The 110,490-nt window shown below is 50.9% G+C and overlaps 3 protein-coding genes across 44 annotated transcripts; 1 reads left to right on the forward strand and 2 right to left on the reverse strand.

The window, feature by feature from the left end:
* Positions 1-491: 491 nt before the first annotated feature.
* Positions 492-40,350, forward strand: TCOF1 (treacle ribosome biogenesis factor 1). 40 transcript variants are annotated; one of them, XM_005558252.5, is made up of 28 exons: positions 492-680; positions 4,088-4,143; positions 7,079-7,218; positions 9,133-9,206; positions 9,989-10,175; positions 10,790-10,863; positions 13,273-13,503; positions 14,468-14,680; positions 14,909-15,103; positions 15,244-15,453; positions 15,635-15,847; positions 15,996-16,184; positions 16,381-16,626; positions 16,719-16,916; positions 19,189-19,326; positions 19,513-19,692; positions 19,816-20,016; positions 23,336-23,461; positions 28,189-28,375; positions 30,467-30,603; positions 31,663-31,776; positions 32,075-32,294; positions 32,824-32,909; positions 33,488-33,668; positions 36,367-36,927; positions 38,405-38,499; positions 39,067-39,121; positions 39,863-40,350. In XM_005558252.5, exons 1-27 carry the CDS (start codon positions 573-575, stop codon positions 39,091-39,093), a joined length of 4,587 nt encoding a protein of 1,528 aa, XP_005558309.3. In that variant the 5' UTR covers positions 492-572; the 3' UTR covers positions 39,094-39,121; positions 39,863-40,350. The 40 variants fall into 40 exon arrangements, 16 of the variants coding, with proteins under 16 accessions (XP_005558309.3, XP_005558310.3, XP_005558311.3 ...); XM_005558253.5 differs by having other exon boundaries at positions 32,827-32,909; XM_005558254.5 differs by having other exon boundaries at positions 23,351-23,461.
* Positions 40,351-41,667: 1,317 nt separating this feature from the next.
* Positions 41,668-52,609, reverse strand: CD74 (CD74 molecule). Of its 2 annotated transcripts, XM_005558265.4 has the most exons (9): positions 52,477-52,609; positions 47,117-47,289; positions 46,852-46,925; positions 46,231-46,293; positions 45,061-45,156; positions 44,670-44,757; positions 43,133-43,324; positions 42,573-42,635; positions 41,668-42,259 (listed from the first exon to the last, which is right to left on the reverse strand). In XM_005558265.4, the coding sequence occupies exons 1-9, from the start codon at positions 52,599-52,601 to the stop codon at positions 42,249-42,251; spliced, it is 885 nt and encodes a 294-aa protein (XP_005558322.1). In that variant the 5' UTR covers positions 52,602-52,609; the 3' UTR covers positions 41,668-42,248. The 2 variants fall into 2 exon arrangements, with proteins under 2 accessions (XP_005558322.1, XP_005558324.1); XM_005558267.4 differs by lacking the exon at positions 43,133-43,324.
* A 29,010-nt stretch (positions 52,610-81,619) lies between these two features.
* Positions 81,620-87,117, reverse strand: RPS14 (ribosomal protein S14). 2 transcript variants are annotated; one of them, XM_005558271.3, is made up of 5 exons: positions 87,085-87,117; positions 84,986-85,136; positions 84,204-84,365; positions 83,008-83,084; positions 81,620-81,735 (listed from the first exon to the last, which is right to left on the reverse strand). In XM_005558271.3, the coding sequence occupies exons 2-5, from the start codon at positions 85,132-85,134 to the stop codon at positions 81,668-81,670; spliced, it is 456 nt and encodes a 151-aa protein (XP_005558328.1). In that variant the 5' UTR covers positions 85,135-85,136; positions 87,085-87,117; the 3' UTR covers positions 81,620-81,667. The 2 variants fall into 2 exon arrangements, with proteins under 2 accessions (XP_005558328.1, XP_005558329.1); XM_005558272.3 differs by having other exon boundaries at positions 86,869-87,117.
* Positions 87,118-110,490: the final 23,373 nt, after the last annotated feature.

Genomic DNA, 110,490 nt, shown 5'->3' on the forward strand with positions numbered 1-110,490 from the left:
CATCTTCTGAATCCCCCTAGCCTAGCCCGGTGCTAGCCCAAGTTACAGTGCTTACTACAGATTCGTTTAATTAGCGAATGAATGAATGAATAACCTGACAACTCGTGTCTGGTTCATGGGCACCAAAAACCGTGTGAAATGGATAAACGAGCAGATAATGGCAGTACGAAGTTCGGATCTAGAGAAAGATCCAGATTAGGGAGTTCAGAGACGAGTAAAACGCAGACCCAGCCATCAGAGAATTAACAAGGAAGACAAATCTCTTCAAGGAGCCAGCCGGAAAGATTAAAAGAGTCATCCATGTCACGGCCGGGCCCGGGGGTGGGTCCCTGTCTAGCCCCGCCTGCTCAGCGCCAATGGGCGGTCTTGTTGCCCACGAGTCTCCGCCCCTTTCGCTTTGAGGGGCGGGGCCGGCCACTCCTGGAGAGGAGACTACGTTTCCCGGCGCGCCGCGCGGCCGGAGCCAAAGAGGAGCCGGAAGTGGGGCGCGCGAGGTCTTAGGGCGCGAGGGAAGTGGCAGGCGGGGACTAAGGCGGGGCGTGCAGGTAGCCGGCCGTCCGGGGGTCGCGGGCATGGCCGAGGCCAGGAAGCGGCGGGAGCTACTTCCCCTGATCTACCACCATCTGCTGCGGGCTGGCTATGTGCGTGCGGCGCGGGAAGTGAAGGAGCAGAGCGGCCAGGTAAACGTTCGTGGGCCGTGTGCGAGGGCCGCGTGCAAGATGTGGAGATCAGAGGCCCGCGCCCCGTCCCCAGGCGACCCGGCGGGCGCCCGGAGCCGGGTCCCGCAGTGCTCGACTGCGCGGGCCAGGGGTTCCAGAGGAGCCGCAATCTCTGCCTCCCCACTGCGACTTCAGTTCCCCTGGGCCTCACTTTCCTCATCTGTGCAGTGGGTTGGGCCAGAAAGTGTGCTCGCAGGGGCCGAACTTTGTAATTCCCGCGTCCCTTACCTCCACCCCCTTCCTGGTAGCGGGTGTTTTAAGTTTCCTAAGTCTCTCGCCACGTGGCTAGGCGCAGCGCGGCCCCCCTGGGACGAGGAGGTTGCTGCGAGTCTCGGGAGTGGATTGCAACCAGCCCCTCGGGGGAGCGCCTGGAGAAGGGACCCCACAAGCCCCTTAGTTGAGCTGGAACTGAGGCCTTTAGCGATTGCCTGTACTGAGACGAACAGCTTTGGGAGTCGAACTCGTGGTACAGTCATTTCTTACTTGGTTGATTAATCCGGTACTCGGGGCGCTTCCTGGTGTTCGAATGGTGTCTGGTTCATGGGCACCAAAAACCGTGTGAAATGGATAAACGAGCAGTACGAAGTGATGGTGAGCACCGTCTCCCAGCTCTCCTGGAGCTTACACTCTAGTAAGGTAGACAAATCAAAGAATCACAAAAGCAACTATATACTTAGCACTACAATAAGTGTTAAGAATGAGAGGGATGGGCCGGGCACGGTAGCTCACGCCTGTAATCCCAGCACTTAGGGAGGCTGAGGTGGGTGGATCACTTGAGGTCAGGAGTTCGAGACCAGCCTGGCCAACATGGTGAAACCCCGTCTCTACTAAAAATACAAAAATTAGCCGAGCGTGGTGGTGCACGCCTGTAATCCTGGCTACTCATGTGACTGAGGCACTAGAATTGCTTGAACCCCGGAGGCAGAGGTTGCAATGAGCCAAGACTCTGCCACTGCACTCCCGCCTGGGTGATAAAGCCAGACTCCATCTCAAAAAAAAAAAAGAAGAGACGGATGGCAGATTGCCCTGGTCAGGAATAGCTGAGGTGTAAATTGTAAATGCCTTCTGGTGGGAGGGAACTTGTGTACACACTGGCCTCAAGAAAGTCCACTCTCTGGAGCCCAGGAGTTTGAGGATACAGTATGAGCCATGATCATGCCACCGTACTCCATCCTGGGCAACAGAGCAAGACACTGTCTCAAAAAAAAATTTTTTTAAGTCCATAGCAGGCCAGATGACATAGCTCACTCCTGTAATCTCAGCACTTTGGGAGGCCGAGGCAGGCGGATCACTTGAGGCCAGGAGTTCAAAACCAGCCTGACCAATGTGGTGAAACCCTGTCTCTACTAAAAATGCAAAAATTAGCCAGACATGGTGGCGTTCACCTGTAGTCCCAGTTACTCGGGAGGCTGAGGCAGGAGAATCACTTGAACCCAGGAGGCAGAGGTTGCAGTGAGCTGAGGTTGAGCCACTGCACTTCATCCTGGGCGACAAAGCGAGACTCCATCTGAAAAGAAAAAAAAAATGTGTCCATAGCAGCTGAAGTGTGGAGTACAACGGCCAGATGCCCCTGATGGAGGCAGGGGCTGACTGGAGTGGTCTGGTGGGCAGTTTGATCTTCCTTGGAAAAGCAGTGGTAAACCAATGGAGAGTTTTGAGCTGGTGAGAGGGTATCCTGAGTAGTCAGATCCCTTTGCCCTATGGTGTAGGCTCTGTTCCTAATGCTTACTCTCAGAACCTCCTGGAGGGACTAAAGGGTGATGGGCCCTAAGACGTTATCTATGCTTTTCCCACTCTCTCTGAACTTCACTTGCTCTTCCTACTGCAGTTATAGTACTTCACAGATAAGGGGAGCAAGAGCTAGTACCCATCTTCATTGGAGCAGAAATATCCTGCCCTTGTGGAGCACACATTCTAGTAGGAGCAGACAGGTAACAAATAGAAAAAGTTTAATAAGTTAGTGATATAGTGTATCCAGTGATGGTTGGTGCTTACTGTAAAATAAGGCAGGCAAGGGGGATAAGGGATGTCTGAATTCAGTTATAAGTAGGGCAGTCAGGGAAGTCTCATTGAGAAGGTGTCATTTGGGCAGAGACCTGAAGGAAATGAGGGAGTGAGCTATGTAGTTAACAGGAGAGAGAACATTCCAGACAACAAGAATAGCAAGGCCCTGTTAGAGGCAGGGTGGCCTGACACATTTGAGGACAGCAAGGAGGACACTTTGCCTGAGGTGGAGCAGAGGGAAACTGACTTTGAAGTCTTAGTGTTACCGGCTCACTGCTGGGCACTGACAGATGGTCTTGTTCAAACCAGATAGCAGCCTGCAAGGTGGGTATCGCTGTTGCCCCATGTTAAGAAGAAGAAACCTGAAGTTTGAAGAGGTGACGAGATTAGTTCAGTCCACCCATGCCCCACATTGCTTAGCCTCATTGGAGTACTTGATATCCTGGCTTCTTGACATTTACAGAGACAGTGGTGGGCCCTCTGGCCTCTGCTCCAAAGGCCTGGATTCCACCTGGTTCTGTCTGCTTCCACCAAGGTACCGGTACCATTTGGGCCCAGTCTTTTCCTTGCAGAGTAGTGGACTGTGGTCATGCCACCTGGATGCCTCAGGTGTCTGGGCTGTGGTTCGAGCTTTTGGAAGATTGGCTGGCCAGGTCTTTGAAAGCTTTTTTAAAAGTTAAAGTTGGGAAAAAACCTGTCTCATAGCCTCTAGGCATGGATAGTGCCAGAGAGACTGGGAGCTGGATAGATGCTAGCTTGGAACATTCCAACTCTGGCCTTTCAAAGGGGCCTCTCACCATGTTGTCTTAAAAGGTTTTAGCTGGGATTAGTTGTCCATCTTGTCTCTGGAAGGTTTTGGACAGAAATGGCAGGGCCAAACAGACATACTTTCCTGAGCATGTCAGGTTCAGAGAGAATGGGAAAAGCATAGATAACGTCTTAGGGCCCATCACCCTTTTTTTAAAGAAAGGGTCTTGCTCTGTTGCCCAGGCTGAAGTACAGTGGCGCGAGCATGGCTCACCACGGCCTCGATATCCTGGGCTCAAGTGATCCTCCCACCTCAGCCTTCTGAGTAGGTGGGACCACCAGTGCATGCCACCATTCTCAGCTAATTTTAAAATTTTTTTGTAGAGACAGTCTCACTATGTTGCCCAGACTGGTCTTGAATTCCTGGGCTCAAGTGATCTTCCTGCCTCAGCCTCCGAAAGTGCTGAGATTACAGGTATGAGCCACCGTGCCTAGCCAAAAAGACCCTCTTCTGAACCACCTGTCTGTGCAAGTCATGAGTTTGGGGAGAGTTGGGCCCAAGGAGGATCCTTACTATGCTGGGGGTTAATTGTGGCTTTCTCTTTACCTCTCTGCAGAAGTGTTTCCTGGCTCAACCCGTAACCCTTCTGGACATCTATACACACTGGCAACAGTAAGTGGTGGGGCCAACAGGGTGGAGTAGGGACACCCCAAGCAACTCAGCTTGGAATAAGCTGGGATACCTGTCTGGTCTGAGATCTGTCCCCGTAGCCCACTCTGGGCACCACTGTTGCCTCCAGAAAGCTAGCTCACATCACATGGATGGGTATTTCTGTGTGGATATCTGGTAGTGGGAGGGCACACTGAGAGCTGTGATCTCTTAAGAACAAGAGCTTCTCACTGGCTTGTTATTCAGTTGACCAACAAATGTTTATTGATCACCTCCTGAAAGCCAAGTCCTATTCTTAGTATGCAAATATTGTCACGAGTGAGACAGACATGGTTCCTTCTTTCCAGCAGCTGACATCATAGCCAAGGAGGTAGGCATGAGTCAAAGAATGAAGCAAATGAATGTTAAATTACAGTGGTAGTAAGGATTACAAAAGAGAGGAACCTGTTGTCACAGCCACATAAATGGGTAAGCCTGGCTTCATTTGGGGATCCAGGGGAAGCTTCCCTGAGGTGATCTTTGACTTGAGAGCTTCAGGAATTGGAGGAGTGAACTATGCAGTAGGTAGAGAGCGGCAGGTGGAACGTACCTGCCAGTGGAAATTGCTCATGCTAAGTCCTGTGGCTGGCGGACAGTACAGATGGGGCTAGGTTATCGCATGGATAGCCACACGTGGGCTGGTTATCCATGGTGAGGAATTTTGTCTTTATCCAAGAGCAGCGGGGCCATGGTAGGGTGAAAAAGTGAGGAGATCACTCTGCACCGTGGTGAGACTGGTCGGGCCATGGACACCATCATCCAGGCAAGAGCTGATGGGGCTTCACACAGGGAGAACGGGGTACACAGTGGATTCCCAAGAATCCTAGGGATGAAACCAGGGCCTGTGGATGGGTGGGAGAGGAAGTATCCGATTGACTCCACGTCTGGCTTGTGTACCCATGCATAGAGCTTGAAGGGAACCCAGTTTGGAGGGGAAAGACTTCAATGACATGTTGAGTGTGAGATGCCTTTTAAACATATAAAATTTAAGTACTCTTCAAGGAAGGGGGAATCATGCAAGGATGTATCAACAGAGGAATGGTTAGAAAATGGAGAGAGTAATTATGTCATCTTCATGCACTGGCCTGACCACAGCTGACTAAGGGAGTGAAGGATGTGCAGACACATCCCATGAGGCATGGTAGAGAGTATTGAATTGCCTTGGGTGGAAAGGAGGCAGGAGAGGGATGTGAGGGACCACTGCACATCTTTGAGGACCAAGAATAGTGCGTTCTCTGAGGCCCTGGAGACAGAAGTGGGCCCCAAATATACCTGCTTCAGGAAGACAGGTTTCAGCTTCTGAGTATAACGACATCAGAGCTATCTAAAAATGAGGTAGGCTACGGTGGAAGTGGTGAGCTCCCTGTCATTGGAGGTGTGTGAACAAAGGCAGAAATGGTGTGGAAGGGATTACAGCCTCTGGTGGAGAGCTAAGATCATTGAAAACCCTGCCAGACCTCAGTTCTTGGCTGTCCTCTGCTGCTAAGGAGAGCTTAGAGTACAGGTTATAGCCCACACTTCCTCACCCTGACTTGCCCAGATGTGTGGGTGTTATTCGTAGTACTCCCTTCCCCCAGAAAACTGCTTCAGTGAGCTGCTCTGCACACTTTTCCCTGCCACCGGCCCCTTCTATGGGTGAGGGGTGCTGAGTGTGGGACAAGGACCTCAAACCCACCGAAGGCAGCGTAGCCTAGCAATTCCCTGCAGAGTTCAAACCCAGCAACTAGCTGTATGTATGACCTTGAGTGGATTTCTTGGCCTCCCTGAGTCTGTGTCTTCACCTATAAAATGAAAATAATGATGGCAATTATCTCATTGCATTGTGAGGGTTAGACACAGTGGTCCATATAAAGTGCTAAAACTACTGGTTGGAGGCTCCCCACTTCCTACACCGCGGCCCCCACCCCCACCCCCGAGTATTTATTGAGCACCTACAACAACCCAGGCAATATTCTTGATATAACTGGGAACAAACCAGAGAAAAATCCCTGCTCAGCATTTTTGTTGGGGGAAAAGAGGCAGAATAAATTGGTACATGTAAAAACGAAACCTGTTTTTAAAGGAGAATCCTGACAAGTGGTTTTCGTGGGAACAAGAGACCCAAGTGTCACATCCCAAACCATAATAGAACAGAGTCCATCGCGGCTGGGAAACCTGGGGCCTGGACAGTGACTCCCTGGAATGGGGGTCAACGGGCGTGAGACTTGAAAGTCCAGGGGCCCAGCCACCTAGGTGCTTATCCTATCCATGCCCCAGACTCACTTTGCCATGAGCGAGTCACTTAGCTGTTCAGTTTTTGAGACATGTACGAGGCACTGAGGCTACTGTAGTGAGCTGCCAGCTGCCCCCCTCCCTGGGCCTTTCTGTGTAGGGGAGGAATCTAGGAAGTAAGTAAAATAACAGGAGATAGAGAAAAGCTCTAAAGAAAATGAAACAGGATCACAGGGCAGAGCATGGCTTGGGGGAGGGGCGCAATCATCGAGGGCCTCTCTGGGGAGGCAACATTAAAGTTGAGACATGAAGGACAAGGACCTGGGCAGAGTCTTCCAAGAAGGCACGGTCCACACAGCACGTTCTGCAGGAGGAAGAGCCTGGGCGGTTCTGTCAGGTGCCTGCGTGGGTCAGCCCCTATCACTTAAAGACTGGTAGCTGCTGCAGCTGTTATATAACATTATCCTGCATTCCTGATTATTTTAAAGACTAATCAAGAATTGTAAAAGCACTTTATGAAGTGAGTGAAAATGCAGAATACAAAATTGTATCTATACTGTGTTTTCACCACTGTTTAGATTCTATGCATATTGCCTTGAAGAGCTGGAAGGATGTGGGAAGGTCTAGTCAAATCTTGTGGAGTTGTTCTGTCACCCAGTTGGTATAGACCGTCACCCTTGTCCTGCAGAACCTCAGAGCTTGGTCGGAAGCGGAAGGCAGAGGAAGATGCGGCACTGCAAGCTAAGAAGACCCGTGTGTCAGACCCCATTAGCACCTCAGAGAGCTCGGAAGAGGAGGAGGAAGCAGAAGCTGAAACCGCCAAAGCCAGTAAGAGCCTTGCAGCTTTGGGAACAGGCTGTGGAATATTGATTGTTCTAGGGTAGAGTCTACCTCCAGCTTCTTCTCTTATCACTGGAAGACCTAAAAGACCCTAGGGAGAAAATTGGGAGGGCACCACCTATCTTTGGCGGTATTTGAGCCCTTCCTCTGTGCCAGACATTGTATCTCCAGGCTCTGGGGATGCAAGGCCAAACCAAAACAACCAGATGGATCCTTCCAGTCTCGTTTGGTGTACGGGGCCTGGGAGCTATCCAGCACTTTGGGAGGTCTAGGTAGAAGGATCACTTGAGCCCAGGGGTTGCAGACCAGCCTGGGCAACATGGCAAAACCCTGTCTCTACAAAAAATTTAAAATTTAGCCGGGCATGGTGGCATGTGCCTATAGTTTCAGCTGCCTGGGAGGCCTGAGGTGGGAGGATTACTTGAGCCCAGGAGGTCAAGGCTGCAGTGAGCCGTGACCGTGCCATTGCACTCCAGCCTGGGCAACAAAGCAAGACTGTTTCAAAAAAAAAAAAAAAAGGAAGGAGTCCTCTTTGGCATCCTGAGCAACATAGTGAGACCCCATCTCTGCGAAAAATAAGAAAATTAGCTGGGCATGCTGGCATGCACTGGTGGTCCCAGCTACTCGGGAGGCTGAGGTAGGAGGATCACGTGAGCCCAGGCATTGGAAGTTGCAGTGAGCTATGAATGTGCCACCGTACTCCAGCCTGGGCAGCAGAGCAAGACCCTGTCTCAAAAAAATTTTTAAAAGGGTCCTCATTGAGAGAGAATCATGCTGAAGTATTTGTGGGCAACATGATAGGATATCTGGTATTTTCTTCAAAGTAATGTTTGATGGGGAAGGGTGAGTGAGATATTAGGTGAGATGAGAAGATTGGTCACAAGTTGCTAATGGTTGGAGCTGCCTGGTTCTTCCTACTTACTACTTAAAATTTTCCATAATTATAGAAAGAGAGAGATGAAGTGCCAGGAAAAGAATTAGATCATGCCATTCATCTCAGCAACATTCTCCTTAACAATGGAAATCTAAGATTTAAGGAGACAATACCCTGGTATAAAAGCACTGAGAAGCCGGGCGCAGTGGCTCACACCTGTAATCCTAGCACTTTGGGAGGCCAAGGTGGGCAGATCACAAGGTCAGGAGATCGAGACCATCCTAGCTAACATGGTGAAACCCCGTCTCTCTAAAAATACAAAAAATTAGTCGGGCATGGTGGCGGGCGCCTGTAGTCCCAGCTACTCGGGAGGCTGAGGCAGGAGAATGGCGTGAACCCGGGAGGCGGAGCTTGCAGTGAGCCAAGATCATGCCACTGCTCTCTAGTCTGAACGACAGAGTGGTACTCTGTCTCAAAAAATTAATTAATTAAGTAATAAAAAAGCACTGAGAATCAGTGAATATCAATATCTAACAGGACTCAGGTGGCATGGTTCAGCTACCTGTCCACTAAGAAGCCATTTGAATTCCAGGCAACTTTCTGTATGGACCTGGGGCTGCCTGGCTGCCTGCCTGACCACTGCCGCTTTTTGCCAAGCAGCTTTCAGGGCTACAGTGTGGTGGTCTATGTGAATGGTGCCCATTGCCCATTGCAGTGTGAAGTGCCCAGTAGGCAGCGAGAACGTGGGCCAGTCCTTTTCCCTCCAAGGGCCTCAACGCCTCATGCTGCAGGGGAGTTGGGAATCCATCAGGGATGCAGACACGTACATCCTCTTCTCTCTTGCTCCTGGTGGACCTGGCTGATGTATCACAGAGCTCATTCCCGCAAGTCTGGGCTCAACCTCAGATCCTCATGCCAGCACCAGGCAGCCAATACCAATAGCAGTGTTAGGTGAGATGAAACCTGTTTGCCATTCACAGATGAGAAAAACTCATCTGGCTCCTTTAGCAGATGTTTGTTTCTTGCAGCCCCAAGACTAGCATCTACCAACTCCTCAGTCCTGGGGGCGGACTTGCCATCAAGTCTGAAAGAAAAAGCCAAGGTGAGTGGGACTGCTTTCCAAGCTGTTGCCTATGGGATTTACCTGGTAGGGGACAGTCTCCTGTCAGAGAAGGATAGGGTTGTAATTGCCCCACCTGGATTCAGAGCTGAACCTGTGTCACCAGTTGTGGGATCTTACTCCCTTCACCTCTCTGGGCCTCAGTTTACTTTTCTATAAGATGAGGATGATGCCTGCTGCAATGGGCCACTGGGCACATTCTACACCTGAGATAGGCGATTTCTTTCCTCTTTAATCCCTGCATTCACCTGTCACTCAACAGATCTTGATTAATACCTGTTATGTTCCAGGCACTGTGCTAGGTGTGGAGGCACCGTAGTGATCAAGACACCTGTGGTTCTGAAACTCTAAAAGCATTTTCCAAACTGGAAACTGCTCAGAAAACAGGGTGTCATTTTCTGATAATCCAGAAAGCAGAGTCAGATACATACATGTATAAAGAATTGTGCCTCTGCAATTGCCTGGAGCATTAGCAACAATGTCTCAAAGTAATCATGAAATAATGATAAGATCAACAAACTGCTACTTACCACTTAGTAAATAACTACCGTGTCCCAAGAACTGGGATTCTGTTCTCTCAACATGTCTGGTGAGAGGAGGTACTGTTTTTAACCTCACTTTAAAGATTAGGAAACCGATTGAAGGGGTAGTTTACCCAAACCCACACAGCTAGGAAGTGGTAAGATTGGGTTCAGATGCAAGTGGCCTGTGCTCTTACTTCACCATGCCATACCAGATGTGTCTGTCACTCTTGTTCTCTGTAGGCAGAGACAGAGAAAGCCGGCAAGACTGGGAACTCCATGCCACACCCTGCCACTGGGAAGACAGTGACCAACCTTCTTTCTGGGAAGTCTCCCAGGAAATCAGCAGAACCATCAGCAAATACTACGTTGGTCTCAGAAACTGAGGAGGAGGGGAGTGTCCCGGCCTTTGGAGCTGCTGCCAAGCCTGGTGAGAAGCCCCCACCTGTAGGAATCAAGTCCCCAGAACTTAGGCTGGTGAGGCAGCCTAGGCATTGCTTTGTTAAGTTCTGGGACATTTCTGGAACCAAAGTTTTGTCTCCATGACAGCCAGGTTCCTGCACCTTAGGCCATTTTCCCATCCCCTGGATGAGGGAGGGTCAGCTACAGGGACCTGGCCTCGGGCTGAACAGCCCATCTAGTGGTTGGAGCATTTTCTGCTTTATGACTCCCTGGTGAGTTACAGGGACCACTGGTAGCTCAGAGACTAAACTGAAAGGCCTGAGTTTGCCTGTTTCCTATGTAGAGTAGACATCTGTCCGGCCTGCATCAGTGGATATGATGGTGGATGGAGGTTCTGTAGACTGTTGCTGGTGCGTGCTTGTTGGGTCCCCTCACAGCCCTTCCCAGGGCCTCAGAGATGTGTGGGAGCATAGGGATGATGATGGTACTCACCTCAGAAGGGGGCTTCACAGCTCAGTGCATGTGAAGGGTGAGCGCTCAGCACCTGGCATTGATGAGCAGCTGGTTTGTTGGGAGGTGCTGGGAAGGGGCAGGTGAGGCTGGAAAGGAAGTCCCTCAGTCCCCTCTGTGTCCGACCCTCAGGGATGGTGTCAGCAGGCCAGGCCGACAGCTCCAGCGAGGACACCTCCAGCTCCAGCGATGAGACAGATGTGGAGGTAATTGCCACCCATCCCTAGGAGTTGCCCTCTCCCAGCCTCTAACCCTCCCAGGAGCCTGTCTGGGGCTTCAGACACCAGTGGGCCCAGATCAGTTCAGCCCCTGTGGCAGGGGGACCGGGAACTGGAAAGGCTGCAGCCGGGGAGGGGCAGGGAGAAAAGCCTGGTGCTGCTTGCTGCACTCTGAGTGTAAGATCAGCCCCGGGGGTGGGAGGGGGACCCCCTCCTGCCTGTGAGACTAGACAAGGCTTCCTGGGAGAGGTGGCCTGGAGCAAGGCCTCAAAGCACAGTGGGCTTCACTGGGAAGGGGTGTGGAGGAGTCAGGGCATTCCAGACAAGAAATGGGGCAAGAGCAGGGCCCCGGGGCAACAGTGTGGCTATCTTGTGGTGTGGCTAGGGCTGCGGCTGCTGAGAGGGTTCTGGGCCCAGTGGTGAATGCCAGACCTAGACACTTGGCTAGAGTTGGGCTGGACTCTTGGGTTTGTGAACTTTGACCTGGAAAAGGTCCTGACAGGTTACTTTTTATTGTGTACCTACTAAGTGGCAGGCCTGGGGAATATATAGTGATGAGCAGGACAGGCAGAGTTCCTGGTGCCATGGGGCAAGGGAGCGTCCCTCAAATATTTAACTGTGGTGATGGCTGCTATGAAGGGGAAATGTAGAGAACCATGTGGGGCAGGAACCTGGCATTGATGAGTAGGCGTAAGCAGAAGGAATGGCATGTGCAGAGAAGGAGGCAAAGAGAATTTGGTGCTTTTAAAGAACATTGATCTTTTTTTTTTTTTTTTTTTAAGACAGTTCTCACTCTGTCACCCAGGCTGGAGTACAGTGGCGTGATCTTGGCTAACTGCAACTTCCACCTCCTGGGTTCAAGCGATTCTCATGCCTCAGCCTCCCGAGTAGCTGGGATTACACGTGCATGCCACCACGCCTGGCTGATTTTTGTTTTTTTTTTGTAGAGACGGGGTTTCACCATGTTGGCCAGGCTGGTCTTGAACTCTTGACCTCAAGTGGTCCACTTGCCTTGGCCTCCCAAAGTGCTGGGATTACAGGCATGAGCCGCTGCACCTGGCCAAAACATTGATCTTTAAATGAAAGGGAGAAACCAGGCACGGTGGCTCACACCTGTAAGTGCAGCACTTTGGGAGGCCAAGGCAGGAGGATCATTTGAGTCCAGCAGTTTGAACCCAGCCTGAGCAACATAGTGAGACCCTGTCTCTACAAGATGTTATTTGTAAAAAAAACAAATAAATTGTGGGGAAAGTGACACAAGATGAAGTCCTAGGTAGACAGGGGCCAGATCTTCTGTCTGACCTTGAGGACCACCATAAGGAATTTGAGTTTTATTCTAGGGGCTGTGAGAAGCCATCCCAGCACAGCGAGATGGCCTGATTTGTGTTTCAAAAAGATTGCTGGCTGCAGCCTGGGTTGGAGGGCAGTGCAGAATAAAAGCAGTGAGGCCATGTAGGAGACTCTTGGAGTAATACTGGTATAAGAGGCTGGGGGCTAGAACAAGGTGTCCACAGTTGGAAAGATGTTTTCGATGGAAAACCAGCACAAATCAGGGATGAACTGATCTGGTGCCCAGGGAACTTCTGACTTTACTGTAGCGTGGTAACCCTGTGAAGGTTGAAAGCTCACCCATCTACCCCAGGCCTGACCAAGGGCTGCCCTCCACCTTCCATCCTCACCTTTGGGCCCTAGATACCACCAGCCATAAGGACACCCCTGGCTTCTATCACCCCAGGCCTTGCCAAAGGGAAGGGGACCGCTCCCAGCCCTCCATAAACACACAAACTCAATGGGCTGAGGCTGTGCAGAGCTCCAGTAGCAGACGCCCCAGAAACCCAGGGCTGCAAGGGGTGTGATGGATCTCAGAGGTGGAAGTAGGGCACTGACTGCCTGGGAAATGTCTGAATTGTAGAAGTGCAGGAAAGAGCTCACAAAAGGAAGGAATTTGCCCAAGGTGTCCAGCAAACCAGTGGCAGGGGTGGTGTTCACATCCTGAACTCCTGGCCCTCGTGATGGCTGCTGTGATCAGATACTTGAGTTTAAGGGGCAGACAGGATGAGCTCTCCTGATTGAGAGATGCGGCCCGTCTCTCAGGCCGAGCCCTGCGTGTGCCGGGTGGGAGATGAGCGTAATGGTTTTGAGATCTGTGCCAAAGTCAGACAGTCCAGGGTTCCAGTGGGGCTCTGCCCCTTCATATTGATCATGAGTAATTTTACCTCTTTAAGCCTCTTGTATTTTTCTGGAAAATGGGTCTAAAGCTACTAACTGTCTCAGGGAGTTGCTTAAAAATCCAATGGCATTAGGAAAGAGCTTTATCAACTGTTGAAGCACCTAATACAGAACCTTAGGGGAAACAGTAATTATTATTAATTTTCTAATTCCATCCTCTTGTTCCAGGGGAAACCCTCAGTAAAACCAGCCCAGGTCAAAGCCTCATCGGTTTCTACTAAGGAGTCTCCAGCAAGAAAGGCGGCCCCAGCCCCTGGGAAGGTGGGGGATGTGACACCCCAGGTCAGAGGAGGGGCCCTGCCCCCAGCCAAGAGGGCCAAGAAGCCAGAAGAGGAGTCAGAGAGTAGTGAGGAGGGGTCTGAAAGCGAGGAGGAGGCCCCTGCAGGGACACCAAGCCAGGTGAGGCCTGGAGGAGGGCTGCCCCTTGGAGGACCCTGCGGGTCCCCCAGCAGCCTGAGCACTATCCCATGAGCACCTCTGCCACTGGAGTTGGGGAGAGGGATGAGTACGGTGTGAAATTGAAGAGCAAGAACAGCCTGCTTCCCACAGGGGAGTCCTGCACTCTACTTTGTCTGTGACCAACTTTGCTTCAGTTTCTCTGCCTAGTAAATGGGCCGCTGTCCTTCCCAGCCAGTCATGCTGTGAGGTACTTGAGAAGTTTTGATTGCCTGGTCCTCTGACGTCTCAGGACAAACCAGACCCTGAGCAGGGAAACACCATGTTAGCTAAAGGGAATCCAGTTCCCTTCCCCATCTGCTGGGAGTGGGCAGGGCTGCAGCCCCAAGGCTCTGGGTGCATCCCAAGGGCAAGACGGGGGGCTGGAAAGCAATGGAAGTCAGAGCAGGAAGGAGGAAGAGTGAGGGTCACCCACCCAGCCCCAGGCCTAGGGAAGGACAAGGTGGAGGCATGCAGTAGGTAAGCAGATCCCCTGTGTTAGCTGCTGGTAAATGGTAAAGGGGAAAGTTGGGTGGGGGATGTAGGAATGGCAACTTGAAACGGAGTGATCTGGGCTGGCCTTGGGAGAAGGCGTCTCAGCAAAGACCAGAAGGAGGAAGCACTCTTAGGAAGGTCATTCCAGGCAGGGGCTCAGCAACTGTCAAGGCCTTGAGGTGGAAGTAGGACTCCCTCCCTGATCTTGCCCATTGTGTCTCCCAGGTGAAGCCCTTGGGGGAAAACCCCCAGGTGAAACCTGCCTCCACCATGGGCACGGGGCCCTTGGGGAAAGGCGCTGGCCCAGTGCTACCTAGGAAGGGAAGCAGAGGGGGTCTTAGGAGCCTCATTAAGGCCTCTGGACTTTATCTTAAAGGCATCATCAGAGAGTTCTCACAAGCAGGAGAGCAAACTGCCCTTTCTTTTTTACTAGGTAAAGACCTCTGAAAAAATCCTCCAGGTCAGAGCTGCCTCGACCGCTGCCAAGGGGACCCCTGGGAAAGGGGCTACCCCAGCACCCCCTGGGAAGGCAGGGGCTGTAGCCTTCCAGACCAAGGCAGGGAAGCCAGAGGAGGACTCGGAGAGCAGCAGCGAGGAATCGTCTGACAGTGAGGAAGAGACGCCAGCTGCCAAGGCCCTGCTTCAGGTGAAGCCTGAGGAGGGAGACCCCATGCAGTCAGGCCCTCCCCAGAAGGCTTCTCAGGACTTGTTCTCCCACTCTGTGTCAGAGCCCGGGGCGTGCCTCAGACCCCAGCCCCTTACTCCCCTCTCACTGTGTGGTGTCATTTGCCCTATCTGGTCTTCTTTACCTGGTGTCCTGTGTCTCCTCACACATCCATCCCCTGGGCTGTCTCCCCTTATCTTGTTTCTCCAGGCAAAGGCCTCAGGAAAAACCCCTCAGGTCGGAGCTGCCTCAGCCCCTGCCAAGGAGTCCCCCAGGAAAGGAGCTGCCCCAGCGCCCCCTGGGAAGACAGGGCCTGCAGTTGCCAAGGCCCAGACCGGGAAGCAGGAGGAGGACTCGCAGAGCAGCAGCGAGGAATCGGACAGTGAGGAGGAGGCACCTGATCAGGTGAGGCAGAGGGGAGGGGTGGAGAGTAGCCCCATGCCTAAACCCCAGCACCTGCATGGGTATGGCCACCTTTGCCGCCTCCAGCTCCTGTCTCCTCACACCTTCCGGGCTCTCCCCTCTCATCCTGTTTCTCACTCCAGACGAAGCCTTCAGGGAAGACCTCCCAGGTCAGAGCTGCCTCGGCCTCTGCCAAGGAGTCCCCCAGGAAAGGGGCTGCCCCAGCACCTCCTAGGAAAACAGGGCCTGCAGCCACCCAGGCCCAGGCAGGGAAGCAGGAGGAGGACTCGGGGAGCAGCAGTGAGGAGTCAGACAGTGACAGGGAGGCACCAGCAGCCATGAACGCAGCTCAGGTGAGGCTGGAAGCCGCCCTGCATGGCCTGTGCCTTGCCTCAGAAGACCTCCTGTGGGCTTGACTTTTCCTCTCTGAACCTAGAGCCCTGTGCGGCTGGCTTCGTTTGCTCTCCTCCCCACCTATGTCTTCACTCATATTCTCTTTCTGGACTCCCTGATCTTGTCCATTGTGTTTCCCAGGTGAAGCCCTTGGGGAAAAACCCCCAGGTGAAACCTGCCTCCACCATGGGCACGGGGCCCTTGGGGAAAGGCCCCGGCCCAGTGCTACCTGGGAAGGCGGGGCCTACAACACCCTCGGCCCAGGTGGGGAAGTGGGAGGACTCAGACAGCAGCAGTGAGGAGTCATCAGACAGCGATGATGGAGAGGTGCCCACAGCTGTGGCCCCGGCTCAGGTGAGGCCCCTTCCTGTAGGCTCTTTTCTTCCCCTCAGTGGAGCCACCCATGGCCTCCCACTGGGACTCTGTCTACCGTCTTGGTCTCTTAATGTCTGTACACACCTACTCTGGGCTCCCTCTCCTGATCCTGTGTATCTCACTCCAGGAAAAATCCTTGGGGAAAGTCCTCCAGGCCAAACCCGCCTCTGGTCCTGCCAAGGGACCGCCTCAGAAGGCAGGGCCTGTAGCCATCCAGGTCAAGGCTGAAAAGCCCATGGAAGACTCAGAGAGCAGCGAGGAGTCGTCGGACAGTGCGGACAGTGAGGAGACACCAGCAGCCATGACTGCAGCTCAGGTGAGGCCTGGGGAAGGAGGCTGCCACATGGCCTGATCTACCACACCACAGTCAGCCCCCCAGGGAGCTGTGCTTCCCTCAGGCAGATCATGGGTTCTGACTGGTGGGGCAGAACAGTAGTGGGGATCCACCTCAGAACAGATGGGGGACTCCGAGTTCAGGAATCTTCTCCAGCCTTTCTTTGGTGTCCCCTTAGGCAAAACCAGCTCTGAAAATTCCTCAGACCAAGGCCTGCCCAAAGAAAACCAATACTGCATCTGCCAAGGTCACCCCTGTGCGAGTGGGCACCCAAGCCCCCCGGAAAGCAGGAACTGTGACTTCTCCAGTAGGCTCATCCCCAGCTGTGGCTGGGGGCACCCAGAGACCAGCAGAGGATTCTTCAAGCAGTGAGGAATCAGACAGTGAGGAAGAGAAGACAGGTCCTGCAGTAACCATGGGACAGGTGAGGCCTGTGTTTAATGGGGGGACCTCAGGGCCGCCCCTACGTGGTCCTTTGGACTCCTAGAGACACCTCTCTTCCACTTGTCATCCCAGGCAAAGTCTGTGGGGAAAGGCCTCCAGGTGAAAGCGGCCTCAGTGCCTGTCAAGGGATCCCTGGGGCAAGGGACCGCTCCAGTACTTCCTGGGAAGACGGGGCCTACGGTCACCCAGGTGAAAGCTGAGATGCAGGAAGACTCTGAGAGCAGTGAGGAGGAATCAGACAGTGAAGAGGCAGCTGCACCTTCAGCACAGGTGAGGCCTAGAAGGAGCAGGCCCATCCCACCCACAGCTGTTCCTGAGCCAGGGCTGAGGATGGGCTTGATTGGGGGCTAGTCTTGCCTGCAGGTGTGCAGAAGCCTCAGCGGTAGCCTCAACACCGCGTCCTTCCCTGTCTTTCACTCCATGTCTCCTCTGCCCATCAGAGCTCCGGGGTCTCTTGTCTTGTTGGCCTTTTGAGCTCCCACTGATGTATTCCCTGTGGTTTCTACAAGCTCTGGAGTTCCCACCCTGCCAGGTGCTGCCCTTGTCTGGGGCTGCTGAGGCCCTGTTCCTCGGAGAAGTCCTGTCTCTGGAGCATGGACGTGCTCCTCCAGTGTGGAGTGATGGGGTTGAGTTAGAGGGTGTAAGCCTGGGCTGCACAGCATGACAGGTGAGAGTATCTAGGCCTTTTACAGGAGGTGGCGGCATCTGAACCATGGGCTGAAAGAGATGGGCAGGGAGAGTGTTCCAGCAGAGGAAGCAGTCTATGCGAGGCCAGGGAATGGGAGAGTGCCCGGCTTGGGTGCCTTGCCACAGGCGGCACATTGTGGTGGGATGGCTGGCAGGGGTTTAGAGTCAGACCGCCTGGGTTAAAGTTTCAGCCCCAGCCCCACATCCTGGCAAGTGCTGAAGTCCTCAGAGCCCTTACTCTTGTGTAAACACAAAATCAGCCCTCACAAGTTTGGGTAAGAATTGAGGTGAGATCTCACCTGCCACACCCAGCAAGGGACCTGCACACAGCAAGTTGTCTCGTGTCACCCTGACGATGGGCCAGGCTAATGTGGAACAGATCAAGAGTGAGGTCTCCCTGCCTGGAAGAGCTGAGAGAAGATGGCTCACTCCCTGCACTCACCCACCCACTGTTTATTATTTTTAATTGTCGCTCTATTTTTTTCTGTAACCACTCAGAAATTAGTCATTTCTTTTTTCTCTGTACCAGAGCACACATTTCTACTGATTTTTTTTTTTTGTCCCCCTCTCATTGTTGACTCGTGGGACCCGAGGGTCCTAGGATTCCTCCATTGAGGCTTTTAAGCTCTTCAGGGGCCCCTTCCAGAGCCTCCTCTCCTCTTTCTCAAGCTGCAGGCACATTCCAGACCCAGTGCCTTACAGAGTTTCCTTGTGCAGATCACTTAAATATTTGTCTTCCCTTCTGAGCCTCCCACCTGTACCATGAGGTGGGTGTTTTGCTTTTATTTTTTGAACCATGAGCTGTTTTGAAGTAAGCTGTTTAATTTCCAAATATCTGGGATTACCCAGGTTTCTTTTTGTTGCTGATTTCTAATTTAATCACATTGTGGTTGGAGAACATATTTGGTATGATTTCAATCCTTTTTTGTGTATTGAGACTTGTTAGGTCAAGTCAGTCTTGGTGTCTTACTTCTTGTGGAAAACATGGCTCCCCTTTGGAGGACTTACATGCTGTGCTGATGAGTACCTCGGCCTGAGTCATACTTGGTCCACACTGTAGGGAATCTTTCTTTTTGAAGTCCTGATTCTTCACCTCACTTGACCTCATGTGTTTGAGGAATACTGGGGGATGGGGATGTTTTCTGACACCAGATGCCCTCCCTGAGTGAGGCAGGGGTCTTGAGATGCTGCCAGATTCCTCGTTCTGTTTCACATCAGGCTTGCTGTCACTCCTGTCAAGGATCTCACTCTGGGAATTTCCCTCTTTCTTGCTGTCCTTCTATTTGTTGGAGTCCCTGAGAGGCCTTTTGGGGGTTCTCTGGATATCGGTTAAGACTAGATTAAGCTGAAGAAAACCTTGAACAACAAGTATCTTGTTCTGCCGTGGCTGCTTGAGCTCCAGCTCTTTCCTCAGCATTCCATCTAGCCTGGAGGAGGAAGGACATGTTTCTGACTTTTTATGGTACTCAACTTTCTACGAACCAGAATTTAATGACATGGCCACCTAGCTGAAATGGAGCCTGGAAAACATCTTTGTTTTAGGTAGTCTTATGCTTAGCTAATGCTAAGGAAGGCACGCACAGTGAGTTTGAGTGTTTATGTTCCAGACATGTTAAACTCTGAATCTCCTATTTAGTCTTCATTATAACCCATAGGTGGGCCTTATTATTATCTCCATTTGTTAGAAGACTGAACTGAGGCCCAGTGAGATCAAGTGATGTGCTCAGGTTCACACAGCTATTGCGTGGAGGAGCCAGAATCCAGACTCAGGCTCCGGCTCCAGAATCTGTATTCTTGGCTAGCTGCTTTACTCTCTCTCACTTTCTCCCTCCTTAATTTCCTTTTCTCCACTCAGGTGAAAACCTCAGTAAAAAAAACCCAGGCCAAAGCCAACCCAGCTGCCGTCAGAGCATCTCCAGCAAAAGGGACAATTTCAGCTCCTGGAAAAGTTGTCACTGCAGCTGCTCAAGCCAAACAGAGGTCTCCAGCCAAGGCAAGTGGAGCCAGAAGCCACAGGAGGTGTGGAGGGTTGGAGCAGAGAGGAGGACCACTCACTGAGCCCAGCCTGGAGAAGGCTCCTGCATGGGCAGGCCACCCACCCAGAGCTGTGCCATGGTGGAAAGTGGGACCTGAAAGGAATCACTTCCGCCTCCAATCCTGTTATCCCCCTGCAATTCAGGCGAAGCCACCGGTGAGAAACCTCCAGAACAGTACTGTCTTGGTGAGGGGCCCAGCATCTGTGCCACCTGTGGGGAAGGCCGTGGCTGCAGCAGATCAAGTCCAGACAGGGCCAGAGGAGGACTCGGGGAGCAGTGAGGAGGAGTCAGACAGTGAGGAGGAGACGGAGACGCCGGCTCAGGTGAGGGGGAGGGAATGGAGAACGTCTCCTACATGGGATGTAACACTTTTGCCGCATCCAGCTCTTGTCTCCTCACACGTCCACCCTCCAGGCTCTCTCCCCTCATCCTGTTTCTCACTCCAGGCGAAGCCTTCAGAGAAGACCCCCCAGGTCAGAGCTGCCTTGGCTCCTGCCAAGGAGTCCCCCAGGAAAGGGGCTGCCCCAGCACCTCCTGGGAAGACAAGGCCTTCAGCCACCCAGGCGGGGAAGCAGGATGGCTCAGGGAGCAGCAGCGAGGAGTCAAACAGTGATGAGGAGGCACCGGCAGCTGCAACCTCTGCCCAGGTGAGACTTGCCAGGCCTCTGAGCCACCAACACCCACTCCTCAGAACTGGGGTATAGGGCCGGGCACGGTGGCTCACACCTGTAATTCTAGCACTTTGGGAGGCCAAGGCGGACATATCACTTGAGGTCAGGGGTTCGAGACCAGCCTGGCCAACATGGTGAAACCCCATCTCTACTAAAAATATAAAAATTAGCTGGGCATGGTGGCAGGTGCCTGTAATCCCAGCCACTCGGGAGGCTGAGGCAGGAGAATCCCTAGAACCTGGGAGGCAGAGGTTGCAGTGAGCTGAGATCATGCCACTGTACTCCTGCCTGGGTGATGAGAGTGAGACTCTCTCAAAAAAAAAGAAAAATGAAAAACCAGGGTTTAGGGCCAGGTAAGGAAAAGGAAGGAAGGCCAGGTTAAGGCTTAAGGCTCTGGCTCCACCATGCCCTCTTCCCTCTGCTGTCATCCACATCTCCTTAGGTAAAACCTGCTACTAAAACTCTCCAAACCAAGACTTCCCTCGCTAAAAGGGTCCCGGGTCTATGTCTAGGTTGAGGTTTCCACCAGCCCTATAGGCTAGGCCAGTATCTCCCACCAAGTCATGTGAGACCAAGAGTCTTACATGTTGGTTATTGTGCATACGTTGACGTAATACAAAATGACTCTCCCTATCAGAGTCCCAAGGAAACTTGGAGTGTGGCACAGGTCCCCCGAGGCCCTGAAGAGATGGAGGAAGTCTCGTCCCTCACCTTGGCCTGGGGCCTCACATAGGCAGGTGCATCTTCTCAGGCAGGGCTTGTCTAGCTTAGTGCCAAGCCTGGGCCCTGAAGACTAGGGAGAAAGACAATCTGGACAATTCCCTCGGTCTGCTTGCAGGAGACAGCAGGGCTTGCTACATCCTACAGAAGTGTGGGATGACAGACTCCAGCACTGCCAGGGCACAGGTGTGTGATGGACGTGACTGATGCAGGCCTGGCAGAAATGATAGATGTCAGCCGGGCGCAGTGGCTCAAGCCTGTAATCCCAGTAGCTTGGGAGGCCAAGGCGGGCAGATCATGAGGTCAGGAGTCCAAGACCAGCCTGGCCAACATGGTGAAACCCTGTCTCTACTAAAAAAAAAAAAAAAAAAAAATACAAAAATTAGCCAGGCATGATGGCGGGTGCCTGTAGTTCCAGGTACTCGGGAGGCCGAGGCAGGAGAATTGCTTGAACCTGGAAAAGCGGAGGTTGCAGTGAGCCAAGATCGTGCCATTGCACTCCAGTCTGGGCAACAGAGTGAGACTCTGTCTCAAAAAAAAAAAAAAAAAAAAAAATGTCAGGAGAGATGGTAGATAATGGTAGCAAGTAGGACAGACCGGGGAGCCCTTGCCCCATCCATAAGGACAGTTCCTATCAGCTTCAGCCAGTCATGACTGTGGAAATGGACCTTCTTTGTGGCCAGATCTTCCATTTCTTAAGGGAAGCTGGAAGTCCCTGTGCCAGGCCAAGCTGCATAACCTCTCTTAGATTTGTTTTCGTCATGAGTAAAACAAGCACTGAGATGAATGCTCCCTATCCCTAACCTCTGCCTTTGATATAACAAACCATTACTGGGGGCGAAAGACATTTGGCCCTGCCCTCAAGGAGCTCACAGTCTGTGGGGCAAGACAGGTGGCCGGATTATCGCAGAGTATGCTGGTGGTGCTGACAGCTGAAAGAGCAGGTCTCTGAGAGGCCAGAAGAGGAGCGGGTGATGGAGCTGAAGGATGACCAGGCACAAAAGTGGACAGGGCCCCTCAGTGGGTGCAGACGGGCTGGGCATGAACGTGCATGGTCACTGAAGGCTGCTGTCCTACAAGCCGTAGGCCCTCCCAGGTGCTTGTTACTGGTAGATTTATGGAGGACCTAAATGACAGACTAAAGCATAGGCCTCAGCCATATTTTGGCCTGTGTAGTATTTTTGTTTTTAAGTTTTCAACGAGTTCCTCTCTCCATCAGAATGGCCTAAGTTGCAGGAGAAAGCCCCATTCAAAAGAGCTTCACTAAGGGGATTGACTCTTACAGTGCACAGAGTCCCAGGTTCCAGCTGCTGAAAAGCTGGTTCCTTCAGCTAAGCATCAGTGGTGACCAGATTTCCATCTCTGTGCTCCATCAGCTTTATGGTCATAGCAGGGCTGCAGCATCTCCTAAAGTGCTGGGGGCAGGCCAGGTGCAGTGGCTCACACCTGTAATCCCAGCACTTTGGGAGGCTGAGACAGGCGGATCACTGGAGGTCAGGAGTTCAAGACCAGCCTGGCCAACATGGCGAAACCTGTCTCTACTAAAAATACAAAAATTAGCTGGGCCTGGTGGCACTGGCCTGTAATCCCAGCTGAGGCAAGAGAATCACTTGAACCCGGGGAGGAGGAGGTGTTGCAGTGAGTAAGATTGTGCCACTGCACTCCAGCCTGGGCGACAGAGTGAGCAGAGCAAGAGTCCATCTCAAAAAAGACTGAGGAGTAGACTTAAGGCTACTCAGACCTCAGGCTGGATGTGCTAGCTACCCTCTTAGCCATAGACAAGAAGCCAGTAGTTCCCATGACTGGCTGGGAGGAGGGACCACCCTCCCTGAAGCATGTGGTAGGAGCCACTGAACAGTGAGGGTTCTGTTAGCAAGGAACAGATGGGGGCATGGCTGTTAGGAGGCAGCCAGCAGTGTGCATTGTAGTTGCCCCATTTAAAAATTGGAAATGACGTACAGATCTTCCAGCTTCTCTTGAGAAATTGGAAGCTCAGGCAGCCTGGGTCCTACTTTCTTGGCTAGGCTGAGTAGGGAAAAGGGGTCCCCCATTCCAGTAGGGACCACTGAGCTGCCATCACCACCAGCATTTCCACCCGGATCTCTGAGTCCTCCTCTGACTGCAGTGTTCACCAGTCCAGCCCCCATTATCATGCCTGCCCCAGCAGGAGGGTATGGTAGCCAGTGGAACACTTCTAGGCAGCTCCTGCTTTTGGCTGGGGATGTTACAACCAGAGGTGAACTGTGCTGGGACCACTGGCTTGTGCCTGCAACCTTGTCCCAGGCTGCTGTCACCTCTTGTCCAGACCCTGGGCCAACAGCCCTGCAGCCCTCAGGTTTTAGCTGTATCGGAGTCATAAATCCCTTTCACGTTCGAAGTTAGCTCTGGAAGGAGCTAGCAGGGTGGAAGCATGTTTCCGGTGGCTGTGGGGCAGGTCAGAGCAGCAGCTATTCCTGTGCATGTGCAGGAAGGGGCCACGGTGCCTCCCCTGGAAACCAGAGTGCCTGAGGATCATTGCCTGCTGGCTCTTTCCCCCTCAGCAAATGCCCCTCTCCCCGACCACGTGCTTATCCAGGTCTTGTCCCCTCAGAAGGACAGTAACTCCAAACCTGCCAGAAGCAAGACCCTGGCCCCAGCACCTCCAGAGGGGAACACGGAGGGGTCCTCGGAGAGCAGTGAGGAAGAGCTGCCACTGACCCAGGTACGCCATGCCTTCTCTTTGCAGTCGCTGCAGGGTCAGAGCTGGGCTGGCAGGCCTTGCGGGAGAGGGCAGGTCTTTCCCATAGGGAAAAATCTCATCATATTTAAACAGCATCTCACAGCTTCCAGAGCTCTTTCCTCTATTGTGACATTCATCTGAGCCCTGTGAGGCAGGCAGCAGTGCACAGTTAAACATACAGGCTTCAGAGTGTTGGGTCGAAGCCCGGCTCTACCACCTAACAGCTCCGTGGTCCTGGGCAGACGCCTTTCTCCTATGTGAGGCTCAATGTTTCAACCATAAAATGGGGTTAGTACTAGTGCCTCCCTCCTGCCTCTGCACTGGAGCCAGCACACGAAGTACTTGCCACAGTCCCCTGCCTAAGAAAGGGTGCCTGGTGACTGTGAGAAGGCCAGGGAGTGTTGCCCCGTTTGACAGATCGGGAATCAAGCCTTAGAGTTGAAGCAGTTTCCCGAAATTCTCATGATTCATAAGAGGCTGAGGAAAGGTGCAAGCACTGGTCCCCTGGCTCCCTATATCTCTGTTGCCTGTTTAGGACCGGGAGTCTTCTCAAATCCCATGAGCTTTGCCCAGGACTCTTTCTCAAGCGCCTGTGGCATACCTTCACATGCTCCACTGCACCCAGAGCTTAAGCCACAGTCCTGACCAGGCTACACCCCCAAGGATGAGACCAGGCCCACCTTATCTCCCTGTACTCCAGAGGCCTAAGTCAGCCATGCTGGTGTGGTTCAAGCTTCTGTGTGAACCCTGGCCCTTCCATCAGACAGCATTACCCTTTGTCCTCTAGCCCCAAGCTCACAGAAGCTTCTGCCAGGCACCTCAGAGCACCAGCTCCCCTCCCAGGGCCTAACGACAGATCCTGGAGTTCTGCAACCTCCAGACCAGAGTGGTCTCATGAACCACCTCCCCTTGAATATCACATACCACGTTCTTACCAATTCATCAGTAAGGTCAGATGCTGTTTGCACACTTCCAGCAATAGGGTGCTCACTGCCTCTCACTTTCCAATAGCACAGATTACAAAAGTAAAGAACAACCACCACCAACATCGGTAACTCCCTGTATTTGCATTTTTCTGTTTAATCCCCACAACAGCCCTATGAGGGTGGCTCCCTTTGTGGTTTGCATTTTAAGGAACTGGGAATGAGGCTCAGAGAAGTTGAGGGACCTGTCCCAGCATCACATGGCTGATGGCAAGTGGACAGACCTGGTGTTGGAGCCCAGGCCATTCACATTCTGACCCGTTGCCCGGGGCTGCCCCAACACTCCCCTCTCCCAGGCGTGGGCATTGCCCTCAGGCTCTGGGTGGAGCCTTTACGAGGCCACCTGCCTCTCTGAGGGATCTCAACAGCTGGGAGGGAGGGGACCGCTCCACCTTTCTCTGTGGGGGTGGACTAACACAATTAAAATGAACATCCTGCTTAAACTGAACCGTTTAATTGGTATGTTAGTCCTGAAGATTCTGGAGTCCCTATTTAAAAAGCAGAAAGAAAAGTCAGCAGTTTGTACCTTCCCCCAGGAGGCTTTGGGGAAGACAGGCATAGCCCCAGGAAGCTGCAGCCTCTTCCTGATTGAGAGATTTTTAGTTCCTAATCCCCAGCTCACTAATTAATTATGATTATTTTCATTATTGTACATTTATTGAGCACCTCTCTATTGACAAGTTTCAGTCTGATTTTATTAGCCCATCAGTGGGGAAAGGGATTGAGGCCGGGGTGGTGGGCAGAGCCCCAGGCTAGGAGGCAGGGATAGACACTTGGGCTCCATTCCTAGACCCTTCACTGTGCCTCCGCCCCGTTGTGCAGAGCAGACCTCAGGCCAGAGTCTGCTGGGGTCTGGGATAGCTTCCAGATTTGAAAACAAGTATGTGAGGTGATGCATATGTTAAATAACTTAATTGAGCTATTCCACAATGTATATGTGTATCAAAACATCATGTAATATACCACAAATATATGCAGTTTCACTTGTCAGTAATATAATTTTGTAAGGCCAACTTCTAGTTTGTCAAAGAGGTAGGCCCTGCTCTCGAAGTTTTAGGTTGAATCGAAGAAAAAGGAAACCTGTAAGAAATTAATTTGGGTATTAAATTGAGGCCTAGCGTAATTGGTTCTAGAAGGAGCTCCAGTCTGGTGCCTGGAGAACGAACTACTAATCCTGGCTCTGGCACCAGTTTGCTGGTCACCCTGGGTGATGCCACTTGCCTTCTCTGAGCCTCATTCATCTCAGTCTCTGAGATGAGACTTCCTGGGTGGGTGGGGTGGACCTTGAGGCTCCAGGCCACGTCCCCAGAGAGAATTTTTCAGTCTCCCGGAGTGGGGCTGGCCTAGATCTGTTAACCAGCCCCAGGCAGTTCTGAGAGAGCTTCTTAGAGGAGTGTTGCCTTTGTGGTTATGTGCCTTGCCAGGGTCCGCAGCCTAGGCCATCAGCCCCCTCTCCCCACTCTGTGCCGCAGACTTGTTGGAATGAAGGCACAGTTAGAATGAGCTCAGCTTTGACAGGAGGGAGTGAGCACTGTCCTGAAATCCCCTAGGTTTGGTTCTGCAGGCATCAGACCTGCAGGTAGGAGGGGTATCCCTGGGTTCCCTCTGGGTGCTTACTGCCCAGCACCTATAGGGAGGTACAACCACATGTTCAGACTGTGCTGGTTTGCTGCTTCACTCCCATCAGTTTTTTCCTAGCTGACCCCAGAACTACATTCCGGTGTGTACTGTGCTTTGCAGTTTCCACAGTGCATTAGAACCCTTGCAGTGAATGAGCCCAGGCTAGGATAACTACTAGCCCTTTCATTAAACAGGAAACTGAGGAGCAGAAAGTGGAAGGGCTTGACCACACAGTGAAGTCATGAGAGGTGGGATGAGAAGCAGGTCTCCCGCTACATCCTGGGCAAACTTCACTGCCCACCTTTGTGAACTCTACAGACTAATGCACTAATGCCCCGCCCCGACCCCCCACAGCCAAGCCCCTTGCACCACCTCCCTCCTACAGCCCAGAGGCCCAGTGGGGTGGCGTGGGCGGGTGGAACTAAGAGGAGGCTTTTGCTGCTGAGCTGCTTTTAACATCCCAAGACGCTATTGTTTGCCTCAGTGGGTTCGTTGCTTCTCTTCGTCCCCGACAATCTGTTCCTGTCTTCTCACATATATATAGATCCCCCCTCCCTCAACTGTAAGCTTTCTCCCACTTTCCATCCTTCTCTTTTTTATATCGTAGGAAGGAAGGCTCTGGAAGTGGCAGATCAGAGCAGCCGTGGGGGAGGCTATTTGGCAGGGGTAGGAAAGGCCTAAGCCCAGGGAAGCTTCCACCCTCAGGCAGGCACCTTTCTGTTTTACTTTTTACTTTATGCCTCTCTGCAGCACCTTAGCACCCTGAGGAGCCAGATGTGCTAAGTCGGGCTCAGAGGGTAGACAGGATGGTGCAGCAGAGACCAGTCTGGACCTGACTCCACTCCTCCCTTAGCTCAAGCAGCTCCCTCTTCCTGTCCTCCAGCCCTTTACTGGCCAGAGAGGGAGCAGAGCTCACACCAGGTCTGACATTTGGGGAATGGAAAGTAGACCTAAGCAGCTCCCTGGCTCACAGCCATGTGTGTTCTCATTAACTGGGGGTTTGGGAAGGAAATGGGCCTGGAGGTGCCCTTGCGTGCGGTGAACATGTTCAGGGATGGTGCAGTTCACAACCAGACTGGCCTGCAGAATACCAGGGAGCTGCTGTTGCTTGTTTGCTTTTTCTTTTACTGTTTTATTGGAAAATTTAAAGCATACCCAAAGATAGAGTGAGATAAAGAACCCCCAAGTACCATCCCCAGCCTCAACAGTTAGGAACTCCTGAGCAGGCTCGTTTCATGCAAACTCTCCACTCAGTTCCCCAACGCCCCTGGATTACTTTGCAGCCAGTCTCAGACGTGTCAGCTCATCCACCAGGATTTCAGTATGCAGCTCTCAGTTATAAGGACTTTTTTAAGCACAACTACAATACAATGTCACACCTAATAACTTGATCTATCCAGTCAGTGTCCCTGCTTCCCTGATTGTCTCGTGGAGTTCAGTTAAAGGCCACATACTGCATTGAGTTATTAATTCTCTAAGTCTTAATCTGTTGGTTCTCACCCACTCACCTAACCCTTGTTTCTCTTGTACGTTTTTTTGTTGAAGAAACTGAATCGGTGTATAGTTGGGGAGTTTCATCCTGGGCCACGTATCAGGAGGGCTGATTCAGAACCTCTGGGGTGGGGGCAACTAGACTAAATACCTCCCCAGGTGCATTGTATATTCCAACCAGGCAGCCTTGGAAAACTGCTCAGACCAGCCCCTGCATTCAGCAGGTAACTGTCTCTGAAGCCAGCCAGGGGAAAGAAGGCAGAATTGGACATTCTGGCCTTGGCTTTGCTTCCAGTAGGCACGGTGGCCTTGGGTCACTCCCTTCCCCTCTGGGCTTGCAGTTTTCCCACTTGTACAAGGGAGCTGATCCTGCTGAACGCAGGGCTTCACCCTGAGGGTCACGTGGGCTCCTGTGAGTTGTGAAGTGCTGCGCTGGGTCTTAGCAGATGTGTAGGGTGGGAGGGGGCACCCTGGGCAGCTGGAATGGCTTCTGTGCCCAGCTGCCCCTGAGCTCTGTGGACCCCTTGCCTTGTAAAACACTCCCTAACCCCATCACCTCCTTTCCCTGGCCAAGCCTTTAATCACTGGGGGGGTGTTTTGTTTTTGTTTTTCAAGGTGATTAAACCCCCTCTGATTTTTGTCGACCCTAATCGTAGTCCAGCTGGCCCAGCTGCTACCCCCGTACAAGCCCAGGCTGCGAGCACCCCGAGGAAGTCCCGAGCCTCGGAGAGCACAGCCAGGAGCTCCTCCTCCGAGAGCGAGGATGAGGACGTGATCCCCGCTACACAGTGCTTGACTCCTGGTGAGCGCAGTCCCTATGCAGTGGTGGGAGGGGCTGCCAGCACTGCCCACATTGAGGCCCAGAAGGGACAGGACACTGGCTGAGTCACATAGCAAGGTGTTGGTCAGGAAGGGCTTGGGACCAGGTCTCTGGGCCCTGCATTAGCCATTCTGATTATGGTCTGGCTAAGACCTGCAGTTCTGGGGGAATAGTTGCCACGGCTTTTTTGTGCCAGCCCCAGGCATGGAACCCAGAACAGTAGCTAGAAGCTTCAGGGACCAGGTTCCTCCATAGTCTAAGGAATAATTCTGTATCAGTTGACTGCCTGTGGAACGAGTGGTCAGGGTGGTAGTGAGTTTCCCATCCTTGGTGGCATGTAAAGTGGGTTAGGCAATCCATAAGCCAGAGACGTTACAGGGAGAGATTTCATCTATCAACGAGAGGCAGGACCAATCTGAGGTTTCTTTAACTTCTGAGAATCTGTGATTCTACCAATGACAACAGGAAACGGGCTAATGTTACTATTACAGTTATTATAACATTTTTACAAGGAAATAATGCCTGATCCTGATAGGATAATTTAAAAATACAGGCCGGGTGCAGTGGCTCATGCCTATAATCCTAGCACTGTGGGAGGCTGAGGCAGGCAGATCACCTGAGCTCAGGAGTTCAAGACCAGCCTGGGTCACATGGCGAAACCCCATCTCTACTAAAAATACAAAATAATTAGCCTGGCAGTCGCCTGTAATCCCAGCTACTTGAGAGGGTAAGCCATGAGAATTGCTTGAACCCAGGAGGCAGAAGTTACAGTGAACTGAGATGTGCCACTGCACTCCAGCCTGGGCAACAGCGAGACTGTCTCAAAAAAAAAGAAAGCAGACAAAATGCAGATTACTGCTGGACACGGTGGTTCACACCTGTAATCCCAGCACTTTGGAAGGCCATGGTAGGAAGATCACTTGAGGCCAGGAGTTCAAGACCAGCCTGGGCAACATAGAGTTCTATCCTACATATATACATTTATATGTGTGTGTGTATATATATATATATGTGTGTGTGTGTGAGTAGGTATATTTGTGTGTGTGTATATTTTTTTAATAAAAGTGCAGATTAGCACATAAGAAACTATATCACCTGTAATTCTGCCCCAAATACTGTTAACATTTGACAAATGCTAACTTTATAAAAACCTAAGATATACATGTGTTTTAAAGCAAGACCGTACTGTAGCTAACTCTCAGTAACCTTTACTGGATATTTTATGACATCAGGTTTTTTTCATCTTGACATATTTGCAGCACAATTCCTAATAACTACAAAGAAATCCCTTGGGTGGACATACTACAGTATGTGTAGCCAGCACCATGTTGGAGGAAGCAGAGGGTTTTGTTTCAGGGTGGAGGGGTGAGGAAGTTGGCTGTTATAAACGTTGCTTTAAAGAATATGCATGTAACCAGGCCTCTGCAGATAACCACGGGGACTCTTAGGAGAGACGGTACCTGTGCTCTGGCCCATTGCTCAGGAGTGGCAGCCCGAGCAGCTAGGAGGGGATGGGATGGGGTGAGGAAGCCTGGGGTCACCCCCAGAGCAGCCATTTGAGCTCCCTGAACCTTGTCAAATGACATAATGACATCTGCCTGGGAGGCTTGGAGAGGGAAGTAAACAATCTTATGGGCCGGGTGCGGTGGCTCAAGCCTGTAATCCCAGCACTTTGGGAGGCCGAGACGGGCGGATCACGAGGTCAGGAGATCAAGACCATCCTGGCTAACACAGTGAAACCCCATCTCTACTAAAAAATACAAAAAAAAAAAACTAGCCGGGCGAGGTGGCGGGCGCCTGTAGTCCCAGCTACTCGGGAGGCTGAGGCAGGAGAATGGCGTAAACCCGGGAGGCGGAGCTTGCAGTGAGCTGAGATCCGGCCACTGCACTCCAGCCTGGGCGACAGAGCCAGACTCCCTCTCAAAAAAAAAAAAAAAAACAATCTTATGCCTCTGTAAGCCCTGAGCACAGCTCTAGATCACCAGCTCAGGCCGGTAAACTGGGTTATTGTCACTGCTGAGGAGGCTATGGGGCTTGTATGCCCTGATGTGCCCCCGTCTCACTCCATTTCAGGCATCAGAACCAACGTGGTGACTGTGCCCACTGCCCACCCAAGAATAGCCCCCAAAGCCAGCATGACTGGGGCCAGCAGCAGCAAGGAGTCCAGTCGGATATCAGATGGCAAGAAACAGGAGGGACCAGCCACTCAGGTACCTAGTGGGCAAGGGAGGGCAGTGCAGGCCAGTGGGGTGGGGCCCTACTTCCACACTTACCACATGTGCTGATGGGATGGCCTGCAGTTGCTGTCACCCCCACACTCCAGAGGTGGTAGCCTCACAGCCAGAGGCTTTTTGGCCTCCTGGCTACAACCCCCGTGTTGGCTTCTCCTTTGAGTTATGAGGAAGAGTAATCTGGGGACACAGCCTCCCCGCCAAGCAAGCCCCTGCACCTCGAGTCCCTCATGAGACTTTCCAACGTGGTGGGGCTTTTGATTTTTTTTTTCTTCCAGTTTTGGAATGCCATGAACAAAAGTTGCCCTTTTTTGGTGTTTGTAATAGTGACGTCAGCATTCTTCCCAGCCTTCTCACCATCTTCGGTGCATTTTTATTTGATCCTTGCCTGAATCTAAAAGCTGGGCATTTTAGGGTTAATGGCTGGTGCATTGTTTAAATCATAAAACTTAGCACACATCCCCATCCCAAGGGCTGTGACGTGACCAGCATTCAGCAAGGCCAGAACCCGCTGGGCCACCCTCCAGGCAGGGAAACTGCAGGTACCAGGGCCTTCTGGGGAAGCGCTTGGGGATGAGGGAAACTGAGAGGTGCGGACAGCTAGATGAGGAGCTGGGGACAGCTGGATCAGGAGCTGGGGGAGAGGAGAGGAGCCAGGCCGTGGCAAGGGCCACGCCACATCTGAGGGCTCTCTGCAAGGGGTCATACCCAATTTCCTAAGTTCTCTCTCCCTGACTGCTGGTGGGTGTAAGAAGTAGAGATGGGGGACCACCAGGTTGGGGATTGTCCCCAGTGAAGGTGCTGATTGAGTGGTGGGGCCTAAGCTGCTTCCCTGCCCTGGGCTGGGAACTGTCCCTTGCTCCTTGAGGACAATGTGATTAGCTCATAACCTGAAGCCTGCCACCAATTTTGCCCCTGTGACTGCCCCTCAGTCCGCACTCCAGCCCTCAGCCCAGCTAGATGGCATCTGACCAGGGTGTGGCACAGCTGGCATCCCGAGGACTCGTGAGTCTCAGGGCTACCTCTTGCCACCCGCAGGTGTCAAAGAAGAACCCAGCTTCCCTCCCACTGACCCAGGCTGCCCTGAAGGTCCTCGCCCAGAAAGCCAGTGAGGCTCAGCCTCCTGTTGCCAGGACCCAGCGTTCACGTGGGGTGAGCCTGGGGAGCAGGGGAAGCAAGCCCGCGGAGCATAGAAGGTGCAGGTGTGGCCCTGCGTCCTGGCACCAGCACTTACCTGTTCTGTGACCTCTGCACTTGGTTTGCCTCCCTGGGCCTCAGTGGCCTAATCTGTAAGAAGGAATTACAGTACCTTTTGTAGTTGGGAGGATCAAAAGAGGCTGCATGTGTGCCCTGTCTAACACAGTGCCTGGTCCTATTGAAGTGTTCAGGAAGGACCAGGTCTTACTTGCCCTAATTTTTCCTTCCATTCCTTCTCCTTTCACCAAATTAGGCTGACAGTGCTGTGGGAACGCTCCCTGCAACGAGTCCCCAGAGCACCCCCATCCAGGCCAAAGGGACCAACAAGCTCAGAAAACCTAAGCTTCCTGAGGGCCAGCAGGCCACCAAAGCCCCTGGGAGCTCAGATGACAGTGAGGACAGCAGCAACAGCTCTTCAGGGAGCGAGGAAGATGCTGAAGGGCCCCAGGTGGCCAAGTCGGCCCACACGCTGGGTGAGGGTGCTGGGGAAAAGGAAGGGTGGGCCAGGAAGAGGGTGGAGTGTGGCCTGGTGGAGCCATAGCTCTGGCCTCAGCTCCATATCTCAGACTTGTTCTGTGCCTGTGGCTGAGCCTGGGCCTCAGTTTCCCCACCTGTACAACTTCATGAGAAAGTCAATCCAAATGATTTCAGAGACCTGACTTTGCTGTTTCACCACTCTCAGCATTTTGGTATCAGACTCCCTTCATTGGCTCCCCAAAACTCCAGGGCCATGTTTCCGGAACAGTGGAAAGCAGGGAACTAGAAATGGGGCCTCAGGAGTTAGAAATAAGGCTTTGGCATTCAGATGTCGTGCCTAGCATGCTGTGACTAGCGATGAGTGTGCAAGGAGTGTTGAAGCAGTAGGAAGATTTGGGGTGGGGCGGGGATTGGGGTAAGGGACCTGCAGAGAAACCAGGGCCTTCCTCAAGGGCTCTGCCCCTCCCGGCTGGAAGGGGCCACTTGGGGCTACCAACAGTAACTGGAGATACTGTGCTTCTCCAGTAGGTCCCACCCCCTCCAGGACGGAGACCCTGGTGGAGGAGACTGCAGCAGAGTCCAGCGAGGATGATGTGGTGGCGCCATCCCAGGTAACTGCAAGGGAGAGGGCTGGCAGCCCAGGGGCCTTAGGATGGAGCCCCAGGCCAGGCTCCTGTCTACTCCATCACTCAGGTCAGGAGTCTGGGTCCCCTCTCTTCAGAGGCCTTGGGCAAGGTCCTGTCTGCAAGGCACTGCATGTGGCCCAGCCAGCAGACCACGGCCAGGCTGCCTCCCTCCCCTCGTAGAGCCCTGAGTAGCTAACCCTTAGGGTCTGTAGAAGGGATTGACCTTGATTCTGGGTGATGTCCAGACAAAAACATTCTTTAGCCAATTTCTTTTAAGGTTACTTACTATCTGTATGTGGCAAAAACTAGTAATTTTCCATTCGCATTAATAAGAAATTTCCTTTTTAAATGTGCCTGTCTAGAAAGTGTATTAGGAGGGTTCAGGAGGCACACACCAAGGGCTGAAGTGCTGCTCTGTGCCTTGCTGTCCGCCCACTCTGCACCGTCAGGGCAGGGCGATCCTAGAGGCCGCAGGCTGCTTTCCTCGCAGCAGGCCGTCACTCGGGCTGGGTTATGGCGGGGGTCGGGGTGGTGGCAGCCTGTTTCACAATGGACTTCTTCAGTCTCTCCTCTCAGGTTATGTGACCCCTGGACTAACCCCAGCCAATTCCCAGGCCTCAAAAGCCACTCCCAAGCCATACTCCAGCCCCTCAGTTTCCTCTACTCTGGCAGCCAAAGATGACCCAGATGGCAAGCAGGAGGCAAAGCCCCAACAGGCAGCAGGCATGTTGTCCCCTAAAACAGGTAAGTTAAGGTCTGCAGGAGGAATTATAGCAGGACACAGAGGGACAGGGCAGTGGGCCCCTTCCTGCTCTCCTGCAGCAACAGTCCTCCCAATGTGGTCCTGTCTGCCCCCAGAGCCTTGCCAAGTGAGACCTTATGGCCCTGCACTGGATCTGGACATGCTCATCAAAGTGCAGGTGGGGCCGGGTGCAGTGGCTCACGTCTATAATCCCAGCACTTTGGGAGGCCGAGGTGGGCAGATTGCTCGAGCCCAGGAGTTCAAGGCCAGCCTGGGCAACAGAGGGAGATCTCATCTCTAAAATGTATTTGAATTAGCTGGTGTGATGGTGCACGCTTGTAGTCCCAACTACTTGAGAGGCCGAGGCAGGAGAATCACTTGAGGCCAGGAGGTTGAGCCTATAGTGAGCCATGATCATGCCACTACACTCCAGCCTGGGTGCTAGAGTGAGGCCCTATCTCAAAAAAAAAAAAAGTACAGGTGGGCCCCACGCCCAGGTGTCTGGCTGCCATGGCCCTGGACAGCCTGGAAGTAGGGGTGTATCCAGGCCCGGGTTGGTGCTGATGCACCTGGTAGGATAACCCCTGCCTCAGAGGAAGCCGCATCTTTTGGCTTGTGCAGCAAGCGTTGGCTCTCTCCAACCATCCCCATCAACTTTTCTTCTCCATAAATAGGCTCACTGTGTGGGTTGTGGGCCATGGGCCCCAGAGGATAGCTTAGACAGTAGGCTGACAGTCATGTCCGGAGGACACTCAGCACATGCAGGAGACCCCAGGCAATAGACTGGCCCCAGGCTGTTCCCACTCACTGTAAAGCCTTGGAAATCCCCTGGCCACTCTGAGCCTCTGTGTCTTAACCATACAAAGCAGGAGTTGATGTATCCCATCTGTGTCAAGGCATGGCACGTGTAGAAAATAGTCACATGGTGTTTGGAGGGCAGAATGGAGTATTCCAGTCACGCGACCTCTGGGGCATCCACTGTCCCTGACCCTACTGGAGCTGAGGTCAAATATGTACCAGCTGGGCACACCTGGGACAGCTCCAGGGCCTCCCCAGCCTTGCTGTTCTGCGTATTTGCAGATAAGCAGCAGAAAAGTGGGCTGGGTGCAGTGACTCGCGCCTGTAATCCCAGCACTTTGGGAGGCCAGAGCAGGCAGCTCACTTGACGTCAGGAGTTCAAGACCAGCCTGGCCAATGTGGTGAAACCTTGTCTCTACTAAAAATACAAAAAACTAACCAGCATGATGGCAGGTGCCTGTACTCCCAGCAACTCAGGCTAAGGCAGGAGAATTGCTTGAACCTGGGAGGTACAGGTTGCAGTGAGCCGAGATTGTACCACCATACTCCAGCCTGGGCAACAGAGCAAAACTCTGTCTCAAAAAAAGCAGCAGCAGAAAAGTGGGCTCTGGGGGGAGAGGTGGCCGGAGCTAACTGTGCCCTCCCCAGCTTCCCTCTCTATTGGCTCCTGCCATCTTGAAGAATCCCCAAAGGATGGAATTGGGCCTCTAGCCGTCCCGGGGCTCCCTCTGCTTAACCTGGCCTGCCCTTCCCAGCCCACTGCAGCTCTAGAGCCAAAAGTTGCCAGAGATCCCGGGTGGGGCTGAGGGGCCAGGTTCACTGCATGCTGCAGGGGGCAGCCCTAGCCTCAGTGTGACATGAGTGTCACATAGAGTGTGACATGGAGTATCCACCTGGGCCTTCCTCCAGGCAAACATCTCCAGGGCCAAACCACCAAGCCACCTTTCAGATCCCAGCGTGCAGGAGTGTTGTGCCCATGAGACCCAGAATGGGGCAGAGACCTCCAAGTCACCTGGAAAGTTAGAGATGGCGAGGGGACCCAGTCATGGGGCTTTCAGCTGCAGCTTGCCCCGGCTGCGTCGGAAGAGAATTGCTGCTCACTTTCTTCCCCAACATTCTTTGTGAGAGGCGGTGCAACAAGGAGACATTTTAGAGGGGGCTGTGGAAGGTTTTTTTTTTACACGTGTAGTCAGCACACAATTATCAAAGGCAAGCAGAGGCGTGGAAAATTCTAAACAAAGGCTGCACCAGAAGTCTCTCCGGCAGGCAGTAACCTGCTTAGTCAGCCACCACGTGTGTAGACACTGCACCCAGCACTCCCCACCTTGCCTGGACACCCTGACCAGGAGGGGCCGAGTGTGGGTAATCATCATTTGAATGTCTGCCTGGCCCCCACTTTTATTCTAAGTCTACAATGTATCATAGGTAGCCTTACTGTTCATCTACCCCTCAGGTTATAGACGGGAAACCAGGCCCTGGGAGGAGAGGGGTCCGGCCAGAATCACACTGAAAGTTGGTGGGAAAGTCAGACCTAGAACCCAGGTGTCCTTCCAGCTCCACACTCCATCTCCCTCCCGTCTGACTTTTCATTTCATTGATAGATTTCAGGCCCTTTCATTCACATTCTGGAATCATTTTCTGTCTCCTACCCTAACTGGAGTTTTTAGTGTAAAGAGACAGGGAAAAGCTGTAAGTTAGAAATGAAGTCAGAGTGTGAAATTGGTGGAAAGATGTGAGCTTAGGAGACCGGCTGGGGCAGAGTGACCGCCAAGCCTTGCTCTCCCCCTCTGTGCCATTGTAAGAAAAGATGGAGTCACTCTCTGTACCCTCTTCGCTCTTGGGTACCATTACGATCTGTCCCGAACTCTCCCAGATCTGAGACCCCACATTCTCTCTCCATAGGTGGAAAAGAGGCTGTTTCAGGCACCACACCTCAGAAGTCCCGGAAGCCCAAGAAAGGGGCTGGGAACCCCCAAGCCTCAACGCTGGCGCTGCAAAGCAACATCACCCAGTGCCTCCTGGGCCAACCCTGGCCCCTGAACGAGGCCCAGGTGCAGGCCTCAGTGGTGAAGGTCCTGACCGAGCTGCTGGAACAGGAAAGAAAGAAGGTGGTGGACGCCACCAAGGAGAGCAGCAGGAAGGGCTGGGAGAGCCGCAAGCGGAAGCTATCGGGAGACCAGCCGGCTTCCAGGACCCCCAGGAGCAAGAAGAAGAAGAAACTAGGGGCCGGGGAAGGTGGGGAGGCCTTTGTTTCCCCAGAAAAGACCTCCACGACTTCCAAGGGGAAAGCAAAGAGAGACAAAGCAAGTGATGATGTCAAGGAGAAAAAAGGGAAGGGGTCTCTTGGCTCCCAAGGGGCCAAGGACGAGCCAGAAAAGGAGCTTCAGAAGGGGATAGGGAAGGTTGAAGGTGGAGATCAAAGCAACCCAAAGAGCAAGAAGGAGAAGAAGAAATCCGACAAGAGTGAGTGACCTCTTCTCCCGGCCCACCCCGAGGGCTGCTGGGCACCCCACGGGGGCGGGAGGGACTCTCAGCCAGCACCTGGTCTAATTCCTCCCATGTAGAAAGGAGAGGCTGAGACCAGCCTGGCCAACATGGCGAAACCCTGTCTCTACTAAAAATACAAAAAATTAGCTGAACGTGGTGACAGGCACCTGTAATCTCAGCTACACGGGAGGCTGAGGTAGGAGAATTGCTTGAACCCGGGAGGCAGAGGTTGCAGTGAGCCAAGATCACGCATATGTACTCCAGCCTGAAAGACAGAGCGAGACTGTCAAAAAAAAAAAAAAAAAAAAAGGCTGAGAAGTGATTTGTCCAGAGTCATGGGGGCAGCTTGTGGCAAAGCCAGAACTCGATTCCAGAGCACTTGGGCCAGCACTGCCAGGAATGCTCCAGAAGGACGAGGAGTCATGTCCTCTTTCCCCAAGCCCAGTGCAGCAGATCTTGGAGGAACCTGCTGCTCCAGCCAGCTCCTGGGTGCAGAATGGACCAGGAACCAGACTGTCAAAATCCTCATCCCAAACCCCATCTTCTCTCTAGACCTCAGTTTCCCCTCCGTAGTAACACTGGCCCTTTACTGAGTGCTGCTCTAGAGACTCAGCTTACAGCAGGACCTCATTTAGGTAGAAATGAGGCTCAGCAGGTAGAAAACTGAGGCTCAGAAGTAGAGACCCTGTTCAGGGCCACAGAGTTTTACTAGGTGGAGCCAGAGTCAAACCTAGGCAGCACTCTTGAGCATCACCCTGGATGGTGGGATGCCAGTGATGCCCGAAGAGCCAGCTTGTTCTAGAACAAGAGTCAGGCACCCTCAGCAGGATATGCAGCTCCTTGGTGCTCAGAACTGTGCTAGATTTCCATTTACAGTACGGATAGATAGTGTCCATTTAAAATAAATTTGCGGGAGTTTTAAAAAGTGAGTTGACCTAAAGAAAAATGGTAGTCATCCAGGTGGTCCATGGATGGGACAGAAATCATGAGCTGGCCCCACTGGGTGGTCGTCACAGCTGCCAGCCCGTTTTATTTTTATTTTTGAGGCAGGGTCCTGTTCTGTCACCCAGGCTGGAATGCAGTGTCAGGAACGCAGCTCACTGCAGCCTCAGCCTCAGCCTCCCAAGCTCAAGCAATCCTCTTGCCTCAGCCCCCCAAATAGCTGGGACCACAGGCGTGCACCACCATGCCCAGCTAATTTTTTGTAGAGACAGGTCTCACTATGTTGCCCAAGCTGGTTTTGTACTCCTGGGCTTGAGCGATCCATCTGCCTCAGCCTCCCAAAGTGCTGGGATTGCAGGCATGAGCCACTGCGCCCAGCCCTGCCGGCCTGTTGTGATGGCTCCCGGTGGTGTGGGGAGAACTGGGAGCCCTGCCCTGTGCGCCTCCCAACATTGACCCCAGCACTTAGGATTACCATCTGTTGTTCAAGAACTTTAGTTTCTTCCCTTAGGAAAAAAAGACAAGGAAAAAAAAGAAAAGAAGAAAGCAAAAAAGTCCTCAACCAAAGATTCTGAGTCACCGTCCCAGAAGAAAAAGAAGAAAAAGGTAGAGAGTTCCTGAGGGGTCTCAGGCCAGAAAACGGACCCAAACCCAAGCCCCCTCCTACACACCCAGACCTGGTTCCTGCCCCCTTCCCATTTTCAGGGCCCAGTGGGGGCGTCATAAGTTGTGACACACCAGGGAAGAGGCTGGCAGCGCATGTTCCCTGAGCATGTGGAAGCTGCAGAAGTGGGCTGCCTGAGCTAGAAGGGTGTTGGGGAAGGAAGGAGAGACTCCCTGCGCCCAGCACAGGGAAACCAGGTAGACTGGCAGGTTTCCAGGTGAGAGGAAACGTTGCCTGGGCTGCGTGTGCCCCAGCTGGCAGGCTAGCCCTGAACAACAGCTGTCCTTACGGCCTGGGGCCTCAGCACCTCAGACACAGATGAAGTTCTCACCTTGGCCAGCAGGGCCTCAGCTGTATTTAGGAGAGCTGAATGTTTGCCTCTGCCCTTGGAGGTTCCTGCAGAGCCAGTATCTGTTCTAGAGGAATTCACTAGTCCTCAGGAGTTGGGGGCAGCAGTGGGTGGGGAAAAGCTGCAGGTCTGAGAGCCTCTCGTACTTCCCTCCTCACAGAAGAAGACAGCAGAGCAGACTGTGTGACGGGCACCAGCACCAGCACCAGGCACAGGTATGCTTCCCAATCATTCCTGAGCATTCAGGGCGGGAGGACAGCTCTGGCATCCACTGTTGTCCCAGAGAGCCAGGCAGACCTGATAGGTGGGCTCTAAGGGGAAGGAGGCTGGGGAAAGAGGTTCTATTGCCAAGGGTCCGTGGGGCCGGTGGGGTGACATCAGGAGCTGGCACTGCAGCATCAGAAGGATCCAGAACAGTAATGGCAGTGGCTGGCACTGAGTGCACCCTGGGTGCAGGCGTTGTGCATGCTTTAGGGAGTGCGCCCTGGGATGGAGCCTGGTTTCTCCTACACTTGGGTCCAGTTTGGTTTCTCCTTCACTTGGGTCCAGTTCCTTTTCCTCGTGATCCTGTAACTTGGGGGCATTTCCTTTTGGGAAGGAAGATGGTTTGCTCAAGATGAGCTATCACCACGGATCTATGCTTCCCTATGGAGGACAGGCCCTGCCAAGTGGTGGTGACAGTTAGCTGCTCCACCTGGCTGTGCTGGCCCTGAGGTCACCCAGCCTCCTGTAAAGGGGAGTGATGCAGAGCCCGCCTCCTGGGCCGATGGTGAGGCTTATGTGAAGCTCAGCTAAACACTAAAGGACTCAGTCCAGTTCCCAGAACATTCCAAGTGCTAAAAAAAAGTCCGCTGTGGTTAATGCCTCTCCCCTGCATTGGAGATGCCAGGTTTCATTTTCCTTGCCAGGGAAAAGGGTCAGGAAATTTGACGTCTGCGTGTGTTTCCTTCCCCCAGGGATTTCCTAGCCAAGCAGTGGCCATCCCCATGCCTCTGACCTCCGCTGACCTCTGCCCACCATGGGCTGGAACTAAACTGTTACCTTCCCTCGCTCCACAGAAGAAGACAGCCAGCTGCAGGGGTCCCTGTGTTGGCCAAGCCAGTGAGCCTGCAGGGAGGCTGGTCCGAGGAGAAAGTGGACCAGCTCCCATGACCTCACCCCACTCCCCCAATACAGGACGCTTCGTATAGATGTGTACAGTATATGTATTTTTGTAAGTGACCTCCTCTCCTTCCGCAGACCCCACAGGCCCAAAGGCTTCGGGACTTCCCACCACCTTGCTCCACAGATCCAGCTAGGCCTGACCTGTGCCTCATCCCATGCCACTCGGTCTCGGGCTGATCCCGAGGCTTTGTCTTCCTCTCATCAGTTCTTTTGGTTGTGTTTTCTGTTTTGTTTTGTTTTTTTAAATAACTCAAAAAAATAAAAGACTTGGAGGAAGGGTGCAAGCTCCCAGTGCATCTGGGGCACACATTTCTCGGGACTGTCTTGCCGACACTCGGGATTCCTTCTTGCCTGCGTGTTGAGGCTGTGGGTGACTGTGGTTAGTGGGTCAGGCGGTGAGCTTAAGAGACGCAGTGAAGTGCCTGGGTGCCGAATTGGTGGGGAAGGCTTCCTGGATGAGGTGGCATCTAAACTAAAGGATGGTCATGGTTGATTTCCTGTTGCCAGAGTAAGTCATGCAAATACCCAAAGACAAGAAATGGAAGGGGCTGAGAATCCTTGAGTTAGGCCTCAAGCTAGGGGCAGGCTCCCTGGAGGTGCATGGTGAACAGCTGTGGCAGGCACAGCAGGTCTAGGAAAGTCAGAAGTGAGTTGCCCCTCACATCGAGCTCACCATGATTCTGTGGTGGTGAGGGCAAGAAGTGGATGAACATGAAAGACAGGATGATGTCTTGGGTGTGGACTGAGGGAGGGGAGGGGTAGCAAGGGAGGTGGTCTGCTGCTCCAGGCTGGAAATGCGGAAGCCCACTTCCCTGGGCCCAGAGCCTTATGGAACACCAGGGGTCCTGGAGATGTCTCCAAAGCTTTTAGCCTCATGCTGGAAACCGCCAGAGGCAGTGCAGGAAAGGAATGCGCGGCTGGAGGTGTCAGAGACCCAGGTTGGCATTCAGCTGCACCCTTGACTCGGGGCCTGGGGCCAGACCCTCCCCCATCTGGCCTCTCCTCTGAAGCATGTTGCTCTAGAACAGAACTACAGAGTATTGTCCTCATTGGGTCTTGTTTGACCCACAGCAAGACTTCAAAATTAAACACGGGGTGATTGCATGGCAGTTCTTGATTTCTGGCTCCTCTTAAAAAGACAACATCTGGCAATGGGGGCTGTGCTCCCTCCTGGCAGCAACCAGATAGAGCTGAGTAGCAGTCAGCCCCTTAGGTAGGGCATGGGTGCCCAGTCTTCCACAGTCCCCTACTTCCTGTCCATCCTGACACGGAGGCCCTGTTTCGGTTGCCATCTGTCATCACATTCGCACTGTTCTTAGTATAGAAATGAAATTGGGGACATAGGAAAATGAAAGCTGTACCAAGAAGAGCTTGTGCTTAAACTAGGCAAGAGCCTATTTCTTTTTGGAAGTAAAGAGTGTTCGTGTGTGTTAAACATGTTATCAAGTATGTCTGTGTCCAAAGACTGCAGGCCCCCCAGGCATCTCTGGGTTCCTTGGGCTGCATTCTCTCACCTAAGTGACTGGATTTAGCATCTTTAGTTACCTCTTCAGGATAAATGAACTAGATCCCAACAGAAGAGCCAGGAGCCAGAGTGTTCTACTTACTACCTTTTATTTAACCATGGCCCTGAGAGCTGATACAAGCTTGGCTGAGCAGAGGGAACTAGGGGTCAGCAGAAAGGATTATGGGTGGAAAATCTTGGCTCTTCCTTGGGGAGTGATGCTGGGGAAAGGGAAGAGAGTGGCTCAGCGTGCAGGTAAATAGGCTAGAAAAGCCAAGGCCAAAGGCCAGAGGGGAAAGGACAGTCAGCCTGTCCAGCCTGGGGATAGGGTTATCCCTTCTTCCTGTGCCTTCCCACCTTGTCCATAAGCCCAGATCTCAGAGCCTTGTGTTGGAGGCTGCCGTGATGTCAGGAATGGGGTTCCGTCTAGCTTTTGGCCACCTCCTGGGACCTCACGCCCCTGTTGACAAATGGAGTTGGGCAGCGGGGCCTTGCTGTGTTATCTGCTGTTCCGACTTGGTTTTTCGTTTCCAAGGGTGACGAAGAACCAGGCACCAGGGTCTCATGGGATGAGGTACAGGGTGGGAGATGGGGGAGGGGCTGGGGGCCGAAGGGAGCAAGAAAGCTGTAGCTGTGCGGGGCCGGCAGGATGTGGAAGACCGCCTCTGCTGCTCTCACATGGGGACTGGAGAAAGAAGCAGCAGGTTGAGGTTGGGGTCACGCATTTGTTGTCCCTGCCCCTTCCTAACATCCTGGACCTGCAGAGCCGTTGAGGACTGCCCACCCTCCCCTGCCCCCTGCTTGGGTCCAAGTAATGACCATCATGGATTTGTATAACTCCCCACAGCCCCCCAACCCTGTTCCTCCATCTGTGAAATGGACATTCCAGGGATGTTGGAGAGTGGCCCAGCATCACACTCCTTCACCTGCCCACAAAGGAGCTGACCCCGCCGGGAATGAGCTGCTGGTGACCAGATGCCCCTCTGCAAGGCCTTTACCTGGGCCCAGATCCTGCTTGGTCACACCCAGCCCAGAAGACGGGTCCTCCAGTTCCAGTGACTCTGCAAAGGAGCAGCAAGTCCATTTGTCACTTGAAGTGCAGCCTACCTGACCCAAGATACCTGAGGGCAGTGCTTCCCACCTAGCCGCAGGCTTAGTGCCTGGGAAAGCAGGTGCCCAGGGAAGGACAGCTGCAAGCAGCAACGAAGAGGTATAATGGGGACTTGAGTGAGAAGAGGGTGATGAAATGAGATGGGTGGGCCTGTAGGACTCCTCCTTGCTAGAGGATGGTGCGTGGATGCATGAAATTCACAGATGAAAGGACTGACGGATAAGTGAACAAATAGATGAGTGGATGTAAGAGGAGAGATGACAAATGGACAAATAGGAACACACAGATGGGTGGATGGATAAGGGGCTGGATGCATGACTACGTCACTGCCCCCAGGAACTGCCATCCCGGGTGTCCTGGTCCCGTGAGCTTCAGAGGGGACCTCTTGCCCCTCAACCTTCCTAGTCCTTCCTGGTCCTCTGACACTGGCACAGTGCGACTGCTTACCACTGCAGTTCTGGTGCCCGCGGCTTCTGGTGTTGGGGACCTCCGTGCCGTTGGGGAAGACACACCAGCAATAGCCGGTGCTCCCATAGCACTGGAGCGGCAGATAGTTGCCGTTCTCGTCGCACTTGGGCCTGAATGAACCCGGGTGGACAGCAGGGATGCGGCTGACCTCTTCCTGGCACTTGGTCAGTACTGAAGCGACAGGCATGATGAGGACACAGTGAGTGAGTGAGCTCTGAACCAGGGTCTGAGCAGAGCTAGAGACCCACACACCACTGCTGTGGGCCTAATGCCTTCTTCCCAAGTGGCTTTACTCACTCCAGCCATCACACGGATGGGAAAACTGAGGCCTAGACCAACAAGGTCTGAGAGCAAAAAGGAAGTGAATGGCCATGTGTCCAATTCACCTCAGAAGTTGATGGTTTCTTCTGACACTCAAAGCCCATTACAGTTTTGGGCCAGGCACAGTGGCTCATGCCTATAATCCCAGCACTTTGGGAGGCGAGGTGGGCGGGTCACTTGAGGTCAGGAGTTCGAGACCAGCCTGGCCAACATGGTGAAACCCCGTCTCTACTAAAAATACAAAAATTAGCTGGGCGTGGTGGTGCATGCCTGTAATCCCAGCTACTCGGGAGGCTGAGGCAGAAGAATTGCTCGAACCCAGGAGGCTGAGGTTGCAGTGAGCTGAGATCGCACCGCTGCACTCCAGCCTGGGCAACAGAGCCAGACTCCATCTCAAAAAAAAAAAAAAAGACCATTATAGTTTGGAATTGCACTTCGATTCTGATTCTAGAGAAAAGCGATGGGCTCCTTGGTAAGTCTAAGCTTCCTGTTGCTGAGAGTTCCCAAGCAGAGAAATGGGGGTTACCGTGTGTTGGAGATGTCTTAGAGGGGTTTAAGCATCAGCTAGGAGTTGTTGGAGGTAGCATGGAAGGTGCCTTCTATGAATCTGATGCAGAAACTGAGGCCCCGGCCAGGGTGGCCCTTTGACCTTCTACTTCAAGACCCTGAATCCCAGAGGGAAGAAAACTTGTCCAGAGTTACATAGCAAATTAGAGACAGCACCAGGATAGAAACAGCACTCTGGCTTTGGGGCTAAAAACATCCTAGTCTGCGTTGTCCATGAGGTGGGAAATGCCCAGAGCTCTCTTGGCAGCAGCTGTGACCTTGGCGCCCTCATTGGGTTGTGGGCAGCGCTGGGGCAAGGTCATTACAAGGATTCCTTCCTGCGGTGTTTCGGGCGGGTTCTGCCCCAGGCCCCCTGTGCTGTACCATCCTCCATGAGAAAGGTCACCTGTACCCTGTGGTGACAGGCCTCTGTGGGCCCTTAGGAACCCTTACACAAGATGGGGGTGAGTCAGGGGCGGGGAACAGCCAAACCAAGAAGGAACAGACAGGAGAGAGAAGTGAGAGCTGAGAGGATGGGAGATTCCGCGGCGCTGGGACCAGGGAGTGCTGGAGGCCCCGGCCTCAGCAGCTCCAGGAGAGCCCCGAGGGTCGAGAAGCCCTCGCACCCTAAAGCTCCGACTCCCTGTACCTTTTGGTGGAGCCTCAGTGGGCTTTTGCTCCAAGGAGTGCTTGCTCATTTCAAACAAGAGCCAATGGTGCATCCAGCTCTCAAAGACCTAATAGGGATAGAGGTGGAGGTCAGGTTCAATAGCCACCACCAAGCCCCTACACTGCCTGGCTTTGCCCCTGGGGACAGAAACATGCAGGGCCAAATAGGGCCCCGACACCCGGGTCCAGCGGCAGCCTCTTAAAGGCCCATGGGGCTGAGCCCCACGCACTGCAGCCTCCAGGTTTTGGAAGTGCTGGGAAACCCCTTCAGCTTCCTGAGAATGGCCTCCCCTGCCCACCCTCACCCCACCTCTCCCAGCCCCGCCCTAGACATTGGAGGAAAGAGTTCCCAAGCAGGGAAACCTGCTGACCTTCCAGTCCAAGGTCTCCATGGTGCTCTTAAGGTGTCTCAGGTTCTCCGGGAAGCTCCCCTTCAGCGGGGGGTACACCTTCAGGGGGTCAGCATTCTACAGGGTGGCAGAGCAGGAAGGATGGTTCAAAAAGGGCTCCCTGGCAGGCAGTGTGAAATGTGTAGCCCATGTTCCCTTGGTCTTCCATTCTGAGGAATGGACCAGAGCCGCACCAAGCCTAAACCCTGGACTTCAGCCATGCTGGGAGGGGAGGGAAGGGGTAAGGGCAATCCAGCTGTTCAGCTACAAGACTGCAGGGTTGCGAGTCCAGTTCCAGACTCCAGGCAAGCTCTACCAACAAGCCCCAGTGTCCTCCCTGTGGATGGCTGCTCAGCTTTCAGGTCTCACCTGCTCCAGAAGGTGAGGACCCAACCTTGACTGCCCCCAGCTAGGCCAAGTCCTCTGCCTCTTTCTTCACAAAGCCCCCTGCACTTCTGTCATCACCTGGTCACTTGTCTGTCTCCCACACTAGCCTGGGATCCCCACGGCTTCAGGAGTTTGGTCCAATTGCTCCCCGCTGTGGGCCCAGAGCCTTGCACAGTGCTGGCACAGAATAGACACGCAGTACAAATTTGGGGAGGAAAAACCAAAACTACGGGTATCTTGAGCAAGTCACTTCCAAGCTTTGAGCCTCAGTTTCCTTTTTTATTTTTATTTTTATTTTTTTGAGATGGAGTCTCACTCTGTCACCCAGGCTAGAGTGCAATGGTGTGATGATCTCGACTCACTGCACTTCCCGGATTAAAGTGATTCTCCTGCCTTAACCTCCTGAGTAGCTGGGATTACAGGTGCCTGCCACCACGCCCGGCTAATTTTTGTATTTTTAGTATAGACTTTCACTATGTTGGCCAGGCTGGTCTCGAACTCCTGACCTCAGGTGATCCACCCGCCTCGGCCTCCCAAAGTGCTGGGATTACAGTTATGAGCCACTGCGCCCAGCCGAGCCTGTTTATCTCAAAAATGCGGAGAGGCCGGACTACATATAACATTTAAGGGTCACCCTTGTATTCAGTAATCCGGAGAGTACATGCTGAAAATCTGCCATGAACCAGGTATACAGGCTTTGGAGCTCGACCTGGCCAGGGTCCTGGGTGGGCAGGCAGGGCCACCCGGCTAGCTCCCTGCACTCACCTGGAGCAGGTGCATCACATGGTCCTCCGTCATGTTGCCATACTTGGTGGCATTCTGCATGGGCTGTGGGAGGAAGGAACAGAAAGTTACCAGCGCTGGTCCCTGGAGCAGGGGGTGTGGAGCAGGAGCCAGTTGCTGGGATCTAGATAAGAGACTGGAATCCCAGGCACTTGGTCAATGGTTCCATCTCTGCCACCTCCAAACATGAGAGCTCTAGCAACTCACTTTAGCTTTCTGCCTCAATGTCCTCATTGGTCAAACTGGCATAAGCTTTCCTGCCTAGGGTTTTGTCCACAGCACAGTATTGTGAATATAAATACTGTCAATGCATGATAGCAAGGTCTTTGAGAATGGGAGAGGACAGTAAGATGCTATAGGAAATGAGAAGCACTTTGTAAACTGTAGAGGGCTGAGCCTTCCTCCCAGGGATGGCGCCAAGAGACTCTTCACCTGTGCCCTCCACACCTGGGAGCCCTATTCTTCCTGAGACAGGCACTGTGCCTCCCGCAGCAGTCAGGACCCCTCCCCAGCTGGGCTCTCCTCCCTGCCCCTTCCCTTGGCACTGTCCTCCATCCAGGTAGGATAACCTTGCCCCTCCCACCACCCTGGGGCTGTCCTTACCCCCTGGGCTCCCATGGGTAGCGCCTGCATCAGCAGCGGGGTTGCCATGCGCATCTTGCTCACAGGCTTGGGAGCTGTGGGGACAGGAACGAGGATAAGTGTGGCCCTGGTGCCCAGGGAGGAGGGTATCAGACCCAGATGAGGAAGGGCTGGAATTCCAAACCAGAGGGAGAGGACAGTGGACCCAGCTGGGTGCAGGGATGGGGGTCTCTGAGGTGAGCGACAGTGGGAGGTGGGGGGTGTCAGGACGTAGGGGTGCACGCACGCTTGGGAAGCTTCATGCGCAGGTTCTCCAGCTGCAGGCTCTGGGTGGTGACTGTCAGTTTGTCCAGCCGGCCCTGCTGCTGGTACAGGAAGTAGGCAGTGGTGGCCTGGCCAGCCAGAAGCAGAGTCACCAGGATGGAAAAGCCTGTGTACAGGGCTCCGCGGCTGCACTTGCTGTGGGAGGTGGGGAGGATAGGTCAGAGGAGGATCCACAGTGGTTCTCCCCAAGGGCTGGCTAGGAATGGGGAAATGTATACCCCCATCTCCATCAGCCCCCTAAGCCACCCCTAACAAACCATGCACTTGAAGCACAAACAATAAGCTGGCTATGGAAATGCAGCTTGAAGACCTCGCCCTGCCCCTCCTTCCAACCATCGATGTGCCTGAAGTCCTCCCTGGCAGAGACCCTGCAGCTGCCACGGGCCTGACTTGAACAAAGAAGAGCAAAGAGGCATGCTCCTTGTCCTCTCTGGACCTTGGTGTCCTGCCTGTGCGATGACAGGTTGAGGTGGGGGGTTCTCCCCAGGCTCCCTTTGCCATGCAGATCTCCCGAGGATCAGGGCTGCCCTCAAGGGGAACGGGTTTGGTTTTTGTTTTGGTTTTTTTTTTTCTGCTGGCAGGATCAACCAAGTATGTTATTTGTTTTCATCAACAACAACAAAAAAGATTGTATGTGCTTACCAAGTAAAGGCAAGGGAGTTTTCACCCCTCTGCCCAACCTCCCACCCTCACAGTGAAATCAGATTTAAGGAGAAAAGGAAAGGAAGTGGGACCAGGACAGCAGAAAATGTGGCCCACCTGAGAAGAAGTGGGGCCTGGCCATTTTAGGAGTGGGTTCGGGGAGCCTTGGACAATGTCAGGCTGAAGCAGGGCCAGGCACCACCCACTCTGGGACCATCCTCTGCCCAGGCTCTCCATGTCTTTGAGCATGTCCCTGCCAGTCTCTGTGCCTCTGTTCCCTCATTTGTCACATAGGTGCCCCCACCTCTGCGATTCTAGAATTTGGCGGGTTTCTTCTTTTAAGCAAGAACTCAATACAAGGGCCAAAGTATTTCAAATGGTAATATCCACCCTGCAGGGAATGGGCAGGAGTATAGGTACCTAAGCCTGTGTGGCCTGGATGAATTTCTCATGCTCCCTAGACTCATCATCCAGACCCTCAGACCTCAGCGAGCCCTTGTATCTGTGGGCCTTGGATGCGATTTTGGGGGTGCATGCATATGTTACCCTACAGGGGATGTAAGGATCCTGCCCCTGCACCCTGGGAGTTTCTGATCTGTTCTTTGACGACCCCAGGGGTGGGACTACTAGGACCCTAGTCTAGGTGTTGCCAACATGAAGGTGTTGGGAGGTGATCCGGCCACAAGGTCTTCTCCCTCATGAATGGGATTAGGTGCCCTGTAAGAGGGCTTGACAGAAGGAGTTGGTTCTCTCTTGCCCTTCTGCCTTCCACCATGTGAGGACACATCAAGGAAGCCCCTCACCAGGCTGGGCGTGGTGACTCATGCCTGTAATTCCAGCACTTTGGGAGGCCGAGGTGGGTGGATCACTTGAGGCCAGGAGTTCAAGACCAGTCTGGCCAACATGGCGAAATCCTGTCTACAAAAAATACAAAAAACTTAGCCAGGCATGGTGGTGTGCACCTCTAGTCCCAGCTAGTCGGGAGGCTGAGGTGGCAGAATTACTTGAACCCGGGAGGCGGAGGTTGCAGTGAGCTGAGATGGCGCCACTGCACTCCAGCCTGGGTGACAGAAGGAGACTCTGCCTCAAAGAAAAGAAAAGAAAAAAAAGAAAAGAAAAGAAAGAGGGAGGGAGGAAGGGAAGGAAAGAAGGCAAGCAAGCTAGGCCGGGTGTGGTGGCTCACACCTGTAATCCCACTTTAGGAGGCAGAGTCAGGCAGATCACCAGAGGTCAGGAGTTCGAGACCAGCCTGGCCAACGTGGTGAAACCCTGACTATACTAAAAATACAAAAGTTAGCCGGGCGTGGGCCAGGTGCGGTGGCTCACACCTGTAATCTCAGCACTTTGGGAGGCCAAGGCGGGCGGATCACCTGAGGACAGGAGTTCCAGGCCAGCCTGACCAACATTGGTGAAACCCCATCTCTACCAAAAATACAAAAATTAGCCGGGCGTGGTGGTGAGCACCTGTAATCCCAGCTACTCGGGAGGCTGAGGCAGGAGAATCACTTGAACCTGGAAGGTGGAGGTTGCAGTGAGCTGAGATCATGTCATTGCACTCCAGCCTGGGCAACAGAGTGAGATTCCATCTCAAAAAAGAAAAATATATATATGTGTGTGTGTGTGTGTGTGTGTGTGTGTGTGTGTGTGTGTGTGTGTGTGTGTGTGTGTGTGTGTGTGTATAAAGTGAGCTGAGATTGTGCCAGTGCACTCCATCCTGGGGGATAGAGTGAGACTCTGTCTCAAAAAACATAACAAAACAAAAACGAAAAAAAGAAAGCCGCTCCAGAACTGTGAGAAATAAATTTCTGGGTGTTTTTTTTTGTAAATTACACAGTCTGTTGTATTCTGTTAAAGCGGCACAAAATGGACTAAGACAGACCCATTGCGGACTGCCAGGATGAGGCTGCACCCTGCCTACTCCAGCAACCAGCAAGGATGGTTTAGGAAGCTCCAGGAGTCCCTTCTGCCTAGTAACTGATGACATCACAGACTGGCTCATTCTCATTGGCTTGCTGCGTGTCAGTCTGTGCTTTCTGGGGTAAGGCCCCGCCCAAGGGAGAGTTATTCTAGAAGGAAATAGCAAAAACCCGACACAGGGGGGAAAGTGGGGAAACCAGACAGGAAGGGAAAACAAATTCTACTTCTTGGCCTTACCAAGGAACAGGGGTAGCCTGGCCTGGGTTCAGGCTCTCCAGCCTGATCCTCCACCTGCTTAGTGCTTCTGCAACCCCACACCCAATTCTAGCCCCAGCTCTACCTCCCACACGCGACATGGGAAAGTACCTTCCCCTGTCTGCCCCACAGTTCCTCAGGAGGCCTAAGAATCTAGAGATTCACCCTGAAGACGAGACCACATAACCTGGATTGGAATCCTGGCTCTGGAGTCCGTTAGTTCTGGGACCATCTAAGTTGCTTTAGCCTCTGTGTGAGTAAAATCGGGTAAAACATCTGCTCCAAGGCTGTTACGTTCAATAAGATGATGAGGGTAAAGCTTTTGGCTCCACACCTAGCACATTGTTAGCACTCTATAAATAAATTACACTCAGTGCGATTCTCAGGGAGTTTGTAGTTAAGTTTAGCATCTGCTTTTCTTCCTCTTTATGCATCTTGAATGCCTGTCCCCTGGTTCTGGTAGAGTGCCAACTCTTGTCACCCCCCTCTTTATTTCCTCATTTATACTACCTTCTTCTGCAATTTAAAAAAAAATAAAATAAAAATAAAAGCCAAAGTCAGGAGCCAACCAGAGCTAGCAGGAATCATGACACAGATGTTGCCAGGCAGAAGCATTCAGAAAAGCCTCCAAAACAGGCTCCAGTCTGGAATGGCCTAAGCACACATGGCCAGCTTTAGAAGCAGTAACTGAATAAAGGGAAAACTAGGCAAGGATTAGACAAGGGGACATGCACTCTGAACACTGAGCCCAACTGGGTCTGTAAATCACTGAGTGGTTGGAGCTCAGAGGGGTCCCACCTCCCCTCCCCACAAAATGCACCTCTGAAAGGGGGCCAGATGGAGGAGTGAGCTCACACTTTGATGTCAGACTAGTCCCGGTTCAAATTCTGCCTCCAACCACTCACTAGCTATGATTTCTCGGGTAAGTCACTTACCAATGTGAGCCTCAATTTCCTCTTCTGTAAAAAGGGACAACAAAAGTACCTGATTCATAGGGTGACTGTAAGAATTAAAATTGAGTTTAGCCCTTACATATGTGTCCCGCAAATAATCATAGTACTAACTAACAGTGGCTGAGGCCTGGTGACAGGTACACAGTGGATGAGAACTATTGTGGCTATTATATTATTACTGAGACTCAGGGAGAGGCAGTGATTTATCCAAGGTCACGCGTGGCCTAGACCAGAATCCATTCCTCACAAAAGAGTCTGCCCTCCTTGCCATGGGATTCCCTGGGGTTTTCACAGGCCACAGCTCTAATGGTCTGCAGTGGGTGACCTTGTTCCCCAGAACATAGCTTGTCATAACATCTCTGCAGGGCTCTCCCAAATCCCTTTCTGCCTGGCAACAGCTGACATCACACCTAGCTGTAAGTCCCTGTAGATTGCAAATTACTTTTTGAAGATTGGAGTAGCAGGGCCATTGGGGTAACAGCCTTCTAGCCCTTTTTGAGGGAAACACGTGGGTGAGGCTATTTTGGGGCTGGGAAGTGGGGCCTGGGGTCCTCTGGATGGCTGTGCTGGCCTCTGGCTGCAAGGGAGAGGGGCACAGGCAAGGATATGACCCTGATCAACCCTGAGCCCCCTCCAGAAATTTAACCAAAGCCTATCCCTCCTTTCTTGCCTGCCCCCAACATCTCACAATCCCTCCTGTGATGGCAGAACGTCTCCATCTACTCTGTAGACACCTGCAGCTATCATTCCCCTGATCTGTGGTAATTAGGAGGGAAATCCTCTGTGAAGAACTGCTTCTACCATCCTCTTTTAGAAACTCTGTTTCTCCACTGGGATCTTGAACATTTTCAAAATCTGGTCCAAGGTCTTTATTTTTATTTTATTTTATTTTATTTTATTTATTTATTTATTTGAGACAGAGTGTCACTCTGTTGCCCAGGGTGGGGTACAGTGGCACGATCTTGGCTCACTGCAACCTCTGCCTCCCGGATTCAAGTAATTCTCATGCCTCAACGTCCCAAGTAGCTGGGACTACAGGTGTATACCACCATGCCTGGCTAATTTTTGTATTTTTAGTAGAGACGGGGTTTCAACATGTTGGCCAGGCTGGTCTCGAACTCCTGGCCTCAGCTAATCTGCCTGCCTCAACCTACCAAAGTGCTGGGATTACAGGCGAGAGCCGCCACATGCAGCCTGGTCCAAGACCTTTAACCTAGCATTCACGGCCCAGCTTCAGTGGGGTCTCAAAGCCCGTGGATAGCATGTGAAACTCTAGGGAGAGAACCCAGGCTCTCTTCTGCTTTTCAGAAGGAGGGGGTCTGATGCAAGGAAAGTTACAAACTCCTGCTCTTAAAGGAACCCCTTCATTTGACAAGAGAGGGAGCCGGAGCCCAAAGCAGGCCAAAGACTTGCTCAAAATCACCCAAAAAGTCAATGTTAGAGTCAGAGCCTGAATCCCTCTTTCCTGTGACTCCCAGCCAGTGCTTCTTCCCAGCACATGCGCACAGCTCTGCAGTCCAGGATTTGTGTGCCCTTTCCTGGTGCTCACACGTACCTCTCTGGGGTTCCAGGGCGCCGGCCCAGCATGGGCAGTTGCTCATTGTTGGAGATCAGGTCGCGCTGGTCATCCATGACTGGCTTCTGATCTTCCTGACAGCTTCTCCTGCTGCTCCTGTACATCTGGGACCCTGAACCCCTGGCTCACCTCTTAAAGTTGGTGCTGGAGAGGAATCTGATTCGTCCACAGGAGGCCACTCCGCCCACTTGGTAGATGTGGAAGTGAAAGCTACAAAGGCTGGAAATACCCCACTTTGGTGAAGCTGCCTTTTGAGGGGCAGGATGTGGGGCGGGGGGGCTCCCCAGGCAGGTAGAAAGGCCAGCACGATCCCATTGGCTGCCCAGGGCCCTCATCACTTGTTTCTGGGCAGGCCTTTGGATTCATAAGGCTCTTTGAATGTTTGAAGAAACAGACATATGTCCACTCCCTAGACAGGAAAGCACTTTGAATCAGAAGACACCTTTGTTTGTCTCCCCTTCTCTCCCACAGATGAGTGGGTGCAGAAAGGGGCTGTGCACCTTCAGTGAGCTCAGACAAGTCCTCTTCTCTGGCCTCCGTTATGTCATTATGTCGTCTCAAACATGCGGGAGGAAGTTTGGACTACCTGCAGGGGTGAAAACATTTCTTTTCTTTCCCTGTTTAGGTTCTTAAGTTGAGATACTCCCCTGAAAACAAAAGTCAAGTTAACAAAAGAAAAATCAGCCAAAGTTTATTAACACGTGCCGAACCCATTATGCAGCAGCGGCCTCAGTGGAGAAGTATTTCTCTCTCAAGGCAGTGGTTTAGGGGCCTTGCTTAAATAGTATTTTAACAAAGAGCCATAAGTCCCATAGAGTGACAGGACAGAGAAGAGGGTATCTTCAGGGTTCCAAAGGGCTGGAAGTGTAGGAAGATAAATGTGTGGAAAGAGTCAAGTCTGATCCAGGATCCTCTGAGCTCTGCTTCTGAACTGATCAAGGCAGAGAGGAGGGGCAGAGGGTACTCCTGGGTTTTAACCTTTTACCTTTAACTAAAATCCGCAGGGCTTTAAAGAGGAATATTTGGGTTTCCTTCAAACCTGACAGTCCATGGTTTTAAGGCTCCGGCACTCAGACTTGCCTCCACTTACTAAGGCTTCCTTCGTGCCAGGCGCGTTGTCCATGCTTTGTTTCCTGTGATCTTTACGGAGGCGCTTTGAGGAGGGTTTCATCATCTCCATTTACAGATAGGGACACGGGGGCTGTTGTCCAGGATCGCATCTCCAGAAAGTGGTGGAGCCTGCATTTTTAACCACTCTACCCTTCCGCCTCCTTGTGTGGTTCAGATCCAGGAGAATGGGGGCCTGTGCTGGGAGGCAAGAGGGCCTGGGAAAGGGTGCCTGGGGGGATGGGACTGTGTTGACAAGGCTCCTGCTCTGTGACATAGTGAAAAACGTCTCTGGTCTCTGTCCCTGGTTCCTGACGCAAGGACCACTAAGAACCATAGAATCTCCAGAATAAGGCTGGGTGTGGTGGCTCACACCTGTAATCCCAGCACTTTAGGAGGCTGAGGGGGGAAGATCACTTGAGATCAGGAGTTCGAGACTTGCCTGGTCAACATGGTGAAACCCTGTCTCTACAAAAAATATAAAAATTAGCCAGGTGTGGTGGCACATGCCTGTAATCCCAGCTACTTGGGAGGCTGAGGCAGGGGAATTGCTTGAACCTGGGATGCGGAGGCTGCAGTGAGCCCAGAACGCACGACTGCACTCCAGCCTGGGTGACAGAGCAAGACTCTGTCTCAAAAACAGAAACAAGCAAACAAACAAAAAAAAGTCCGGACATGGTGGCTTACGCCTGTAATCCCAGCACTTTGGGAGGTCGAGGCGGGTGTATCACGAGGTCAGGAGCTCGAGACCAGCCTGGCCAACATAGTGAAAGCCTGCTACTAAAAACACAAAAATTAGCCGGACATGTTGGTGTGTGCCTGTAGTTGCAGCTACTCAAGAAATTGAGGCAGGAGAATTGCTTGAACCCTGGAGGCGGAGGTGTGAGATGGCGCCACTGCACTTCAGCCTGGGCAACAGAGCGAGACTCCGTCTCAAAAATAAAGTATCCCCAGAGTGAGAACAATGTCTTTTTTTATATATTCAGGAAATGCTGGTGACTGAAAGGCCCTAGATTGCTTCAGATGGGGGCTGGGTGCCATGTGAGGAGAGGGTTGGGACTTTCACCCCTCACCCCCACCCACCCCACCCCGACTTCCAGAGAGGAGAGAGAGGTTGGAGGTTGAGCTCAATCCGTGATGTAAGCAACCATGTCTACATAATGGAACTTGCATAAAAATCCCAAACAACTAGGTTTGGAGAGCTTTCAAGTAGACGAACACATCCATATGCCAGGAGGGTGGTGCACCCCAACTCCACAAGGACAGGGACAGAGAGGCCCCCATGTTCAGGACCCCTCCCGCACGCCGTGCGCTATGGACCTCTTCATCAGCTGCTCATCTGTATCCTTTATAATAAACTGGTAATAGTAAGTAAAGTGCTTCTCAGTTCTGTGAGCCATTATAGCCATTTGTCAAGTACGAAGAGGGAGTTGTGGGAACTCCCAATTTGTAGCCAAGTCATCAGAAGTACTGGAGGCCCGGGACTTAGGATTGGCATCTAGAGTGGATGAGTCTTGTCTGACTGAGCCCTCAACCTATGGATTCAGATGCTAACTCCAGGTACATAGTGTCTGAATGGAATTGAATTGTAGGATGCCCAGCTAGTGTCCAGAGAGTTAGAACATTGGTTTTTGGTGTAGAAAAAATCCACGCATTTGGTGTCAGAAGTGCTGTGAGTGTAACAAAACAAGTTTCCTTTCATATGCTGTATTTGTTTTATTAATCTTTATGTATTGCGTGTGCTTTACAATTTGCATTAATAGATTTTTTTTGTAAATTAAGACTTTGTGGTTCGAAGGTTCAATGAGACTTGGATTTCAAGAGTCAAAGGAGATAGTATATGTATTTTGGGAGGAGAGAGAAGAGCAGACATGGCCTTTGACGTGGCCAGACCTGAGTTCAAATCCCAAGTCAGAAACATCCTAGGCATGTGAGTCCCTGAGCCAGTCCCTCAACCTTTCTTTCTTTCTTTCTTTCTTTTTTTAAGACGGAGTCTCGCTCTGTTGCCCAGGCTGGAGTACAGTGATGCAATCTCGGCTCACTGCAAGCTCCACCTCCCGGATTCACACCATCCTCCTGCCTCAGCCTCCTGAGTAGCTGGGACTATGGGTGCCCGCACCACCCCTGGCTAATTTTTTGTATTTTTAGTAGAGACGGTGTTTCACTGTGTTAGCCCGGATGGTCTCGATCTCCTGACCTCGTGATCCACCCGCCTCAGCCTCCCAAAGTGCTGGGATTACAGGCGTGAGCCACCATGCCTGGCTCCTCAACCTTTCTGATTTTGCTTTCTGCTTTGTAATGTAGGGATGGTAATACTAGCCTTGCAGAGCTGTTAGACTAAATAAGCATTTAGCCAGAGCCTTGCACCATAGAAGATGCTGAAGATATGAAACTGGATGGAACTGGAGACATTTTGTAAGTGAAATAAGCCAGGAACAGAAAGTTAAACACAGAATGTTCTAACTCATATGTGGAAGCTAAAATAAGTTCAACTTATAGAAGTGAAAAGTAGAACAGAGGATACTAGAGGCTGCGAAGGGTAGGGGGAAGGGAGGGATGGGGATGCAAAAGGATACAAAATTGCACCTAAATAGAAGGGCTAAGTTTGTTCTATACCCCTGTGGGATGGCTATAGTTAACAATAATATACAGTTTCAAATAGCTGTGAGACAGAGCAGGGGACCTTCTTAGGGGCTGGCCAAGCATCCCACCAACATAAAAATAGAGAAAAACATAGGCCAGAAATGGTGGCTCACACCTGTAATACCAACACCTTAGCAGGTCCAGGGTGGGAGGATCGCTTGAGGCCAGAGTTCAAGACCAGCCTGGGCAACATAGTGAGACCCCGTCTCCACAAAAATTTTTCTAAAATTAGCCAGGCGTGGTAGCATGTGCCTGTAGTCCCAGCTACTCAGGAGGCTGAGGCAGGAGGATCCCTGGAGGCTTGAGTGTCCAGGCTGCAGTGAGGTGCGGTGATGCCACTGTACTGCAGCTTGGGTGACAGAGTAAGACCACCTCTAAAGAGAAAAAAAAAAAGAACAGAAAAGAAAAAGAAACTTAAGTTTCTTCAAAAGTATTTCAGGCACCTAGCTAGCCTCAAGAAGTAAATGAGCAAGCTGATAAACAAAAATGTAATACTAACTTAAGACAATAGCCAAAACAGTTAGAAACACGGGGTATTTGGCTCCCTATAAAAACTAAAGATAGGCCGGGCGCGGTGGCTCAAGCCTGTAATCCCAGCACTTTGGGAGGCCGAGATGGGCGGATCACAAGGTCAGGAGATCGAGACCATCCTGGCTAACATGGTGAAACCCCGTCTCTACTAAAAATACAAAAAACTAGCCGGGCAAGGTGGCGGGCGCCTGTAGTCCCAGCTACTTGGGAGGCTGAGGCAGGAGAATGGCGTAAACCCGGGAAGCGGAGCTTGCAGTGAGCTGAGATCCAGCCACTGCACTCCAGCCTGGGCGACAGAGCGAGACTCCGTCTCAAAAAAAAAAAAAAAAAAAAAAACTAAAGATAACATCTTAACTTATGTCCCTGCATTGCTTTTCATAAACCCAGACCCCCACCAAACAGATCCACTGGCACATAGATCTCAGACAAGGGGGAGCAGAGGAATAAACTCTAACCACCAGTCTTTGCACTAAATTTCTTCCTCTCACACCTGTAATCTCAGCACTTTGGGAGGCCAAGGTGGAAGGATTGCTTGAGGCCAGAAAGTTCAAGACCAGCCTGGGCAACAAAGCACGACATTCATTTCTACAAAAACAAAACAAAACAAAATTTAATTAGCCAGGTGTGGCAGCACACATCTGTAGTCCCAGCTAGATGGGAGACTGAGGCAGAAGGATCACTTGAGCCCAGGAGTTTGAGGCTGCAGTGAGCACTGATTGCTCCACTAAACTCCAGTCTGGGTGACAAAGTGAGCCCCTGTCTCAACAAATAATAAATTTTAAAAATTAAAAATAAATACATTTCTTTCTGAGGGGCCTGGAAGAGGTCATGCACACAGGCCAGAGCTAACATTCATTTTTTCTGACCCCAAATGTTTAGACAAAGGTTCATGTCCTTAACCAATGACAAATGAGAAAATCTTTAAATCCACCCATGACCTGTGGACCCCCACTTCAAGATGTCCCGCCTTTTTTTTCTTTTTCTTTTTCTTTTTTTTTGAGGTGGAGTCTCGCTCTGTCACCCCAGGCTGGAGTGCAGTGGCGCGATCTTGGCTCACTGCAAGCTCCACCTCCCGGGTTCACGCCATTCTCCAGCCTCAGCCTCCCGAGTAGCTGGGACTACAGATGACCACCACTGCACCCGGCTAATTTTTTTTTTTTTATTTTTAGTACAGACGGGGTTTCACCATGGTCTCGATCTCCTGACCTCGTGATCCACCCGCCTCGGACTCCCAAAGTGCTGAGATTACAGGCTTGAGCCACCGTGCCTGGCTCAAATATTTATTAAGCTATTTTCTGCATAGTCAGACAAATGATGTCTTATATCCACACAAAAATTGGCCCACAAATGAATGTTCATAGGGCAATAGGGCCATTATTCATAATATCAAAAAAGTAGAAACAACCCAAATATTCAATTGATGAATGGGTAAACAAAATGTGGTGTATCCATACCAAGAAATAGTATTCTGCCATAAAGAGGAATGAATACGCAATAAAACCGTTACTTTAAAAAATAACGAAATACTGATTCATACAACAACCTGGAGGAACCTTGAAAACATTATGCCAAGTGAAAAAAGCCAGTCACAAAAGGCCATACATTGTATGATTCCATTTATGAGAAATGCCCAAAATAGGCAAATCCATAGAAACAAAATACAGATTAGGGATTGCTGGGGGCTGTGGGGAAGAAAGGAGGGGGAGTGGTTGCTAACAGGTATGGGGCTTCCTTTTGGGTGATGAAAATATTCTAGAATAGATAGTGACGATGGTTGCACAACTTTGTGGATATACAAAAAGTCATTGAATTACACAATTTTTAAAGGGTGAAAGTTATGGTCCATGAATCAGATTTCCTTTTTTGAAGATTTTAATGATGGATAGAGCACACATTTACTTTTGCTTCCTCTCTCACTTTGCTTTTGTCACTAAAATGACCACAGGTTGTTTTAAGTGTAAATCTACAAGAACAAAGAGAACAGGAGATGAGAAAACAATAGAATTTTAGAAGCAGGAAAGCAGGTGAGCAAGTGTTAAGTCCCTTAGTGGACCCCCCAAAAACTGCATCCTAAACCTGCAACTAGAAAAGCTGAGAAGCCACCTAGTTACGTGGCAGAACAGACTCAGGAACTGGTATGTCGGGTACCTGGGTGGTGAGTAGAGGTGGGGCTAAAAAGAGGAGGGTAGTTTGGAAATCTGTTTCTAAGGTAGTGAGATACCCACGCCCTCTCCCCTCCCTGAGTGCCATCCATCCCCTTCCTTGAGGGAAAACTGCAAGTGTCTTTCCCAGACACAGTAGAGAACGTGAGCCTGGTACTGAAGCTGAGAGGCCCAGTGTTCTCCCCTACCCACAATGTGAAGGCCAGGCCTTCACCCAAGCCACAGCCTGGAGGTTACTTCTCTGTGGAGCATGACCATCCCAGGAACAAAAGACCTCAGGACTGTGACACTGGGAGTTTCCTGATGAAACAGCCCAGCCAGAATAGCGGATAAACCCTACTTATGGGTCACAGCTGTCTTAGACAATCAGGTTTTTTAGATAACCCAGAATCATGGGACATGTAAAGAAAGCCTTTAACATAAAAGAGAGTGAACAAAACAATCACACAGAAAAAAAAAAAAAAGCACTATGGAGGAAATGAACTGTCATTAATAGCCCTAGGGAGAAGAAGGACGACACTGTGCCCATGAAACAAGAATAGGATGCTATAAAAGTTTAAGTAGTACAGAAGAACAAAACACAGCTCTTGAAGATTTAAAATATGAGGGCAGATATTAAACGATCAATAGATGGAAGATAAAGTGTTTTTATAAAATCTCCCAAAATGTAGACTACAAAGATAAATTTAAAAATCAGACAGAAAAGATAAGAGAATTAAACACCAGTCCAGGAGGCCCAACAGCCAAATACCAAGTTCCAGAAATAGAGAACAGAAAATATAGAGGGGAAGAAATCATCAGTGAAATAAGTCAATACATTTTCCAGAACTCAAGGACATGAATTTCCAAACCGAAAAGGCCCAGTGAGTGCTGAGGACAAGGTGTGAAAGCAATTTCACAGCAAGACATGCTGTTGTGAAGTTTCAGCAAAATAAGAACAAAGAGAAGATTCTGCAATTTTCTAGAAAGGAAAAATCAAGACAAATACAAAGAATTAGGAATCAGAAGATTAGGAATCAGAATGACTTTAGATTTCTTTCTTTTTTTTTTTTTTTTTTTTTGAGATGGAGGCTTGCTCTGGCTGGAGTGCAGTGGTGTGATCTTGGCTCACTGCAACCTCTGCCTCATGTTCAGGCGATTCTCCTGCCTCCACCTCCCAAGTAGGTGGGATTAGAGGCGCCTGCCACCACCACTGGCTAATTTTTGTGTGTTTTATTTTTTTTTTAGTAGAGATGGGGTTTCACGATGTTGGCCAGGCTGGTCTCGATCTCCTGACCTCGGGTGATCCATCTGCCTCGGCCTCCCAAAGTGCTGGGATTACAGACGTGAGCCACCGTGCCCAGCTGGAAAAGTTTTAAATTGCATTGGGGACAGAGATGGAAAAAAATTTTTTTTGTTTGAAAGTGGTGTAAAGAGGATGGTGAAGATCTGCTACTCTTTTTTACAACAAATCTTGTAGAACTATTTGATTCTTTTTTATTTTTATTTTTTTGTTTGTTTGAGACGGAGTCCACTCTGTAGCCCAGGCTGGAGTGCGGTGGAGCAATCTTGGCTCACTGCAGCCTCTGCCTCCTGGGTTGAAGCGATTCTCCTGTCTCAGTCTCCTGAGTAGCTGGGACTACAGGCTCGTGCCCATGCTCAGCTAATCTTTTTGTGTTTATAATAGAGATGGGGTTTCACCATGTTGACCAGGCTGATCTTGGGAGGCTGAGGTGGGTGGATTGCCTGAGCCAGGAGTTTGAGACCAGCCTGGGAAACGCAGTGAAACCCCATCCCTACTAAAATACAAAAAACTAGCCGGCCATGGCAGCGTGCACCTGTAGTCCCAGCTACTCAGGAGGCTGAGGCAAGAGAATTGCTTGAACCAGAGAGGCAGAGGTTGCAGTGAGCTGAGATTGCACCACTGCACTCCAGCCTGGGTGACAAAGCAAGACTCCATCTCAAAAAAAAAAAAGATAACACCTGCCTTCTCCAAATAATCAATGTCACAAAAAAGGTGTATGTGTGTAGATACACGGTGATCTGTATTTTAAAAGATGTAAAAAACAACAAACCAAATGCAAGTTGTAAATATTTGCAAGATGTACAATTTGGAAAAAATATGTATAAAAGATTTGTTTAGAAGCTGGGGAAATTTGAATATCAGACGACATTTGGAAATTGTTATTGCTCTTCTTAAGTATGATAATGAAGTTTTAGTCTGGTGGGAGAATTTTTTTAGGAGATGAAGGCTGAAGTACTTGGAGGTAACATGACATGATGTTTGAACTTATTTTCACGTTGTTAGGAAAAGAGAGAGAGTGGAAGGGTGTGGCTCACGCCTGTAATTTCAACACTTTGGGAAGTTGAGGTGGGAGGATTGCTTGGGAAGTCAGCTTGAGGCCAGGAGTTTAAGACTAGTCTGGGCAGTATAGAGAGACCTTGTCTGTTATTTTTTTTTTTAATTAGCCAGGCATAGTAGTAATCCTAGCTACTCAGGAGGCTGAAGCAGGAGGATCACTGGAGCCCAGGAGTTCGAGGTTGCAGTGAGCTGGGTTCATGCCACGGCACTCCAGCCTGGGTGACACAGCAAAACTCTCTCAAAGATAAAAATAAAGGCCAGATGCAGTGGCTCACATTTGTAATCCCAGCACATGGGGAGGCCAAGGCAGAAGGATTGCTTGAGCCTAGGAGTTCAAGACCAGCCTGGGCAACATGGAAAGACCCCATCTCTATCAAAAAATGTTAAAAAAAAAAAAATTCACTGGGCATGGTGGTATGTATCTGTGGTCCCAGCTACTCGGGAGGCTGAGGTGGGAGGATCACTTAGCCCAGGAGGCTGAGGCTGCAATGAGCTGTGTTGTGCCACTGCATTTCATTCAGCCTTGGTGACAGGAGAAGACCCTGTCTCCAAAATGACAAAACAAAATAATAATCATAAAATAAAACATGGAGAGAGAAGTGAAATTAATAGTAGTTGAAGCTGAGTGGTGGGTATCTGATCAACTTTTCTGTATGTTAAATTTTTTCATATTAAATGGCTAGAAAAAATTTTAAGTAAATTATGTACAAACTCAATTTCCTTTGTACAGGAATTGTCCTCACTGCCAAGAAGGCATTGTTCATTCCCATTGTGGTTCTATTGACAACTGGGGGACAATGGGCTCTTTTACAGCATACACACATAGTGTGTGTGTGGTTTTTTTGTTGTTTTTTGTCTTTTTTTTTTTTTTTTTTTGAGACAGTTTCACTCTTGTTGCTCAGGCTGGAGTGCAATGGTGCAATCTCGGCTCACCGCAACCTCCGCCTCCCGGGTTCAAGCGATTCTCCTGCCTCCGCCTCCTGAGTAGCTGGGATTACAGGCATGCGCCACCCCACGCCCGGCTAATTTTGTATTTTTAGTAGAGACGGGTTTCTCCATGTTGGTCAGGTTGGTCTCGAACTCCTGACCTCAGGTGATCCACCCATCTCGGCCTCCCAACGTGCTGGGATTACATTATGGTTCCCCACGCCCAGCCCATAATGTGTGTTTTAACCCTCATGAAAATGTCTCAGTACTTTATCAAAAGTTTTCCATTTTGTTTTTCAGTTTTGTGGGGTTTTTTGTTTTTTTGTTTTTTTGGTTTTTTTACGGAGTCTTGCTCTGTGGCCCAGGCTGGAGTGCAGTCGCGTGATCTTGGCTTGCTGCAACCTCCGCCTCCCGGGTTCAAGTGATTCTATTGCCTCAGCCTCCCAAGTAGCTGGGATTACAGGTGCCCACCACCATGCCTGGATAATTTGTTTTTTCATAGAGATGGAGTTTCACCATGTTGGCCAGGCTGGTCTTGAACTCCTGACCTCAAGTGATCTGCCCACCTCAGCCTCCCAAAGTGCTAGGATTACAGACAGGAGCCACTGCCAGTTTTCTATTTTCATAGGAAAAAAAATCCAAGTCCACTACTTACCAGATGCATGATTTTGAGCAAGTTACTTAAATCCTTTGTGCCTCAGTTTCCTCGCCTGTAAAATGGGCATGCTAATAGAACCCATCTCATTGGGTTGCAAAAGGATTGAGTGCAGTAATACACACATGGCTGACATCAAGACAGCATGCAATACATGTCAGAGAGCTCAGCGATATTTTCTTTTCCGTAAGCGTGTTCAATCTGAATCTGGGACCCTGTGCATGTGCAGAGATTTGGAGCTGCTCAACAGAGCCAGAGGGAGCCTCATCCTCCCTCTCTGGACTTTTCTGGGGGTCTCATCTTGTGGATCTCATCCCTGGTGTCACCCTTGAGCTAGTCTGAGTCACTGCCTAAGATGCCTGCCCTCTCTTGGTCTGGACATTCCAGGCCCCAGAGGTGTGCGTTCCTACCAGTTCACCCTGGGTGAACCCGGCGTGTGGAGTCTCCTGAGACCTCCCCTTCCCCATTCTCCTTCTTGGTCCCCGAGTCCCTGATGAACTGCCTCAAGAAGCAGGCAGGTGGTGTGCACACAGCCCTGCCCACCAGCCCACATGGCCCAGTCCACCCATCTTGTGTGGGGCCTCTTGGACTCCAATACACCTTGGCCATGAATAAGGGGCTGGAAAGGGGACTCTTTGTGGGGAGGGAGCAGGCCTGGGCTCTAGTCCTATACCTTCCATATGTGTCCCAGGCAAGTATACATCATCCCTTCTCTCACTTGTTCCGCAGTAATGTATTGAATATTTTATGCCAGGCGCTGTTCTAGGAGCTTGGGACACAAGGATGAACAAGGCAGACACGTTTCCCCATCCGTGTGGAGTTTACGTTCCGGGGCAGGAGACAGGTCAGTACATTTTAGTTTTGTTAGAGAGTGGTAAGTGCTGTGGAGGAAAGGAAAGTTGTTTCTGGGGACGCAGGGCTGGGGGCAGGTTGTAGTCTTTGATAGGGCGTTGGGATGGGCCTCATTGACAAGGTGAGATTTGAGCACAGGCCTGAAGGAGGGGAGGAAGTTCACCAAGCCCATGGCCGAGCAGAAATCACAGCCAGAGCAGAGATCCCATGGTGGGAATGTGCCTGGCCTGGCTGATGAACTGCAAGGAGGCCAGCATTGCTGGGGTGGAGTGACTGAGACGGAGAGGGAGAGGGAGGGACGGGAGGTCACGAGTGTGCAGCCAGATCCTGCAGACACCCACTGAACTTTGGCTTTACACCGAGTGAAGCCGGGAGCCATGGGAAGGCTCTGAGCAGAGGAGTGTCACCTCCTGACTCGTGCTGTGAAAGGGCGGCTTGGGCTGCTGCTCGGGGGATCTGTACAGGATGGGCAGATCATCCCCATGCCTGGTGGGCTGCTGCGAAGGTCGGTGGGGACACTGGGTGAGGAAATGCTTGGAAACAAAAGGCCCTGAGTGTGGTTACAGGGCTTCCAGGAGAAGGACCTGAGTGACTCTGCTCACACCCATCTTATTGAAGGGTCAGTGGAGCTCAGGAGAGGGTTATGATTTGCCCAGGGTCGTATGTTCTACCACCGATTCAGGATCGGGGACTTCCCACTCTTCTCCCAGGGCAAATACCATCTGGCAGGTGGCTAAGTAGCGCAGCCTTTGGACCTGTGATGGCTGTAGTGCGGCTGACGGAGACGAGTCCTCCCGTGAAGATCCATTCACTGCACAAATATTTGTTAAGTGCCAGTTATGGGCCAGGCACTGATCTGGACAAGGAGCTGGGACCTAGAGGCATTGGGAGACACCTGGCAAGGGCTAAGTCCTGGTCTCTGGTGGGTCTGGTGTCTGGTGGGGTTTGGTCTCTAGTGGAGTTTGGTCTCTGGTGGGGGTTGGTCTCTGGTGGGGTTTGGTCTCTGGTGGGGGTTGGTCTCTGGTGGGGTTTGGTCTCTGGTGGGGGTTGGTCTCTGGTGGGGGTTAGTCTCTGGTGGGGTTTGGTCTCTGGTGGGGGTTTGGTCTCTGGTGGGGGTTGGTCTCTAGTGGAGTTTGGTCTCTGGTGGGGGTTAGTCTCTGGTGGGGTTTGGTCTCTGGTGGGGTTGGTCTCTGGTGGGGGTTGGTCTCTGGTGGGGTTTGGTCTCTGGTGGGGATTGGTCTCTGGTGGGATTTGGTCTCTGGTGGGGGTTGGTCTCTGGTGGGGGTTGGTCTCTGGTGGGGGTTGGTCTCTGGTGGGATTTGGTCTCTGGTGGGGGTTGGTCTCTGGTGGGATTTGGTCTCTGGTGGAGGTTGGTCTCTGGTGGGGGTTGGTCTCTGGTGGGATTTGGTCTCTGGTGGGGGTTGATCTCTGGTGGGGTTGGTCTCTGGTGGGGGTTGGTCTCTGGTGGGGTTGGTCTCTGGTAGGGGTTGGTCTGTGGTGGGGTTTGGTCTCTGGTGGGGTTTGGTCTCTGGTGGGGGTTGGTCTCTGGTGGAGTTTGGTCTCTGGTGGGATTTGGTCTCTGGTGGGGGTTGGTCTCTGGTGGGGGTTGGTCTCTGGTGGGGTTGGTCTCTGGTGGGGGTTGGTCTGTGGTGGAGTTTGGTCTCTGGTGGAGTTTGGTCTCTGGTTGGGTTGGTCTCTGGTGGGGGTTGGTCTCTGGTGGGGTTTAGTCTCTGGTGGGGTTGGTCTCTGGTGGGGTTAGTCTCTGGTGGGGTTTAGTCTCTGGTGGGGTTGGTCTCTGGTGGGGGTTGGTCTCTGGTGGGGTTGGTTTCTGGTGGGGGTTGGTCTGTGGTGGAGTTTGGTCTCTGGTGGGGGTTGGTCTCTGGTGGGGTTGGTCTCTGGTGGGGGTTGGTCTCTGGTGGAGTTTGGTCTCTGGTGGGGTTAGTCTCTGGTGGGGTTGGTCTCTGGTGGGGGTTGGTCTCTGGTGGGGTTGGTCTCTGGTAGGGGTTGGTCTGTGGTGGGGTTTGGTCTCTGGTGGGGTTTGGTCTCTGGTGGGGGTTGGTCTCTGGTGGAGTTTGGTCTCTGGTGGGATTTGGTCTCTGGTGGGGGTTGGTCTCTGGTGGGGGTTGGTCTCTGGTGGGGGTTGGTCTGTGGTGGAGTTTGGTCTCTGGTGGAGTTTGGTCTCTGGTTGGGTTGGTCTCTGGTGGGGGTTGGTCTCTGGTGGGGTTTAGTCTCTGGTGGGGTTGGTCTCTGGTGGGGTTAGTCTCTGGTGGGGTTTAGTCTCTGGTGGGGTTGGTCTCTGGTGGGGGTTGGTCTCTGGTGGGGTTGGTCTCTGGTGGGGGTTGGTCTGTGGTGGAGTTTGGTCTCTGGTGGGGGTTGGTCTCTGGTGGGGTTGGTCTCTGGTGGGGGTTGGTCTCTGGTGGAGTTTGGTCTCTGGTGGGGTTGGTCTCTGGTGGGGGTTGGTCTCTGGTGGGGTTTAGTCTCTGGTGGGGTTGGTCTCTGGTGGGGTTAGTCTCTGGTGGGGTTTAGTCTCTGGTGGGGTTGGTCTCTGGTGGGGGTTGGTCTCTGGTGGGGTTGGGGCTCAGTCGGTCTGTGCAGGATTTAAGTGTTAGAGGCCACACTACTGAGGACTGGTGTTGGACTTAGGGTCAAGAGTCCATCTGGGACTGGGATCAAGTCACAACTGGAGTCAAGCAGCCCAGTCAAGAGGCTGTGGAAAGTCAAGCTGGAGAGGCAAGGCCTGCTGGGAGCTGTGGAGGTCAGGAGAAGGCGGCACACCCCAGGCCAGACTGTGTATGGGAAGGGTGGGACCAAGGTTTCACTGAGCTTTCACGTTTAGGTGGTAAAGAAGATGATGTCATTCATACAAGCAGGAAGGCATTCGCTCGTTTGAGGAACAGAAAGAGCACAGTGCGTCTGATGAGCGGGGTGAGGCGTTTCAGCTGAAGAGCCGGGCTGGGACCAGGTCGTGTACTCTGGTAGTAGTCTCTGGGGAATATTCCGAGAACAATGGGAAGCCCTCAGAGGGCCAGGCGGGAGGTGCTGGGTCTGGTTTATATTTGAAAATTATGCGTAGCACACAGATTTAAGGAGGCAAGAGGCCAGGCACGGTGGCTCACATCTGTAATCCCAGCACTTTGGGAGGCGGAGGAGGGCAGATCATGAAGTTGGGAGTTCGAGACCAGCCTGGCCAACATGGTGAAACCCCATCTCTACTAAAAATACAAAAATTAGCCAGTCATGGTGGTGCACATCTGTAATCCCAGCTACTCAGGAGGCTGAAGCAGCAGAATTGCTTGAACACAGGAGGCGGAGGTTGCAGTGAGCAGAGACCACACCATTGCACTCCAGGCTGGGCGACAAGAGCAAGACTCCGTCTCAAAAGAAATAAAAGGGAGGGGGGGTGGGGGGGACAGGAATGGTACCGGGAGACTAGAGAGGGGCCCAAGTGGTTTAGAGATAGTGGTGACTTGGAGTGGTGGTGGAGAAGAAGAAGGGGGCAGATCCACAGCTGTCTTGAAGGTAGAAGTATCAGGATTTGCTGGGGGAGGAAGGGAGAAGGAGGTGAAGGTAGTGCCCAGGCTTGGGGCTGCACAAGGCATGGTGGTGGCCTCCACTGAGATGGGGAGATGGCAGAACACCTTCTGGAGCAGGTAGAAATCAGTTTTCTTCTGGCTGTCTTCTGCTGTGGCACTCATCTGTAGACACCAAGTAAGTGGCTGAGGATGCAGACTGAAACTTCCTAAAGAGAGAAATGAACATGTACATTTGTGGGTTATCAATGTGCCCCAATACTTAAGAGTGTGGATGGAGGAGCAGCTCTGATCAGTAAGGAGGAAGGGCAGAGAGGTGGAAGAAAACCTAGGAGAGGGGCCACCATAGTCCCAGGAAAGACTTGAAGGACGGTGTGGACAGCTGTGTTGAATCCCGCTGAGAGGACGAGTCAGACAAGCGCAGACGAAAGCCCGGTGGACTTGGGCATGTGAGGTCACCGGCGACGCTGACAAGAGCAGGCTTGTGAACTGCTTGAGGGTGGGTGGAGCAGCACTGGGAGCAGGGGCAGGAGGTGAGGCAGTGGCTGGACAAGATGCGGCCCCGGGTGCGAGCATGCTTGTCTGCAGAGGGAGTGACTCCATGGGGAGGGAAAGCCAATGATGCTGACGAGGGGAGGCAACAAAGGAGGGATCCAGGCCGGGTGCAGTGGCTCACGCCTGTAATCCCAGCACCATGGGAGGCCGAGGCAGGAGAATCACTGGAGCCCAGGAGTTCGAGAGCAGCCTAGGAAACGTAGGGAAATCCTGTGTCAATCAGTCCATCAGTGAGTGGTCCTGCACAGCCCAGGCTCTCTGATTAATGCTGCCACCACAGTTCCCATCCGCTGGGTGTGAAGGGAAAGTGAAACTTTCAAATCCCACAAAGGCCCTGGCTCCTGAGCCTGACCTCTTTGATTGAGTGTAAATTATTCCCATGTGGCTTCTCATTTTATTGTCACAACAAGCCCTGCGAGTTTCAGGGGATTAAATGAGCTGCATAAGCACCAGCTGAGTGCTAATAAGTGGCAAAGCCAGGATTTGAAGCCAGGTCTGAGCTGTCTCCAGAGCACATCCTCTCAATCCCCACATCATACTGCTTCCCACAGGCTTCTTACTTCACTCAGTAATAGGGTCAGGTCACTTGCAATCCCTGTTCTCAAGGGAATGGATTAGGCAGGCAGATGGGATTCCTTCCCAATCATTGCTTCCTATGGGCAATTCCTACCTCTGGTACTTTTGAGACAAACTTAGTATCAGTCCTCCAGGCTTCCGTCCTACCCAGGAATGATGCTTTTTGAGCGTTTCCTCACATGCCTGATGGTCTACTTACCTGCCTCTAGAGATAGAAAGCTCACTATCTCCATGAGCAACCCATTTAGGCAGTAGGCTTGCATGACAACTCACAGCACAGACTCTGATCCAAGTTGCTTTGGCTGCATCTCAATTCTGCTGCCTACTAGCATCCTGTGCTTCAGTTTCCTCACCTGTAAAATGGTAATAACAGCCTGGTACAGTTGTCCATCCCTCTTATCCCAATAATTTGGGAGGCCAAGGAAGGAGGATTGCCTTGAGCCCAGGAGTTCAAGACTAGCCTGGGCAACATCGGGTGACGCCCATCTCTTAAAAACAAAACAAAAAAAATATTTAATTAGCCGGGCATGGTGGTGTGTGCCTGTAGTTCTAGCTACTCGGAAAGCTAAGGCAGGAGGATCACTTGAACCTCGGAGTTTGAGGCTGCAGTGAGCCATGATCGCACCACTGCACTCCAGCCTGGGCAACAGAACAAGACCCTATCTCTAAAAAAAAAAAAACCAAAAGAGGCAGGCCAAGTGCGGTGGCTCACGCTTGTAATCCCAGCACTTTGGGAGGCTGGGGTGGGTGGATCACTTGAGGTCAAGAGTTCGAGACCAGCCTGGCCAACATGGTGAAACCCTGTCTCTACTAAAAGTACAAAAATTAGCTGAGCAAGGTGGCAGATGCCTGTAAATCCCAGCTCCTTGGGAGGCTGAGGCAGGAGAATTGCTTGAACCCGAGAGGTGGAGGTTACAGTGAGTTGAGATGGTGCCAATGCACTACAGCTTGGGCAACAAGAGAAAAACTCCGTCTCAAAAAAAAAAGAAAAAAAGTAATAATAGCAATACCTACTTCCTCACATCTCTGACGGTCTCAGGAGTTTGAGGCTGCAGTGAGCCATGATCATACCACTGCAGGTCTTGCCTGGGCAACAGAGCAAGACCCTGTCTCTAAAAAAACAAAAACAAAACGGGCAATAATAGCAGCATCTACTTCATTACATCTCTGATGGTCTACTTGCATGCTCCTTCCTACTGTATGAGAATTAAATAAGCTGCTACTTTTTAAAAATTTTTTTGAGACAGTCTCACTCTGTCACCCAGGCTGGAGTGCAGTGGCATGATCTTGGCTCACTGCAACCTCCGCCTCCTGGGTTCTAGTGATTCTCCTGCCTCAGCCTCCCAAGTAGCTAGGACTACAGGCGTGCACCACTTTGCCTGGCTAACTTTCGTATTTTTAGTAGAGACTGGGATTCACCATGTTGGCCAGGCTAGTCTGAACTCCTGACTTCAGGTGATCCACCCGCCTTGGCCTCCCAATGTGCTGGGATTACAGGAGTGAGCCACCTCACCCGGTCAATAAGCTGCTACATTTGAGTTGCTTAATAAGTGCTTAATAAATTTCCACTGTATAACATTGTCAGTATAGTTAGTGCTATTTTCCCTGAAGTCGCACCACAACTTGCCTCCCTATAATTTCCATACTTTAGGTCTAGCCCTGTCCCTTGGAATTCCACCCTCTTTCGCACTCACCTGCACGTTATTCCTATTATTCTGCATTTCTCAATTTTTCTTTTTCTTTTTTGAGACGGAGTCTTGCTCCATCATCCAGGCTGGAGTGCAGTGACTCCATCTCAGCTCACTGCAATCTCCGCCTCCTGGGTTTGAGCAATTCTCCTGCCTCAGCCTCCCACGTAGCTGGGATTACAGGTGACTGCCACCACATTCGACTAAGTGTGTGTGTGTGTGTGTGTGTGTGTGTGTGTGTGTGTGTGTGTTTAGTAGAGACAGGGTTTCACCAAGTTGGCCAGGCTGGTCTTGAACTCCTGACCTCAAGTGATCCGCCTGCCTTGGTCACCCAAAGTGCTGGAATTACAGGCGTGAGCCACTGCACCCGGCCACTTGATGCCAGATTTTCTTTTTGCAAGTTCCATTTTTCAACATGCAAACATAATTTCCCCAAGATCATGGTTTTTCTTCTTGTCAGAGTTACTGGTTGTTTGCCAGGCAAGCTCAACTTTGCCAGACACACAACTGCGGGGGGTGGGAGAATGTAGCTTCAAGGCCTCACCTCCTGCCCTGACAGGCCTGATTGTTTGCTCCCAGGAATTTGCATTACATGGATTTGGAATCCCTGTCAGTGGCCCTCTCTGACTCTACACCCTAAGCATCTGCCATCAGGGCAAGATGATGTCATGATGAAGGGCCCGGACTCTGGAGCCAGACAGAGCTAAGTTCAAATCTAGACTCTTCCACTTACTTGCTGTGTGATCTTGACTGAGGCACTTAGTCTCCCTAAGTAAGCCTCAGTTTTCTCATCTGTCAGACAGGACTACTACTACTAATAATCTTGCCTGCTTCATAGCATGTTGTGAAGATTGATTAAGAGAATGCGGCCAGGTGCGGTGGCTCACACCTGTAATCCCAGCACTTTGGGAGGTTGAGGCAGGCAGATCACGAGGTCGGTCGGGAGTTCGAGACCAGTCTGGCCGATATGGTGAAACCCCATCTCTACTAAAAACACAAAAAACTAGCCAGCGCGATGGCAGGTGCCTGTACTTCTGGCTACTCGGGAGGTTGAAGGGAGAGAATCTCGCTTGAAGCCGGGAAGCGAAGGTTGCAGTGAACCGAGATCATGCCATTGCACTCCTGCTTTGGTGACAGAGCAAGACTCTGTCTCAAAAAAAAAAAAAAAAGAATGCATGTAAAACACTCAGCATAGTACCTACCTCAATAAATGTTTGGCATTGTATCTAAGGCTGTGCTGTCTAACATGGCAGCCACTAGCTACACATGGTAGTTGAGCCCTTGAAATGTGTCTAGTCCAAATGGAAGTGTGCTATAAGTGTAAATATATAATGGACAGGCCGGGCTCAGTGGCCTGTAATCCCAGCACTTTGGGAGGCTGAGGCGGGTGGATCACCTGAGGTCAGGAATTCGGGACCAGCCTGGCCAACATGGTGAAACCCCGTCTCTACTAAAAATACAAAAATTACCCTGGCGTGATGGTGGGCGCCTGTAAATCCCAGCTACTTGGGAGGCTGAGGTAGGAGAATTGCTTGAACCGGGGAGGTAGAGGTTGCAGTGAGACAAGATCATGCCACTGCATTCCAGCCTGAGTGACAGACAGACTCCTTCTCAAAAAAAAAAAAAAGTACAATGGATCTCAAACTTAACACAAAAAAGTAAAACATCTTAATAATTTTTATACTGATTATATGTTGAAATGAAAATATTTCGAACATGTTAGATTAAATGAAATATTAAAATTAATGTCACTTTGTGATACTTTATTAGTATGGCTACTAGAAAATTTGAAATTACACTGTGGCTCACTTTTGTGGCTTGCATCATATTTCTTTGGTGCTAATTCTGGTGGGTTTTGTTGTTGTTTTCAGTAGGAGAGAAGAGATATGGTTTGGTTTGGGAACATTTGAATTTCACTGGCTGCACCTTTCTCCTTTACACGGTATCTCAGCTGCAAGGGCTCAGATCACAGAGATGCAACCTCCTTTTTGTAAAGATGAGGAAACAGAGGCACATAAGAAATGGATATGCTAAGAGTCACTGAACCAGGGGTGGCAAAAGCCAGATCAGAACTAAGGCACCAAGGCAGCAGGCAGCTTCCTGTCAGAACAATGCTGCCACCTGGTGGCCACCTATATATGACTGATGCAAGCTCTCGTGGCAGCGGGGCTCCCTTCAGGGACAGGACTCTGCCACCCTATACTTCCGGCACTCTGCTGAGATGCTAGGACAGGGCGGGTCCTCCTCCTCCTCAACTTCCTTGGTAGCCTGATTGCACTGAGCCCCAGCCTGCTAGAAGTGAAAGAGTGTGGCGACTAAGGGTACAGTCTGTGGCTATAGACAAGCGTATGTATGTTTGAATCCTTGCTCCTGCCCCTTTCCAGCTGTGTGCCCCTGGACAAGTCACTTAACCTCTCTGACCCTCAGTTTCCTCACATGTTAAATTTAGATAATAACAGTACTTACCTCAAAGCGACTGAATGAGGTAATACTTGTAATTCGAGTCATAAATATATTTATAGGATACCAGGTACACACTGTCTCAGGTGCTGGGACAGCAGTGACCTGAACAGAAAAGTCCAGTAGTCACCAAGCCTAGTGGTTCTCAAAATGTGGTCTCTGGACCATCAACATCAGCACTACGTGGGAACTTAGAAATACAAATCTTCAGACCAGGTGCGGTGGCTCATGCCTATAATCCCGGCATTTTGGAAGCTAGGGTGGGTGGATCAATTGAGCCCTGGAGTTCAAGACCAGTGAGGGCAACATAGCAAGACCCTGTCTCTAAATTAAAAAAAAAGAAAGAGAGAGAGAGAGAGAGAGAGAGAGGAAGAAAGGAAGGAAGGAAAGAAGGAAGGAAGGAAGGAAGGAAGGAAGGAAGGAAGGAAGGCAGGCAGGCAGGCAGGCAGGCAGGCAGGCAGGCAAAAAGGAAGGCAAATCTTCAGGCCTCCATCCCAGACAGATCTACTGAATCAGAAACTCAGGGTGGGAGCCCAGCAATCTGAATCTGATGCATACTTCTGTTTGAAAACCACGAACTTGGTGATATAGATGTTAATACCAAGTGGAGCTAAGATCCACACATTTAGCAGCATACATGGATAAATAGCTTGAGAATGATGGGCAGAGGTGAGGGATGCTAATGGATCTGTGATGTCAGGGAAGTTTGTCTGATAAGGCGACAGGTTCCAGCAAAGATCTAAAAGTGAATATCTAGAGGAAAGAGAAGAAGGTCATGCCTTCTCCTCTTCAAGACTCTCCCTGTAGACTGTAGAGTGCATGTGTGACTCTGCTTACCTCTCACTGGCCACAACTTAGTTGTGTGAGTCACACTTAGCTGCCTGGGGAGGCTGGAAACTGTAGTCTTTTTTCCTTGTTTCTCTGAATTCTATGTTTCTTCTTCTTCTTTTTTTTTTTCTATTTTAATATTGCTCAGACCATCCTCCATAAAAATGTAGTCTTCATTCTGATCAGCCATACACGCAGCTAAAAATTGAGATTCCTATTTCCAATAGAAGATGAAGAGAAAGCATACTGGGACACAATTATATCTGCCACATGGTAGTTGAGCCCTTGAAATGTGGCAAGTCCAAATGGAAGTGTGCTATAAGTCTAAATGTGCAACAGATCTCAAACTTACCACACACAAAAAAAACAGTAAAACATTAATTATTTTTATATTGATTATATGTTGAAGTGAAAATATTTTGGACATATTGGGTTAAATGAAACATATTCAAATTAATGTCACTTTTTGGTACTTTGTTAATATGGCTACTAGAAAATTTGAAATTACATATGTGGCTCACTTTTGTGGCTTGCATTGTATTTCTTTGGTGCTAATTCTAGTGGGTTTTACTGTTTTTTCAGTAGGGGAGAAGAGAGATGGTATGTTTGGTTTGGGAGCATTTGAATTTCACTGACTGCACCTTTCTCTTTTATGTGTTTCTGATATAACTAGCCTTTGGAAGTCTTTTACACTTGTATGCCTCCAGTGATGGAGAGATCACTATCTCATGAAGCAGTTTAAATCCCTCTTTGAGCAGCTCTTTTAGAAAACTCTCTAGGCCGGGTGCAGTGGCTCATGCCTGTAATCCCAGCACTTCGGGAGGCCGAGGCGGGCAGATCACCTGAGGTCAGGAGTTCGAGACCAGCCTAGCCAATATGGTGAAACCTCATCTCTACTAAAAATACAAAAATTATTCGGGCGTGGTGGTGGGCGCATGTAATCCCAGCTACTTAGGAGGCTGAGGCAGGAGAATTGCTTGAACTTGGGAGGCGGAGGTTGCCGTGAGCAGAGATCGCGCCATTGCACTCCAACCTGGGCAACAAGAGCAAGGCTCTGTCTCAAAAAAATAAAAATAAAAAACTCCTCTTTAGGCCAGGGATGGTGGCTCACACCTGTAATTCCAGTACTTTGGGAAGCCAAGGTGGGATAATTGCTTGACCCCAGGAGTTCGAGACCAGCCTGGGCAACAATGTGAAACCCTATCTCTACAAAAAGTGGGGAAAAATATTAGTTGGGAATGCTGGTGCACACCTGTAGTCCCAGCTACTCAGGAGGCTGAGATGGGAGGACTGCTTGACCCTGGGAGGTTGAGGCTGCAGTGAGTTACGATCGCACCATTGCACTCCAGTCTGGGCAGATGTCTTGTCTTCAAAAAAATAAAAAAGAAGGAAAGAAAGGAGAAGGAAGGAAGGAAGGAAGGAAGGAAGGAAGGAAGGAAGGGAACCCCTCTTTATTTGATGTCAAGTCTACCTCTGTACAACTCCTTCCCTAGCCAACTTCTACCACCTTAGGACCACGTATAACACCACTGCTGCCTCTTCCCTGAGACAGAACTTTACCTGTTTGAAATCCCTTATACGTTTTCCTTTTTGGCCCATTTAAAGTAAATAACCCTCCTCTGCAGCCACCTCTTGGGAAAGGTTTTCCTGATCCTGCACCAAGAGCTTGAGGGTGGCCTTGCTAGTGCCCTCTCTGGACAACAGGGGGCCACTGCCAGGTCCCCCAGGTGAATGGAGGCTCACCGGGCCCCAGAGTGGCTGGCAAGGCCGGTGCTCCCTCAGGCAGAATTGTCTTCAGTTCCAAATCCTCTTGGAATCTTCTCTGTTTTGTAATTTGTTCAGATTTATTTTGCAGTTCAGTAACTCTTTTTTTTCTTTTCTTTTTCTTTTCTTTTCTTTTTCTTTTTCTTTTTTTTTCTTTTTTTTTGAGATACAGTCTTGCTCTGTCACCCAGGCTGGAATGCAATGGCGCGATCTTGGTTCATTGCAACCTCCGCCTCCCGGGTTTGAGTGATTCTCGTGCCTCAGCCTCCTGAGTAGCTGGGACTACAGGCACGCGCCACCACGCCCAGCTAATTTTTGTATTTTTAGTAGAGATGGGGTTTCACCATGTTGGTCAGGCTGCTCTCAAACTCCTGACCTCATGATCTGCCCCCGTCGGCCTCCCAAAGTGCTGAGATTACTGGGCGTGAGCCACTTCGCCCGGCCAGTAACTCTTCTTGCGGCTGGTTCTAATCTGCCATTTAACCTATCCACTAAGCATTTCATTTCATTGATCATATGTATTTTTCTTTCAGAGGGTTTTCTCTGGTTCCATTTTGAATATACCTGATTTTTAAAATAGGTTTTGTCCACTCTTTTTGTTCCATTGCATATTTCTTTCAACATTTCATATGTAGTTATATTCTAGTATCATCAGAAGTCTTTTGGGTATCTAAATCTGTTTGTTGTTTGTGCTGCCTCTCATTCTGGTGGTTTATCTTCATGTGTGATGATTTTTTTCTATGAGCTCTGAGAGGGCAGGGAATGGGCCCATATTTGGTTTTACCTAATGTGTGGGAAACTGGAGGGCTTCCGTTGTAGAGGGCTTTCCTCAGAGAGGATGTGCTTTTGCTTCTGCCAAGAGCTCAAGGACACTCCTACCTGGGCTCATGTTAGCCCAGAAATCAGAGTATTTAGGGCTTAATGTGTCAAGTTCAGCCCCCTCACTTTGTTTGGGGTTGGGGATGGGGAGTGATAGAGCCTAGGTCTACCTCCCAGCCGCTCTCAGGGATTCTCCACCGTTCTTCTTCAGATTCCAACAGGTAAGCAGATGATAGTGAGGCCAAGTTGGGGAGAGTAGATACTCCATGAGCCAAACTGGGAGGGAAGACACAGAGGAGAGGCGGAAAACACGAGAAGGCATGGAGGAGGGGAGGACTGAGGGAACCAGGCTTGGCTTGGGAGGAGTGAGAGATGGGCGGAGGATGGGGTGGGGCTAGCTAAAACACAGGAGATTCACTGAGGAGATTGGATCTGTTCTAAAGAAAACAGGGAGGGCAGTGATAAAACAGCAAGGGAGGACCAGGCGCGGTGGCTCATGCCTGTAATCCCAACACTTTGGGAGGCCAAGGAGGGCGGATAACCTGAGGTCAGAAGTTCGAGAACTGGCTGGCCAATATGGTGAAACCTACGTAGTGAAACCCTCTACTAAAAACTACAAAAATTAGCCAGGTGTGGTGGCGGGCACCTGTAATCCCAGCTACTTGGGAGGCTGAGGCAGGAGAATTGCTTGAACTCGGGAGGTGGAGGTTGCAGTGAGCCCGAGAGGGCACTCCAGCCTGAGTGACAGAGCGAAACTCCGTCCCCCCAAAAAACAGCAGGGGAGTGACAGAATCCAGTTAGTTTTAGATGGCAAGTTGCAATATGGTCCAGAGATAGGCAGGGGCCAGAGGGAAGACCGGGAAATGCTAGGAAGGAAACCATGGCATAAGAAAGCAGCCAGGGAGGGGAGCAGGGGAGAGGGGCAGGGACTGTCTCTAGAGGCCTGGTTGGGGCTGCAGGCGCCTCTGCTGCAGGTTGCAGTCTCAGGTGGGCAGCCGCCTCTGCGGTCAATAGGCTGCTACGTTCCCACCTGAGCCGCACCACAACTTGGCTCTCCTTTCAGGCAAAACCCCCTAAAGGAACTGCTTTCAAATACCCGGCTGATTGCATCCCTGGTTACCAGGAAAGAGCAGGACAAGTTACAGTCTCACCACAGGAAATAAAAAGAATGCTCCAGCAACTGGCAGCATTTTTCCACCATGATTCCAGCCAGCTGTCCTTTATGCTGCTTGGCACAAGAACTGCACCAGTGTAAGAATAGCAGCAGCTTCTTCAGTGCCAGGCACAGCGCTAAACACTTTGATCTTGTGTGATTCCATCTGAGGCAACCATCATCACAGGAGTTTCCACTAAACGGCTGAGAGGTTAAGTGTTTCGCCTAAGGTTGAACGGTCTGAAGCTGTGGAACAGGATTTTCATCCAGGCGTGTCTACCTCCTGAGGGTCTGTGCACCACATCCTGCCTTGGAAACCAGACTGAGAGTACAAAAGCACCCCTCATTTTTTTTCCCAATAATTTGACTTTGGAATAATTTTAAGTTAACCAAAAAGTTGCAAAGATAGAGTTTCTGTGGGCCACTCACCCAGTTTCACCTGTTACCATCTTACATCGCCATGATATATTTGCCAAAAGAAGGAAACCACTGGTACATTACTACTAGCTTTATTCCAGACTTTAACTCCAGACTTTATTCATATTTTTAAATTTATTATTTACTTATTTAGTTTTTGAGATAGGGTCTTGCTCTGTGGCCCAGGCTGAATGTAGTGATGCAATCACAGCTCACTGCAGCCTCCACTTTCCAGGCTCAAGCAATTCTCCCACCTCAGCCTCCCAAGTAGCTGGCAGTACAGACGTGTGCCACCATGCCCAGCTAATTTTTTATTTTTTGTAGAGATGGCATCTCCCTATGTTGCCCAGGCTGGTCTCAAACTCGTGGGCTCAATCCTTCCTCCTGTCTCGGCTTCCCAAAGTGTTGGGATTATAGGCGTGAGCCACTGTGCCCTGCCTTTATCCTATTTCACTAGTTTTTATGTTAATACCCTATTCTGGTTCCAGAATCCAATCCAGGATACCACAATGCATTTAGTTTTCATGCCTCCTTAATCTCCTGTCCTTGACTTTTTTTTTTTTTTTTGAGATAAGAGTCTCGCTCTGTCACCCAGGCTGGAGTGCAGTGGCTCGACCTCGGCTCACTGCAAGCTCCGCCTCCCGGGTTCACGCCATTCTCCTGCCTCAGCCTCCTGAGTAGCTGGGACTACAGGCGCCCGCCACCACGCCTGGCTAATTTTTTGTATTTTTAGTAGAGAGGGGGTTTCACCATGTTAGCCAGGATGATCTCCATCTCATGACCTCGTGATCTGCCCGCCTTGGCCTCCCAAAGTGCTGGGATTACAGGTGTGAGCCACCGCACCCGGTCTGTCCTTGACTTTCATGACTTTTAACAGTTTAAGGAGTACTGTTATTTTGTAGATGTCCTCTAACTGGGTTATGGGTTTTTAGGAGAATATCAGAGGTGAACTGCTCTTCTTATGTCAAACTAGAGTATGTATCAATGGATTTTTCACAAGTGATATCAACCTCAATTTGGTTACGTTAGCGTGTGCCAAGTTTCTCCACAGTAAAGTTACTATTTCCCTCCTCCATATTCTGTTCTTAGGAAAGCAAATCACTAAGTTCAACCTACACCCTAAGGGGTGGGGAGTTCCACTTACTGAAGAGGGGAGTATCTACTTATATTATTTAGAATTCTAAGATTTGTACCTTCTCCCCCATTTGTTAAAATAATCAGTGTCAACACCCTCATTTATCTTATGCTTTTGGCTTAATCATATCCTTTTTTAAAAAACAATTTTTTTTTTTTTTTTTTTTAGTGAGATTGGGTCTCACTCTGTTGCCCAGGCTGGAGTGGAGTACAGTGGCACAATCACAGCTCACTGCAGCTTCGACCTCCCGGGCTCAGTCTCCAGAGAAGCTGCGACTGCAAACGTGCACCAGCATACCAATTTTTTTCTTTTTTTTTTTTAAGAGATGGGCATCTCGATATGTTACCCAAGTTGTTTCTGTCTCAAGCCATCCTCCCACCTCGGTCTCCCAAAGTGCTGGGATTACAGATGTGAGCTACTGTGCTTGGCCCACACCCTTTGAGATGAAGGGATTTGGCCGGGCACAGTGGCTCATGCCTGTAATCTCAGCACTTTGGGAGGCTGAGGTGGGCGGATCACCTTAGGTTGGGAGATCGAGACCAGCATGACCAATATGGAGAAACCCCGTCTCTACTAAAAATACAAAATTAGCCAGGCATGGTGGCACATGCCTGTAATTCCAGCTACTCGGGAGGCCGAGGCAGGAGAATCGCTTGAACCTGGGAGGTGGAGGATGCTGTGAGCCGAGATCATGCCATTGCACTCCAGCCTGGGCGACAAGAGCGAAACATCTCAGGAAAAAAAAAAAAAAAAAAAGATGAAGGGATTCAGTGGGACACAGCGGCTCATGCCTGTAATCTCAGCACTTTGGGAGACAGGCAGGAGGATCACTTGAGCCTAGTTCAAAACCAGCCTGAGTAACACAGTGAGACCGTGTCTCAAAAGAAAAAAAAAAAAATTAGCCAGGTGTGGTAACACACGCCTGTAGTCCCAGCTGCTCAGGAGGCTGAGGTGGCAGGATTGCTTGAGCCCAGGAGGTTGAAGCCGCAGTGAGCCATGATCACACCACTGCACTCCAGCCTGGGCAAGAGCCAGACCTTCTCTCAAGCAAGATTGAAAAAGGTTGTCCAAGGTGGAAAAAAACTTGTGGAGCCGTCTGTACTTCCAGACAACGGATTATCATTTGGCAATAAAAAAGGAACTTACATGAGAGCACACAAAGTAGATTCCACTTAGTCATGCACCAAATAATGTTTCAGTCAACAAAAGACCATACATTCGGGCCGGGCGCGGTGGCTCAAGCCTGTAATCCCAGCACTTTGGGAGGCCGAGACGGGCGGATCACGAGGTCAGGAGATCAAGACCATCCTGGCTAACACGGTGAAACCCCATCTCTACTAAAAAATACAAAAAACTAGCCGGGCGAGGTGGCGGCGCCTGTAGTCCCAGCTACCCGGGAGGCTGAGGCAGGAGAATGGCGTAAACCCGGGAGGCGGAGCTTGCAGTGAGCTGAGATCCAGCCACTGCACTCCAGCCTGGGCGACAGAGCGAGACTCCGTCTCAAAAAAAAAAAAAAAAAAAAAAAAGACCATACATTCACCAGCGGTCCCATGATTATACTGTATTTTAACTCTACCTTTTCTAAGTTAGGATACACAAATAGTATTGTTATAATTGGCTACAGTATTCAATACAGTAACACGCTATACCAACTCCAAGCGTAGAATCAACAGGCTGTATTATCTAGGTTTAGTTTGCACAAAATCACCTGACCTTTCTCAGAATGTATCCCCATCATTAAGCAATGCACAGTTGTATATGAAATGCCAACAGGCAAATTTATAGATGGATTAATGATTGTTCAAGGCAGGGTAAGGAGCATTGCTAATGGGTTTGTTTTGGTGTGTGTGGGGGGGGCGGGTAGCAGGACAGGGTGTGAAATGCCCTAAAGCTCATTTTGTTTCATAATCTACAGTACTAGAAATCATTTTATAGGTGAATTGTATGTAAATTACCTCAATAAGGCTGTTACCTACAATGTGTGCAGCTTGAGTCAGAACTCTTATCCTCTTGTAAGCTGTGACCTTTGCCAAGTGACTTCCCATGCTGGTTTTCTTGGCTGTATGATGGGCATAGTTTATCTTTTTCATCAGATTGATTCAATGAGATTAACATCTCTAGCAAGGTTTGGCATGTAACAAACACTCATCAGTAACCCCTTGTCTCAGAACCCATTTATTCGCTTATTCCCTCTGCCTAGAACACGCCATCAAAGACTGAAAGCAGCATCCCCAAAAGTTTTCCCCTCTTGTTGGTTTCTTTCCTCTACAACTGACTACCTCAATGGTCTCATCTCTCCAGCCTGTGACACACAGCATCCTCTCCACTGGGCCTCACTAATCCTACCCAGCCACCAGCCTGTCCTAACCATGGCAGGCACCATCACGGGGCCTTGTGGTAATCCCTTGCAAAACACTGAGTACCATCTGGTGTCACTGGGTACTCAGAGCCGCATGCAAGTTTCCGGAAAGCAAGAACTTTTCTTTTTTATCGCTGATGAAAATAGGACTTGGTGTGTATTTGTGGGGTGACAATCTTTATGTACTTTATGTACTGATGTGGAACAATCTCCAAGATCTGCCAAGTGAAAAAAAGCAAGACACAGTAGAGTGAGCTCCCAGCTTTGCACAGAAGGTGTGGGGGGAGAATGCACACCCACGTGTGTTTATATATGGCATGGGTCTGGAAGGCTCCTCTTCGCTTCAGGCTACACTTGGATCCACAGTTCCCACTCTGACTCTTTAAGAATTGGTCCATTTTTAGAACCAGCATCTCCACTCAAAACCAGGTCTCCAAAGCCTTGGTCTGCTTTAGATGACCAAGGCAACTTAATGCTGCAAGTAGCATGGAAAAGACCCCAAATGTAGCACGAGGATCTCAGCTCTCCTCAGGCTCCTTCTCCCAAGAAGCCAAATAGGAGGAAGAAATCAAATGCCCGAGTAGCCCCTGATGAAGGAGAAAAGACTGGAGTTCAAACAGTTTACACGAAGGCAATTTATTAACAGAAAATATTTTGAGGAGTCTTGTTCACAGACGGCGACCACGGCGACCCCCCTTCCTGCGAGTGCTGTCAGAGGGGATGGGGGTGACGTCCTCTGTGTGGAGGAAGAGAAAGCGTCATTGCCTGGAGCTGGATGGGAAGGGCCCCCAGGCCTCCCTAGACCAATGGCCTAACCAATCAGCAACAGATCCTGCTGCTCCCCAAATGACTCCCCAGTACATAACAGATGGATGTGAATGTGAAGCGGCCCCATCTGCCAGTTCCTCGAATTTCCTGACGTGGTCTTAACTCACTTTCCAGAAAGGGAAACAGGCTGAGAGGTGTGCAAGATGTCAGAGGCACAGGAGAAATCCAGCTTCTGACATTTAGCCCACCATCTTCTCTAGAGGAAAAACCCTTTGGACAGGGTAACTGCAACTGTCTCCTTTGCATTAAGTAAAACGATACTGAAAAAAGTCTGAAAAAATCTTTCAAGGTTGGGTGCAGTGGCTCATGCCTGTAATCCCAGCACTTTGGGCTTCGGGAGACTGAGGCCGGTGGAGCGCCTGAGGCCAGGAGTTCGAGGCCAGCCTGGGCAACATGGTGAAACCCCTCTACCAAAAAAAAAAAAAAAAAAAAAGCCATGTGTGGTGGCACACACCTGTAGTCCCAGCTATTCGGGAGGTTGAGGTGGGGTGGTGGGAGGATTCCTTGGACAGATCTGCCCAAGAAGCAAAATTTACAGTGAGCTGAGATTGTGCCATGAACTCCAGCCCACACAACAGAGTCAGACCCCATATCTCAAGAAAACAAAATTATCCTTCAAGTAGGACACGGTAGGAACTTTGGCCTGGGGCGTCAGCGTACATCTCTACTAACTGCACAGAAACAACGTGCAGGCAAGAACTAATGCCCCCTTCCTAGGAGCTGTAAGGAGCCAGGAAATCACAGGCATGAGTATTAATAATGGAGGCTGGCACCCCCCGACTTCATTTATGGTTGTCACACGGCTGGCATGCCCTACTGATATTTAGTGGGCAGATACCAAAAATGCTGAACATCCTACAATGCAGGAGATGGCACACACAAAATGCTCATTGCAATGCCGTCAAGAACGGAGGAAAGGACAATTCATCTCTTGTCAGTTTTACCGGCACCAGGCAGTGGAGGACAGAGATTCACAAATGAAACAGGACATTCACATCAAGGTGACAGAGGTATTCAGGGAGAGATTTTTAAGTCAGAAGGTGACTTGTAGCCTCCCTTAACAAACTTAACTGCCAAAAGCGACCAGACCAGCCGCTGCGCATCCACTGGGCACAGCATGTGCTTTTCGGGGCTGATGCTTCAAAACAGATCCAAGCATTAGCTAGAGGAGGGCACCTACCAATCCGCCCGATCTTCATACCCGAGCGGGCAAGGGCTCTGAGGGCCGACTGGGCCCCAGGTCCAGGGGTCTTGGTCCTAGAAAATGGAGGTTTAAGTTAAGAAAAGCCTGCGGCCCAGTCAATGAAAGATCTCCTTTCTAAGATTCCAACACCCCGCTAGTTCAGAGGTCTGCAAACTTTCTTTAAAGAGACAGGGCTGGGGACAGTGGTTCACATCTGTAATTCCAGCACCTTGGGAGGCCAAGGCAGGGCGGACTGCTTCAGCTCCGGTGTTTAAGACCAGCCTGAGCAACATGGTGAAACCCCATCTCCACAAAAATACACAATTTAGCCAGCGTGGTGGCGCTACTACTAGCAGTCCCGACTACTCGGGAGGCTGAGGTGGGAGGACTGCTTGAGCCTGAAAGGCAGAGACTGCAATAAGCTGAGACAGCACTGCTGCACTCCAGCCTGGGGGAGAGTGAGACCCTGTCTTAAAAAAAAAAAAAAAAAAAGTCAGATGGTAAGTATTTTAGGCTGAGGGGCCACTATGGTTTTGTTGTATGTTCTGACCACTGTCCGGCCTGTTCACCTAATAGTCATCTAGTTTCATGCCCCTCCCCCCACCACCACTCAAGGCCAGGTCCTTCCCCTCTCCTACAGGACTCCACCTCTTCCCCTGACTGTACCTCATGCCACCCTTTCCTTCACAGGTGCCCAGGTTCACCCTCAACATCAAGACCTTTCTTTGCAGTTGTCTCTAGCTGGAATCCCCTCCTTTTGTCCTTCCTTCACTGGAAGAACTCTGGACTCATCGAGACCTTAGTTTAAATTACACTTTATCACCAACTCCTTACTTGTACTTCCCGGCATTTGTCACAAGTGAAAAGCACATACTCCCTGGCGCTCTGTTGTTTAAAGTCTGACTCTCCTACCAGCCTAGGTCCCACACAAGGAGGGTAGAGACCATGTCTATGTTTCCTATGTTTCACCCATCACTCTCTTCTAGTACCTGAAACACACAGCTCCTGGTATACAGTGGGTGCTCCACACTGAGCTGCCGGGGGTGTACAGAGGAGCCAATTATTAAGTATGTATATGACTAAAATATCTTGTTCAAGGTCACAACGAAAAACCCAAACCTCAAATCCAGGTGCTCCAGCACCCAAGCCCAGCAGGTTTTCGACCACCTAGTCATCCCCTCCACGTCTCGTACCTATTTCCTCCTGTGGCCCGGAGTTTGATGTGTAGGGCAGTGATACCCAGCTCCTTGCACCTCTGGGCCACATCCTGGGCAGCCAACATAGCAGCATATGGCGAGGATTCATCTCGGTCTGCCTTCACCTTCATCCCACCAGTCACACGGCAGATGGTTTCTCTGGGGACAAAAGCACAGGGTCATTTCTTCCTTGTCCAAAAAGGAGTGCTTACGATATCCTAATGAGTGAAGAGCATCACAGCTCAGTCATGTTGGAGGATGATGGTCATGGGCTCTGCCCTCATGGAGTTCAGTCCAATGGGGTTGAATGGCCCAATATAGCTAAACTCAGCATTAACACTTTATATATCTACTTCTGCATTTAATCCTTACAATCACTCCACGAGGTAGACACTACTGTCCTCATTTTACATATGAGGAAACCGAAACTCAGAATTTGAGTGATTTCACACAAGTCACAACAACTTGCTAAATGGCAGTCGAACCCACATCCAGAGCTCACTTGCAGTCCACTGCTGCTCCTACAAAGGGAACTAAGGAAAGAAATTCCCAAGAAACCAAGGATTCAATAACCATCACACTATAAGGACAAAGAATGTGTCTCCTCTCTTGTAACCCCTGGGAAATCACAATATTTGTGGGCTAAATGGACAAGCATATTCTCTTACCTGGATAAAACAGCATTTCTTTAGAGAGAACCCCCTCCACTGCTAGCCCATCCCAGCCATTGCTTTCCTCAGCCTTTTGCCAGCTGGGTGCCTCTCCACCCAGGTACTCACTTGCCAGAAAGGTCAGTGACATGGACAAAAGTGTCATTGAAGGATGCAAAGATATGGCAGACACCAAATACATTCTCTCCTTCAGCCACCTGAGGTCCGAGGCTGATGACCTGTTCTTCCTTCTTTTCCTTCCCCTTTCGAGGTGCCATTTCTGAGTGGAAGGAAAAGAAACTCAAGGTTAACAGACAAAACATTTCCAGAATCCCTTTCCCCCGGCTATTAAAGAAAACCCTAAGTCTTGCTTCATGTCCCTGTCTTCTTCCATCCAGGACTCTGCTATATTCTCTCATCTCTGCCTTACTAAAAGTTCTTTCTCCTTGCACTCGGAGGGGTGTCAACTGTGGCCATATAGCAAAGTACCATGAGAAGTATTCTTTCCCCAGAAACTATCAACAGCGAAGCTCACAGCACCTACAGGATAGAAGCCTAGGGATCTAGCAGCAGATGCCTGAAGGCTGCATCCCAAAAGGCAAGAAGAAACCCAAGACCAATACCTACCCATGCACTGGTAACACCATTCCAAACACCCTTTATGGGGCGAGGGAGCTGCCTGACTCCTACATGAACTCCTCAGCTTAGAATTCAAGGGTCCTTTACCAACACAGCCCTCAAGCCTCTCGTCTCCTGTTTTCCCGTGCTCCACCTGATCCCTTCAAAAGCCCAAAATGCAATTGATTTGACACCCACAACTATTTAGAACTAAATCTTTCACCAACATCAAATATCAAAGGCACTAAAATACATCCAAAAGGCAGGGAAATGGGAAAGACCCATCCCAGAAATCTGATGGGTCTCTGAGACCAAACAACTCCAACCTATTATGGCCTTATAAGTGCAATCATACTGTCACAGGATCTAAGGGAGGGAGAAACTGACAGGAGGAAGGCAGGTGAGAATGAATGAGAAAGTGGAAGACTAGGAGAAGACTGCTTCCTGCCTAAAGACCCAGGCCTTCTGAACCTCCTGGTGTTCAAAACAATTTAACATATTCAGAAGACACTAACGCCAATCGGTATCCTGCAGATGGTGAAGACAGAGTGTCTCAGCCTATGGTCACAGTAAAGACAGTGGCAAAACCAAACCTAGAAACAACGTGTCCTGACTCCCAGCCCAGCACTCTCTGCCTCCTGCCAAGGTGCCTCTACACCACAAATAACTACCCCAGTCTGTCTCAGGTGTTCCTAGACCTCTCCTGTGCCTTCCCTATATAAACTTTAGTGTGTGACCACAGTAAGTACTTCAAGTGTAAGTCTTGGGTGTACAAAGTTAGCTGTTCCTATCTTCAAATCAGGCTAATGAACACGACGAAGTGCGTTAACTATCGTAAGGAACGCGCCACAGAAGAGAAGACTAAGGTTCTACCTGGAGAAGCATAGAAAGGCTCCAGAGATCTCAACTATGTGAGTATGAGTATGTTTCGGCATGGTGGCCATTCAGTAAATGCCAATTTGCCGTTTCTCCGTCCCTAACATCCCATATAGTAATGAGCAGAGTGGTCATCGGGGGTATATAAATGCAGGGCAAGCACACAGCAAACATTGGTGCTGGGCCCTGAGCGCCTAGAACTTGCAACGTGCCCGACTCAGCAACGGAAAGAATTGCCCAGATTTAGAAGCATCCAATACAGGGCGAGAATTTTCCCTGCTTTCCTTCTTTGAATGATCACTACAAATCCATGGGATCGGTGCTACTGTTATTCCTATACTGCAGATGAGGAGATGAACGAGATTAGGCGCGGGCCTGCGATAATCAAGAAAAAAGTTGGCGAGATAGGGGTGGGAACCCACGTCTGTCCCGGGTTCGCTCAACTACGCTGTGCCCCTGAAACGAGGCCGTGGCCGTATTGCGGGGCCGAGGCCTTAAAAGGTTGGACCCGCACTCACCCTTACTTCGCAAGCTCCTCCCTGAAGCAAAACCGGCCTTCCGAGACCAGGCGCGAACTCAATCCCGAGTTGGCCAGGATCCAAGTGGGCCAGCCGCGCGTCTCTTGCCCGGCAGCTAGCTCAGTTCCCACGGAAAGACCCCAGTCTTTCGTTCCAAGCCCCACAGGGTCCCCTTGCTGCAGGATGCCCCCCGATTGTCGCGCCCGGGCCTCCTACCTGCACGTCGTCTCCAGACTCCAGACCGGAAAGAGAGAGTGGGAGAGGGAGGAGCGACGGGTCACTTCCGTGTCCCGGAAGTATACCTCTGAGGTCACAGGGCGAGGTCGGCTCCCGGAAGACGCCGCCATTATTGCTTCCAAAGAGTTTAAGACTCGTCATAGGGAAAGACGGTTTATTACTTAAGGGAGAGCGAAAAGAGACAGAGTGGCTGGTTGTCGCTGCGAGCGGGTCTGCCTAAGCGACAGTACGAAACGGCTACACCCGCGGGGTGAGGTGGGCCTGTATTCCATGACGGCGGTGGCCTGGCTAGACAGACTTCCGCCCTCCTGACTCCCGCCCTGGCAGCCTGGGAGCGGCAGCGCCCCTTGTGTGGAGCAGGGGAATAACAACAACAAAACGGCATTAATTAAAGCCAGGGTGGGCCGGGCGCGGTGGCTCAAGCCTGTAATCCCAGCACTTTGGGAGGCCGAGACGGGCGGATCACGAGGTCAGGAGATCGAGACCATCCTGGCTAACACGGTGAAACCCCGTCTCTACTAAAAAATACAAAAAACTAGCCGGGCGAGGCGGCGGGCGCCTGTAGTCCCAGCTACTCGGGAGGCTGAGGCAGGAGATGGCGTAAACCCAGGGGGCGGAGCTTGCAGTGAGCTGAGATCCGGCCACTGCACTCCAGCCCGGGCGACAGAGCCAGACTCCATCTCAAAAAAAAAAAATAAATAAAGCCAGGGTGGTGCCTGCGTCTAGTCCCAGGTACTTAGGAGGCTGAGGATCGCTTGAGCCGAGTAGTTCGAGGCCAGCCTAGGCAACATAGACGGGGAAAACCACCGTGATCACGTACTTTGTCATACTATATAATGGGAAAAATAAGAATAAATTATTCAATATGTATTTACAGACCGGTCTGGGCTAAACAGTTTATATGCATTGCTTCATTTACTCCTCAAGACATTGTCACATTGTCAAATAGTTTTGATTTCCTTCTTACAGATAAAGGATGTTAACTGAGAGCACACCTTTGCAGACGGTTTGGAATTCTAGCTTCAAAGCCCATGTGTTTAATAGCTACTTCCACATAGCCCTTTAATAACTATATATATTTTAAATATTTATATATTTATGTATTTATATATATTTTTATATATGTGTATATATATAGTTATTAGAGGGCTCTGTGGAAGTAGCTATTAAATATATATGTATATTGAGACGGAACCTTGCTCTGTGGCCGAGGCTGGAGTGCAGTGGCACAATCTCGGCTGACCGTGACCTCCGCCTCCCAGGTGCAAGCGATTCTCCTGCCTCAGCCTCCCGAGTAGCTGGGACTACAGGCGCGTACCACCACTCCCAGCAAAAATTTTTTTTTTATTTTTAGTAGAGACGGGGTTTTACCGTGTTGACTAGGGTGGTCTCGATTTTCTGACCTCGTGATCCACCCGCCTCGGCCTCCCAAAGTGCTGGGATTACAGGCGTGAGCCATGGTGCCCATCCTCTAATAACAACATTGAAGGACCTTGAAGGTTTGGGAGAATATGTTGGAGCTGTGGGGAAGGGCCAAGAAGTGTACCTCACAGAGCTAGGCAAGCAGTAGATACATTTTAGCTATATACTATATGTAATATTTATATGGACTATATACAGTATTTTTGGATTACATACTAAATAAATATTATAGATATATTTTTTATATATTAATATATCCTGTGGCTGCAGCCTGGGTGACACAGCGAGACCCTGTCTCAAAAAAAAAAAAAAATTCACTCTGCTAAACTGAAAAACTCATCATACCTTCTTTTTTTTTGAGAGAGTCTGGTTCTTGTTGCCCAGGCTGGAGTGCAGTGATGCCATCTCGGCTTACTGCACCCTCTGCCTCCTGCGTTCAAGTGATTCTCCTGCCTCAGTCTCCCGAGTAGCTGGGATTACAGGTGTGCACCACGTCACCCGGCTAATTTTTGTATTTTTAGTCGAGACGGGGGTTCCACCATGTTGTCCAGGCTGGTCTCGAACTCCTGACCTCAGGTGATCCACCCGCCTCAGGCTCCCAAAGGGCTGGGATTACAGGCATGAGCCATTGCACCCGGCCTCAACATACCTTCTTGTTGCATTGCGTTTCTTCCATGATGAGTGACGTCAGACATCTCTTTACCGATTGTTTAACCATTTGCATCTGTTCTGTGAAATGTCTGTATTTTTTGAAGGAGAGGACTTTTTTGTTTTAAGTAATGAGCTTCCCAATATGTTAGCAGAGACTGGAGTATTGTGGAGTGAGTTCCGCTTTGGTTAAGAGTTGTATTAAACAGACCTCCAAACCTCACATGGTTTCATGGAGGGAGCAGGCCTTGATCTTTTTTTTTTTTGTTTTGTTTTTTGTTTTTTTTTGTTTGTTTGTTTGTTTTTTTTTTTTGAGACGGAGTCTCGCTCTGTCACCCAGGCTGGAGTGCAGTGGCCGGATCTCAGCTCACTGCAAGCTCCGCCTCCTGGGTTCACGCCATTCTCCTGCCTCAGCCTCCCGAGTAGCTGGGACTACAGGCGCCCGCCACCTCGCCCGGCTAGTTTTTTGTATTTTTTTTTAGTAGAGACGGGGTTTCACCGTGTTAGCCAGGATGGTCTCGATCTCCTGACCTCGTGATCCGCCCGTCTCGGCCTCCCAAAGTGCTGGGATTACAGGCTTGAGCCACCGCGCCCGGCCAGGCCTTGATCTTATGGCTGAAGGCAGCCCACACAATCACCTCAGGACAAATGTTTCCACAGGGAAGCCTTATCTTTATCCCAGAAACCATCAAAGTCACTGCTTTCAAACTCCACTTTATTTAATCAACATATTTATTGTTTCTGCAGTTATTAGCTGTGAGTCTTTGGGCAACATTGTAACCTCTCTGGGCTTCAGTTTTCTCATCTGTGAAATAGGGATGATAATAGTATATTTATTTTTTTATTTTTTTATTTTTTGAGACAGAGTCTCGCTCTGTTGCCTTCTCCTGCCTCAACCTCCCTAGTAGCTGGGTCTACAGGCACACACCACCACGCCTGGCTAGTTTTTTTGGTATTTTTAGTAGAGACAGGGTTTCACCATGTTGGCCAGGCTGATTTTGAACTGACCTCAGGTGATTCACCGCCCCCCTGCAGTCTTCCAAAGTGCTGAGATTACAGACGTGAACCACCGCACTCAGCCAATAATAGTACATTTTTAAATGTATATTGAAAACTGCGGGGCTCAGTGGCTCACACCTGTAATTCCAACACTGTAGGAGACTGAGGCAGGAGGATCACTTGAGCTCAGGAGTTGGAGACCAGTCTGGGCAACATGGTGAAACACCTTCTCTACAACAAATAGGGAAATTAACCAAGCATGGTGACCTGCGCCTATAATCACAGCTACTTGGGAGGATCACCTGAGCCTGGGAGGTCAAGGCTGCAGTGAGCTGTGATCACACCACTGCACTCCAGCCTGGGCGATAGTGAGACCCAGTATATATATATATATATATGTTTTTTTTTTTTTTTTTTTTTTTTTTTTTGAGACTGAGTCTGGCTCTGTCGCCCAGGCTGGAGTGCAGTGGCCGGATCTCAGCTCACTGCAAGCTCCGCCTCCCAGGTTTACGCCATTCTCCTGCCTCAGCCTCCCGAGTAGCTGGGACCACAGGCGCCTGCCACTTCGCCCGGCTAGTTTTTTTGTATTTTTTAGTAGAGATGGGGTTTCACCGTGTTAGCCAGGATGGTCTCGATCTCCTGACCTCGTGATCCGCCCGTCTCGGCCTCCCAAAGTGCTGGGATTACAGGCTTGAGCCACCGCGCCCGGCCTAAATATTTTTAAAATGTATACTGAAAACCTATATCTTTTGTTTTTTGAGACGGAGTCTTACTCCGTTGCCCAGGCTGGAGTGCAGTGGCACAATCTCGGCTCACCACAACCTCCGCCTCCTGGGTTCAAGCAATTCTCCTGCCTCAGCCTCCCAAGTAGCTGAGATTACAAGTGCCCTCCACCACACCCAGATAATTTTTTGTACTTTTAGTAGAGATGGGGTTTCACCATGTTGTCCAGGCTGGTCTTGAACTCCTGACCTCAGGTGATCCACCCACCTTGGCCTCCCAAAGTGCTAGGATTACAGGCATGAGCCACCACACCCAGCTGAAAACCTGTACCTTTATTGGGTGCTTACTCTTTGTCAGGCACTGAGATACAATCATGGCATTTGAACTGAGACTTGAAAGTAAAGTAGGAATTAGCTATGTGAAGGTGTGAAGAATGGTCTGGGCAGGGAGAATAGAATATGCAAAGGCCCTGAGGTGGGTAAGTGTTTGGAGAGCTCAAGGAATTAAAAAATGGCCAGTAGTACTGGGGTGTTGTGAATAAGGGAAGAGGAATGGGGGCTGGGGCTAGAGGGGCGGCCCAGCCACTTTCTGTGGGGCCTCACCTCCCTGTTGCCCTGTCTGTGTTCCCCACCCCACCGCACCCCTGCACTGTCAACACTGCCAGCACAGGGGTGTGCTTACCCTCCCCTCTCAGAGCTCACACACTCAGGGAGCACTCACAGAGCACCTAGGATGTGTCTGATGTCGTAAATACTTGGGATACATCAGTGATGAAAACAATGGTCCCTACCCTCTCAAAGTCTACATTCTGGAAGGAAGGGCAGACATAATGTCTAAGTAAGTTTTCTATTATGTTAGAAGGTGGTCAGTCCCATGGAAAGCAGAAAAAGTTGGCTAGGCATAGTGGCTCATGCCTGTAATCCCAGCACTTTGCGAGGCTGAGGTGGGCAGATCACCTGAGGTCAGGAGTTTGAGACCAACCTGGCCAACATGGTGAAACCCCGTCGCTACTAAACATACAAAAATTAGCTGGGGGTGGTGGCAGGTGCCTGTAATCCCAGCTACTTGGGAGGCTGAAGCACAAGAATAGCTTGAACCTAGGAGGCGGAGGTTGCAGTGAGCTGAGATTGTGCCGTTGCACTCCAGCCTGGGCGACAAGAGTGAAACTCTGTCTCAAAGAAAAAAAAAGAAGAAAGAAAAAGTCAGGCAAGGCGAAGGGTACTGAAGGTCTGAGGAAAGGGGCGGGGTGGGTGGCTGAATTAAACAGAGAGGACCAGGCAGCCTTGCTGAGGAGAGATTTGAGCAGAGCTGTGAGGTGGAAGAGGGAGCCAGCCTTGCTGGTATTTAAGGGAAGATGGTTATGAGCAGAGGGAACAGCATGTGCAAAGCACAGGGGCGGAAGTATGACTGGCATGTTCTAGGGACAGCAAGGAGGCCAGGGTGGCTGGTATGGCGTGAGCCAGGGTGGGCAGGTGAGGAGATGTGACGAGAGGTCATTGAGGGTGGGGAGAGATTGTGTAGACCGTGTAGGCCTTAGAGTTCATTGGCTTTTACTGAGTGGAGCCACTGGAAGGTTTTAAGCAGAGAGTGACAGAACTGACTTCTGTATTAATAGGTGCACTCTGGGTGCTCTGTGGGGAAACAGACTCCCAGTGGGGTGGGGATGAGGAGCAAAAGCAGAAGCAGGGGTGAGGGGCAAAAGTAGGAGGTTTTTGCAATAAAGCAAGTGAAAGATATTGGTAGCTGAGATGGAGGAGGCATCGGTAGAGGGAGAAAGAAATCGTTGATTTGGTTTTATTTTGAAAATGGGGGCCGATCACTTCTCAATCTTTTGGCTAAGATTGAGTGAAAATGGTGGGTGAGTGCAGTGGCTCACGCCTGTAATCCCAGCACTTTGGGAGGTCAAAGTGGGTGGATCAATTGAGGTCAGGAGTTTGAGATCAGCCTAGCTAATATGGCGAAACCCCATCTCTACTAAAAATACGAAAATTAGCTGGGCGTGGTAGCGCACACGTATAATCCCAGCTATTCGGGAGGCTGAGGCATGAGCATCGCTGGAACACAGGAGGCAGAGATTGAGATCGTACCACTGCACTCCAGCCTGGGGGACAGAGTGAGACTCCGTCTCAAAAAAAAAAAAAAAAGAAAAAAGAAAAAAGAAAAGAAAGAGAAAATGGATCCAACAGGATTTACTGATAGATTAGACTAGACATGGGACACGGGAAAAGAGTGTTATCAAAGATGATTCTAGCATTTATAGCTGGAGGAACCAGAAGAATGGAGTTGCCCTCAGCTGGGGTAGGGAAGGCAGAGGGTGGAGGAGGAGGTTTTTAGGGGAAGATCAGATGCCCACTCGTAGGCCTGAGTTTGAGCTGTTTATTACATATCCAAGTGGAGCTGTCAGAATGACAGCTGGGATAGATGAATCTGGAACTGAGAAGTGGATCAGGGCTGGAGGTGTAAATTTGGGAGTCTCCAGCATACAGATGGTATTTAAAATCACAAGACTGATTTTAATCACGAGTCCCACCAAGGGGCTGCATGTAGATAAAGAAGAGGCTAAGGACTGAGCGTCGAGAACATGGGGATAAGAGAAGGAGAGAGCCAGGAAAATAAGCCGTGAACAGAAATGGGAGGAGACCAGGAGAGGGCACATCCAGAAGCCAACTGGAGAAATGCAATCAAGGAGAAGGGCGTGTGCACCTGTGCCATCGCACTTAGAGGTCAAGGATAACAAGGGCTGAGGATGACTGTTGGATGTAGCAACATGAAATACTGGGGACTTTGACAAGAGCAGCTTGATTGGGGGGCTGGGTGGGGGAGTGCAAAAATGTGAATGGAGTAAGAGAGGGAGGTGTGGACAGCTTTTTCCAATTTTTTTTGTATGTATTTATTTAAAGACGGAGTCCCTCTCGGTCGCCAGGCTGGAGTGCAGTGGTGCGATCTAGACTCACTACAACCTCCATCTCCTGGGTTCAAGCAATTCTCGTGCCTCAGCCTCCTGAGTAGCTGGGATTACAGGCACACGCCACCACACCCAGGTATTTTTTGTATTTTTAGTAGAGAATGCTGGCCAGGATGGTCTCAATTTCCTGACCTCGTGATCCGCCCACCTCTGCCTCCCAAACTGTTGGGATTACAGGCATGAGCCAGCACACCTGGCCCAATTATTTTTTAAAAAAATTTTAGGCCGGGCGCGGTGGCTCAAGCCTGTAATCCCAGCACTTTGGGAGGCCGAGACGGGCGGATCACGAGGTCAGCAGATCGAGACCATCCTGGCTAACACGGTGAAACCCCGTCTCTACTAAAAAATACAAAAAACTAGCTGGGCGAGGTGGCGAGCACCTGTAGTCCCAGCTACACGGGAGGCTGAGGCAGGAGAATGGCGTGAACCCGGGAGGCGGAGCTTGCAGTGAGCTGAGATCTGGCCACTGCACTCCAGCCTGGGCGACAGAGCGAGACTCCGTCTCAAAAAAAAAAAAATTTAATTTTGTTATTTTTGAGATGGAGTCTCACTGTGTCGCCCAGGCTGGAGTGCAGTGGTGCAATCTTGGCTCACTGCAACCTCTGCCTCCCAGGTTCAAGCAATTCTCTGCCTCAGCCTCCATGTAGCTGGGATTAGAGGTTTGTACCACTGCACCTGGCTAATTTTTGTATTTTTAGTAGAGATGAAGTTTCACCACATTGGCCAGGCTGGTCTCGAATTCCTGACCTCAAGTGATCCGCCCTCCTCGGCCTCCCAAAGGCTGGGATCACAGGCGTGAGCCACCGTGCCTGGCCCTCATTTTTCTTTAAATACTGAGTCTCCCTATGTTACCCAGGTTGGTCTTGAACTCCTGGGCTCAAGTGGTCCTCCCACCTCGGCCTTCCAAAATGCTGGGATTACAGGAGTGATCCACCATGCACAGTTCCTTCATAGACAGCTCTTGAGTTTTTCTGCAGAGATGTGCCAGGGGGCAGATGGAGAATGGGGATGTGGGATCAAGAGGTTCTTTTTTTTCAAGGTTGCATCAATAACAGATATTTTAATACTGCTGGGAATAGTCTGAAAGTGAAGGAAAAACATGCCGGAGCCCTGACATTAAGCAGGCAATAGGTAAGGGCCTCTGCTGCACATGTGGAAGCATCGGCTTTAGGCAGGAGTGTGGACAGCTCACCTCAGGTGCTAATGAGGAAGGCAGATGGTGGGGGCAAATGTGGCAGCAGGAGCTGGAGAAAGTTCTCATCTGGGAATTGGAAAGCAAGCAGCTTCCTCTCAACAACCATAGGAGGTAGAAAATGTTTAATCCCCCCGTGTTATAACTGAGGACACAAGTAAAAGATCAACAGCTGTAAGTGGGGCACCAGGATCTGGGCCCAAGCAGTCTGACTCCAGAGCCCCAATTCTTGTAACCTCAGGTGCAGGCGTTTTGTAAGTATCTGTTGATTGGATGAAGGAAGAGCAGGGAATTATCCTGGAGCAAGCAGAAGCCAAGCCCTTTCCTGGATCCTCAAGCTCAACCTGGAAGCCCCCGTGCTCCCCATTCTCGGCAGCAGCTCATGCTTTCATTTGTCCAGGAGCTCTATCCCCTCCTCCCCTTGAAGGGTAGTTTGCAAATGGAACAGAGGAAGGGTGGGAAGAAGCTGTGGCTCAGACAGGGTGAGTTTGCTCACCAAGAAACACAGCCAGGAATCAGACACCAACTGTGGCCCAGGTGGTCCTGGGACTTGGAGGGGGGACCTTCTCAAAAGTGTTGGCTGCCATGAAGCTGTCTTGGAGTCATGGGTCTATTGCTGGTCTGAGCCCCAGAACACACATGAGCTCTGGTCTGCATGTGTAAGTGCGGCACACAAGGGAGAGCGGTGCTGTGTGTGTTGGGGATTAGACCAGGTGCACACCCTGCAGGGAAGGAGGGGCTACAAAAGGCCTGGAGATGGCTCCCTCTGAAGCAGTGCCCCTCTAGAGACCTGCAGGCTCCGTCCTCCAGGGCTGTAATTCACCTGCTCCCGTGCTCACAGGACTCACACGCTGTCTGCAAGCAACTGATGGGAGCCCCTGTATGCCCCAGGACCTGTCATCTCAGCCCTCAGCATACAGTGACTGCGTCAGGGCCTGCTGCCAAGGGGCTTTGTCTAGCAGGGAATATGGGCAAGAAACAAGGACAAAGTAAGGAACGGGGGAAACAGAGGGCTCTGGCTTGCTCAGGGGCCGCGCTGGAGGGCCCAAAATGGGAGTAGGAGCCAGCTGGGTCAGGAAGAAGAGGGTGGGAGAGAACTCCCAGCTCACAAAACAGCCCGTGGTAAGGTCTTGAATCAAAGGGGAACTGGGATCATTCCAGGATTCGGGAGAAGTCCATGTGCTGAGGGGAGAGGGTGGGTGGGAGGTAAGATCAAAGGTTGGGCCTGGGCCTTGGGGGCGGTGGGTGAGAGGTCTCCATCCCTCTGACCCAAGGGAGGCAGATCCTCGGTTTGATCCTGGGCCCAACCCTGCCCGGTGAGGAAGGTCCGGGCGGGGTCCCGGGGTGCGGCCCCACCCACAGTGCGTGGAACACACGGGCGGGGAACGCCCGGTCTTCCCGAAGTGCCCTCTAGATGGCGCCGGATCTCCGTGCTGCAGGGGAAGGACCCGCCTCGGCCGGGGCAGGTACACGTGGAGGATGGAGGGTGGGCGGAAGGCGCAGGGTGAGGCGTCTGGGTTTCGAAGCCCAGATGGTTGGAACGTCCTAGGATGTGGTTGTGATGTGGCGACGGCCTTGATGTACATTCTCCCTTTGTGTCCCATTACACCCCGGGAGCTCAGATTGTTATTCACATTTTACTAAGCGAGAAGCTTTAAGTGGGAGGAGGTCAGGGCTGCGCCCAGGTCACTCAGCTGGTTCAGGGTGCAGTAAGTGGACAAAGATGGCACCCGGCCTCCGTGCGCCCTGCCTGCCGCAGGCCAGCTCGCAGAAGACCTGCACTTAGTCCATCCAAAGGGAAGGGCAGGACCCGATGGGCTGGCAGTGCCAGGGCATGGATCCCGAGTCATTTATTCATTCAGCGGGTTTATGGAGCACCTACTGTGTGCAAGGCACTAGTGAGCGATAAAGCAATGGATAACACAGACATGGGTCTCCTTTCCCATGGAAGGGACAACCTAATGGGGAGACAGCCGGGCATTGTACAAATAAGCCCGCCAACAACTTTATTATTAGAGATTGTGGTAAGGGCTATGAAGGAAATATGCACACCTGAGAAGGTTCCAAGGTAGGCTCACTATCGAGGTGGGCAGGGCTCAGCCGCAGGGAGGGCTCAAGAAGAGATATAGAAGCTGAGACCTGAAGCTTGAGAGGAGGGCTGGGGGAGCAGCCTTTGGGGCAGAGAGGACAGCCGTGCACAGGCTGCCAAGATTGGGAGGAGCCTGAGGAACTGCAAGGAGGCAGGGCTGGGGCCAGGAGCGAGGAGGTGGTAGGGCTGTCCCTGAGGGTAGGGGCCAGATCCTCTAGGACTGCTAAGGCCTGCCTTGTCAAGGAGTGTAGATTTATTATTATTGTTGTTGTTCTTATTTTGAGACAGGTCTGCTCTGTCGCCCAGGCTGGAGTGCAGTGGTGCGCCCTCGGCTCACTGCAACCTCTGCCTCCCGGGTAGTTAGGATTGCAGGCACGTGCCACCACACCCGGCTAATTTTTGCATTTTTAGTAGAGACAGGGTTTCACCATGTTGGCCAGGCTGGTCTCAAACTCCTGACCTCAAAGGATCCACCCTCCCTGGCCTCCCAAAATGTTGGGATTACAGGTGTGAGCTACTGTGCCCCGCCCAGTGTAGATTATATTCTAATTGCATGGGAAGGCAGTGAAGAGCTTTAAGCAGGGAGCCACATGTTCTGATTTGTCTTTAGAAGTCCACTCTGGGCCAGACATAATGGCTTGCACCTGTAATCCCAGCACTTTGGGAGGCTGAGGTGGGAGGATCGCTTGAGCCCAAGGGTTTGAGTCCAGACTGGGCAACATAGCAAGCAAGACCTTGTCTTTACAAAAAATAAAAATAAAATAAATGAAAGTCTACTCTAGCTTTAGAGAATCGGCTGAAGGTGAGCAAGAGGGAGCCGGAGGAGGAGGTGGAGATGGTCATGCTGGTGAGAGGTGACGGGGGGGGCTCATACTGGGATGGCAGCTGTGCAGATGGAGAACAATGGTCAGATCTGAGAGATACTTTGGAAGCAGAATCGTAGAATTTTCAGATGAATTGGATGCAGGGGTGAGGATGATTGTAGGTTCTAGGTTTGAGCAACGGGTGGATGATGGGACTATTAACCAAGGTGGGGAGGGCCAGGGGAGGTCACAACTTGGGTGGAGGCTGGAATCAGGCTCAGGCCCTGCTATTTTTGGAGGCTTCTGTGTGATATCTTAGTAGAAGGATGGGGCAAGCAGTTGGAGCTCATTGGAAAGCTCAGGACTGCTGATGCAACTTCAGAAGCCTCTAGGTTGCATTTCATGTCCAGGGATTGGATGAGATCCCTTCACGCAGCCCACAGTCTGGGAGGTAGTGAAGGCCCCATCACTGGAGGTATGCGGGACAGGTTGGCTGATGCCAGTCATGGCCACTAGAGAGAGGAGGCCTCTGTGAGGGGAGGTGGAACAAAATAGACCCTGAGGATGCCAGAGACCAGGACTCGGTGCCCCTGGGGCCACACGGAGGAGCTGGACATGCTGGCTCTGTCTCTTTGTCTGATTGAAGCCTCCTCTCCCTTTGGCGCCCTTCCCCCACTACCATCTGGCAGGGCCCAGAGACACACAGACCCTGGGGTGGGGTGAGGGGCAGCCTCAGGGATGGGGCTGTAATTTCAGCTGGGGGCAGGGCTCCTGAGTCTCAGCCACCTGGTGTGAGGTTCCTCTTTCCGGCCCCTCCCCATGACTGTCTCGGCTGACAGCCCCACCCCCCACAACTGCAGCTACTCAGTACCTCTCAGGAGGAGGCCCAGCCCAGGGAGCAGCTCCCTGCTGTGTCCCACCTGGAAAGGCATTGAGTCAGGTGGCCCAGCATCCCTGGGGGTGGGGGAGGGAACTGGAGGGGCTGCCAAGCTTAATTAGTAGTTGTGAATCCCCGAAACCTGCATCTAGAGAGGCCCCCCAGACTTTCATCTTCAAAACCTCCCCACCAGCCTGGATGAAAGGGCCAGGGAGGAGCCAGTAAAGTATTAATGGTAATTATTAGTTTCACTAATAAGAAATGGGATTATCACCACGCTCAACAAGTTCTCCCCTCTTTGTCTACCTCTTCTCTCCTTCCTGTGGGCTCCTTTTTTCTTTCCTCTCTTCCTCCTCCTTTTTTATTTTTCTCTTTTTTAATTTGTAGAGATGTGGTTTCGCCATGTTGCCCAGGCTGATCTTGAACTCCTGGGCTCAAGCAATCCTGCCTCAGCTTCCCAAAGTGCTGGGATTACAGGCATGAGCCACTGGGCCCGACCCTTCTTTCTTTTCTTTCTTTTTCTCCTCTTCTCTAGGCCTTGCCACTTCCATCTGTCCTTGTTTCAAGGCCTGCCCCTCTCGGTTCCCTTGCTGTCTGTTGGGGTGTCGTAGGTACCAGGACATTCGGGGAACACCTGTGCTCGTCTGGGTTGCCAAGGGAGAGACATAAGGGTGAGAGAATATTGTTAGGATGTTGGTGTCCATTCATTCATTCATTTACTCATTCACTGTTTTATAAATAATAATTATTATTTTATTTATTTTTTGAGACAGAGTCTCTATCCCCCAGGCTGGAGTCCAGTGATGCAATCTTGGCTCACTGCAACCTCCAACTTCCAGGTTCAAGCGATTCTTCTGCTTCAGCCTCCCGAGTAGCTGGGACTGCAGGTGCCTGCCACTACTGGCTAATTTTTGTATTTTATTAGAGGTGGGGTTTCACTATGTTGGCCAGGCTGGTCTCGAACTCCTGACCTCAAATGATCCACCCACCTCGGCCTCCCAAAGTGCTAGGACTGCAGGTGTGAGCCACCGCGCCTGGCCACAAATAATTATTGAATACATACTGTGAGCCAAGCACTGGGTTGGGTGCTGAGGATTCGGTGCTGAATAGGACAGATAGCAGTGAAGTTGGACAGTAAACAGTAAGCTGACAAATAGACATAAGGTCACAGATTGTGGTGCAAACTATAAAGGGAATAAATTGCAGACAGGATGGAGAGCTGTGTGGGTGGCTACTTTAGGCTGGGGCACCAGGAAGGTGACATTTCAGCAGAGACCTGAATCATAAGGACTCAGTTATGAGGGAAGATTGGGAAAGGGTTCCTGACAGGAAGAACAGTCTTCGCAAAAGCCCTGAGCTTAGCATGAGGATGTGAAAGGAGGAGAAAGTGGCTGGGGGTAAGGGGGAGAACCAGGGGGAGAAAGAGTGAGATGAGCTGGGGACAGGGCTGGCACCACAGGCCTGTGACCTTTACAGTTGCACAGGGCCCATGCTTGGTTGAATGCACTGTAGTTGCTGTCCTGAAATTCTTTTTTTTTTTTTTTTTGAGACGGAGTCTCGCTGTGTCGCCCAGGCTGGTGAGTGCGGTGGCGTGATCTCTGCTCACTGCAACCTCCGCCTCACAGATTTGAGTGATTCTCCTGCTTCCGCCTTCTGAGTAGCTGGGACTACAGGCGCATGCCACCATGTCCAGTTTTGTATTTTTTGTAGAGATGGGGTTTTAGTATGTTGGCCAGGCTGGTCTTAAACTCCAGACCTCAGGTGATCTGCCTGCCTTGGCCTCCCAAAGTGCTGGGATTACAGGTGTGAGCCACTGCACCAGGCCTTGAAATTCTTAATAATGATGGAACAAAGGCTTCTACATTTTTATTTTGCACTTGGACCCTGCAAATTATGTAGCTTGCCATGGTTGGGAGGTTGGCAAAATAACTGGGTGTCTGTGTGTGGAGATGTGAAGGCTGCTTGGCTGGTATTGAGTGAATGAATGAATCTGCTTTTGCAGAGTTCATCTGTGAGGCTGGCAGAGGGCCACCTTTGCCTAGACCAGGGGCTGCTGCTGTGCAGAGAGGGGTCACACTCAGACATGCCCCAGAGTGCCCCCCAAATCCTGCAGTAGCTGTTAGATTCTCCAGGGCCCACTGCCTGCAGGGTTCCCAGGGCTGTGTGCACCAGGCCTAAAGCAGCACCACGAACAGGTGGGTGAAGTCAGGCTTACCCCACCCCCTGCACTGGGAAACAGTAACTCCTCCACCTGAGGTGGAATCTTGCCTGTGAAGCCTCAGACTTTAGAGCCAGACAAACTTGAGTTCAAATCTGGCTTTCACATTCTGATTAGTGGATGTGACAAGTGTACTTTGTGCAGGTAATTTGCTTCTCTGAGCCTCAGTTTCCTCATCTGTAAAATAGAGATCACTACTTCTTAGAGTTGTTGAGAGGATTAAATGAGGTAATAAGAGGAAAGCTTTTGGCACAGTCAGAACTTAGAAAATATTTGCAATAATAATAGTATTATGGTGGCTCACGCCTGTAATCCCAGCACTTTGGAAGGTCGAGGCGGGCGGATCACCTGAGGTCAGGAGTTCAAGACCAGCCTGGCCAACATGGTGAAACCCCATCTCTACTAAAAATACAAAAATTAGCCAGGTGTGGTGGCAGGATTAGCTGAGATTGTGCCACTACACTCCAGCCTGGGCAATAGTGCAAGACTCTGCAAAAAAAAAAAAAAAAAAAAAAAAAGTATTCTTATACAATCTTTGCAGAATTGGATAAACATTTGCTTTTGCCCCTAAATGTCTACATAGTCATGAACAGGTCACTAAATGCTCCTGAGCCTGTTTCCTCTTCTGTTCAATTGGGATGATAACAAGCTAACCCCTCTCTAACAGGCATGGTTGGGGATGAACCAACTGTATCACTGTGGAGCTTCTTTGTAAATTGATGTGCAGGTGTGGGCTGCTTACACATTCCAGACCCACCCATATCTCTCCCATCTTAGGGCAGGCTTTCTCCGAATCTACCCACCCGGAAAGAAAAGCACCCTTCAGTTCTTGGCAGTCTCTGGATTCCCAGCCCTGAGTTGCTGCTGTCACACTGGGAAGTCAGCCTGGAAGTGAAATTAAGTTCAAGGTCCCTGGTTAGGCAAAAAAGAGGCTGGTCCAGAAGTTGGAGTAGGGGAGGGGGAGGATGAGCTGAGTGAGGACAAAGGAGCTGGAGCCAAAATCCCTGTTGGCCTTGCTTCCTGCCTCAGAATGAGGCAGGAAGCAACCAGAAAGCTGCAGAGAATTAGTCTCTGACAAAGGACCTGAGCAACAGTCTCAGGCTGGGCAGAGCCTCCACTTCATCTGCCACATATACTCCCCAAGGCTGATTTGCAGGAGCCTCTAAGACCATTGGGAAGCCCTAAGCAGCACCAACTTGAGAAAGGGAGTCTTACCCCACAGGAGTCCTTGGCGGAGAAACAGGGAAGCCAGGAAGGGGAGGCTAAAAGCCCCCAGAGCTGGGGGGTGGTGGCTCATGCCTGTAATCCCAGCACTTTGGGAGGCCGAGGCTGGTGGATCTCTTGAGGTCAGAGTTCAAGACCAGCCTGGCCAACATGGTAAAACCTCGTCTCTACTAAAAATTACAAAAATTAGCCAGGCATGGTAATGGGCGCCTGTAATCCCAGCTAGGGGGGCTGAGGCAGGAGAATTGCTTGAACCCAGGAGGCGGAGGTTGCAGTGAGCTAAGATCGTGCCTCTGCACTCAAGCCTCAGCAAGAGGGCAAGACTTCATCTTAAATAAAAATAAAAGCCCCAAGAGCCATCCCAGAGCAAGGAACAGGGACTCTGGGGTCAGGCTGCTTGGGTCCAAGTCTAGGCTCTGCCACAACTAGCAGTGTGACCTCAGGGCTCTGTGGCCTCTCCATGCCTTAGTGTTCCTCATCTGGAGTCCGGGGATAATAGTCATAGCTCCTCAGAGTGCTGCTGGGAAAACCGAGTGCTCTGCAGTTCCCAGCAAAGCCTGATGCGTAGTGAGTGCTTTAGAGAGGTTAATTATGGAGCACTGGGCGCAGTGGCTCACACCTGTAATCCCAGCCCTTTGGGAGGCTGAGGCGGGCGGATCATGAGGTCAGGAGATCAAGACTATCCTGGATAACATGGTGAAACCCCATCTCTACTAAATATACAAAAAACTAGCCGGGCGTGGTGGCGGGCGCCTGTTGTCCCAGATACTCGGGAGGCTGAGACAGGAGAATGGCATGAACCCGGGAGGCAGAGCTTGCAGTGAGCTGAGATAGCACCACTGCACTCCAGCCTGGGCAACAGAGCGAGACTCCATCTCAAAAAAAAAAAAAAAGGGCCACCCAACAAGTTGTGTCAGTCTGCTGGGTCTCCTGATAGATGGGTTCAAAGCCCTTCCTTATATTTTGGGCTGGCAGCATTCATTCGTTCATTTGTTTATTCAATAATCATTTATGGAGCATATTTATGACAGCAAAGAGTGGCAGGTGGGGGGCCCTAGGACCTGATTGGTTCCCAGAGGGGCATTTGAGTGAGAACTAGCATTTATTCAGCAACTATAGGCTTAGCTTATATGCACTGAGATTCTCACCAGAAATGGGCATTGCCCATGTAGAGGGGGGAGCCCAGGTGGAGCCATAGACACGGGGCCACATAGCCACTTAGTAGCAACCCTGGGGACTTGAGTCCAGGCCGTCTCACTCCAAAGCTTGTGCTTTTTCAAATCTAGATTCCAGGCCTGTCTTCCTGCTGTGCCCCCCATCTCCCTTCCCAAACCAGACTTTGGCTGAGCTAGATCCCTAGAGGCCAAAGGCCAGGCTGTTTTCTGTTGCCCTCTGTGGCAGGATCTCTGTCATTTCCTTCCCAGTTCTCCTGACCACGTGGAACAACCTTGGGGCTTTCCTCTGAGGGGAAACCCAGCCTGGAAGCATCCCATGGAAAATGTGGCTGTCACTGACCTCTGATGTTTGTCTCTTCGGCCGCCAAGGGTCTGGGTGCCTGGGAGCACAGCAAGGTGGAGGGCTTCCTCAATGGGCAATGCCCACGACTCTCAGGAGCTTAGACTTGGCCTCCCTCTGGCTCTGTAGCCTGGAACAGGTCATAGACCCTCTCTGGGCCTCAGTTTCCCCACCTGTAAAAAGGGGACTAGGCCAGGCATGGTGGTTCATGCCTATAATCCCAACACTTTGGGAGGCTGAGACAGGAGCATTGCTGAAGCCCAGGAGTTCAAGACCAGCCTGGGCAACATAGTGAGACCCTGTCTCTACAAAAATTTTCAAAATTAGCTAGGTGTGATGGCTTACAACTATAGTCCAAATTACTTGGGAGGCTGAGGTGGGAGGATCGCTTGAGTCCAGGAGGTCGAGGCTGCAGTGAGCTGTGATGGCACCACTGTACTTCAGTCTGGGTGACAGAGTGAGACCCTGTCTAAAAAAAAAAAAGAAGAAGAGGGATGGCATGGAGTTGAGCAGTAGCGAAGTTCTCACACTTGCCCTCTGCCCTCTGGCTGGGAGTTTATGTGCTGATGTCAAGTTCCCCTGCCTTCTTTTCCTCTTGGGTGCTTGTGAAGTTAAAATGGGACTGTGGCTACAAAAGGGTTTTGGAATGGAATCCAGAGCTGGAGAGCAGAGCAGATGTAGAAGGAAGCTGATGATTGTTGACTGAGACCCTCAGCACTCAGCTCCAGCTTCATCACACCTCACCCAGGCTGCTGCCTGTGGCCCAGCACCCATTCCCCAGACCGTCTGCAGGACCCATGGTTCCGGGCCAAGGGAGAGCCTGGGGCAAGGTTCTAACCAGGAGGTTTCTGAGCCTGGCATGAGCATCCTGCTAAGGTATGAATCTTTGTGTGCCTCCCAAATCCATGTTGAAATCCTAACTCCCAAGGTGATGATGTTAAAAGGTGGGGTCTTTGGGAGGTGATTAGGTCACAAGGGCAGAGCCCTCATAAGTGGGATTAGTGCCCTTATAGAATAGGCCTGGGAGAACTCATTCACCCCTTCCACCATGTGAGGATGCAGTGAGAGGGTGCCGTCTACAAATGGGGAAGCCAGCCCTCACCAGACACCAAATCTGCCACAGCCTTCATCTCAGACTTCCCAGCCTTTAGAAAGGTGAGAAATAGGCTGGGTGCAGTGGCTTACACTTGTAATCCCAGCACTCTGGGAGGCCGAGGTGGGCGGATCACTTGAGGTCAGGAGTTGAGACCAGCCTGACCAACATGGCAAAAACCTGTCTCCACTAAAAATGCAAAAAAAAATTTAGGTGTGGTGGTGCATACCTGTAATCCCAGCTGCTCGGAAGGCTGAGGCACAAGAATTGCTTGAACCCAGGAGGCGGAGGTTGTAGCGAGCTGAGATTGCTCCACTGCACTCCAGCATGGGTGACAGAGCAATACTCTGTCTCAAAAGCAGAAGAAAAGAAAAAAGAATAGTGAGAAACAATGTCTGTTGTTTGAAAACGACCCAGTCTATTTTGTTACAGCAGCCCAAACCATAAGACACGAAGACATATCCCAAAGCCGAGAAGTCACCCACCTGGACACAACAGCTATGGGGGGCCTTCCTGCAGCCTCCCTGACGTCCACCATGCTGGGTTTGTGCCTTGACTTCCTCACAAGTGGGGATGGGAGAGGGAGCTTGGGAGTAGGAAGAGAAGCCTGCGGCTACCTGGAGGACATTCCTTCTGGCAGAGCACGACACTCACCTTGTGCCTAACTCAGGAAACCCCTTCTGTTCTTGGGTCTCAGTTTCCCCATGTGCACTGTGAAAGGAGCCATCACATGTCCTCACAGAGCCCTTCTGGCTCTCCAAGCTCCAGGCCGCGGGCCTCTGACTTCTGCCCTCCCCAGGCTCCTGAGGGATCCAGCCTTAAGCAAATGGAGATCAGTTCCAACCTCAGGAGATTCCATCTGGGGTTTCGACTCCCCTGCACCATCTGCTACTGCTGCCCCCAGATGCCCCAGAGTGGACAGAAACCAAGGGAAGGAGGCAAGGGCACAACCCCTCCCCAGGAGGACTGGAAGGCAGGAGCCTCACTTCCAGGCACACATGGATGGAGAGGTGCCATGCTGGAGGGATGGCGGGAGAGGTAGTTCTGCAAGGATCATGCCCATCCCCTCTCCCACAGGCTGGCCAGATGGTGGGGGCAGACAAGGAGGGCTCCTTACTCCCGCCCCACCCCACGGGCTCTATAGGGATCTGGATTTCTTTCCATATAAAACATGTGTGGGTAGAAGCCTTTAAATGCAGATTTGGGGCTCATGAAACATTTTATTATTTCTAATTTTTTTTTGTTTATTTTTACTTTAAGTTCTGGGATACATGTGTAGAACATATATACCTGTGTAACCTGGTTTGTTACATAGGTATACGTGTGCCATGGTGGTTTGCTGCACCTATCAACCTGTCACCTAGGTTTTAAGCTCCATATGCATTAGCAATTTGTCCTGATGCTCTCCCTCCCCCTACTCCCCACCTCCCAACCCCCAACTACAGGTCCCAGTGTGTGTTTTTCCCCTCCTTGTGTTCATGTGTTCTCATTGTTCAACTCCCACTTATGAGAACATGTGGTGTTTGGTTTTCTGTTCCTGTATTAGTTTGCTGAGGATGATGGCTTCCAGCTCCATCCATGTCCCTGCAAAGGACATGATCTCATAATGCTTTTACACTGCTGGTGGGAATGTAAATTAGTTCAACCATTGTGGAAGACAGGAATCATCCTCAAGGATCTAGAACCAGAAATACCATTTGAGCCAGCAATCCCATTACTGGGTATATACCCAAAGGAATATAAATGATTCTATTATAGGCCAGGCACGATGGCTCATGCCTGTAATCCCAACACTTTGGGAGGCCTAGGCAGGCGGATCACCTGAGGTCAGGAGTTCAAGACTGGCCTGGTCAACATGGTGAAACCCCATCTCTAATAAAAATACAAAAATTAGCCAGGCCTCGTGGTGTGCGTCTGTAATCCCAACTACTTGGGAGACTAACGCAGAAGAATCACTTGAACCCAGGAGGTAGAGGTTGCAGTGAGCTGAGACTGCACCATTGCATTCCAGCCTGGGTGACAGGGCAAGACTCCATCTCAAAAAAAAAAAAAAAAATTTTTTTTTAAATCATTCTATTTTAAAGATCCACGCACACATATGTTTATTGCAGCACTATTCACAATAACAAAGACATGGAATCAACCCAAATGCCCATCACCGATAGACTGGATAAAGAAGATGTGGTTCATGAAACTTTTTTTTTTTTTTGAGACAGAGTTTCACTCTTGTTGCCCAGGCTGGAGTGCAGGGATGCGATCTCGGCTCACAGCAACCTCCACCTCCCAGGTTCAAGCGATTCTCCTCCTCTGCCTCCCTAGTAGCTGGGATTACAGGCATGTGCCACCACGCCCAGCTAATTTTGTATTTTTAGTAGAGACAGGGCTTCTCCATGTTGGTCAGGCTGGTCTCAAACTCCTGACCTTGTGATCTGCCGGCCTCGGCCTCCCAAAGTCCTGGGATTACAGGCATGAGCCATCGCACCCGGCCAGTTCATGAAACATTTTAATCCGGTGGAAGCACAGCTGTAGCATTTCAGAACCTCAGTATGCTGCAGAATTCGAGAATCTCAAAGGCATAGCATCCTAGAATTTTACAAAAGTGAGTCATAGGATTTAAGGTTTCTAAACTATGCTGTCCAGCACTGTAGCCGCTAGCCACATGTGGCCACAGAGCACTGAGAATGTGACTAGTCCAAATTGAGACGTGCTTTAAGTAGAATACACAGTGGATTTGGAAGACTCAGTACAAACAAAAGAATGTAAACATCTCATTAATCTTTTAGTTATATCAATTACGTGTCAAAATGATATTTTGGGTATGTTGGTTTAATACAATATATTTCTTATTTTTAAAATTTTATTTATGTATTTATCTGTTGAGATGGGGTCTCGCTCTGTCACCCAGGAATGCTGTGGCATAATCTTGGCTTATTGCAGCCTTGACCTCTGGTTCTCCAGCAATCCTCCCACCCCAGTCTCCTAAGTAGCTGAGACCACAAGCACACACCACCACACACCACCACACACCACTAATTTTATTTATTTATTGTGGAGACAATGTCTCACTATATTGCCCAGGCTGGTCTCAAACTCCTGGGCTCAAGTGGTCCTCCTGCCTCGGCCTCCCAAAGTGCTGGGATTACAGGCATGAACCACTGCACCTGGCCTTTACTTTTTTAAATAATGAAAGAAATCATTATTTAAAATAATGAGGCTATATATCAACATATAACCTCACTATGTTGCCCAGACTGGTTTCAAACTCCTGGGCTCAAGTGATCCTTCTGCCTCGGCCTCCCAAAGGGCTGAACTTACAGGCACGGGCCATGGTACCCAGCCCGTATTTATTTATTTTTTTAGAGACAGGATTTTGATCTGTCAGCGAGGTTGGAATGCAGTGACACAATCACAGCTCACTGCAGCCTGAAACTCCTGGGCTCATGCGATCCTCCTGCCTCAGCCTCCGAATAGCTGGAACTACAAATGTTGACCACCATGCTGGGCTAATTTTTTTAAATTAATTTTTTGTAGAGACAGTGTCTTACTATGTTGTCCAGGTTGGTCTCAAACTTCTGGGCTCAAGCAAACTTCTCCCAAAGTGCTGGGATTACAAATGTAGGCCACCTTGCCCAGCCAAAATATGTTTCTAAATTTAATTTCACTTGTTTCTTTTTACTTTTTAAAATGTGGCTACTAGAAAATGTGACTGTTCATACATGGCTTGCATTATATTTCTTTTTTTTCTCGAGACGGAGTCTTGCTCTGTCGCCCAGGCTGGAGTTCAGTGGTGCGATCTTGGCTCACTGCAACCTCCACCTCAGGGGTTCAAGCGATTCTTCTGCCTCAGCCTTCCAAGTAGCTGGGATTACAGGTGCCCGCCACAACACCGGCTAATTTTTGTATTTTTAGTAGAGACAGGGTTTTGCCATGTTGGCCAGGCTGGTCTTGAACTCCTGACCTCGTGATCCACCCGCCTCAGCCTCCCAAAGTGCTGAGATTACAGGCATGAGCCACTGCGCCCGGCTGACATTTCTAATGAACTAAGCAGTTCTAGAAAATTAGAATCATATTTAAAATCTCAGAATCATGAAAAAATTGTGGCATTTCAGAACTTTAATGTGACAGAATTTTAGAACCAGATTTCTAGATCATGACATCGCTGACTGTGAATTTTAGCACTGACTCTCAGAGCCTGGAAGAACTTGAGAAGAATCCTGGTCCCTTGCCCACCCAAGGCAGGGATCCTCCTAGCCCACCCTAAGCAGCGGCAATCCAGCCTCTGCCTACTCCTCTCCTTTGCTGGGTAGAGAACTGCCCCCTGACAAGGCCACTGGGTGTTTTGAATGGTTAGGGAGAGTTTCCCAATGCCGGGTGGTGCCTGCTTCCCTCAGCTTCTCCCATGCTCTCGGTGGGTTCCCACACCACCTGTGGGGGCTCATAGGACAAGCCTGCATCTTCCTTCCCAGCAAAGGCAGGAGTGGTGGGTCCTGCCTCTCCCCTTCCCCGGGTCACTGCCCTACAGGCTGCAAGGCCTCCCTTGACACCAGTCTCTGCAGGTGGGCTTCAGGGACCCACTCCAGGACTCTCAGCTCCTGGCAGGCCTCTCTGCTTCCCCATCCCTCAGCAAAGCTGTTCCTGGGACCCCAGTAGCGCAGAGATCCTGCCAGCCTCTTCTGATTGGTAGATTACCCTTTCTTTCCATCTGGGTGACTGGCCCTTACCTCCTGGTCTCTCAGTCCTGCCTGTTCCCAGCCCTGGGGAGATGTGGGATGAGTGACTATAGGTGCTGGGGTGAGGGGTGGCACAGGAATCTCAGGTTGATTTCAGGAGCCCCATGACTGCCTAAAAAATGCTTTCTTTTTTTTCTTTTTCTTTTTTTTTTTTTTCTAACTGTAAGAGACTGAGGAGGAAGAATGAAGAGGCTTTCTCACTGACAGAGTCAGGAATTCCAAGGCAGCGCTGAGGGGCAGTGACTCACCCAGCGGTCTCCACACAGAGCAGAAAGGCTGGAATCAGTCAGGCGGGGTCCTGGCAGAGTAAAACTAGAGTTGGGACTTGAAGGAAAGGGGTGCTGGGACTGTGATGAGGTGGTAGGGAGGGCATTCTGGGCAGAAGGAATGCTGGACACATGACCCAGTCCCAGCCTGCCTGGATAGAGGGGGTCAGAGGGTGACAGGACGGCCACATAGGTCAGTGACTGAGAGCAGCCTGGGAGTTAGCCTCAGGGGTGTGTGTGTGTGTGTGTGTGTGTGTGTGTGTGAGAGAGAGAGAGAGACAGAGACAGAGACAGAGACAGAGACAGACAGAGAGGATGAGAATATCCCAGTGAGCTATAGGGGAGCATTAGGTAAAGGTAACAGTAACGACTATAGTTTGGCCGGATGTGGTGGCTCACACCTGTAATCCCAGCACTTTGGGAGGCCAAGGTGGGTGGATCACCTGAGGTCAGGAGTTCCAGACCAGCCTGGCCAACATGCCAAAACTCCATCTCTACTAAAAATACAAAAAAGAATTAGCCAGGCGTGGTGGTGTGTGCCTGTAATCCCAGCTACTCAGGAGGCTGAGGTGGGAGAATCGCTTGAACCCGGGAGGTGGAGGTTGTAATGAGCCAAGATTG

Source organism: Macaca fascicularis, chromosome 6 (genome assembly GCF_037993035.2).
Source record: "Macaca fascicularis isolate 582-1 chromosome 6, T2T-MFA8v1.1".
Classification (NCBI taxonomy): domain Eukaryota; kingdom Metazoa; phylum Chordata; class Mammalia; order Primates; family Cercopithecidae; genus Macaca; species Macaca fascicularis.

Excerpts from the sequence above, each read along its gene's own strand:
- CD74 (XM_005558265.4), bottom strand. The coding sequence starts at position 52,601 with ATGTACAGGAGCAGCAGGAGAAGCTGTCAGGAAGATCAGAAGCCAGTC. Across the intron at positions 47,290-52,476 it reads CGCCCTGGAACCCCAGAGAG|CAAGTGCAGCCGCGGAGCCC; the intron begins GTACGTGTGAGC and ends CACCTCCCACAG. Across the intron at positions 45,157-46,230 it reads ATGTGATGCACCTGCTCCAG|AATGCTGACCCCCTGAAGGT; the intron begins GTGAGTGCAGGG and ends GCCACCCTGTAG.
- RPS14 (XM_005558271.3), bottom strand. The coding sequence starts at position 85,134 with ATGGCACCTCGAAAGGGGAAGGAAAAGAAGGAAGAACAGGTCATCAGC. Across the intron at positions 83,085-84,203 it reads CGGGCCACAGGAGGAAATAG|GACCAAGACCCCTGGACCTG; the intron begins GTACGAGACGTG and ends TCCATTTTCTAG. Across the intron at positions 81,736-83,007 it reads TATGAAGATCGGGCGGATTG|AGGACGTCACCCCCATCCCC; the intron begins GTAGGTGCCCTC and ends TCCTCCACACAG.
- TCOF1 (XM_005558252.5), top strand. The coding sequence starts at position 573 with ATGGCCGAGGCCAGGAAGCGGCGGGAGCTACTTCCCCTGATCTACCAC. Across the intron at positions 9,207-9,988 it reads GTCTGAAAGAAAAAGCCAAG|GCAGAGACAGAGAAAGCCGG; the intron begins GTGAGTGGGACT and ends TGTTCTCTGTAG. Across the intron at positions 31,777-32,074 it reads GGACCCAGCGTTCACGTGGG|GCTGACAGTGCTGTGGGAAC; the intron begins GTGAGCCTGGGG and ends TCACCAAATTAG.